General features: G+C 45.5%; 1 protein-coding gene across 1 annotated transcript; it reads right to left on the minus strand.

The window, feature by feature from the left end:
• Nucleotides 1–309: 309 nt before the first annotated feature.
• RASGEF1C (RasGEF domain family member 1C) lies at nucleotides 310–65,744 on the minus strand. Its single transcript, XM_084215829.1, has 14 exons — nucleotides 65,611–65,744; nucleotides 25,596–25,778; nucleotides 23,866–23,988; nucleotides 21,315–21,452; nucleotides 16,679–16,891; nucleotides 14,309–14,383; nucleotides 10,825–10,920; nucleotides 9,642–9,744; nucleotides 9,462–9,541; nucleotides 8,722–8,817; nucleotides 4,029–4,124; nucleotides 3,756–3,879; nucleotides 1,675–1,747; nucleotides 310–1,280 (listed from the first exon to the last, which is right to left on the minus strand). The coding sequence occupies exons 2-14, from the start codon at nucleotides 25,770–25,772 to the stop codon at nucleotides 1,256–1,258; spliced, it is 1,419 nt and encodes a 472-aa protein (XP_084071955.1). The 5' UTR covers nucleotides 25,773–25,778; nucleotides 65,611–65,744; the 3' UTR covers nucleotides 310–1,255.
• Between the last annotated feature and the right edge of the window lie 78,435 nt (nucleotides 65,745–144,179).

Below are 144,179 nucleotides of genomic sequence, written 5' to 3' on the forward strand. Positions count from 1 at the left end.
GAATCTAATACAGTTCATTATCACTTAATGTATCTGTTACAGTAGCACCTTGATTATTGTACAGCTTTAAACACAAGACATTGTCCCTATTTCATATTATCTGTAAGGAAACTGTGAACTTTACATCCTAAAAGTAAAAAAAGACAAAAATGGTTATCTGCTCGTGAATGACAAATTCTTTAGTGCATTAATTCCAGTCTGAAACCCTTTGTCTTCTTAAAGCACACGTGTAGTTCTTAAGTTCAGAGCAATTAACCGCCATCCTCCTAAATATCATGTTACAAAATAAACAGTACTGTGTAAATTGGAACCCCATAGAAATGGTAATGCAGTACCTTTTTTCTTTGAGTGTGATAAAACCCCTTAAAAGATGCAACTCAGCATCAATAAATTTAGGGAATACACTACATACATTAAATAGAGGTAAGTTGAGTCCAGAGTCATTTGCTTCTTCATTCAACCTCAGAAGTGGTGGGGGTGTCTTCAAGCAGCACCATCAACCCTCTGTGCCCTCCTTAGACCGGCTGAGATTCACAGTAAGGAAAGCAACAGCAGTGGTGGGAAGCTTAACTAAGCAAGAGTCACACTCCAGGCTGTTCTGTAAAAATCCATGGGGTCAGGACAATGTTCCCATGCTTATGTGGCCTATATGTGACAGACGTGTGTGTGAGCAGTGTCAGTCCTCATCCCTGCAAGCTCCAACCTGCAGCAGTCAGTGCTTTGTTCAACAAGGCTTGGGGACTGCTGATGCAAGGTTAAGTTCTTTTTTCTTCACTCAGCAATTAACCAGATTGCTGTTGTCTGTCTTTGATTTAATTTTACAATCCTCGAAGGTTTAAAGAGCTGCTGTCTGAAGCACCTGCTTCTGAAATACTCTTGTGTATTTTTGCTTTCCTTTTTTATACTTTTCCATTCTCTGTTGCAGTACCATGATTCTCCCTGCTCCTGGTTTTCTTGCATTTTCCTTCAGAGGCAAAATTACAGTGATCCTGATGCAGTTTGGGCACAGCCACAAATAGTCTGTTTGTCCTTCCTCTCTCTGTCTCATAGTTAGAAAAGCATCATTGTGCACACAGTTCTGTTGATTTCAGTGGATGAATCCAGTTCATCCATCATGTTAGGCAGTCAAAAAAACCCAACAAAAAAACTCAAACAAAAGAAATTGTCTAAATCCCAAACAGGCATCTTTGGAATCAGTAGTGCAAAATGTTTGCGAATTTCTTTCCCTTGACCTACTGCAATAATCTCTCAGTCTTCAAGTCTTTCCTAAGATAGTGGATCTGTAAAAGTAAAACATAAGGACAGTTTTTTAAAAAAGCAAATTTAAAGGTTTGGGTTGTTTTAATCACTCTCTTCATATTCTCAATTATATCAAACCATTTCACATCTCTTAGAAGAGCTATAAACTGTTGGAAGATCCAGTTGACCTGAGGCATTCTTCATCTGCATCAGGCTTGTGCATGGGTACAGCAAGCTGAGGGTATTCTTTACAGGGAGGATAATTTGAGATTAAAATGAGCTTTTATCACTGCAGCCTTAGCTCTGCAAATTAGTTTTAAATGGAAGAGACCTCACTCAGGGGTTATAGCTTAAATACCTGCACTTCACAAGCTTTGGTATCAGAGCAGCTGTTTGGAGGTACTTTAGAAATAAGCTGATAAAATGAGAGGTTACCTTAAGGATTTCCACCTGTCTTTTTCTGTTTGGTTCTCCGGACTTTCACTTTCATAGGAAGCCAGATACAAACCTGGAAACAGTAAATATGTGTTATTTCCAATAGCACCACTAACCCCCATCCCTCTGCATTCTTGTACGTCCTTTTGTACCACACAGAAATTGTAAAACTTCATGGCCCTTCAGGTAGCTGGTGATCAGTGGGACACTGATGTTCAGCTCACATGTCTACCTTGGAAAGATGTTACGTTAATTTTGATGGAACAGAAAAGGAACCCAGAGTAAAAATATGTTAGCATGACCTTCTCATTACAATATTAAGCAGCTGAATGGTCTCTGGTTTTGCATACAGAGATCTGGGCCCATTTCCTCCATCACAGCACTGCTACTCAAGAGTTAAATGAACTTTAAAAAAGACACAGTGAGAGCTGATGCCTAAACACATAAGCTTTTAAAAACTAAGGATATTCTCATCACATAACACAACTTCACATTCCTCAATCTTTTTAAAGCTTATGGGAACATGGTATCTTAAATACATGCACAGTACTGTCAAGGTAGGTAAGAGTGAGTTAGAAACCAGAGAAGGAATGCAGTAGAAGAAAATAAATCTGTTCTTTTGTTCCCCCTGCAAATCCTTACACTGTAGGATGTATTTTATGACACCAAAATGAGTCTAGATTGTAGAGTCTCCTCTGCAAAAGCTGGCATTGCAATAATATCTCACTGGCTTCACAGAACCACAGGCTAGAATTTGCGTTCACACACATTTCCTCATTTGACTGTTTCATGATGCTTTTTTTCTTTACTGCTGGAACCATCTCACCATTCAAGTCTGTGCTACAAATGCATTGTCTTTTAATATTCAAGTGTTGGCCACCATTCCTCCACATTGTGACCAGCACAGTACAGCTGCACTTCACATGCCACTGCTGAATCTCCCTCAGATATCTTCCCACCTTTCATTCAGGGCAGATATTTCTACTCTGCACTGCCCCTGGGTAATGGGGGAGGTTTCCTGTGGCTTCTGCAAAGGGCATTTCACAAAAGCAGGATGAATATAGGGGAGGACATGAGGGAGAAAATCTGCATACAATTAGTGGGTTGAGGTCATTCTTTTTTAGTCCAGTAGTCTGAGAACTATACTTTTACCCTGACTTTCATTTTCTGCCCCTTTAGAGCCTAAAACAAGAAGAAATGTATTCATCCTATCTCTTTTTGATATATATTACTTTAATCATATTAATTATTCTATTTTGGCAGCAATTCTTAAGATTTAGGCAGGATTTTAAGCAATACTTTGCTTTCTGAAGTAGTCTATGAAATAAAAGCTGTCTGGTCTGATTACCTTGGATTAGTACAGAAAACTGCCTACAGAATGAAGAAAAAATAAACCCACCACCACAACAGCTTAAGGGAAGGTTGCTACAGACAATTCTGTGCGTGACAATGTACAGAGAGGCAGCTGACACAAACCAGTATGAAGTGACACATACTGACATGCTGGATACCAAACTGATGAGGACAGAAAAGTATAAAAAGACAAGAGAAATAATTTCAGAACAGGGCTTTCATGGCTACAGCTGAAATGAATAGAAAAGGTTTTCTTAAAAATTCTTTTCTGTACATAACATGTCTTTGCTGTAGAGGAGGAGGTCAGCTGGGCTCCATCGCCCTGAGCTGTGTTTACTGAAGAGATGACAGTGTTGGTTTGTGAGAGAGATTAGCTCTGGTTCCATCAATCACACAATGAGTGGCTAAGGGACAGGTGACATTCACAGGAGCCCATGACAGGCTTGTGTGGCCTCAATTTGTGATTAAAAAAATAAGGCCACAATGGCAGCTTCCTAGACAGTGTCTTATAGAGAAGCTACAGACAAGAGAAAAGCCATCAGGCAGCAGCTTCATGTGCTAGAAGGCTGTATTTGCAAAAACAGAGTGTAGCATAAACAAGCTGTTTGGCAGGAAAGCATGGAAACAGCTGGGACAGTGAGAGAGATCACCAAAGCATGGATCAGGGTGTTAATTAGTAGTGATGAAGAGAGACCTTTTCAGTGATGAGTGATTGTACAGAGTCTTACCATCTTCAGTAAAAATGGGAGCAGTGTGCAAGTAGTGGATGATGTTAGGGTCTTGCTCAAATGGACACTCCACTTGTTTCCATGTTATAAATTCTCCTACTTGCTTAGCCAGTTCCAGGAATTTCTGTAAACATAAAATCATTCCACTCAGATATAGTAATATTACCTCATATTCAGTGTTTGATGGCCTGAACTCAAAATTGCAGGCTAATAGTCTCAGATAGTCCCTCAGCCATCAGAATGGGATAGGTAAAAACATTTTTCAGATCTTACTTCAAAGTTGACGTGTCCATTTGGAAGGCGATTAGCACATCCCTCATTCAAAAAATAAATGTCTTTGATCAATAGGCTGAAGAAGGGGATCACAATCTGTGGAGAGAAATGACAATACCATTATCTTTTCAGTTCAGTATTTTCTCTGCATGAAAGAACAACTCAATTGGGAGAGGTGAGAATAAAGAAGTATTAACTTTTCAGTGTGCTGTGCACTTGAAAAGCAGTACAGCTACAGGCCAGCAAAAGGGCAGGAGTGTCTAGAGAGACCTTCAGCCACTAGGAGAATGTATGCTGAGATGAAAGTGAACTGAACACAGTGTTCACTGAGCACAATAAGATGACTAAGAAAGTGCTAAAAGCCCAGTTTATTATCAACAACATCACTGTCTGATGACAACATCAGACAGCCAAGAGCAAAATAACACTGCAGAACTTTTCCCTTTCCTACTGTGTCCTTATAGACACAATACATAGAGATGTTGAACACACAAATTGAGCAATTTAAACACAGGTGGGAACCAAAGAACCAATATTATCCCTGGACAAGGAAAGACAGCATAAAATTTGGTGACCAAATTTGGTGATCAAGGACTTGTCTACAAACAGTTCATCAGGAGCTGTTTCATTTTCAATGGCTCCATGCACGGCTACCTCTTGAGGCATGTAATTTCCTCCCTGGTGCCTGATTAGTACAACCTGCTTCTCCAAATTAACTTGCAGACAACAGGATTGCTGATTGACAGGAAACTGCTAACAGTAGCCAGAGAGACCACTATAGTTCTCAAAACTAGCCCTGGCCATCATCCAGGGCAGAGTGGCATAGCAGTGACCTGAGCCTTCCCCCTAACCCATCAGAGCTGGGGCATAATTTGCTGTAAAAGAAGTCTGGGTAGGACTCTTGAAATTGATGGAATTACAAGCAGGGATAAATAAATTTTATGCCAGATGTTCTACAGCAGAAAGCAGTAACAGTGCTCCTGAAATGCATCCTCAACCTCAGCAGAGATCCAGAGTGAAGCAGATTCTCTCAGGGTCCTTTGTCTCACAGCTCAAAGGGAAAAGAAAGATAACACAAAGGAGCAGTCCTTGAAAGCTGACAATCAAACCTCAGTCTGCCCCACCTCTCCAGCAGTGACATTGGGACAGCAAAAGGCTGCTTGGGGGGTTTGAGCTGAAGGTCAGCAGCTGCCCCTGTGAGAATTTTCCTGTGGCAGCAACGTCTGTCTTTTAAACCACCAAGTACAAACTTAACCACCATGAACACAAATGAAAACACACTGCATGGCAGTGTCCAAATGTTTCCACTGGTCTGTTTGTATATTAACTGAGCTGGAGATTATTAAGCAGCACCAAAGCTAAAGAGCCCTCATGGCAAGCAAGAACAGCCAAGAGAGCAATCCTTTAGTTAAGTATTTAATGTTATTCCATCTCATTAATGTTATTCCACCTCCTGCTGTACATCAGCTGTAACAGGATATGAAACAGATCCAGAACAGGATTGGCAGCTGTTATTTTCCAGTTTACATGGATGCTACAATGCTGTGATGCTCCAATGGGAGAGAACAAGGCATAGAAGTGAAAGCCCTCCTATTAGGATCAGGTGGAACAATTTCTAGTCAAACTGAGCTAAGTGTGTTTCAGGATTTATTTTCATATTACCCAAACTAGATCATCAACCTGCAGTAAAGAATACAACTCACTGTATGTGGTTTGTTTTCTACCAAAAATGATGATGACTCTGTAACCAATGCGATCATAAAAGGTGGAAATATACAGAGAGCTGGAGCCAGACACTGATCCCCAGCTAGAACTCACTGCCAGGTTGTGTCTACATATTTTTTTTTTGCAGGCAGATGTGAGCTTGTTCTGTCCTGCTCCACTGCCTGGGAGAAAGGTCAGCACCATTAGTGATACTAAACATGAAGGAAAAGCCTTGCTGAGAGGAAAGGTACACAAATGTGGGCTGAATGCCAGGGTAATACAGCTACAGAGCCCCCAGTCAGCTCAGAACATGGCAGAGCTCATTCTCATCTCATCCAAAAGGAGCTAAAAAGACATACCCAAGGATACCAATTCTCTACACATTTCCATGGAATTGCTGTATTTTGGTCCCCATTTATTTTCCCAATAAAAATATACTACCCTGTATGTTTTGCTTTCCAAATTTCTGTAGGAAAGACAACAAAAGTGGTTGCAATTATACTCTAATACTGGCTTCACTCCAGGCACTTTGCTAGCATAAAACCTGGGTTAGTGCCAGAAACTCATATTTCTCTCCATTTTTATCCCCCTTCCACGCCATCCAACCCACCCACATGCTGAAGGACAATTGCCTCCTGCAGAAAGAAGACAGTTAATGAGATCTGACTCGTTCTTGCTCCACAGTATCAGACAGCAACAACACACAGTGCTGTGCTCTACACACTCCCAACATTTCAAAGCCAGAGCTATGCCATAAGTACAATGCAGAGTTTCCCAGTGGAATGACTTCATTTTGGAGCTGACACAGGTCATTTGACTGCACAGACAAAACCAGACTTGCTTACTAACCAGTACACCCCTCTGCAAGCACAATTCACTTTGAAGATAAAAATTTTCTTTGGAGTGAGCTTCGCTATGAGTTTGCCAAGAAACAATGTAAAAACAATGTATCAAAAAGAAGTCATCATGTTCTTTTGGATGTGTTTAAGTTCATTAAAACAAATAAATTATTATCTTGCTTAGAAAAAGAAACAAAATTCCCTCATCCTACAGAAAGCATTACATGATCTGCTGTATCTGACACTGTAAAACACTCAGTATGAGCAGCTACCAAATCATATCCTGGAGCATTTTCCTGAACTAATGTTGTCTACACAAGGAAAACAGAATATGGGCTTTTTCTGATGTAAAATAGATTCCTTTCAGTCTAATAACCTCTCTGCCATCAGTATTAACCAGCTGGGGGTAGAAATATGACAGAGATTGCTAACTTCACAGGAAATTAAGTCAAACAATTAAACAACTGGTTTGAATATCTATGATGGTTACAGAAGAGCTAAACTGCAAAAGCATCTCAGACTGACAGTCCTTACTGCAGTGTGTGAGAGTTGAAAGAATTGCTTTTCCAAGCACACACATCTAAATGATCTCTCCTTTGCATAGAGAACTGCTTTTCAGAACAACCCAGTGCACTCCCATTGCAGCTGAGTCAGCCTGCCACCAGATGCTGATCTCATTTCACTGTAAATGCTGTGAGATTCCATTAGCTTCAGCAGATTTACATCAAATTTACAGGGGTGTGAGATTAGCATCTGGCCTGGCTCCTCTAGTGAATGAATACTAAATTCCATATTGTGCTTGTTCATGCAGCATCTACTTTAGCTCTGCCATGCTTAGTGCAGAGATTACCCATTTATGACTATGGGCAATTGCAGTGTAAAACACAAACCTTTTTTCACATACCAAAAAATAAAGAATTGAATGGAGGAATAAGAAAATTAACAAGAAATACATTGGGGCACAAACCAGGAGGATCCTGCACTCTAACATCTTGTCAATCTGATTTTTGCTGCATCACTGACATGTCAGAAAGCTCCACATCTGCCATGAGCACTGATAAAACACTTCAGTTCTTGCTCACTGAGATGGCAGCAGCAACCAAATGAAATGAAAATTCACAAGGACAGAATATCACCCCAAATTTGCTGCAATGGATTTAGATTAGACTCCCTTGCAGGACTTGTGGTAAATCACCTTTCCCTAATGTAAATGGAGATCCACCTGGCCTCTACTGCTGTGCCCTTTGCTCTCCATCTCACCTCACACATCACACAATAGGGGCTTCTGTGCCAGAGCCTGGGGCACAGCTGTAACAAAGCACAGCTCCACCTGCCTCTGCCAGGCTCATGCTCCATCACCAAAATAAAAGTCTTTTCAGTCTGGAATACTTGTTCCATCAGGTTCATCAGTCTAAACAGTGTGAATTTGCCAGGGATGTAGAGACACTCGCAACAAAGTTCTCCATGCTGTGTGTCCTGCCCTCTCTAACCCTCCCAATGTCCGACAGCAAGTCCACAAAGATTTGCTTTGATCCCATCCAGACTCTTCCAATAACTTTTTTCCCCCCCCACATTTTACATTTCTGGTTGCATCTTGAAGCACACAGGCCTTGCATTGGTGACCCATGGAAGGGAGGAGAGCATCTGCATCAAGTGTTGGAGCCACTGACTCCCAGCAGAAATGCACCCCACTGTCACCACATTTCTTTTCACAGAGAAAAGCAAGGCACAATTCTTCCCAAGAATATTTCTGGGTTTCACACTCTGAACCTCAGAGAAAGAAAAAACAATTCTTGTCTCATTTACGGGGCCTGTGTTTGCTCACAAGTGGAATGCCTTGTGGAAGATTGTTCACCTGAAGGGAATTGGGGATTGGATTCTGGTGTGAGTGTTTTGATTCACTGATCACTTGAATCCAGGTGTGTGTGTGTGTGTGTGTGTGTTGGGACTGTTGGCTGACAGTCACGAGATATTGTGCAGTGGAGTGCTTGGCAGATTCAGTTTAGATGCAATGTAATATAGTATAGAATAATATAGTATAATAAAGTAATTAAATAGACTTCTGATAAGATGGAGTCCTCTTCATCAGGGTTTCCCTGCAGATCCTACACCCCCCCCTGTGGGGATGGACGGGCTGTGGTCACACGCACCTTCTCCCTGTTGCTGTGAGCAGTGAGGGACCTGTGGGCAGCCCCCCGCAGCGCTGTCCGGTAGTTGTAGAAGTTGCCCGTGGGGTCCATCTGGTGCTACATGCACAAAACAACACACACTGGTTAGAAAGCAGCCTGGGCCCTCTAAAGACAATTTTAAACTCAGTTGTAGCAAGCCATGAGCAGAGCAGAGCCTCCATCTTCAAAATGTACATCTTCAAAATCCACATGCCTGCAGAGCCCCATGCACCAAGGATGCAGTGAGAGGTCTACAGCCCATGGATGTTTGTACCTTTGATATTTCTACTGACAGCTTACTGAGCTTTTATGTGAAGAATAACAACTGCACATTCTGTGCACCAAATCCTGGAATTCTCAATACAAAATGTTGTGGGGTCTTCACTCGACCTCCAAGGTATAGATTGGGAGCTTTACACTCAGCATTGTGCCCATGGCCAAACAAAACATGCATCAGTAGAAGCACTGTGGTGTGCATATAGGTTCATACTCTGGGTTTTTTTTAATTCCTCTTATTTATTTGAGTACTCTGAATTTGCTCTGTATATCATCAGCTTTACACCCTCCTCACTACACCTGGGGCATTTCAGCTTAGAATGAGGCTCTCTGCCCGTGAAATGTGTCTCCAGATATCTCACACCTGGATAACAATGTAAAATTCCTAAACAAAAATATCCTGAATATAATTAAAGCAGTGCATCAGGAATTTAATTTTTTTTTACCTCCAGAATGAAAAATTTGGCTGTTTTCACTTTTGACCAAGTCTTCTTTAGCCTGGAAACGGGGCTCATATTCATTCCAGCTATGAATGAGAGAGAAGAAAACAGAGCCATTGATGAAATCTGGGTTTGCTTTTTCAGCTGTGACAGCTGATGGAAGACCTGGTTAGAAGCTGTACTTACAAATGATTGCCATCAGTGAATTAAAATTCCCTATGTTAAAGCACTCTCGGGCAACGTCAATGAAGAATTCGATGACTTGCGCTCGCTGTTTCTTTTTTGCAGGCTGTAAATTAAAATAAATGAGTATCTGTAATGAGCATATGCAGAATTGGAGGTCATCCTAAGCATTTGTTCCATGCATAGTGTGGCTTCATGCACAGCTTGGGCCATCTGCTTTCAGTCACTGGCCCTAATTCTGTTCCAGCAATCCAGTGGATGCTGGTGACTGGCAGCCTCTGAAATCAAAGCTTTCACTGCAGTGACACAGAAGAAATTCATGGCAATTCCCAGCCCCAGTGACTGTCTCAGTGCTGGAACAGGCAGCCCAAGCACAGCCTCAGCTCCCTGCTGGCCTCCCCGAGTCAGTCCATGGGCTCATCAGCACAGAGTTCCCCAAGGGCAGGATTTCACACCCCTGTAACAGCAGCATCTTTGTCTCAGAAAAAGCTTCACTGCATTAATCACTTTCCACTCTTCTGTCCCTTTAGCAATACAGACAGACCAAATTATAGCACTTTAAATACACATTTTAATTGGACTGGAATCACCCTGACTTTTCCAAAGATGATCTTCAAATGCTATTTCTTATGTGTCACAGGCTATCTAGGCTCTTTAAACTATTAGTATTCATCCCTTCCATACCCTTTCCAAAGAGGCAAATTTGAATTTCATTTTGATGGGACCAAGTTAAACAAACTAAAACCACTACAAGTTAAGAAACAACAGCCACAGCCACCATAATGGGCAGCAGGACAGACAGCCATGCAGTGGGAATTCACACACACAGCAGATCTTTAGGATGACAGATAACAAATATGGCTCTGCTAGAATCTTTGCTGGCAGAAATCTCACAGGATAACTCGAGGCATTTTTTTTCCTCTCTTTTTCCCTGCAGGGTTCATTATTCCACACTGTGCTTCTACTACATCAAGAGAACAGTGCATTCCCCTGTGAGCCACCACCTCTGTTTTGCAATATGTTTGTCATTTATCAGGTCTCTTCTGCAAGTGCAACACTACTAAAACTTACCATCAGATGCTTAGCTGGGTCATAAGAAATAAATCCCCAGGATTGCTTATTAATATAAAATCTCAGAGTGGTACTTCAGGTACGTGGTAAAACGTGGCACATACTTGTAACTTACCATGCAAATTTCTGTTGCTACAAGATAGCAGAGTCTATTGAACCATTTCACATAGGCCTCAAGGTTACTTGTCTTCTTCTGCTCACTGAAACAAGTCTGGGGGGAAAAAAGCACAGAAAGATATAACTGTGCTCCAGTCAGTGACCTGATCACTAAGATAAATACTGCACAAAGGTAATAATTACTGGCCACATCTCTCTCTTGCTCATGGAAGACTGTGCATTTAAGGGCCCCTTTTAAAAATCCTGGGGATACCTGGGTGTGTCACACTGCACAACTCACACTGGTGTCCAGAAAACAGCCCCATTTTGCCAGCAGCAAGTGCTCACTGAGAGTCTGCACTGACCCTTCTTCACTGGGATAGAAACAGCTGAGGCATTGCAGGATTCTGACATCAACAAGGACATGCAGACAAAATAAGACAGGCACAGTCTTCCACAGCAGGCTGAGTTTGTGACTTTGATTCCAGGATTTCCTCCACCTCAGTAAATAAAATCACCCACAGCCCTTCTCTGCAGGGTAGGGACCAGAATTTAGTAAAGTGTACAGGAGATAAACAAGAGAAAACACAGTTCTGGTTGATTTTTTTTTGTGGAAAAAACCCCACTATTTTCCTCAGTGAGTTTTCAGAAAAACAGGTTCTTAGCAATCAGCTCTGCCTGGATGGCTGTGTTTGAACAGGTCACTCACATGCCAGAGGCACTTCACTGATAAGAGCCATTACAAGAAGCATATTTTTCACTTATTTGTATAAAACTTAACATAAATTCCCATAACTGATACAGGCTATGTGAGCAGATACTTGGCTGTATTTTTCCAGTTCCTTTGTCATCCACAGAAGATTTGACTTCAGAGAAGTGATCGGGCAGTTCACACAGCCTGAATATGTTGCTTGGGATTGTAAGAATTCAACTGCTTTGCCCAGTTTTAAACTCTTAGACAATCCATGTAGGACACTCAGCTCTCTAAAGTTCAAGAGATTTGTCTGAACATTCAGGAGCATCCACTAGAGGGTACCAGAGAATACTGATTTTTGTTTTATTAGGACAATCATTTCCCAGAGGTACCATAAACACATGCTACTAAGAGGAAAATCATAATGCATAAGCAAAGATCCATTAATGTCAATGGGATCACCCATATTGTGTAAAGGAAACCGGTGACTGAGAACCCCTTTGGAAATGTGGCTTAATGTGATTCCCAAGGCAAGAAAAGTAAGAAAATATTCACCTGTGATTCCTAAAGAGATGTGTTTAGGAACAGAAATCACAGTGCCATGCTATGGAGGAGCAAAGCCTAACAGGACTGAAATTCTGAGCCACTTTATGAATAGACTACAAACACAATATAAGGGCATTTTTAAAGAATCTCAATAGTAAATGTTAGCAAGCAGCACGTAAATATCAAAAACCCAAAGGAAACCCAAATCAGCCCCAGTCTAACCATAGCAGCTGCTTTTCACATGCCCTGTTTCTTGTTTCCTATTACAGCAAAAAGTACACAAAACCCAGGTTTTGTTCTGAAAACAGTCTTTCCATCTCAGAGCTGCTGTCCCGTGCCAGGGCGTAAGAGCCACAGCTAATAACGCAAAACTTGTGAAAAATGTGCAACAGTAAAGTGGAGACAGACTGCTTTTTAAAGGTTAAGCTTTATAAATGGCAGCAATATTTAGCACCTCCCAAGCATCTTCCATCTGCAGCTCAGAATGCTTGACAAACATTCATAAGTGAAGCCTTTTGAAGCCCTCACGCAAGAAAGATGTTTAATATGATCTCCAGCTGGAGGGAATTCAGACCCGAGCCAGCTCCCTGTGTCTGACAGGGATGCTCTTCATGGGTCAGGGAACATGACTCCACATAAGGTTTGTGCTACTTTGTCCAAAGATGTGTCAGAGAAGGGCCAAGGAGCTGGGGAAGGATATGGGGCACCAATCTGAGGAGCAGCAGCTGAGGGAGCTCAGCTTGGAGACAAAGAGGGGGAACCTTCTTGCTCTCCATGGAAGGAGGTTGTAGGGCAGGGGGGAGTTGGTCTCTTCTCCCAAGTAACAAGCATCAGGACAAAAGGAAATGCCCTCAAGTTGTGCCAGAAGAGGTTTAGATTAGATATTAGGAGAAATTTCTTCACTGAAAGGGTAGTTGGGCATTGGAACAGGCTGCCCAGGAAAGTGGTGGAATCACCATCCCCAGAGGTGTTCAAAAAATGTATGGATGTGGCACCTGGGGACATGGTATGGTAGTGGCCTTGGCAGTGCTGGGTTAAGAGTTGGAGTCAATGATCTTGGAGGTCTTTTCCAGCCTAAACTATTTTCTGATTGTGCATGCAATGCTCTCCCCCTGGGCTATACCTTGGCACAGAAGCTTTTCCAAATCAGCCACAGAGAGCCTGAAGAAAAGCTCCAGACTACCCCCACTGTGATCAGCCTTGCTGCCTTGAAGCCCAGGTGGCTGCAATCTCACTGTGGGTGGTTTGGTGTCTTGTGTTTCTGACACACATTTGCTGCCTTTGAGTTCCTTACTAAGGAATGTGATCAATGCCTAGAATACCTGGAACTCCATCTCTGCCTATTTCCCTCATGCTGAAACAAACTGCAGAATCTCCACAAGTCCAAGGAGAGAAGGAAAGGGCCAATGTTGCACATTCCTTTCATCCATCCATCCATCCATCCATCCATCCATCCATCCATCCATCCATCCATCCATCCATCCATCCATCCATCCATCCATCCATCCATCCATCTTTTTACCATTACAAGCTATTTTGGTGCTCTTTGTGCAGCACTACAGACACAGGTCTTCCTGGTACCTTTGAGGATCCAATGAGGAAATTCAGCCATTGATGTATGATCTCAGTGGGAATGTATACACAGTTCAGGGCAAGAATTTTCCATCCTTTCTTTTCAGACAGCATATGAAATCTCTGACTCTCCCTCTCCAGCTAGGAAATCTCCTTCTTTATTGAGGCACTCACTGAAATGTTACTTCAAACCTCAGTGGAATCAGTGGAAAGACTCCAAGTGGCTTTCACAGCCTTTGGATGAAGCCCTGATCAGGCCCTCTGTTCCCTGTGGTGCTTTGGGTTATTGTGTAGAGAGAGAAGAGTTGATTCATGACTCACTGACTCATGGCTGTGGTGTCTGGGCACACACTGAGGCCATTACATCACACCCAGAGCCTTCAGTCCCTCACCAGAGCAGCAGACATTCCCTGGCTGGGTACAGCCACAAGCATCTGTCCCAGCCAAAGCAGCCTGGGAGGAACGAGCCTGAAAGCACACCAGGGTGGTGGCCAGTTTGCCAGCAGGGAGGAATGGCAGTGACCTGCCAGTGTGAGCTCTGCCAGCAGGTTCCCATCCTTGCCATGACAGCACAGGCCACCAGCTGGCCTGGCCCATGTCAGCTTGTGGCTCAGGTCCTGCTCTTGGGGACCTTGTCAGAACTGCACAAACTGTGGTCACAGGAGACACTTTATACATGGAGAAACCATACCTTGGTGCCATCCAGAGGGTCCTTATGTACAAATGCCTGCACAAACTCCTCAGGTCCAATGTGACTTAGTCTTTCCTGTTGAGAGTAGGGGAGTGGGAAGAGAGAGGGAAAAATAAGAAAGCACCCCGGAATATCTGTTTCTCTTGATAAAACAGCATCATTTTCTGTCAGCTCTGAGTGGTGTCACTGAGCTGGTACACAGCCAACGAACTGGACATTAAAATTCATAACAACAATTAGAACTATGTTGGCAGAAATATGAAAATTAGAATAAATAAGTCTCATTGCTGACAAGCCACAGTAAGAGTCCTCTCCACTGTGCTGGATGCCCAGGGAGCCAGCAGACATCAGTTCTGTTTGGTGCTCCCTCCCCAGACCTGCTGTGGTCCAGCAGCACTCAAAAGCCAAATGGTTTCCCAGCTGTTACAATGGCAGTAATGCTGTTATCTGGAGTCCACAGCATCCCAGTCCATCCCACAGCATCCCACAGCATCCCAGTCCATCCCACAGCATCCCACAGCATCCCAGTCCATCCCACAGCACCCCACAGCATCCCACAGCATCCCAGTCCATCCCACAGCACCCCACAGCATCCCACAGCATCCCAGTCCATCCCACAGCATCCCAGTCCATCCCACAGCATCCCACAGCACCCCACAGCATCCCAGTCCATCCCACAGCATCCCACTGCTCAGAGCCCTCCCAGGGCTCTGCCCTGGCTCCTGCCCAATGACCCTCAGGTGCTGCCCTGGGGTGATGGCTCTGGGTCACTGGGGAAGGAAGGCACTGAGGATGCATGTCACACATTAAAGGCTTTGCTTACACTGGAGAGTGTCCCAGGCACTAAGCAAAACAAGAATAAATAAAGTATCCAAATCTCTCTTAGCAAAAGAGAGGCCACCTCCAGCAACTCCTGAAAAAAATGTGGCAGCTCCAACAACACACTGACCTTCCTGCTAGGCTTTTCACCCTCCTTAAATGTGTTATTAGAAAAAATAAATATTTTCAGTAGGCTGTAGGTCTCAAAGGCATTTCAGAAGAGGTATTTAGGAATTCCTACAGTCCAAACTTAGAATACTCAAGCAACAATAAAATATAATTTTGGCCAAGGGAGAATTTTATGTCTAGTCCTATGCTCTTTCTCTGGGCCTCTCACCCAAACACTGATAACTGTATAGGGCTCTTACTAATCAATAACTGTTTTAAATAAGTATCAAATAATTCTTACGAACAAATAAGCATCAGACAGTTTCAGTGCAGAACACTTGATATATCAGACATAGCAATGAAAGAGAAAGTAGAGAGAATTGATTACAGGACAGTGGAATTAAAATCTCTAGCTGCATCTGTTTTAAAAAGGCAGTGATGCCTCAGTTACAGGGAATTTCCCCTTGGAAGACAGCTGCACTGTGGAAGTGGAAAAAAACCCAAAAGCAAGGAAAAACTCCATGCAAAAGGACTTCTACTCTCTGGCTTAAGTTACATAAAGCAAAGAGAGCCAAAGCTGCATGTTCTGAAAACTATCCATTCCACTTCTTGACAAACAGAATATAAACTATCTTCAGAAATCTGAATTTCTGATTTCCTACTACTCACTCCAACCCACAGTGCATTTCATGTGTTGTTTTCCATCCTTCCCCTGAAGGATGAGCAGAGGGAAGGAGGACAGGCAGCAGGGCACCAGAGCAATGAGATCTGCAGATGGCAGCAATGTTTTATGTTCTCTGTGCACATCCAGGAGGTCTTGGGGAGGACCTGGCCCTGGGAGAAGGGTGTGCAGCACAACAGCATAACCAAGGCTTCAGCACTGCAATTTTTCACACAGGAGTGTGTTTGGGAGCAGACTGCAGCCCAGCATAGGGAGAATAGCAGGAATTTGTGGGGGTGGTATCTGCACACCCTTATATGTGCATCCACAAAATCCCAAAGGGAAGAATGCAAGGCACATCAGACAACCCACTGCTTTGTGTATCTGCAGAAATGGATTTGAACTGCTAAAATTTCTTTCAAATTTATTAAAGGATTAATGACCAGCCATTTCAATAGCACCTGCAGAGCTTGTGGGGCTCTGAGCACCTTATAAAAGTGACATTCCTAGGACTTGACTTTGCTGGGATAGGATTCTCATTTCACAAATTAGCAAGCTGAAGTACAGTGACCTGCTCCAAGCTGCACAGGGACACTCTGATATATAGTTTTCTTCCCAAGCATCTCTTAACCTGTCAAACCCTGCCTCCTGCTGCAATGCTGATGCAGCATGGGATAGGCTGCAGCAGTGCAGACATTTTTTGGTTATGTCTGGAATACTTAGCAGCTGATGGCTTAAAATAACATCTCTGGCTGCAGAAGTTGGGAACCATTCCCACTTACCAGCTCCACATGTGTCAGCTGCTGAGCCAGGGTGTAAGGGTCACTGCAGACACTCAGGATTTCTCTCTGAATTGATGGAGGTTTAGTTTTAAAGGCAACCAGCTTATCAGAAACAGCAGTACTGATCTTGACAATCCCTTCTTGCCCGTGGCTGAGGGTTGCAAGCTTCTGATTCAGGGCTTGCAAAAGCTGATTCATCTTTTTCCAGTAAGCCTGGAGAGACAGGGAGAGAAACCAGAAAACTTGACACTGGAGTGGGTTTTTGTGTTTCTTTTCTGCAAAATACTCCTGAGCCAGCAACAGGTTACCATTTTATTTCCAACAAGCCTATTTCAGAATAACCAGTTGGCTTAATTACAATTCTGTGCTCTGGACACAGAGACTGCAGTCAAGAGAAGAGGCAGGCAGGACTGGTGGGTTGGGCTGGCACTGATACTCCAGATTGCTGCCAACATCAGGCTCAAAGGAGAGGCAATGCTACCACATGAGTTACTGCAGCTTTCTGGAGCACAGAAGCTTCTGGTACCTATCTTTCTTGTCAGCTGCATTTTGGCTGAGAAGTCTACCTGTTAATGCTGCTTTGTCAACTCTTATTTATTAGGAATAAGAAATGTTTCTAATGCTATTTTCTCCATCCTTTTGACCTGAATGCAGAAGAAGCTCGCAGCTGCTTGCTGCCCAGCTGGAGTGGCTAGAGCATTGTGTAGCTTTGAGTATTTAATATCCAAATGTTAATTGCTACTGAAGGAAGCTCATATTGTATTCCAAGCACAGCCATGTGCTCAGCAGGATCATCATTACCAACCTGCCCAGGTTGTTCTCAGAGCTGGAGCAACTCTTTACAGACAATGAGTGGAGTCTCTGCCCATGGAGGATGGGCAGAAAGAAATTACTTCAACAGTTCCTGACTGACAGATGCAGACATCACAAAACTGAGATAACAGAACTGGTGGGTGGGTTCTAAGGAGAAGGTTAATTGGAACTGTCCTTGGCTAGAGTGTGCCTCACCACAAAGAACAACACACACCTGTGTCCCAAGCTGGAGGAGCCTTTGGGAAGTAATCCCATGATTTAGATCCAGCCCTTGTCTTCAGAGTTTTGTAGGCAGTGGATCAGTATTCAGTGTTAGGCATTGACAGCATTCACATTTTAAGTGTTCAAGGAACCAGAAACCAGAGTCAGTGCTCTTCTCACCTGCACAGAACCCAGTCTGCACTTTGGAGATAGCACCTCCTCCTACTTCACAGTGCAGAATAACTTCTCACATCTACTCTGTCCTCATGACAGGGTAGGAAAGGCTGGAGACCTTTAGAACATCCCAAGTGCTTCAACTTTTCCCAGACTTTGTAACTTTGATGCAGCTTTTCTACCAAAAGGCTTCAGGTTGCTCTCTTGGACTCACATTGCTCTCACTTAAGGAAGGGGCTCTCTTGAGCTGGGCTAGAACATGTACCAGATGAGCAGGATAAGTCAGGCTCTTTTTTGCAAAACAGAGCTGTTAAGTCTGAAATGAAGCAAGTACCCAGAAGGCAGGAGGGCTATGTCTTGGAGAATGACAACACAAAAAGTATTTGGAATCAAATCCCGAAGGAGGAGTGAAAATTGACTGAGGAAAACCCCACTCCTTCAGTTTTTATCTGTTACTGATGTATATTAGCTCAAGAAAGGCCTTCTTCATGGAAATCCTCATGTCAACAGAGGGTCACACTTCTGTTTAACAAAGACTGTTCTGCACCCAAACTACTGACCACCAGCTAAATATTTCTCTGTTTTACATCCAGGTGTGTTTGCAAATCTCAACACAGCTAATGAAGCTCTGTGAGCACAGTGGGATTTTTTTAGTGAAAACTCAACTAGTGACATATTTGCCATTTGTGAACTTATTTGTAAATGGGAAATTCAGTTTTTGGGGGTGGGGCGCCAGCACTGAAAGCCAAGCCTTCTAATGAATAAAAAACATCTGACTAAAAGACTTGGCTGGAAACCCAGCTCCTCTATCTAAACGGAGTTTGGATGAAAAATTTTGGACCAGCCATGTCTATGCAGTATCAAATTCTTCATAGTTTGGACAAAAAGACAAAAAGCTGCATAAAATTGTTTGAAAGACATGCATATTAGCCAGTCTTTCAATACATCTTTATCAAGAGATCTAGTCTCACCTCATTTTGTAGGGAATTTGGCACAAAAAATAGATATAGACAACAGTAAACAAAAACTCAGGTAAGCCAACCACCTAACAAAGAAAGAAATAAAAAGAGGCACACTTAAAGGACACAAACAATTACACAGAAATCAGAGCTCTTGAAGAGACTCACTGGAAATCAGTTGGGTGCACCCTTGTTCAGAAAGCTTTTCTGTGCTCATTGAGAGAGAAATTTAAAAAAATAAAAAAATCCTGCTTTTGCCTTTCTAAAAGCCTTTCCTGCCTTCTTTAAACTACATCCACTAACTGAAAACAACATTGTTCATTACCTTCAACGTGCTGGTAATTATCTTGCCACAAAGTGACCCCCCACTGTACAGGGGCTGCATGCTGGACTTATCAACCAATTTCACTTCACTGTCACATTAACAGTCAAAAGAAGCACACTACTGTTTAATATTTAAAGGAAATGTTTCGTTCTTAACTAGGAAAGTTCCTCTGAAGACAGCAGGCCTCAGCAGGTGGCTTAGGAGCTCAAATTTTAATTAAAATTTCTAACTCTAAATGCAAATCACAGCACTTAGTAAGAAATGCTTCTCAGCATGGACACCTTTATAAGCACATCACAGCCTTTAGAAAGTGGACTCTACAAAGAACAGGAGCAGACACTGCAGGGGAAAATCCTGCACTGACCTACATGGACTGGATGACATCACAAATCTTTCAGTCTTTAACTTCTGTGGCTCACAATAGGAACAAGTTTCTTCCAAAAAACGAATGGCCACTATCACTGTTCTGTGCTGTCCCTTAAAAAAAGGAAATTTGCATTTGGAGGATATGAGCTGTTTCGTAAATTAATTATTGATCTTGCTCAGGCATAATCACTTGCAATTACAGTGCCTAGTAATATCTGAAAAACAGTGATTTGAAACTAATGTAGTCTGAGACCCCCCAGGGCACCCACAAGGATTTGTACACAGCTGTGCACGCTCCAGAGCAAAGGTGGGCAGTGCTTGCTCAGGTTAGGCAAATAAACCACTGCTTTGCATGCAGAAAGTTAATTTATAGCATTTATGATTCTTCTTCAGGGCAACTACTGCTGTTAAAGAGCACATTCTAAGTCCCTGCTCTCCATCCTTTGGTGGACACAAACTGTGGACACAGTTCTGAGGGTCTGCAGGGGTTTCCCTCCCTCCTGATGCTGAAGGGCTGCAAGGCATCTTTTGCTGTGGCTGGCCAGAAGCAAGTCCATTGCCAATTTCCCTTGAGGGAATTCTACTACTCTGGTTAATGGAACTAAAGCCACTTTGGCTCTGAGTTTTTTTTGTTGCCTTCACCTCCATAGTGTCTCAGAGCTTCCCTGTCCTACCCCTTCTCCCATGGGCTGCCCAGCCCAGGCAGTCAATCCATGCCAGGCTGCAGCTCTCTGGAAGTGCCAGACATGCTGCCAGCCCAGCCCAAGAGCAGCTGTTTCCATTTATGACGTATTTCATGTGCAGAGGAGAGCACAATTTCATTTTTGTTGTGCTGCAGCCCTGCTAATTCCTTCTGTCCTCTCTCCCCTCTTCTCTCTCATCCTCATGGGTATGTTCTTGCTGCTCCACTGGACTGCACCCCTCTGTGGCTCGAGGCCAGGCCTTCATGTAGCCAGTGGAACTGAATTTTTCCACATGCCACAGTTAACCTAGAAGTAATTAGAGACTCTCAGTATACTATTTGCTTATTATTTTCATGAACTTTGTGGTCTTTTTAATGTTTCCGAATTAATTTATGGGGTTCACCCACCTGAATTTGCCCCTCCCAGAGGCTCCATTCACTGTGACCCACTGTGCCACACACAGAGCTCACATATTTGAACCCCAGGACCATACAGACCTCTAGCCTGAGTCTGTGCTCAGCAGGCCACATGCTGCTGTCTACTGCCACCTCCATGCTCCCAGACAAGCTACATGTCCACTAATATCAGTATTTTCTTTAAATATAAGAACTTGGATCCAGAGAAGCTGTGGATGCCCCACCCTGGAAGTGTTCAGGTTGAACAGTGCTTGAAGCAATTTGGACTAGAGGAAGGTGTCCCTGCCCATGGCAGGGATGTGGAACAAGATGGTCTTTGGGTCCCTTCCAACCCAAAGCAGTCTGTGATTCCATGGCTGTAACTTGGGAGATTCACAGCTCTGCTGCCATTTGAATTGTCACCAGCACATTCAGTCCATGCTATGCCTTCACATATTCCTTCTATAGAATGGGAATGCTGTTATCCTACAATTCCATGTGCAGGAGATAAATTCCAATGCTCACTGCTCCAAGAGCACCTAAAGAGAGATGTGGCTTTCAGGACAGATACTACAGGTTTTTACATTATTGCAGAAACAAACTCTGGGAGTATCCAGGAAGGGCCATGGAATAGAATGCAGAAAAAAGAGGAAAAGGAGGAACCAAGTGGGAAAATGAGCTTAATGCATCAGCAGAACATCCCAAGTCAGGCATTCTTACCTCATCACATGGGGCTATCCTGTGAATCATGTCCTTGAGATGGCCAATCATCCGCTCTTCCTGAAAGTCATACGGGAATGTCTCTGTCCACTCTGTCAGCAACTGTAAGATTTTGGGTCCAAACTTTCTGATTCGAGCCTGAAATGCAAACCACTGAATGATGGAACTGAAACATGTTTACTCATTAAAGCCTCTCACACTGTGTGTCACTGAATGTGCGGCCAGGTTTTCAAAGAAGGCATTCGTGTTGCACCTGCAAAACCTGCACACATGCATACAAGAGTGTGGTGCACAAATAATACATTTTGGCATGCAAAATGTACCAGGACTCAGGTGCATGCACAACTGCCTGTTTTACATGCAGATTTAAGTATTCTGCACATGCAATTGTCCTTTTTATGGTTGGAAGGGCATTTTGTTGGTGCAACCTTGATACCTTTTTTTAAAACATCTGGCCTTTTGGCTGACTTGAACCAATTGTTCTTCCCTTTTGTACTTACAACCCTTCTATATTTTCATCCTTCTCTGACAAACTGCATTGAATTGCTTGACCATCAAAGAGGTTTTTTGCTCCTTTGCTTTCTGGCTGTATGAAAAAAACTGCTTAGTGACCACTGGCAGATGCACAATGAAGAAAAAGATGAACAGAACAGCAGCACTTTTGTAACTTTACCTGGGCTGCTGGTAACGTTGCTCTCTTCCCACATGAGCTCAAGGTCATGATGGGACAAGGACACTCACACAGCATACAGCTGATGCCCACTTCTGGTGGAGATTTATCTGAGGATTGGGAGGGGGAAAGGAGGGAAATGCAGGGAATGGCACAACTGGTGCATTAGTGCTGTCTCAAAAGACAGCCAGTGTGGCTGCTTCCAAAGCTTTCATCCTCCGTTATGTGAAAAGGAAATGGTGTTAAAAAACAAACTGCATTTTTATTTACAGAAAACACAGACTGAAACAAACAGCCTTCTTCTGCATCCCCACGTACTGCAGCTGAAGTGTACCCTGTAATCAGGAAAAATTATACTCTTAAGCTCCCTGGCTCTTTGTTTTTCAACCAAGGTGGTCAAAATGCATATTTCAGCTTTCCACCAACAACAGGTTTCAATGAACCACATCTCTAAAAATAACTGCTGTCAGCTAGCATTAAGCTCAGGCTCAAAGACCAGCAGGTGGCTGCTAAAGGGAAAGCTTTATTGGAAACTACAAAGGTCTGGGGAGACATTTGCTCCAGCTGTGTAAACTGCATTATGAATTGATGGAGAGGACTTTGTGCAAGTCACAGGACATGGGATGGGAGGTTGCTTGTGTACAAAGTTTCAAAATCAGCCCCACTCTCAGGAACACAAAATCAGCTGTGTCCTACCAGCCCTGTGCTGCTACAAAACCCAGATGAACTTCAGGCAGGTAAGAAGTCTTCATAATAAGACAGTGTTTTTCATTTCTTAAAAGTTTAATGAGCAGCAAAACTTTGCAATGCTCACATTTAATCCTCCCAAACTTGTGTCTGTCACAGAACTGGAGAACAGAACCTCACACCTTAGAAAACTTGTTTTGCATGGTTCCCCCCATACAGATATTTCTATTAACACTGACTGTGTGGGTACCCCAAGTCTGGGGCTGCTGAGCATTCTGGAGAATGGCTCTCCACAGCAAAGGCAGAGCTCCTGCTACCCATGGCACCAGTTGCCTGTGCAGAAACAAGCACATGGTCAGATGTTGGTGACTCAGCCTGATATTGAAAACCATTTCAGAATGGTTTTTTTGGGGTTTCTGGAAATTTCCAACAAATGCATGTTCTGTTCCCCTGCACTGCTCTGAAGGTGCATCTCCTGCTCCAGACAACATACCAAGTGTTTATCAATGCAGCAAGGAGAGCTTGGGCAGAATCCAGAGCAGCATCCAGTGGGACCCATCACCTCTGCATGGTCTATGGCACTGCCAGAGGATGCACATGTGTTCTCATACACTGCACAGTCCCTGGGGCAAAGTGGGAAGAGTGCTGAGGCAGGAACAGCTGGGATTTTCTCCTTCTGTTCACCTGTGAGAGCCCCACTGCTGCTCCTGCCCATTCCTGGTGCAGAGGGCAGGAGGGTGGTGGGCACCTGCCCCCTGTTACATGGTGCTCAAAGTGAAGGCCAAGGGAAAATATTACTGTACCAGGAGCAAGAAAGCAAAGGGCAGAGACAGTAAGTAAAAATGGGAGAGAGAGTGGTGTGTGGACATCTGCACTTGACAGTGTGTGAGGGTTATGTCCTACCTCCTTGCATCCTGCAGGCTTCCCCAGAGCCTTAAAGAAGTTAAGAAGGAAAGTCACCTGGGAAGACTGAGACAGGGGGAAAGGGAAAGTTAGAAGAAAATTTGAAGTGACTACTGCCTGAAGCATTGCTCTCAGACGTGGACACCAGGATGCCTCAATGGCAGGATCTCAGTGGAAAATCCTTTATGAGAAAGATTCAATCTAAAGAGAGGCAAGGGACACACACCAGAGCCTCAGAATCCTCTAACCATTGAAAACACCTCGCATTTTTCTGCTGTAAACAAAACTAACCTTGTCCAGCACGGGGTCATCCAGCCTCTGCTGCTCGATGCACTTGTGACAAACTCGGGACAAAAGCTCATGGGGTTCAATGAAGAGTCTGGAACTCAGCAGGAATGTAAAGATATAGGCTTTCTGCAGGAGAAAGACAAGCAGATCTACTGTAAGCAGCCACACAGTGGGTAATATTGACTGTAAAAGCCTGAACTTCACAGCTTTTTCATTTCTACTTGGCAAGACCTTTATGAGCTAAAAGACATAACAATTCCTCACCCAGAATATGGAACTGGTTACACTGGGCACAGGAGGCAGCAGCATCTCCTTCCTCCACAGCATCCACTTCCAGCCTTTGGCTGCCTAAGCCCTGGGCAAACATCCAGTGAAGAGAACGTGCAGGAGCAAGCCCAGGCACAGGAGACAGCCCAGCCAGGATTCTGGAGACAGTAAAGCTGGAATCTCTGTGTTGTACTGGGCTGGGAGCTGCTGACACCCCCACATCAGCCACATCTTGCTATTGCCCTGCAGATATCACCCAGCCTATTTTAAGCAGTGTTTCATTTTCTATTAACTCCCCAAATTTCATTTCTATCAGCCAAGTCATATCATAGGCAGTTCCACATCTGTGAAGCTGTGGGAAGCAGGTCTGGTGGATAAATCCTTGGATTATTCAAATTATTCCAGCAGTGAATTTAAAATACATGCATTGAGTCTCAGTTGTTGCATCCTGACCCCTCCTTGCATCCTTGCACCTGAATTATCTCCTTTCCCCCAGCCCCAGCCATGCTCCCAAGCAGCAGGTATAATATTACATATCATGCATTGCCTAATGAAAATCTCCCAGCCTGATCTGCCCATTGCCTATTTTTATTGCCTTTCTGTTCCTTTTTTTTTTATTTAATTGAGATGCTTCTTTATTACTTATTTTTAGCTGATCAGAAACTGAGCTCGGGGTAATTTCAAACGTGCTGCCTGCTCTGCATTGATAACTTTCCCAGTCTCCTCAAGTACCCAGAAGTCAATGCTCCTCTGTGCTTTGAAATACAAGCCATGGAGATACATTAGCACTTAAAAGTCTTCCAGTCAAACTCGGTCTGAATTCCACTGAGGATGTGCAAAATCCAGTGAAGTCAATAGCTTGCAGGACCATAAACCTGCTTCCAGTTTAGATCCTCACACTCTTGGTGAGGAAACATTTAATTTCCACTGATGGAGCACAGATTAGGATCTGGATTACGCTGTCCAGTGACTGCAAAGCTGTGAATACAATACAGGTAAATTACAAACCCACCAGAAGAAGCATCTCTGTCATCACCAAGGGAATGCTCTGTACATACAGGCAAACCTGGTGACTTCAGCAGACACTGAAATTCAGCTAATTTAATGCCAGTTCAGACTTGGGAGCTTTTTGCTTCAGTTTTCCTCTAAACCTCTCTGGGAAGCACTGCTATTTTTGAAAAGCTCCAACTGCTACATCACTAATTCATCCCCACGACATCTCCCCTCCCCCCCACCCTGTTCTCTTATTTAAAGGCAGTATCATCTTTGGGATCTGCTTTTTCATGGGAACAATTATGGAGCAGTGAAACAGCATTTAAAGCAATGCATCAATTTACCAAGCTTTAATTGTATGCAGCTTTTAAATGAGCCCTCTTAATTCAAAATTTAACACATTTGCACTTTTGCATAAAGTGCTGCCCCAATTCATCAAAATTAAACCATTTATTATACTGTGAATTGCTTACTTCAGGGTAGTAATCAGTGGTAGGTATCAGATGCTGGATTAGAGCATCCAGAGATGCTGAGGTAAGGTTTCCATCCTGGAAGATGAGTCCTCCTTGTTCACCTTCTTTTGAAGTATGTAGATGAGGGCTGAAGCCACATGGGGTAAACATACTGGTAGAACTCAGTGTTTGGGGCATGCCTTCCTGCAACAGAGACAGGGACAAAATCCATCAGGTCCACAGCTACATCTGTCTTCTGGCTGATTGGAACAACACAGCCACTAATGAGAGCTCCCTGTGCACAAAATTAACATCATCCCTCCTTGATAACCCCCACGCCTCTCACTGCTGGCACTGGCAGATCACGCCTGCAATGGGCAGAACACAGAAAATGGGACATTTTGATTTATGATTTTAGGCCAGAAAGTGATGGCAGCTACTTTGGGCTCACCCCCAGTCAAGAGTGGCTGTGATGATTTCACTGCCATCCCTGGGCAGCCCCACGCAGGAGAGGGGAGATACCTGGGACAAAGCTCAGCAGGTTCCTGAACAGGATGAAGCAGTTTGTTTGAGCCTCTGCCCTCCTGAGAATGAGGCAGGGAGAATTTAGGGTGTGAGGGGGAGAAAAGGGGTGCCAAATAGAGCTTGCTCGGGGTTGGAGCCCTGTGGCTCCCATGGGACAGCAGAGGTGTCAGAGTGAGTGAGGAGACAGGAGCAGGAGTCAGCCGGGGGAGGATGGAAAAGTGAAGGGAGTCAGAGGAAACAGAGAATGTGGGAACTGATGAAGAGATTAAATAGCAAAGAAAATAGAAATGAGGAAGAGTGAGAAGGCAGACACCTCAACTATATTTGGAGCCTGAAGTTAGTCAGTCCTAGATCTATACTTAGGTACTAAATAAATGTTTCAAAGAAATCCTGAGCACTCGTCGCTTTCCCTAGAGCTGCTCAGTCCTCAGCACCTCTGAAAAGGAGGCCAGGCAGACTCTGAGCACACAGCCCAGATTCAAATCCCTATATTTCAGTTGTCTGGGTTTTTCAGGTTGCTTTCTAGGTTTCATCTTGATTTTGTGGTTTACAATCAGCTTTGAATGTTCCTCTTGTTGAGAAAAGTTGTTTTGTTCTTGAATTGCTGCAGAGGGATGAGAGATTTTGCTCTGAGAGCTTTAAAGCATCTCCAGCTGCCTCTGAAATCCCTCCTGGAAGCTGCTCCTCTCTCAGCTAGAGGCAGCATTATAGGACATGGATGGGAAAAGAACAGTGTGTGCTCCGTTCCAGGTCTGCAAACGCATCATGCAGAGCAAGGGACCCTCTGTGACACATCTATTTGTTTTCATGTTTGATTTTACCTCATAAAAGGGAGGACAGGAAAGAGATAAGAGAAGAGCACCAGAGCCAAGCAAGATCTGCCCCCTGAGCCCTGCTGAGCCAGCAGTGACCTCCCATGGCAGAGGGCCCATGGCCACAGTGGCAGCACTGCCAGGGCTCAGGCACACCTGGGGCTTTAACACATTCCTCTGCCCTTTTCTGTATTCTGTTCCCTCTGCTTTTCCCATTTCAAAAGCTGACCCATGGATTTGGGTCAGAATTTGGAGTTTGCCTTTCTCCCCCATGTGTACCAGCAGCCAGCTCAGCCTCAGCTCCAGGCACGGCTTGGTGAGCTCACCCTGCAAAAAACCCTTCCCTGCCTGGCACAGCCCCTCTGCTCCCCCAGCTCAGGGCCACCAAGGAGAAGGGAATCATTCCTGTGAGCCAGGCAGGGCAGCCTTGGGAGAGGCTGGGAGCTGAGTCCCAGCTCCGTGGGAGATCAGGCTTTACAAGCAGAACTTGGGTGACTTCATCCTTCAAAGGAGGGAGCGTTCCCTGGAGCCAGCAGTTCCATCCCTTATCTCCTCCTGGAGGCTCACACAGGCTGTCTCTGGGATTTGCAACCAACAAAAAGGAACCAAAATGTCAAACCTGACCAATTCCTGCCTTGACTGGAAAATAAACTAGATGCTGGATTTTAGTTTAAGGACCAGAATATGTAAGTGCCATCCCAGCCAGGATGGAAGTTGAAGCATCCAGTTCTAATGAATGTGCAGATGTGCCTGTTAATAAAGCTCTGAGAGCAAGTAATTGCTGCTTTTTGTAGCACATAGCTCAGGCTCTGTGTAGTAAATGGGAAGGACTGCCAAATCCCATTTGTTACTTCTAACACCCTCTATGTTATGGCTTGTTTCTATGGCAATAATCCCAAGAAGGATTTCATGTCCACATAGATCAAGAAATAAATCTCATGGACATACAGCTGTCTAGATGAGGAAAAGAAAAAGTTAGAACAGCTGTGAACTTACAGGACACATCCTGGCTGCAGCATAAAACAGAACTCACAACTAATGATTTATTCAGTGCAATCTCTCACTGTCAATGCCATTTTTATTATCAGATAGAAACCATCTAAACAGGATATTGCCTGAACTTTTGCATATTATTAAATGAGAAATCTTGCTGAAATACATGGTAATGCTTTTAAAGAAAAAGTACATTTTTAAAAAGGAAACAAAACAGCTGTACAACTGTCACTGAGACATCTGTCTTGGGTATTGCCAAGAAATTAAATTTGACTTATTTATTATGAAGTTCCTGAGTAACCTCAAGTTTTCAGGCAAGGCCTGTGTCATATCTGAGCTGGTGCATGATTGCCACCTTACTTGCCACCAAAGAAGACTTGAAGGTTTTAACAGATGCCTTTTGCTCCCTTTTATGTTATATTCACAGCAGGATGAGGCCAGCTGTACAAAGGATAAAAGCCTCTTGCACTACTAAGCTCAAAAATAACTAACATTAGCATTTGGCAGACGTGAATTCGGGACAGGGACTTCTCTGCCTAATTCCTTTTCCTGTTCATACATTTCCAGAGTTCTCTTTTCAAGAGTGCTAAATAGAAACAAGATCATTCTTTGAAAGAGCCCAAATACACAGACGAGGTTCTGCTGTCAGTCACTCACAGAATACAGAAACAAGTGAAGCACTGAGAGGAAAACAAGCAAACAGCCAAGGAGATTTGCCTTCTGGAGCTCTTTGGATGATGGAAAAGGCAGCACAGACAGTGCAGCCCCTCCCCTGAAGAGCAGGGACAGGAGGAGAGGCAGCACTCCCAGGCTGCAGCAGAGAAATTCCAGCTGGAGAGAAAATCATCCCCTGGGCACTGTGGAAGAGGGACCAGGAAAGGATGCTCAATTTCCACCCTGGGAGGTTTTCAAAACCCAACTAGGCAAGACTCAGAGCAAACTTCAAGCCCTGCTTCGAGTGGGAACTTAGACCAACGAGTGCCAGAGGTTACTTCTGATCAGCTTCTCTGTGACTCTAACACACACATTTCCACTCAAGCATTGCCCCATTTCTGAGCTTTTTAATACAAATCCTGGCAAGTAAAAATTGAGTCCAGAATATTAGATATTTGTAAATAAGTCTGTCATGGCAAAAAAAGGATTTCCTGCTTTTCCTGGAAACAGCAGCTCGAATGTGGTAAAAATGACTCAAAACCTCACTTGAAAACCTCTTGGACTTAACCTGAAGTCAATGAGATTTAAGCATGCAATTCAGCAGGTGCTTCCATGAACTTTCATCCAATTCAACAAACAATGTTTTGCTGTTCCTCTCATTTCAGAAGCAAATCTGATGCCAATTTCAGTTGATAAATGGTGCTCTGGAGGAAGTGAGATGGTGAGATGTTAGTGAAGGGCAAACTTCCACCCCCAACATGCAAAATGACTGATGATACATGTGGCTGCACACACACAGCATTTAAACTACCTCTGGGCTCTGAAGGGCTGAGACCAGGAGCTAGGAAAGTGTTTCTGCAGTGGATAAAAAACCAAAAAGAAAATCCAGGGGCAGACTGTTTCTGGGACTGGTCTGTGTTCCACAGAACCTCCCATGTGGCAGAAGGCAGGGCATGTGCCTCCTTCTTTGCCTACAGGAAAACAAGGTGATAAATTGGAAGAAAAGGCAGATTGGACTCAGCACTACCTGGAAAAAGAAACGCCAAATGCTGCTGGGCTGGGCTGGTAACATTTTGTGTTAATTTTACCAAAATGTTATGTCCACCAGCAATGGCCAGAGCAGTCACACCACCATTTAAAAAATCATGGCAACATACACCTTTTTATGTTCCTCCACTGGCCAGCACCACCCAGTATTTCAACACAGTGATAAAAAAGACAGACACTTCTCACTAGAAATGCTCCTGCTTACACAAAATATTTCAAAACTTGATTCACTGAACTAAAGCATGGAACCAAAGGATCACCAGTGCTTGGGAGAAAAATTACCCACAAACTCTGCACCTATCTACATCTGCAAGTGCCTTGAAATCTGTGGAAAACCTGATGGAAACTGTGGAAAAGTGCCCAGACCTGAAAGACTGAAGAGGCTCAAAGGAGTCCTAAGTGTGCACGTGGGCCTAGTGATCGGCAGCAAGAGAGGTTCAGGGTGCAGGGGATGGCTGCAGGCTGCAGCTCTGACTTCCTGGGCCAGGCAGGTGAGCTGCAGCACAGCCCTGAGGGCAAATACCCACCAGCATCCCCAGCTCCAGCACTGGCTGATGCAAGTGTCCCCATGGCAAGTGCAGTCGATGCTTACGTGGACACAAAATGTTCAGGAAACATTTAATGTGGTTTTCAGCGCCTTTGATGTGATAAGTGTTTTATCCTTTATCAAAACCCTAATCACACTGTTTACTTTTGATCTTCATTTCATCTCTGCCTTCCATCTGCTCTGCCTCTCTCAAGGGGAAACAAGAGTTGGTACCATGTGACGAAGGGAACGGGGCTGCCGACTTATCTTCCTTCCCACCCACTTAACTTTTGGATTAACCAAATAAATAAAAGCCTTCCCACTTCAGGGATGAAAGGCACAAGCTTCTGACAATGTCCCAGCAGAACTCCAGGAGCTAGGGAGGGTGGTAAGGGGAGGTGTGGAGGCTGGGGTACCCATCTGTGCCATGAGGGAGGCTCAGTGTCACTCCAGCATTCAGGGAGCACGGGCAGGGGGCAAGCCAAGGGTATGGGAGACCCAAGTCAAGCATTCACTTGGCAAGGCACAGGCTTTAACACACATACCTAATCCAGAGTGAGCTGGGAATCAAGATAGGAGACAGATCCCGTCTCAATCCTGCAAAACTCTGACCAAACAGTCGCCAAAACCATAAATAACTAAAGGAAGATGGCTTGCAATAAAACATTTTGGAAAAACATCTTAAACAGTTTTAGTAACCAGGTCTACTGCCCAGCCATCACTACATGGGGAACAAACCCTGTCCACAGCCCCTGTCAGAACAGCACAAGACACACTGAGATCTCATCAGCCTCAGTACCTGCCCACTGATGTCACACAAGCCCCAAGTACCACTGAGCTCAGCAGAAACTGCAGTAGCAGATGCTCATTTTTCTTTACATTACTTTCAGTAATTTTCCAGCTATTCATCTTTGCTGACAAAAAAAAAAAAATAAAATCGGGAGATAATCATAACAAGTTAAAATTCAGATTTTTCTCCGCTTCTTTTGTAGGGAGGGAAGCAGAGGAAAGAAGAGAAAAGAATTCTGGTGTTTCAGAATACAAAAGGAAAACCACTGCAAAGTAATTGCTTCCAGTTGCCAAGGCCATGGTTAGAAATGTATTTCAGCAAGAGTACCTGGCATTAACAAACTCCATGTATTTGATGATGATGTAATTAGGAAAGTGGTAGCAGATGTAACTTTCTTATCACCTTTTCACCAGGCCCTAAAACATTCAATTTACAGCCCATGAAGTTGTGAGATTGCTGAAAACTCAACCTGTCAATCCCAGTACTGCTGGAAGTGCTTAAATGAGCAATATAATGAAGTCTCATGGGTTGGAAACACAAAGGGAGCACAAGGGATAAGAACAGTGGGGAAAAACATTTAACTGCAATATTCTCCAATCTCAATAATGATGATTACATCTCAATGCAGGTTGCCTCCCCTTTCCTACCCACTCCTTGCAGCAGCTGAGGACTTCACTGAGATTCCCATGAATGAAGCTGCAAGAGCAGCAAGTCAATGTATGGCTTTGGATATCTAATCAGAATTAGATGACAATTTTGTTTCCTTTGATCCCACCTGGTTCTCACCTCTTACTCATCCACCCACACATATCACTTCCCTAAAGAGTTCACCAGTGAAGCCTTCTTGGAGAGGAAGGGAAGGAAAACTCCTCTCAGATCTGAACCAGCCATCACAGAAAGCAACCTTGGGTAAAGGAAGGGAAGGAGAGCTGAGCAGCAGAGGGGACAGAACAGGACAGCTCCATGATGTGATGTGGTAAACAACACTCAGAGCAGGGGATGCGGGCCAGGAGCCTCAGGGTGTCTGGAAAACTTTTCTTCTTTTTCTTCTGCAAAATTGAACTCCACAGAAATTACTGGGCTCTACAACTCCACTGATTTACTCCAGGCTAGAAGAAGATCGTTTGTAATTCTCCAAGAAATGCACACAGGTGTATTCAAAGCTGCAGCAGAGCCAGTGTATGTCTGCCTGCTGAATCCATTCCATCATGTCAGGAAAATGATCCTAGCGGTAAAATGATCTTGTACCAGAGGTTTATGAGAAATATCTTGCAGTCAGAAAAACAACCATGCTAACCAATTACCTCGAAATCTGACGGACATGCCTCAGAAAAAGGCCCAATTTATAGGTAAGGAGGCATTAAATCAATTACCAGCACGGTGCAAGCAAGAACAAGGTCACCTTGCTGAAGGAATATTTCTGTTTGTGCTCATGTCAGAGTATTTTGCTCAATAGAGAAAAATGAAAACCTGATTATCATGAATTTGGTAGACTGGTCTGAAGTAGAATGTAAATCAGAAAAGGGAAGATTTATGGCCAATTAAATTGAACTCCAATCAAAATCCCATTCAGGCAACAGTTCCCCGGGGGCTTCAATTTGTTAGTGCCACATTTTTTTAATAACTTTCTTTTTCATGTAACATCAGCAATAATAAAATCCCTTCAATAACAAGCAGAGCCATGAACACTTTATTTATCTTAAAATGCCATCATTGCCTGGAATCATAAGGCATTGAAAGGATGAGCTGTAATCGCTCAAGAACAACCCCCCACAACAGTGCAATGGGTGTAAAGCTTTTTTTCTTAGTCTCAGAGCAATTTCTCTTTTCATTAATCTGGTTCAAGTCTGAAGTATTTCTCCTGAGTAACAGGGAGTTGGTGCTGACCCTGCCAGGAGAGCAGCACAGCCTCTGATGTTTCAGACCCTTCCCTGTGCTGGGTGTGCACGTGGCAGACACGGCCCGTGGCAAATCTGTGCCTCTTCATTAGCAGATTTTTAGAATTATTAGAAGGAGAAGGCCATCAACATATTCCAGATGCCCTTGACAATATTCAAATGCATGCCAAAGGCAGCAGTCTGGATTTCTCTCTTTAGGCTAGGAAATCTATTTTCTGCTCTCTCTCCCCTTATGCCTCCCCTTCCTCCAGAGTTTCTGGTATCCTGGTAAAATCCTTAGACAATATAAGAACTATTCTGGTGCACAGAATTTTTTTAAAAGTAAAAGTTATCCTTTCTTTATCTGCTCAGAAATTATCCATTATCCTTTTCCTCCCCTTTTAAGAAAAGAAAGAGGCGCATAATAGAACATAAATGGGAAGAGGAAAATGAGAGTGCTTAGGGTGGGAATGAATTACTGTACCTTTTGTTAAACACAAAATTGCAAACTTTGCCCTGAGTGAAGTCAGAGCTCAACCAGGCATGGACAGAGAGGGAAATCCCAGAACAAAACCACACAGGCAGCATTCCCAGAAACCACTGACATCAACAGGAGCCTTTTGGCTCAGTTCAGTCATCACTGACGGGCCACCACTGGGACTGCCTGGAAATCAGTCAATGCTTGGATCTTCTTCCTTCAGCAGTGGAAGTGGTGAGGAGAGGAAGTTATTTAAGGATAACTAACACTTGTTAGCCAGGGCTGTGTGGTTTTGTTGGGCAGCCTGGGCTGTGGCATCATCAAACTCACACCTAAAATCAAGAGAGCCACTGTGGAAATTGTATTTAAATCCAAATACCCGAGCACAACGTTGTGACTGCCTTCAATCCCCAGCAGCCACCTCCTCCCAGGAACAGCTTCTGCCAGGCCAGGCCTGGAGGAATCAGAGAGGCTTAAAAGCAGCATGGCAGAGTCTGGACCCCGCAACACCGACAGGCAAGGCTGCCTCTCCCCAGCTAAATGAATGCTGTCTCCACTGCATGCTGCCAGAATTACAATGGAAAGCCCGTAAATAAAACAAAAATGCAGATCTCAGTCCTCCTCTTGTGACATCTTGGTGAGAACAAGCCCTGACAGGAATAAAAAATCCTCCCACACTAAGCAAAGCAATTCTGCTATTTATGCAGGAGGAAGAAGGAAAGCTGTATATCAAACAAATAATTACAAGAGCAGCTTTATCAGTCCCTGCTGATTACTCTCAGCTCGGTTTGATGATTCTGCCAGCGCTCTGCAGGTTGTTCAGAGAGGTGGATGTCACAACATTTTACTTGCAGTTCTTTCCTTTATTAGCGCCTACTGCTACCTGTCTCAGTCAAAAATCCTGGCATACATTATGAAATTGGTCTCCTGGAATCTGTCAGGGAGGTTTAAAAACCTAGAAATCATGTTTTTATACCTACATCCTCAGACACCACAAGTGAATATGAATGCATAATGATGTATTTTGGGTGTTACATACGTAAATGCAGTTATACAGAGACACACACATTCATGTAAGCACACCCCTCCTCCTCAATATGTAAATACAGAAATTCAAGTAACTTCCTTACCACTGCTCCAGTTTGAGTGGGACGACATTTTTGTTGACCTATTTTCTTCCCAAAATTTGCTAAAATATTAAATGGAAGAGGGTCTCATTTTTATCTCAGAAAACATCAACACATTCTGAAGAGCAGCATAAGCTCTGACTGTCACCAATGCCAATTTATCAGCACTGTTCATTACAGTGTGTTCAAGCAATGCTCAGTTCCCAGATTAGGAGCAAAAATTTAAGTGACATTTGAGCAAATTGCCAGGGTCTGGAGGCATCCCTGAGATTTATGTCGACCTGCAAGGCATCCTTTGTGTGGAGCATCTCTGTGCCCCAGTGTGCAGTGCCTGGCTGAGAGGACAGAAAGCCAAGCACCTGATTTATGGTGCTCACATCCCTGAGCCTCAGCTCACCTCCAGGAGCTGTGGGCAGGAAAACTGAGCCTGTCAGTGATGGATCCAGCCCTGCAGGCTCCCTAGCAAAGTCCCCCCTGAGCCCTGGGCAGGAGAGGCACTGAGCACATCCAGGCAGGGAGGGTGGGCAGAGCACAGGGGCTGCACCAGCACAGCCAGCACCAGCTCCAGCTCAGACACAGATTCAGGTTATTTCATCCCAGCAGCCTCAGAGTGCTCCAGACTGATGAGCAGGCTCTCATCCTCTATGGGTGACATATGGACACGTCTCCCTAAAAGAAATGAGCTCGTGAGCTTCTGGATTTCCCCTTCTGGAGCACCATCTGTGCCTGCTCCCATCCCACACCCGCTGCCTCAGCCTGACCCCAGGCAGCCCCACACGGGCCCAGGCAGCAGCAGCAGCATCCCTGGCTGCCCCAAATTTAAGCACATTCACACTGGAATATGCTCAAAGCCTTCATTTGGGCAGGCAAGGAGTCTTCGTCTGACAGATTTTCTCTGGCTGCATTAAGTATTAGAAAAAAAAAAAGAAAGAAAGAAAAGACTGCTGACATTTAGGATAACACTGCAAGTCTGTAGCTGGAAAATAAATCCCTCAGCTTCAGGAGGAGGAAATCTGAGCTGCAGCCCAAGCAGCAGCACAGGTGAGGGTGCTGGGCCCACATGCTTGGGCTCCCAACACCCCAGGGAAGCTCCATGTGAGCCCTGACCACTCCCTCCCCAGGGGCCACAGGCACGGGAGAGTCACTGCTGAGCTGACTAATTGCTCATTAGCTGAAATTAACTCTGCAAGACAATTCTGTGATCACTGCTAGAAGTCTGTCATTAAAAAAGACTGCAGACATTAGTTCTTAGCCTCCAATCAAAGCACCAGCAATGTGATGCCCCGGCTTTGGGATCAACAATCTGCTCTCAGAGAAACACGGGATTGTCCGTGGTCCATCCAGCTCTCCCACCTGCCTCCCACGCTGGCCAGCACCACTGGATGCATCTTGGACAGGCAAGAGCACTGCAGGGGCAGAAATTGAACACTTGGCCCACTACAGCAGCCTCTTCCTGCTCCCAAGTTACAGAACAGCTTTTACCCTGATCATGAGATTAAATATCCACCCAAAACCTGCTCTTGTTAGTGATTCCCAGTGCCCATGCAGAAATTACCACTCTCAGGAACCAGCACCATAACTCTTAGAGCTATGGCAGGGAGCTCAGTGAATTACACTCCTGGCAGAGGAGCTGATTCTAAATATTAGGAGATTAATTTTTTTCTTGGCATCATTCCACTGATTTTTGTGGTATAAAACCCAGGGGTGAACATGGTCCAAGATATACACAAAATTAGCTAAATTCTGAACTGCACTTGCTGACCTCATAACTCTTCAGCAGTTGAAATGTGGGCTACAAAGCCAATTTCCATAAAGGACATGTCCAGTTACCAGTGGGAGACTGTGCTGACTCGAGCTGTGTGAGCACACTGCTGAGATATTTCCCACATAATCTACATTCATTCCATACTTTTTGGAAGTGCTCCTCAAAAGATGGTGTCAAGGGTGCAAATCCTGTAGATCAGAAAGATATGAGACCCATCAGAAGGCACAGAGCTTTAATCACTCATTATTTTGGTGCTTTGAGAAGCCCCAGACAACACACATGGGTTTTCTTCCCCCCAGCCTCAAGACTGCAGGGTAGCAGCTTGCCTCAGGTTTAGGCAGCCCAGATGGGGACAGAGACACCCCTCTGGAATGCTTGGAAAGGGATATGCTATACAGGGACAGTGAAAATCCCAATTTGTGTTTCCAGATAGCACCCAACATACAAAAACTATATTCCTTCCTTCATTTTGCATATTGTTTGAGCAACAGTGATGTTTTAATAGCAGCAACTCTCACTGTTGTGAAATTGCACTATTTTAATAATATAACAAACTGGCTGATACAAAATTTGAATGCACACCAGAGTTGTTACCCTGTGGCTAAATGTCTCACCCTTACTTAATCTTCTCAGGCTCCAGACCTGCACAGACAGACACAGGACTTTAAATTCCACAGGGGAATTTCTGGTAAACTATGCATCTACAGATATGCAAACACAGAGTATTTGCAAAAGGAAGAGTCTAATGTCACCTGTAATCTCCCAAGCCTGCAGATTTATAGGTGCAATTGAAGAAAACCCTTGACTTTCCACTCCGCATGGGAAATTGGATGAATCACAAGCTCACATTAGGTCTGGGATCAGCTCATAGCTGGGGCCATACTCTTGCCATCTTAATTCTGTTCTGTGGCCTCAAAAAGCTCTTGAAATCAGGGTGAGTATTCCACAAGGATGCTTCTGCTCATGTGGGTAAGGGGAGTCGCCTTTGCTCCCCAAATACGACTGAAGGCTCAAGTCAATATTTGCAGCAACAAGGTTAGAGACCACATTTAAAAACCCATTCTCTGGTATCTGCAAACTTTCTAAGAGTTAATACCAAAAGCAGAAATCTGCAACTTCTCTTGAAATGTTTATTCAACTAAATAACTATTTAAGTTTGAATAATTCTAAAGAAGCTGAGCCAGCATCCTGCTGCAAACAAAGAATATTGACAAGAATCCTGCTTTATGCTCAGTTTAAGGCAGTAGCTAGAAAATACACACAGCCCTTTGTCAAGAGGATATAATCCAAGTAGGAATATGGAATAGCACAGAGTGGCCCCAAAGACTGTTTTAAGAACATTTAGAACTTTAGTAATCATAGAGATTAGGGGTCAAGCCAGCAGCATGTGCAAAAACCTGCCTGGGTGGGTTCCCAGTTCCCTCCATGGACCCAGTCTTTGGGAACAGGACTCAGGTTGTACTCACACAAACATTTACTGCTGCATGAGTTTGCAGCACGATGGACAAGCACAAGTGAAGATTTCATTGCTGAATACTTTGCTAGGATGTCCCAGCTGCAGCTATGATGGACATGGGAATCTGATTAAAAAACAATGTGAACTCCATAAAGAGAAAACTGTGGAAGGGAGGAATGTTGTGAAGTGTGCAGTGTTGAGTGGAACCAGGGGGCTGAATGTTTGTAAATGACACTAATTAGACCAGAAAATGTAAGAATGGCAGAGCCCCACACAAACTTCCATTAAAGTTTCCAGCAGTACAGCTGAGGAGCTGAAGCACCACATACAAACAGCAAAGCCCCTGCTCCTGCCTTCACTACAACTCTGCATTTAGACAGAGTTATGGTTATTCTGTTCTTTGAAAGGGCACTTTCAGATGCAGTAAAATTTCAAATTTTCAAATTCCCATTTACACAGTCCCTGCTGTACTTTTAGATGGCACTGAAATTTCACAGACTGTGCTTCCCTACTGCAAGAATCTATTTAGGAGGGAAGGAGGAAGGTAACCAGCTGGAAATCCATGATGGAGGAAAGACTACTTGTCACCTCCCCAAGGGAGACAGAGGAGAGTAAAAGTTAATGGAAGGATAATCAGGAACTCTTCAGGGATATCAGTTTATATGCCAGGAGCATATATAACTGAGACTTGTTTGCATATCAAGAAATTACAGGAGAAGGTGTGACAGCCAAATGCAGCTTATGAAAATCTGGCTATCAGTAAAGCTGATAGCTGCCTCGCATGTGAAAACCCAATCCCAACACTCAGCCTGGCAAGGGAAGGCTAAATAACATCAGCATGTCTGCTCTGGGCAGCCGTGCAGTGAAACAGCTTCTTATGACATTTACAGTGTTTTCAGAAGACATGCCTGGGACTCAGAGAAACAGGCTGGTTTCTTGGGGATTTCAAAGATGCCAGCTTAAAATATCCACAAAATTGAAATGCTCAAGCTTTAAAACAACATGGTAGAAGCGGGTGCCTTTTAATAGTCAGTGGAAAAAAAAAAAACCAACCCAGCAACTCAGAGAGTGCTTGAAAACACCACACTGTGCTCCATGAACAGGACAAGACATAATTCTGTTTTAGACAGAGCTCTGCATTTTTAAGTTCTTCAAAGAGTTTTAGCAGATTAAACTCCAAAGAAGCTTCAGTGTCCAAAAGCAGAGATGTATTGCTGTTTATCTGCTCAGCAGTGCACACTGCAGTCACATCCCCTCACCTGGAGAGCTCTGTGTATCTCAGTGGGGCCAAGAGTCCCCATCAGTCCTGGCATGGGAGTACCTTTGGAAAATGGAAGGAATTCCCTTTGGAAAATAGAAGGAATTCACCCACATCTGAATTCCCTCGATACTGTAGCAAGCATTTTGTACAAGAACTATCTTCTAAAAGAAGTGTCTGTGGAGATCCTCCCTTCACACCAATGCTCCCATTCACTTCCATCCCACACATTAAACAAAGCTCCCAGCTGGTCCCTGCAAATGCCACTGCACTCTGGCCAGATCTGTGCCCTGACCTTCCTGCCAAGGCCAGCACAAAGCTCCCCTTCCCTCCCTGCTCCAGGCTGGTTGGCAGTGCTGCTACAGCCTATTAAACACCGTGAAAAGGAAGGACCACGAAAAGCCTTTCACTGGGATAAGCGATCAAATGCAGGATTTTATTATTAGAATCTGTTTTGTCAAAAAAGAGGATATTGGCCAAGATTATCTCAGTCCATTTTGTGATCGTTTCAGTGAAATCTTTCCCACTGGCCAAATCCGGAAATGTGTGGGAAATTAAGTGATTTGGCCTGTTATACATCTTTTACCACACTAATGACCAACATTCTTCTTGATTGTCCAGGGCATTTTTTACTGTGTGCCTGCCATTCATAAATACATAATTGCTTTCTTGTTTAAAATCTGTATTAACATAGTGAGCAGTTAGATGGCTACCACAATTACCTGGGGGGCAAAAAAAGTTCCATCTCACATGTGGCACAATCCACCACCATTTTTCAGGGCTGTAGTCCATTTTGCCAGCTGAGTGACTTCTCTGTGAGAACTCAATTTCAAAATTCCCAAATCCTCCGCTTTTAAAGCTTTTCATGTTACACCAGCTCTTCATTTTGCTTCACTGCCACACCACACACCATGAGAAGCCAGAGTCAAGAGGTTATTGTGGAGCTCAGTCCATCATTATTCAACACTTATTTCTACAAAAGCCTCCAGGAGCTTCCAAGTTCCAAGCAACCCTTCCACAAAGAAAGAGTTTGGTCCAGCACCACGTCTGCATCCTCTGTAGAATCCTCATATTTTTTTCCTTCTCTCTCACATCTCCAAATCTTTGATAATTTTCACCTTCTCTAGGCAGTTCAACGACGCTTCCGATTTCCAAGTGAGTTCAGGCACGCATTTTACCGGATGAGTAGTTTCACTACCTGCATTTCAGTATCACATCAGTACTGGCTTTCTTCCAACCAGGAGACATAGAAGAACCCTGAAGAGGTCTTTGTATTCAGACCAAGCCTTCTGCTGAGCTGTAGGCACCGTCTGTAAAGTGACTCTATGCAGATGACATCACGGCGTGGCCAGCGTGCTCTTGCGACAGTAAGTTTGTTTGGCACACCGAGTCAAAACTGAGCTTTTTCAAATTGTCAGCACCTTGAGCTCAGTCTTGCAGCTGAACACCACGTGGTGTTCCTTCTACTCCACGGCTCACACTTCAGCAACAATGCAATCTCAGCAATCAAACCTGAGCTGGCACTTTTTGTGATGACTCACAGAGGTGATGAAAGTACAATTGCTCTCCCAGACTTGGGCTGGCTCAAAGTGGCACCAAACCTATCACAGAGGTGTCTCTTAATTCCCCACCCTTTGTTCAAAGAATTAAACATGCACACAGAGAAGAGACAGATGCAGCAATGAAATGGCCATTTTACCCTCATTTGTCACCAGGCTGACTCTTAACTAATGGGGCTTAATGTAGTTGTACATTATGGTTTCAGATGGGTGTCTTTACTCACACTGAGTTAGGCACTTCATGAGGAGCAGCAGCAAAACCACACATTCACCAACCAAAGCACTGAGAAATAAGGCTGGAGTGAGACTCTGTAAGTTAAAGTGACATTTAGTAGCATAACAGCCACATAACCTCCAGATGGAGGCTCTTAACCCACAGCAGACTTATTTCTAAAGCTGCGTTTGTCACAGGTGACATGCAGCTACATGCTCCCCAGACACAGTGACACACAATAGAGAAACCTTCATCCTCTCTGAAGGCAGAAATGTTTGTCCTTGTCACCCAGTGAAAGATGGCAGCTGCAGCCTGGTGCGTGCTGCAATCACACCAGCACAGTGAACCTGGCAGGAGGAAAATTAAAGCAGCCAAGAGGCAGTGCCTACCTTTTGAATCAATTTATCTCAGGGCACGCCTGCAGCCCTCCTCTGTGAGACACCACTGCTGTGCACCAGCAACATCACTGAAACAGCCAACAAATATCGACCTCTAAAACACCAGCCAGGCTGTTCTGCAGGAACCCTGCATGTGACTCAGCATGGGAATACATCTTCAAAAGCAAGAGTTTCAGGCACCATTCTCTTAGAAAAAACCGAAACAAAAACCCAGCTCCCAAACAAACAGTTCCCTTCAAACCACTCTTCCTCCTTCTTTTCATTTTTAATTGCACCAGGAACGAGCTTTTCTGGAGTACTATTTTAAAAGTCTTGGAAAAGTTCTGCCAAGTCCTAGAAAAACACAATGTAATTTTAAAATTACAGTCTGACAAACTGCTGCTTTGAGAGAACAACCATCCTCTAAATGACTGAGCAGGAGGCCTCAATCTTTGCTTTACACAGGCTAGAGAAGGGACTGCAGGAGCACGTAGTGGTCACTGCTCCAAGTCCACGCAGGCCACAGACTTCAGCAATATCTGAACATCACCACACTGGTAATGAAAATCTCAAGGAATTGCTCTGCACCATCTTTGCTTGGCCTGAATTCGGTCCTGAAAACATCAGGATGGTACCACAGCATGTCTGTGTCTCGTTACAATGTCAGATTGATACCACACAACTCTATCAAATAACAATTAAATCCATTTGTGTTATTTCAGTCTGAGCTGGATGGTGCACTAGAGAATACTACACAGAGACAGAGCACACTGGGTGCAGCAATGATCAATGATCACCTGAATGAGCCCATGGTCCAGACAACAACCTGGATTGAAGCTGGAGGTGGGACACCAAAAGCAGTGACAGATCATCTCTGCCTCTTACCACAGATGGGAAAGTAATTTATTTTCATTTCTACAAATCCTCTGCAGCTTTCAGAGCTGTCAGTAATAAAGCACTTTGCAGCAGGAGCAAAGTGGTCCAGGATAATCCTGCGACATCACTCTTCCTAATACACTGCAGTGAAGGGCAATGGCACCTTTGCTTACTAGCCCTGCTTTGGAATCCCACTCAGCACCTGTGGGACCACATCAGGCAGGGAGGGTTTGGGGGGCTGTCAAAGGGCAGAGGAGACCCAGTGCCACCAACCCTTTTCCCTGCACAGCCACACTACAGCTGCCACAAAGATGTCACACACAGGACAGGATGACCAAGAGCAGAAGCAGCTGGCTGAAACCCAGACCCAGGCTGCAGAACACGATGCTACTCTGCAAATAAAAGTGGTTTGGACAAAGTTCCAGCCACAATTCTGTCTTTTATCCCCAAATGAGCCCATGCCCTGCAGTCATCCACCCTGGGTCCAGGCAGAATGACAGTGTGTGACACGTGTGACATGCAGCCCCACTGCTGACAGCCTTGCTGGCAGGAGATTAAGAGCTTTGTGTTGCTGGACATGAACCCATGTCCTTCAGCTGACCCAGAGGCCATCAGACTTTGAACCAGTGTGTCACCCTGTCCCTGTGGCCAAGGCCAGCCCAGAGCCAACACCAGCACCACAGCTGCTGCCTCCAAGGAAGCTGCAGGAGAGGGTGAAAGCAAAGGAAAGTACCATTTGTCTGGTGAACATTTGATTGTGGCACAAGACAATTTATCCAGGGTGGAATTCACCCCTGAATTTGCCCCATGGGGGAAGGGCAAATTCACTTTTAAGCTTTAAAAACAGACTTCAAAAAAATTCCACCAGCTGGACACACCACACCCCACAGCAGGAGTGGGTGCCTGTCTTCCAGCTTTAGTGATCCACCAAGCTCTGCTTGGTGCTGGCTGTAACCTGGGGTATTAACAGTACAAGATTTATGTCTAAAGCATATTAGTAACATTTTTAAATGGTGAAGGAGGCATTTTAGCAAACACTAAATTCTGCAGAAGCGCTGTTTGGCAGAGTTATTGATAATCCTATTAATGACAAGGTACAATTTACAGCAAACTGGCAGTGGAAAGGAGATACAGGACTTATGTGAAACAAAAAGATAATGCAATATTATTCCATTGACTGTGCTTTCTCTTAATTGCCTTGTTATGTATGCTCAGGGCTCACAATCTATCACGGATGAAGTTGTTTGTTCATAAAGCAGCACACAAGAGGTTTTTAATCCAAGATCCCTCTAGCTGCATTTCAGGATTCATTTCAAAGTTGTCTTTAATTTTTCTATTTTGTGTAGCTTTATCCTAATATTAGCAAGCACTCCTCTGAAAAGAAATTGCTGTGCTCAGTTGTGCTGCTTGTAGTGGATTATTTCACTGCTTACTAAGGCTTTACTCAGTAAGACTGCACAAAGAGACATAACTTGCAAAGCAGACTGCAGGGCTCATGTCACTCTTCCCAGGCCCCAGGTTTGCAGAAAGGCTGCTGGCCCTCAGGACCGAATCCAACTCATTTGTGCATTTGCACAGACCTTTTGCACAAGTATGAAACAACTCTATCGAGCTGAATGCAGAATTCTAATGTAAGCAAGCTTAACCTCTAAGAGCACATCTATCCTATTAACACATTAAAAAAATACATTGGAAATTTTAAAGATTGCAGAAAGATGCATTTGAGGCTTTAAAATGACTTGAATTATTTGTTTTCAACATTATCTCATCTTCAGGTGTCTGTGTGGGAGGGCAGACAGATGGTTACTCAGCTGAGGAACTTGAGGCTGCTCTGTCTTTGTACAATGGCAACAACCAGCAGTCTGGACAAAAGATGGGCTTCAGCCTGGGCCAAAGTCCAAATTCAGGAGAAGAGATGTGGAAACATCCTTTATGGGAAGTGCTCAGATCTAGCTTTTGTGTGGTTTGCTTCAGCTTCAATTCCCAAGGCTCTCACAGATGGATTTGGTCATTACACCATGAACAGCTAAAAAACCCAAGGTGCACATTTTTATACCATATGTAGTGGTAAGAATGTCAGCTATGCTGGAAATTAAGATGATGAATGAATTTATTTTATTTCTAGTTTTAATTATTGGGTAAATTCCATTTACCACCTAGGATGTGAATGTGCTTTATTACAATAATATGCTTCCAGCATGAAGCCAAGACAGAGCTTCCAAGCAAGGGGGAGGGGGCATTAAACTGTGCTGGCTGCTGTTGAAAGCACTTGACTTTCTCCATTTCATTTCCTAGGTGCCACATCATAAATAAGCTCAATAAACTGTTACTTACAGCCCTGGCCAATTTGAAATCCTACCTGATAGATTTATTTCAAGTATACTCTGTCCTCCAAAGCTGCTGGGAAACAACAACTTGACACTGCCAACCTGTTATTTCTGGATCTGACATTGTCTGTACATCAGCAAAGCCATTTCCAGTGCTTGTTTGCAGGGATGCTGAAAGTCACTGGAAGCTGATGTCTGCCTGCATTCATTGCTGAAGACACAACAGGTAAGCCAGGTGACATTCAGCTGTCCTACATCACAGGCACTGCCCAAAAATGGAGACCACAAAAATGAAAATAGATTTGGGCTTTCTTTCTCAATTTGTGTTTCACAGTTTAGGAGAACTAGAAAACTATCCCTTGCTTAGGATTAACAGCATTGGCCAGTCTTTATCTCTAGCTCTGCTCACATTGCAACCAAGTTGATTTGCACCAGAATAACTCAAGTTTCTCAGAACTTTCCCTTATAAAAGCTAACAGCTGGCATTACCTGCCTTGGGCAAATTCAGAGCAAAAACCACCAGGTGTTTCTCTAGGTGTGTTATGGTTAAAATACACACTTGGCTGGCGTCCTCCATGCAGATGATTGATGTGAAGAGGACTGGGACTGGACTTTCCAATTTACAACAGCCTAACCTCAAAACAAACTGCCAATGAGAGTGTCACAGTCACTGTGTTAATTCAGGTACATGGTGAAATTAGTGAAAACAATCAGTCCTGGTCTGACACAGGCAGTGCAACTGTTCCATACAGCTGATGTAAGCTGGGAGCTCACCCCACAAGGACCATCTGCAACCACACCTTTGGGCTCCCCAGCTTCGAGCTGTTTCACTTGAGCTGCTCTGGCTGAAATCTCAGCCTCAAGTCAAACCCTACCCCATTCATCCCCCAACAAGGCTGTTCACCACCAGCACCCTCTGCATGCCCAGAGTCCTCCAGCAGCATTTGCTTCTCACACACTCAGTGCAGCAGCCTGGCCTGCGAGCCCAGCTGGAGCTGCTGGCAGAAGGAGACAGCCCGAGAGATTTCCACGTTATCATGGCTCTCCATGAATGACTGTGAAGGGATGCACAGATCCTATCTTCTGGAGACTGGCTGGAAGGGCACTGCCTGTGCAGGCAAGCTTGTTCCACCCAGTCTTTTATCCTGTAACTTGCAGGATCTCCGCACAGCAGAGACAATCCAGAGCCACGCTTGCCAAAGCCTCCCACACAGCCTGCAGGATGGTCATTTCCAGCTGCCAGGGCTGTAAAGGAGGATGGGATAACACAGCCTTTCCTATTGGATAAAGATGTTTATTCCAACCTACACAGCAACCACCATTGTTTTCATTAATAAGTATTCAAATCTTGTCCTGTTATGAGTTCCAGAATTACTTTTACTAGTTAGTTTACACAACATACATAATTACATTTCCATGAATACAAGCCCCATTTCCTGTTGTGCCTTTCCATCCAAAGCAACAGCTCAGCAATACATTAATGCATGGCTGGAGGCTGGCAAGGCCCTGGGAGCTCTGGGTGCCTCCTGACAGTGAGGAGCTTTGCCTGCTCAGTGGGGAACAGGATCTGCACCTGCCATGAGCAGGAAACAGCCCTGTGTGAAAGGGTACTGTGGGTTCCTGTGCACAGCTCTGGAGCCCAGGGGAGGCTCCATATGCTCGGAGATGTCTGGTTAGTGCTGTCAGACAGAGGCTGCTTGGCTCAGCTCGAGCTGCTGGGGACAGGGATGGGGCTGGGACAGTCCCTGCTCCCAGCCCCGTGGGAACACACGTGCTCTCCCACAAGGCAGGCTTCCAGCAGCTGCCAGGTGCTCAGTGAAGCCACTCACACCAGTGTAAATTTTCACAAGTGTCTCAGTGTTTGGCAGACTCCCTGGATTCCCTGCCACTGTGGAACCAGGCACAGAAGAAAGGCCACTCTCCACACATTTCAGCCATGGCAGAAGTTATCAGAGAGATTTCAGTGAAGGAAACACGAGCTGAGCTTCACCTCCACATTCTGCTCATGCCAGCTGGAAAAGGGAGGATGGGGCAGAGAGAGAACAGAATCCCATGGCTGTGGTTTCCTTCCAGCAAATGGAGCTCAGGGCAGTGGCTGCTCTGGAGCCAAACCCCCTCCACTCCTCCCAGCCCAGGCACTCTCAGGGCTCCCAGCAGGGCCTGCCTGCAGGATGTTTCTGTTCCCTCACCTACACTGAGATGTGAACTGAGATCCTCCAAGTTACAGGGTGGCAAAGATCAACACGGTGCAAGTTTCCCCTCCTGGATGAGGCATCAGCTCATGCCAACCTGTGCTGCATTATGCACGTCTCAAACTGCTCCAGCTCTGCATTAGCATTCTGAAGCACAGCTTTATCCTCCTGCTTCAGAGACCAGCCCCTGCTTTACATAAATCTTTAATGAAACGCTCTGCCTCAAGCACCGTGCCTATGAACAAAAGGCAGAGTTGAAGGAAAACAGTTTTACCTCCAAAAAACCAAAGCAGTTCTACAAATAGCACACAGAAATTACATTTGCTGCACCAATCTGGAGTCCCTGGAGCACCACTATAAAGAAGGCAGAGCACTGAGAAACGTGAGAAGCTGGGACAACTGGAAGTGCTTTCCAGAAAGACAGGCAGGAGAGCCATCCTTCTGAGCTTCTTGCTAAAAACACAGCAGGACAGACCCAGTCTCCCAGTGCTTGTGTCTGGCTGGTGCCCACGTGGGAGGCTGTGAAGCTGCATGTGCCAGGCTGGCACCAAATGCCCCCCCAGCAATGCAACAGGTCAGGAGACTGATGTTAAAGCCTCGAGATTAAAAAACACGTGTACAAGTCTATCAAATTCCTATTCCCTAACCATAGGAGTGCTTATGGTTAATGCTGTCAAGTGTTTCAAGTGCTTCCCTCAGGAATTTAAAGGCTGTAAATGTTCTTCACCCCCTGCAACACATGCTAAGTAGAAATAGGAGTAGAAACTGAAACTGTACCTATCAGGATGAGGAATTGTTATTTTAAGATTAAACTAACTAAGTACCATGAATCTAAAGATAAAATTGCAGGGCCTGGCAACACAGTGTGACAAGGACAGTGAGAGTCCTGATGCAAAACAGTGACCAGGAGATGCTACAAGATCCTCAGAGCTGAGAGCCTGCAGTTCAAAGACATCCAGCATTTAGGGCTTCACACTGCAACACTTGATGCATTTCAAAGCAGTCTATAGGAGTTAAGGCATGTATCTTCCATTAAACTTAATGGGAAATGTTTGCTTAAATCCTCAAGACTGCCTAGAAAACATGTATTTCAGATTCACAATCTGGACTGGATGCTTTAATTTAATTTTTAATATTCACATCTGCATGTAGGCCCCGGGTCAGTAAATCATTTAAATGTGTGCTTCAAAATGCAACAGCCAACAAAGCTGCTCATGTGCTCAAAATTTAGTAAACATATAAACGTCCCATCCAGCAGAGATGGAGCTGCTCAGATGGTTCTGTGTTTTGCTGAACTGATGCCTGAAGCCTGCAGAGGCTGCCACGAGAAGTTACCATTTTGCCAACACGTATCCCAATGTTACCATGCTTAAAACTATAAATCAAGGGAAACAGCAATGCCAGAGACGTGCTGCGAGACAGCCTGGGGTCTTGGAGACACTGGTTACTTGTGCACCTTGGCTTTCTCATCCACATTTTGGGTTCCCTAATCAGGGATCTGAACTGAGTTGAAAAACTGGATCCAATTGGATGCTTTTTTCAATTCTGCCTTTATTTTTCCTGAGCAGCAGGAATCCTACACTGGGGTTTTTGGTATCACATAAACCTCTATGGAAAAGATTGGAAATAAAGCACGAAAACTGTCTAAACACCCAAACCAATACAATGAAATAGCAGTAGTGCAGTGTAGAGCAAACCTCCTCCCCAGCCAGATTTCAAATGCACAAGATACAAATGGCTCTGGCAATTCAAAATGCCTTGAGATTTGTCTCCCCCTTAGCTCTGCAGGACAGCATGGGATGACCAGGGACAGGAACTGAACTTAAGAACTTGAGCTGAAGGCCCAGTGGTGGGCAGGGAGTGCTACACCCTTTGGGATGAGGCATTTTGGGAAGCATACCAGGAATGTTTGGGCCTGATCTCCAACTTGGGAACTGAGGTCTCTGAAAGCGTGGAAGTATTTGGATCTCACCATCAGCTCCTCACTTACCCCAGCCAGATTAAGAGTCTGACAATAAATAATCACTACATGCACCCAACATTTTAGCTTTATAGAGCCAAACAGCTATTTGTGGCTGCATCTTTATACTCAGAACTCAAAATTAATCATGTAAAAGCCCAGCAGTTTCCACTTGCAGTCACATCCAAGGTAAGAAGGAGGCAAGACAGCATTTGGATGTTAAACATGATGTGGTGTGACTGTGCAGAGTCAAGGAGAGATCCTACTCTCCCACTGCTGCCTATTGCAACAGACAGCAACTGGCAGAAAGTGGGATGGGGCTGCTCAATCCTCTGATCTGGCAGAGAATGAAAACACAGAGAGTTAAAAACCCCTCCAAGGGCTGCCCTGCCCCTTAGCACAAGCACACACTGCTCACAGAATGAGCACAGGGAGCTGCTGCTGTCAGTCCCACAGCCTGCAAGCATGAGGCAAGGGAGAGGGAGGAGATTCACAGCTCCAGAGGAGGGAAGGGACTCCCTTTGGGCAGGGTAAAACCTTCCAGCCACGCTCTCAGTGAGCGAGCGGCATCCAGCACATGTGGGAGAGGAGACGGCGCTGCGGGATTTGGGGGCTGGCCAGCAGACACAGGCAGGTTTGCAGAGTGACACACAACCAGCACAGGCAGAGATGTGCACATAAAAATCCCAGCACGGGGCTGACAGTCTGCAGGATTGTCCCCACAGCTGTGCTGAGGCACGCTCAGACAGGGGGCACATTTGGCTTCCCCTCGTACAGCTGAGCCTGGACAGAGCCCTGCCAAGCACAGAGCAGTGCCAGCTTCCACACCAAACCCCTCCCCACTCCCTGAAACCCTCCAGGTACCCTTGTCATGTGAGAGAGGCAGGAGGAGCTGCCACAGGCTGAGTGCTCCGTGCTGAAGGTGTAAGGAACATTGGCATGGGGACAGCAGGCTCATGCCAGCAGGTACCAGACACAGCAGTTCACAGCTGGACAGCTGCACAGACCTCCACCTCAGGCTGTCACCACAGTCTGGGCTGTGCCACGCTGTCCTCAAGACACTCAGCTGGGCCCCACTGAAACCATCTTTCATCCACTGCACTGGTGCTGCTGGCAGGCAGACAGCAAACTGCAGGGTTCTCTGCAGCCCTTCATTCCCATTCTCCCAGTCAGGTTATCACCCTGGCCCTTCTGCTCTGGAATCCTCATCCTCCCAAACACGCACAGACCCCTACTCCTACATTACAGCAAGGCAAGGACTTCCATGAACAAGCGCTCTGAGCATGCCCTGCATAAAGAACAGGGCTCCCTTGAACTCATTTCTGTGTGAAAATCAGCTTCATTTTCAGAAAGAGCAGCTCATCTTGATCCTTCTGAGTAATTCCACTGATTGGAGCCACCAGTAGATTGCTCTGTGGCTCATTGATTAAGCTCAATGTGAATAATTGCATTACTGAAATAGATTGGCTCAGGCACCACTGAAGATAAGCCAGAGCAGCCAGGGGTGGCAGAAGCAATGCACCCACCTGCACCAGGGCCACCCTGGCTCTGGGAGGACAGGAGGAGGTGCCCGTGTGGCTGCCCAGAGTGACCTCCAGAAGGTCAGCAGATGTCTGCTCTGCCCTGTGGCTGTATTTCACTCCCGAGTGCGTGGGCCACTCCACACCGTGGCCCCAGCCTGGGTTTAGTATGCATGACAGTGCTCCTGGGGGCAGTGCCTGCACGGAGCAGTGCTAAACATGCTGACAAAGGCAAGGGAAGTGACCTGGAAATGACAAAGTGAAGCAAGGGAAGGAGCAAAGACGAGGTGGCTGAGGAGAAGCATCTGCACAGTTATTTCTACCGAGCCCGCTGAGGAGAGGAGAGGTTTGTCTGACACAGTTGGTGCAGTGCAGGCACTGCTGGATGTCTCTGCTGTGGGCAAAGCTCTGTAGATTGGCAGCCAGAAGATTAATCCTGTACCTTTCAGAAGTGGTGGGGGCTACACACAGAATAAAAAAATAGCTACTTTAGTTTTTCATCACGTAGAAGATGATGTTGAACGGCAGAGACGCAGTGTCCTGAGCGCAGTCCCAGCTTCTGGCAGCAAGCACAGAGCTGCCACACAACTCTGAGCAGCTTAAACTGTAATTCTCAAGGCTGAGGTCCCTCTTTCATAACAAGAAACAGCAGAAAAATTACTTTTAATATGCTGAAGGAATAATTAATAAAATCAAAGATGAAATCTAAAAAACTAAAGAGCTCCTTTTATGATAGATGAGGTTTTAAACACCACATGAGAGAAGAGACTTCCCTTAAATAGGTGCCAGTTAATTAATGAGATTTGGTAAATGAGTGCATTTCCTGTGCAACAAACTACAGGCTTCCACTTCCAAAGTACATTATGTTAAATTGGACAAAGGCCCATTATTCTGGAATAAAAGATTGCCCACTGGAGAGTTCACACTGAAGTATTCCAAGAATATCTTCATCCAGGAGTACAAGCTGTGTATTTGCAAGCGGAAACCAGGCAATCCTTAAAAATACCAATCCCTCCTACAAGAGGTACATTCAAAGATTTAGCACTTAGTAGTAAAAAAAAACCCCACAGTAGCTCAGCCTATTGGCATTACAAAAGCTCAGGAACAGGGATGAGCTGCCTCCTGTGACCAGAAGGCTCTTGGGGCAGGTTTATGCTCTGCAGTATAAAGCAGTGAACTGCCCCATACCCTGCACAGATTGCACTTCTCACACTCCCAGTGCCTTCATGGGAACAGTGAGCCACAGAGTGAGCTGGCTTGGATGGGGTTAACAGCATTTGTGCAGTGTGCCCACTGCAGGGTATGGACAGGACAGGCTCAGCATCCCCTGCACTGGGCAGAAATCCACAGTGCCCTTGGGCACCACCAGCAAGGCTTGAGCAAACAGAACTGGTGGAGCCCACCATGGATACCTGCTCCCACTTCACTCCAGAGCACACAGCCATGGCAGCTTTCCACCACAGCCCCCCAGACACCCCAAACCTGGTGGGAGAGGGCAGGGGCATCACTAACAAGGTCAACAGCAGACAGACCCATCACAAGTGCAGAGTGGGTTATCAGGTACCTGCCCAGCTCAGCCTGTAACACTCCCAAAGTCCCTTCCTCCAAATTCCTCCCCAAAGCTTCCCTACAAAAAGCTTTACAGGAGGGGATGCTCAGAGGGCTCCAAGGCAGGTAAGGCACTTGAGACAGACAACACCCTGACCACACAACTCCAGGTGTTCACTCCCCAGGCCAGCTGATCATTACCCTTAGCAGACTGTGTACTACTGATAAAGACTATTTGAGTTGTTCTGTAGAAAAATAAGCACCAGCCTGGCTGCCTCAGGAACATCTCTCAGCACTCTCACTACAAAGAGCCAAAGTCAACTCACCAGGATGCCCAACTCTTGACTTTCACTATGGAAAATTATTCACAGCAGAAGTGTCACTTCAGCAGTGTACAATTTCTTGTCACTATAAATATTTTCATATCATTACTTTCTTTCTCTTATACCTGTGGAGTCTTAGACCACACCGATTTCTTCACCTGTGCAAAGCTTTTCCCAGCCAGAGGACAGCCTTCAACTTCCTGGAACACAGAGCAAAACTTGCAGGGACCCTCTCCAGACTTTTAGAAAAATGTATTAAGAACATCTCACAGCACTTTCAGTGATTTTTACCACTTCCTAAAATACATTTTCCTTTCCTACCAGAAGACCCATCTCTGCACACACTCCACCTTCAGTGTAATCAATAAATTGATAAAGAAGTGAATGCCTTGCCATATATCTTTTTACTGCTGACTTCTCCCTATGGCTGTTTGAGCTAAGTCCATTCTAAACCCTTAACTGAATTTCTGTACCAATGATTTCCAATTCAAAGGCTTTGCTTTGTCAATTACACACATGCATGCACACACCTACATGTGCATCTTCTGTTAATGCTTTAAGCAATACTTGAATCCTTTCACATTCTCTTCAAGGCCTTTTACAATTTTCCCCACAATGCTATTTAGACTAGCAATTAACCCCCCTGAAACCCCACTGCTACCTAATGCTCTGACAGCAGCACTCAAAGACAGGACAATGTGACAGAAAAACACATTCACATCCTCACATGCTGCTATGAAGTCCTGGCTCACCCACAACCATGTTTTTGTTAACTTATCTAGGGATGAAAGCTGGTTATTCACAGCTCTGCTTACCCTCTGGTTTGGTAGCTCAGAGCAGGAGCCCTGAGTCATGCTGGCACAATCATCACTCTTTCTCCAGGGATGTTTGGCACAGGCAGTGCCATCAGTTAATTTAACTCTCAGACTGACCCAGGCTGTGCAGAGCAGCACAGCATGCAGGGGTGCTGGAGCAGGGGGACACTGTGCCAGCCCTGAAGTGGCAGCAGGAAGGAGCACAGCTTTCCATTTCCAGGGCTGCTGTCATGCTGCCAACCAGCCCCAGGCATGGAGGTGGGCAGCAGAGGAACCTGCCACACACAGGACACAGCTGAACCCTCCAAAGGGCTCATCCTCCCTGCAGCTCCTGCCAGGACAGCTGGGGAAACTCCACACGTGGAGCACACAGGCATTGTCAGAACCTCAGTTTACAGTCAGCCTTCCAGGGGACTACTTGTGCATCTCTGGAGTCTCCAGGATCAAATTGGTTCTCACCCAGAGGAAACCAAGAGTAGAAATTGTCCCTCCCACAAGCCATGGCTGCCCAGGTGCTCCTGCTGATAACAAATGTTTGACTCCAGGTGGATTTTAAATTGAAGTTCACCTGCAGCACCCTGTTTGGAAAAGTGTTCCCTAATGTGTCTATGGGGATAAACGCACATTTTTGCTTAAAAACTGAGACTTTTCTGATCAAAGGAACTGAAACTCCTATACTACATAACAAACCACAAATCAAAATACACTTTTTTCCTATTATGAGCGTGAAAAAATAGGAGAAACCTTCTGACATAAACATGATAGAACAGACATTCAAGTCACATACTAAGCATTTTCCAGTGGTTTGGGAAAGAAAAGAAATACAAAATGTGAAGTTAATATTCCTACTGGAACGAGATGAAAGATATTATTTTATGCCCTGCTTGAAACATCATAGTAATTTTCATCTGCACTAATAAAAATAAATCAGCAGCTGATCTTCCATGCATTACAATTACCATTTCATGCAACAGTCACAATGCTTCTGAGATGCATTTGCCCTTTGGAACTCCTGCCACAAATAGAGCTGAATTTAGGGACTGCTGAGTGCACAAATTCGTACCATCAATTCTTTGAGGACACTGCCATGTAGAAAATGCAATGTGGGCAGCTAGAGAAAAGCATCCAGAGAAAAGCATCCAACCCTGAGTAAAGATTTTTGAGAGGAAAATAATTAGAACTGAACAACTGAAAAAAGAAGAAGTCATCTTGCACGGCACCAACTGTTGGGTGACCAGCAGAGCCCTGTTTGGAGCAGACTCCTCACCCAGACAGGAATTAATGAATTCCCAAGCAGCCCCCCCTGCCTGCAGCTCAGCCTCTTGCAGAGATGCTCATTTACAGAGCACGACACAACGTGCTGTCAGACAGGACAGGCTCAATATTCATTAACCAAAAGAGCCCCACCTTGTGCTGCTGCTGCCTGCAGGACAAATCACCCACCCCCGTGTTTTATCAATCCTGTCACTCACTGTCCCAGGAACCTGAGCCTCAAATGCAGCAACGCTCCCAGCCCTCAGCTGGGGCATTTGCACAGCCAGAGCCCAAAGCTGGGAACCTGCAACACTCTTTGAGCAAGAAAATGCTGGAAACACAAAAGGTTTAATCTCAAATCTGCATATAGCAACTTATCATTGCAATAGTTCACAGCTAAAAAAAGAGCTACATGAAAAGGGAGAATTGAAGCAGGCAGCTGCACGTTGGGAGATTTACTCCAAACCCTCCCAGGAAGCCGATGGAAGCTTGCAGCACACGCTTTTCTTCTACAGCCCAGGACAGTAATACATTCAACTGTGCTAAAGCAAAAGTGTCAGGCACAGAGATTTAAGGAGATAATACAGCAAAGGCTCAGGGACTCGATGAAATCATAAAAAGATGCAGGCAAAAGCTGCTTCTTGCTTGCTCTTTACTACCAGTTGTCCCTTTGTGTTGGATGGGGAAGGCAGAGCACGACAGCTCCAGCAGGAGGGGTGGCTGGGGTAACCTTGTCCTTGGCTGCCCAAACCCAAACCCAGCTTGCCCCTGAGCACCCCTGCTCTTCTGCCTCAAAAAACCAACTCATCACCAATGCAAACACCTGCACCCAGCAATACAGGGCACCGGGGTCCAACCTGCTCCAGCCAGCACTGCCAGGTGTTAATCTACACTGCTGTAGGGGCTGACCACAGCCTTGGGTTCTGCTGTGTCTGCTGAGCTCTCAGCACTTCCTGGCAGCACACAGATTATCCAAGAAGCTCAGTAAAACATGGCTAAGAAATGCCAAGGTATAGTAGAGATCTAACAGCACAAAAACTGTCAAAGGAAAAAAAAAAAACAAAACCAACCACCCTGCTTTCAGATATCTGGAAGCAATGCAGAAAGGATCTTCATGGCCATCTGCTTGGTGCCTGTAAGCACTTGGTCACTCTGGGAAAACCCAGCAAACTGGAAAGCCCCACAGCCATCCATCCTCCAGCAGCACCAGGGGCTGAAACTGCCCCAGAACTGCAGATACCCAGTCACACACTGCCTCTGCTGGAGCCTGGAAACGCTCCCTTCAGGGCCCTGGAAACGCTCCCTTCAGGGGCCTGCTTGGCCAAATAGTTTTGTCACTGTCTCCCAAATAACTCACATGAATGTCTTTCATTTTTCAAGCGGTGCCATCAAACACGGGGCTGCACACGCCACCAACACTGACATATTTCACTAATACAATCCAGCAGCAGCATCTGGGGAGTATTTACACAGGCCTTTATTATTTTTTATGAAAGGTAAACGACCCTCTCCAAGACGTGGTGACTTGTGCTGACAGCGTCTTTGTTTTTAGGAAAAAATACCAAGAGGGGAGGGTTGGAGGCTTTGCAAATCTAACCCATGGGTACAAATTCCTCTAGTCCTGTCACAGGAAAAAACCCAAGCGTTCTCTTCTTCCCCTGCTTTTATTGTCATTCATCCTACAAGCTGGTCTTATTAAACTTTTTATTTCTACTAATTACTGTGTTGAGTAACAAGATACATATAAATAAAATTTAGATATTGGCTCTAATTAAGTCCTAAGTGTTATTTTACTAGTTGGGGCGGAGCAATTTTGTCATGATTGAACTGTTGAGGAACAATTAAGAAGAATGCAGCTTTAATTCCTTCCCGATCTCCTGACAAAAGCCAACACACATTCAAACCCGTGTGAGAGAATCCAAAACCAATGACAGCAGCGTGACATTGCACGTTGTGTCACCAGGTGAAAAGCCAAGCTGGGATGGTACCGACACCTCAGGTCTTTGCACTTTGAGTTTTATTGGGTGCCAGCAGCAATGCCCTGGGGCAGGGGCTGGTTTGCCTTCCCCAGAAGGACAAAGGCACCAGGGATGAGTGTGCCAAAGGATGAGTGTGCCAAAGGATGAGTGATGCAGCTTGTGGGACCAGTCTGGCTTTTAGGGTGCCAGCACTCAACTCCTGAGCTCTGACCCATCACACAGCAGCCACTGGACGAGTCCCAGAATCTCACTGTCCCTGTTTCTATCACAAGTGGAAACCAGCCCGTCTCCAGCATGGAAGGACGCTTTGATAAATGCAGTAATTATCACCAGACACCCCACCCAGCCAGCAAGAAAATCAAGGCCATTTATTTGTCCACCTAGCTATAAAACTACTACCAGAAAACTCTGCAAATCAAGCTCCTGGAATCTGATTTAATTAAATCAATGAGAATTATATCATTAATTCATCAGAAAGCTCAAAGCTAATAGGAAATTGTTTCTATCGACTACAAACTCCTTCCATGGAGCTGCCTGGCGGTGCCCCCGCTGTGGAACTGCCCAGCTGCACCTCTGCTGCTCCATTTGTCATCTCAATGCACCATTTGTTCCTCCGGACACAGATCAGCTTACACAAAGCAGTTGTCACGCTTCTTCCAGCCCCGACCATCTCCAGCACTTTGCACATTCCCCTCCACACGTGCTCATAAAAATCACTTCCCTAAGGGCTTTTAAATGGGGCTTGTCAGAACATCAGGATGGAAGGTGTGCAGGAGAAAACCTCCAGTTTCCTTTGCTGAAACACCCAAACACACAGCCTGGTACCAGGAGGCTTTTCTTTTCTTTGCTCAACACACCCCTGAGATGCGGCTGTAAAGGAGAATCTGACGGGAGAGAAGAGAGACACAACAATCTTAACAGGAAACGTCCCACATGTAAAAGCCTACAAAAGGTAAAACCTGGATACCTGTAACAGGAACCATCAGGAAGTGATTTCAGGCAATTTGGAAACAGTTTCAGTGGCTGGTTGAACACCTTTAGAATACAAATATTCAACAGGCTATTTACAGTTCAAGGGAAAAAGTTTCCACCTTCCCCAACCCGTAGCAGAGCACAGTCTATTATCAGTGAGGAACATCAATTTTGAGCAACTCCAAAAGACATGAAGAAGCCATTGGCTTTGTCTCAATTTAACTGATTTCAGGAAACTTAAGCAATACTCAAGACGAGGGCTCTCAATCTCAAAGACACTCAAACCCTGCTATCTTGTAGACAGCAATTGCTGATTTATTGACTGCAAGGAGCTGTGGATCAAGCCTCAGTACTTGCTAATATCTCTCCTGGAATTGGCCTTTAATGGCCCGATTCATCTGCTATTAGTGAGGAAGGAACAATGCCCCTTTCCTTCAACAGAGTTGGATGAAGTTGTATCACTTAGCAGCTGAACTGGAAAAATAAAACATTTGGAGCAAGGAAGTTTTACTGCTAAGATATTTAGCACACATTTTATCTGATATGAAAACTTCAAATCTAGGGCTAAACCAAAGAACTTACACTACAGTTTCCAGATTAAAAAGAAAGGTGTTGAGAAGTAGAAATCCCCCTCTCATTCCCTTAGGTGCAATACAGAAGTAACCCTGGCGAACCCAGGGCAGCTCCAGGAACATAAATACGAAGTGACAGGGAAATCCAGCCTGCTATTCACATCACATATTCCATGGTTCTTTCTATTTCACAGTAATACACCAAGTTAAGCTGCTTATTAGGTGGGCACATTCTCCTAACCGCAGCCAGGCTTGTATGTTATGTTGGGCTTGCCATCAGTACTGACCGCCCTTTAATCCTAATTCTGCTGTCATTTGTGGTTCCACTGCAGAAGATCCTTGCTCTAATACACAAATGGGATCTGTTAGCACTGCTGCAGCCCAGAGGGGAGGCATGTGAGAAATGCCACGAGAGGGACTCCCTGTAGCCATCCCTATTTATACAACCCTCCTGCACATTTACCTAGCAAGCTATGCTTTCAAATACTTCTATTTGCCTACAGGATGTTGTGGCATATGCTTCTAAACCCCACAGCATACCCATTAGCAAATAATGACCTTCCTAAAATGACCTGGCAACAGCTAATAACTGCCATAAAGCATAAAAAGGCTGTGGTACAGAAGGTCTTTTATGGAATGAAAAAAAAAACCACCAAAATTTTTATTAGCAGAATCGCTAATGGACACAGAGTCCTCATGTGATCCATTTACTTTTAGGAAATGCCTGGTATCAGATAATGAAATTATCTCACAGAACAAAAACAACCCCCAAACGAGCACTTTCAAAAAGCACGCTGCAGTCTGGCAGCTCATGAATGAAACGCTCCGTACGTGTTTGTGTACATTTATAATTTACTACACCACATTAAGAAATAAGACAACTGCAAACGACAAGCTGCTGCTCTCCCAGCTGTGTACACTGTGCAATAATACCTTCCACCAGGGCTCAGCCAGCTCTGCTACCAACCTTCCAGTTGGGAGAAAAACAGAAGGATCCAAAGCACCCAAATCAGTTCCAGCAACTGAGTAACAAATGGCAGCAGCTCTGCCTTCATAAAGCTCTGAAGCAATACACACTGAAATGCTGTTTAGCATGTGCACATGCCAGGAACAGAGGCACAAATCCCACCCCTGATACAGAGCAGCACACCTGCTCCAGACCTTGCTCTCACCCTGCACCCCAAACTTGTATAAAATCTTCGCTAATCTCACACAGAGGAGATATCCATATCTGGCAGCTCACGTAGCACCAGGTTCAGCCCTTCTGGAACAAAGCACCAAACTCAGCCAGTCACACACCTAGCTTTACACATGTTCCCAGCTCAGAGAGAAATCTCCAGGTGCAGTTTTCAGCACGTAATTAATCCTACAAAACACAGCAAGACGAGCTTTCCTTCATGCCCTCAGCAGAAGACTCCATGTAGCTGCACGGAAGTGCCTGATACTTTCTACAACACTTTCACCTGCTCATGATCTTCCCACCTGAATTTCTCTGCTGGACCCACTGCTTGCAGTTGCACCTGCAACCCTGGTGAATTATTCCATGCTGGCTCATCCTAATGGCTGAATCATAAGCGACCCACGTAACTCTTTCTGCACCCAGATAAGGAGGCTCTGCAGAGTTTCAGTTGCCTGAACAAGCTGACAGATTTGAATGAAGTGATGGAAAAGACTGATGATCTCAACAGTCATCTTTTCTCTCTGCAGATCCACTGACTGCACTCAGCATCTTGTCTGTGCTCCAGTTTCAGTTCAGCTGAAGTCTCCTGGCAGCACTCCAGGGACAGCCATGGATCCCTGATGCTTTCAGGGACCTTCTCCAGCCCACGGGGCACAGCAGGGAACTGTCTGAAGACATTCCTTGCCCATTCCATACCCCTGCATGACCCCCACTCCTACACCCTGTCCTGAGCTCCAGCCCTGCAGAAAGCATCAAGCCTTTCGACGGCACTGAGGTGGAACATCCCAACTTCCTGCACTTGTGGCTTTCTCTTCTATTTGTTTTTAAGCTGTGGAACATGATCCCTGAGCCAGGTGACCAGGCTGAACACGGTGTAGGATGTTTATACACATCCATTGGAACAGCCTACGCCACGTTCAAAACTGCTGTAATCAGGAAATGAGCCATGAAATGTGTAAGCGGCGGCACATTAATAATCTGGTTTATAGCTTAAATTAGAATCTTTGGAATTTCACAGCCAGACACTTTTAAATAGGTCAAAAAATGCAGTAATCACACTTAATGATCACACTGTGATGTGCACCGCATCAGAGCTGGGAGTGAGGAAACCTGAGCAGAATGGATATGAACTACTGGCACACTCAAAAAAGCATTTAATGAACATCAAGAACAAAACACACAGCTCAGGCACCAAGTTTTTTATCTTTTGATCCTGCTCTTCAGAAATGAGGTGTGAGATTTCACGTGATCACAGACAACAAAAGCTGTTCTCTGTATTTTCATTTTAGTTAGCACTGCAGATTAGCAAAGGATTTGACCACTTGCAAGTAGTGAGAATTCAGTGATGTTTGCAAAGCCTTCCCCATCTGAGAAACACCATTTGCTATTGTACCTGCCCACGCTCGTGTCACCCCCAGTGCACAGACCTGAAACACATTCCTGGGTATCAGCATTTGGGTTTGTTTTGAAGGTAAGAACAAGAATCCACAGATCGATCTCAGTCATCTTTTAATCTCCAAACCAGGGAAACCCTTCACAAGTTTGCTGAATTTAGACACATGCTTACGTTCTCTCTACACCAACTTAATTTCAGGTATGATAAACCTGATGGAAAAATTGAATAAAGAATGAGAATTTCAGCAAAAGACACAGTCATTGACTAATTAATCCAGTCCTGTCAAGCTACTGAGGCATAACCAAAAAGGCAAACTAGAAAAAAAAATCTGCTATATTCTGTGAAAACAAAGTCAATGTTTGTCTACTGCAAAAGTACAAAGTCAGCAGGGGAGACTGCTTGGAAGCTTGTAAGAAAGCAGTAGAGAAATGTTTTTTAGGTTTCTTTTTTCCTCCAGTCAAACTGGGCTTCTTCTAAAAAACAAAGCAAGGCAAAAGATGAAAGGCCTTCTCTTCTGAAGCCAAAGATGAAGAATACAAAGAATATTAATGACTAACAAGCCTGTCTGCAAATGCCATGAGCTTAGCTGTAGAAGGGACTAAAAGGAAGAACAGCACTGCTATTAACTAATAAGTTTCTGATCTAACAAGCAGTGATGAAGGCTGATTGGGTCATTTATGGAAGGGAACATTAGTTCAGAAGAACACAGGTTCCCTAGAGAGGATAAAAGGAAAGAAGAAAAGATGCCATTATATACATGCAAAAGCTCAGGATGGCTCATTCACCCAGCACATAAAGGTAGTAAATTCCCAATTAGGGCTTGTCTGTCCCTCACATGTTTGTGTGAGCAGGTACAGCAGATGGCTGTCTTGTGGAAACTTGAGAATTGGTGCAAATTTGTCTACCAGCCTCATATTAAAGAACAGTGGATTTTGAAGAATCGCATTTCCTAAAGGAAACATTCACAAACACAGAACCCTGCCTTTGTCACAGCAAAGCCTTATTACTGGACCCAGCATAAACCTGCCTGGCCACCACAGTTTCCCAGTGTCCTGGAATCCTGAGGAGGGTCTCATGGACCAGGGACAAGGGAGGGAGGCAGTGGCCTCTCACCTCTGCACAAGCACAGCGAGACCAGTGCAAAGCATGTCCTTCCATGTTTGAAGTTGGCCCATTCTCTTTCAAGAAATTCTTCTGATTTAAGCAAGCGAAACACAATAAAACCAGGAAGATGAAAAACAACCAGCTCGGAGCCAAAAGTGACACCACGCCAAGTTCAGATTTGGAAACTGATTCATTTGCCAGCTCATAGGCACACACACCTAGTGTGTCTATATTTATACACATGGACCCAGGCTCTCTGCTTGGTAGAGGCAGTACGAGTATTTTTAAATCAGCAAGAAATCAAGAATCACTGTACTTAGAGAGGATGGAAAAATTCCCTTTTCTCTAAGCTCAGATTAGAGGAATCTTGACGCACCAGCTCTGCCTGCAGCATCCAGCAAGGCTGGGAGCCAGCACGGACACAATTCACTCTGAGATTCCTTCCCTTAACAGGCCACTGCTCACTCCTGCAGACAGGCTGTACCCTGCACTGCAGCCTGATCCAGCAGATGACACGAGAAGCCTCTGTGTCAGGATGGAAATCTGGGAAGCATTCTGGCAGTGTGAGAGGTGGCAATGTTGGACCCAGTGCTGCTGCCCCTTCCAGGCTGGGAATTCACAGCCCCACGTTCCATGCCCAGCTTTGTCCATAACCCACGGTGGTCTCAGGACATCACCAAACTCTCTCAGCATCCCCTATGGAAAAGGGGGATAACAACACGTCTCAGCAGCACCACAAAGGTTTGTTAATGCTTGTAAGCACTTTGTAGATAAGCAACATCAAGGCAGCGGTTAGCAGAGGGATTTGGGGCACAGACAGACATAAATCCAAAGCACTCATATCGTATACTTCTTTCAGACAAGCATAGCAGCAGATCAGCTCCCTGCATTTAGCAGTTGTGGGCTCCATCCTCTCAACAGACTGAGCACTCTGCCTTTGATCCAAAAAATGAGTCCGTGGAGAATATTCACATGTTTAATGTTAATCACATGCTTAAATTCTCTGAATCTATAAAGAGAGTAAAAGAGAAAAGTGCTCCCCAGCTCCAAAACAAACACAAATTCCCAGAAGTTATATTTAGGACATGAGCAAACATTTGGCCAGCAAAGGAAAAGCCTTCAGTATACACCTGCTAAGCTTTTGCATCCCTCAGGAAACCTGCAGGTGGGAAAAGTGTCCAGAGTGAGTTTGCTTAGACAAAACCTTTCTAAAATAACCAGCATGGTGATATTTGAAAGAAACATCCCAGAGCATGTGACCTACTATTCTTACACACACAGAGCAGTCCTTGAGCAAGGAAATCAGAAAACAGAATAAATGAAATTAATTAAGAAATTCACCACACAGATTTGAACTTCTGACTAGGAATTTATAGTTGCAAAAGAAAGCATTCATTTATTAACAGTCTACTGTAAGAGAAGAGGCTTTCCTCAGAGGACAGGCACTGCCACCCAGCCCTCACAAGTTCCATATGCCTTCAGCAGCACCTGGAGAGCTTCTTAGAACAGTATCAGAAAGGAACAGCACTGAGCAAAAGGAATGGAGCCCCCTTAAAGCCTTGTTCGTTTTCAGCACATGCTGCTCTCACATCCTCACTATCTGAAACATCAAACTCAATTTACATCCTGCTAAACTCCTGGGCTAGCTAATGGCTTGGGGCTACCGCTCTGCTAAATCAGCTGCCCAGGAGTGTCTGCTCCTGCACCAACCCCACCCTGACCCTTTCCTGCAGATGGATCAGGTTGGTGGAGCGAGGCCAGAGCTCCTCTGGTGCGGGTGAGCTGGGCAGAGTGAGAGCAGGGAGCTGCAGTGTTGGGATGCAGGGAGCTCCAGGCAGCCAGACGCTCCTGCAGAGCAGAGCACTTGGAGCTGCAGCCTGGACACAGCCCTGGCCAGACGAGCATCTGCAGCATAAACACAGAGCTGGCTCCAAGAGATGATTTTCAAACCCTGCTAAACCAGCATGTATAGCAAGAAAAGCCTCAGGCAACCAAAGGGCCACTATGCAGAGCCTCATTGCTGTAGCAGAGCCATAAACATTATCCAGCTTACTCACAGCAACAACACCTTTTGCCAGCGACGTGAAACGGACAAATCACTCTCTCAGCAGCATAAATTGTCCAAGAAGTTAAATAAGGCTGCTAATTATTTCTAAGGACTTTTAAAAAATCTTTCAAGATTACTGTCCTCAAGTTTGATTTTAAAATGCTGTAAATATTTTCAACCAAACATCATTAGATGAAATTGACTTGATGGTATGAAAGAACCATTTTCTTAAGTAAAAGCTTTTTGAGAAGCGTGTTGTATTTTAACATTACACAGCACTTTTACCTTAATAAACCAGAGGGAGCCGGTTCCTCTGTAAGTCACACCTTACAAATGGTTAACAAGGTGTTTATCTTCCTTGTTTGGCTGAATTACAACTACACAAAATGCCCTGACTCAAAGGAGGCAGAACAAATCCCTACCTTCACCTGCCGTGAGGGATGGAATTAGAATGCTGGGTGAGGCTCTGAGAAGTCCAAGGGAAGTTAAGACATCACAAGGAATCCTGGTTATACTTCTCCACCTCCTTTGCAAGACACTTTGCTGTCCCAAGGTTTGCAGACACTACAAAGCAACACAAAGTTCACCGCTGTTGCAGTTATCAGCATGACCTGGCAGACCCCACCTCTGGAGAGGGCTGAAAGCCCCAGACAACAGCTCCAGGACTTTCTTTCACCAATTTCCTGGAGGAGTAAGCAATGTCTCCTACGATGGGGTAAGCTCCAAGCCTGTGCAGTGTAGGGCATCTCTCACAATAAGCTCAGACCTCTCAGACATCTCTGGTGCCTTTGCTTTGTTCAGAGCCTCCATTAACATCACCCTTCATTAGCAGGCACTTTCCCCTGGCTACAGCCTTGACTCTTCCTTTGCTCTACCACTTTTTCGTTGAAGTGCACAAAGAGCCAGAGTGTAACAAAGGAATGCACTCCCCGTCCTCACTCCTGTACCAAGTCATCCTTCCCATCCCTCAAAGGCAGCCCACCCCTTCTCCCATCCCTGACAAAACAGCGAGATTAAAAGAGTCCTGGGAAACAGAGCAGCAGCAAGGGGCATCATTCAGTGCTCAGAAGGGCAGACACACCTCCAGGCACGAGGTGCCACTGGCTGCAGCACAGAGCACAGGTATCCCACAGCAAGAGCTGAACCTGGATACACCTTTTCAGCTACACTGGTTTGAGAACAATAATTAAATTCCAGTCTAATTTCCTCCTGATCTACAGCTCTAACTCCTCATTGACACCTATGAAGCCAATTCCCAACTGTGGCATCACTCTGGGCATTTGCCTTGAATAAGGAGCCCAGGAAGCCACTAAAACAATAATTATCTTTTTTATCTGGAAAATACATGCCCAGGAAATTTCTCCTGTGGAATACAAGTGTCAGTATTGCAGGTGTCAATAACATCTTATGATGTTGGATCCAAGGTTCCAACAATGTGCCATCACCACCTTACTCAACACACGGGCAGAGACCATCAAGTCTAGAGAATATAATCAAAGCATAAATGGTTCCTTCTTTGCACTTCTCTTTTTCCTCATCATCTCCCAGTGTTTAATGCTGTGCCAGAGGGAGCAGTGCCCAGTGTGGGTCCTCAAACAGCCACCGAAACGCCCGAGGCCATGCGATGTCACCCAGGAGCAGCGCGGGCATTAAAGCCACCCGGGCTGAGGAGGTCTGTGCAGCTGCTCCCCTGTCCTGCTAATTGGGTACTGCGGACACGCTCACGCCGTAAGCACATCTTTGACATAACACAGCATGACAATTTTTCCAGAGTCACAGAAATGCAGAGCATACAAATAAACCTGAATGCTGAAACCATTTCATTGTTCATAAGAATATGCACGCTGCACCTGTTACGACCAAGGGCACTGTCTGCGCCTTGGAGCTGATTATTTCAGCCTCTAACAAGCCTGTCTGTCTTGGAGGACTGTTAAACTCCAGGAGTTAATAAAGCACAACAAAATTATTTTGCAAAAAGAAATCATTACCGAATATACAGGGGGAGAGATCTTTAAATGTAAGGTAAAGAAAACAATCCTCAAACTGACATTCTCCTCTCAGCTTCTCACAGACGCTGGGTCAATTTAAATCAAATTCACTGAAACAAAATAACTCTAAAATTGATCCCGGTAAAGTCCTACCCTGAAACAAATGTTCGGGAGCCCAAGTGCAACCCCAGCCCGGGACTCCTGACAGAGGAAGGCAGGAGCGGGGAGCGCTCCCCAAGCCCCGTCCGGAGGGAGGGAGCAGCCGGCGGCGGCGGCGCTCCCGCAGCCCCGAGGGGAGCCGGAGCCGGAGCCGGGCGGCCGCGGGGAGCAGGTGGCAGAGCCGGTCCCCGCAGCCCAGCCCCGCCGCCAGCCGAGGCCCCGCCGCCAGCAGGCGGGGGACGCCGGGCCGGGGGTGATTTTTCGTGGAGAGAAGGAGACGGAGCAGCGCAGCGGAGGAGCGGCACCCGCGGCTGCGGCAGCGCGGTGCGGGCAGGGCGCGGCGGAGGGGACGGGACCGGCACTCACCGAGCTACGCGCGGCTGCTGCTGCTGCTGCTGCCCCCGCTGCCGTCCATGGGGGCGGCGGGGGGACGGGAGCCCGCTGCGGGCCACAGCCGCCCCGCGATCCGCCGCATCTGCCCGGCGCCGCCGCCGCGGAGGAGGAGGATGAGGAGGAGGAGGAAGAGCGGAGCGCGCCGCCCCGGAGCCCCGCACAGCCCGGCCGCAGAGCGCCGCCTGTCCGCCGGGACGGGATGGGATGGGTTGGGATGGGATGGGCTCCCGGCGGGCGCGGGGGGGCCCGGCCGCGGGGGCAGGTGCAGCCGCCCGGGGCGGGGGGCGGCGCGGAGCCGGAGCTGGAGCTGGAGCCGGAGCCGGGCGCGGCCCCGGGGCGGCGCAGCTGCCGGAGCGCGGCTGGCGGCGGCCGTGCGCGGAACGGGGGCGAGGAACGGCTGGAAACGCATTTGTGTAACGTGGCCGGGCGCGAATCCGCCCCGCGAGGGCTTTTAATGAAGTACAGATGTTCCCTAATATAATTATATCGTCCTCTCCCCGATAATTGGCTTTGGCAGGCGCGCTGATCGAATCCCCCCGCGCGGCTGCCGTGCGCTCCCCCCGCCGGCACCGCAGAGCCGGGGCCGCCCCCGACACCGCGCCCGGGCACTGCCCTGGGGACCCCGCATGGCCAGGGCCCCGCTCGCCTTCAGACACCTGCGATTTTTTTGGCTCCCAGCAGGTGAAGATGAGGGGCAACGCTTATTTACTTATTTCTTTAAGTGTGTGTCCTCAGAGAGCGAGGGCTTGACTGGGCTGCCCGTAGCAAGGGAGGATGAAACGCCGTGGTTGCAGGATGGAAAGGTTATTGCACACACTGGGGAAGGAGGGACCTTGCTATTGAGCAGGAGCTCAGCAGCAGAGGATGTCCTGGCTGGCTGAGCAGGACCTGCACCCCCTGTGCAGCTCCCCCGCTGTACCTGTGCTCTCGACGGGCCAGGTGAGCTGCAGATGGTTAAAACACCCCGGTTCTCCCCAGCTTGGTTTGTCTTCAGGGAAATTGCCAATAAGGACATGCTAATACAAGTCAGATGTGTGGGCGTTTTATGCTTTTATGTGAGGAAAATGGATCAAACCCACAAATTCATCTTGCAGAGGACAAGCAGCCAACAGAAGGTAATGATTTCTAGTCACTACAGGCCCCAGACCACACTGCTTTCACCCCATGACTCAAAGCTGAAACCCAGCCATGCCATTCCTGCTGACACCTGGACACTACGAGGTGTGTAAATACTTCAGATAAGCAGGATTAGGGAATTCTTTTAGCCCAGGGTTGCAGAGGGGAGCCACAGAGAGCTGACACATCTGTACCTCTGTCAGCTTGGGCAGTGTCTGAGGGGATGGGCAGTCCGGCTTGTTAACACAAAGTGCAGGGTGGAAGTCAGCTCCCCCACCCCCAAAAGAGATTCTGTCCTGCCCAGTCCAGGGTCTTAACCATCAGCTCTTATCAATTTAAGTGAAGGCAAGAGACTAAAGTTCTTTCAAGCGATTACAAACTTCTCAGCCCAAGCCCACAACGACAGTCACACTGCCATTTCATGTTTACCAGCGGTACCTAGGTGACACCTGTGAGCAGAGAACCATTCTGGACCTATGGAAAGGGCAAAGGGGTGGCTGTATGCAGAGTCTGGAGCTACATCAGCATTAATTCTGGTCTCAGCACGAGGAGCTCTGCCTTTGCCTCAGCAGGAACAGTAAAATGCTCCTTGTTTCCACACCCGTGCTCTGCAGATTTCTGAGGGACCAAAACAGACAGAGGGTGTCACAAGCTGGGCAGGACATGGAGCATGCTTGGCTAGCCTTCAGCTGGGCCTCTCTGGGGTTTTGCTCACCCTGGAATATGCCCATGGCTGCTCAGGAGACAGAGAATCCAACACAATCACAGAGATATAAGTGATGCTGGTGTTCCAGACACTGTTTTTAATGTCTGCTTTGAGTTCTTGATTCAGTTCTGGTCCCAGAGGTGAAGGCAGGGAGAAGGTGCAGTGTCAGAGGCAGCTTGTTGCCTGAGAGTAGATGCCTCTGCAGTGGATGGCTTAGGAGACAAAGGACAAGGAAGCTAAGACTATCTTCTCCTCCATTTTCCCTTCAGCTATAGTAGAATCTTCTCTTAGAAGAATATAAATATAGAAGAGGTGAGGGAAGCACAAAGGCAATACAACCTGGAACAACATGACTTGAAGCAGAGGACAAGCAACCTGACAGACTGACTCTGCAATTTCTCTTTCAAGCTCTTTTCTTTAAATGTTTTTGGTTTTTTTTTTTTAATTTTAAAAACCAGCCCATCATAATTACAGGCTCTCACTTAGACTTCCCAATCTTCCTTTAAAACCAACACAGAAATTACTTCACAGAGAACAACCTAGTTTAGTTTTCCCTCAAGGGCAGATGCAGAAGAACATTCACCTTAAACAAAGGAGTTCTCCAGTGGAGGTAGAAGCAAACTCTCACACTTACCTTATCCTTGCTTTTCTTGTGCTTCATGGCTGACCTCTCAGCAGGAGCTTTCTGCTCCCCCCAGCTCTACAGACACTTTCCAGCTCTCTCTCACTGGCTGAGTTTCTCTGCTGTCTTTGCAGGTGTTAAGCTGATAAGTGTGTGATTTCCAAGGATCAGCTCTGTCAAAGAGAGGAGGAACAGTGGACTTATTCCTCTCTGACCTCTCTTATACTTCCTGTCCTCCACCCATTATTAAAGGTAGATGGTTCAGATCTGGCTCCACCTTGTTCCTCAGATATTCCAGGGTAATTTTCTTCAGGCTTTGCCCTTTTCAGTGTACTTTTTATTTCTGTGCCCCTCTGCAAATAGGTAGGTGTTGTTTCCTGAAAGCATTGTGCTTGTATTTTCCTAGAAGCAGAAAACAGGGAAACCTTACTGTAAAATTCAGCCAGTGACAAGTCAATTGTTGATTCTGCTCTTTATTTCATCCCATTTTTAGAATAAATGCTTTCTTAAAAGGAACAAGGTAACATAACTGTTTGATCCTGAGCAAATAAGAGCAATGCCTTTTTCCCCAGTAGAAGGCACCTGTCCAGCATTTTATTAACTTTGCTAATTGCATAAAGCATCCTGCAGTGCTGAACAGCCATCAGCTGCTAAATCCCAGATCACTATAGCTGAGCTGGCTGTCAAATGAGAAAAAAAAAGAAGACATTTTAGACCCAGAGTAGTAACCAAATAATCATGCAGTTCTGAATTCTGCTCAGCTCCTCACAGTGATCATATTTTATGAACTACTGGAAGATGGTGTTAGGATTCACACAATAAATATGAGCTGTATGGGTGAGATTGATTAATGGATCTCACATGTTCAGACATTTCTACAAACAAGAAAAATTAGGTTTCTCTATGTGACTATTTTATGCAGATTTTTATGCAGATAATTTGTACCTGCTCCTTCATTTTGTTACCTGTAGTATTACATGTGAACATAATAATAATAATAATCTAAATTTACATACACAAATTACTGGAAGGTCTGGATCTGGCACACTGGGGAATAATTTCTGGCTTGAAACATTAGCAGTGTGATAACTATTTAGACAACTATATGAAATGAAATAAGCACTTGTCAAAGGAAAAATGCATTGTTATGAAAACTGGAATTGGTACAGACTCAAATAAAAATGGAGCTTGTGAAAACGAGTTAATCAGAAATTCTCTCCTGCCACTCCCCTGCCTTATTGCTTTTCCTGTTTCTTTCCTCCTTTTGTTGGGGTGAAATCCTGCAGAGCAGAGAGCTGGGGAGGCAGAAGCAGCCAGACCACTGTGAAGATGTGGAAAAGCATAAATCCTGGCTCGCAGCAGAGGCTTGGCAGGATCCCTCAGCCCAGGGTGGTGGCTCTGCCTGCAGGGATCAAAGATGCCTGTGCCAGAGGGGGGCCTGCCCCACGCACACAGGGACTGCTGCTGCACTCCCAGCACATTTGACATGGGAAATCTTGGCCCCAGTTTTGGTCCTGATGGTAGTCAAGACCTGAACTCTGCTCAGGAGCTCACCAGAGAAGCGGCAAGGTTAGAGAGGACAGGCAGAAGAAGCTGCAGCTGTCCTGCAGGCACTGTCAGGCAGTGGGTTCCAGCTGACCCGCTTCCATTTTTAAGAAGCACAAGGGCATTTCCACCATAGTTTTGTGAAAGTAATATTATTTCTGCCTTTCCTTATTTGTTCATCAGGACACCCATTCTACAGCCAACCAGAACAAGACTGTGTGAAAGGAAGCAGGGGAAAAAAAGAGAAATGAAAGAAAAAGCCAGTCATGCTATTGCTAATCATATTAATTTATAACTGTTGCTCATAATTAGCATTTTTAAGCATTCATTTTCTTTCTTCAATAAAGACCACATCTCTCCAGGACCCTCACCATGTCCATTGTTTTTATAACAGGCAGTAGAGATAGGTACCCATTACTTGGCTCTTATTTAGTGAGTACTCCAAAGTACTTTGATGCAGCAGCATTGTAAATTCTCTGTAGCAGCTAATTGTCTCATTTTAATTCATTTTTAATGAGACACCTGGGAGAGTGAAGAAGCATCACAAAAATCCCAGAATAGTTTTGAATTGGTGTCCCAATCTCTCTTTATTTCTGCCTTCCTACAAAAGGACTTTTTGGTCCTAGCACATAAAGGTGCAGCTTCACCCAGCTGTGTGACAGCATTGCTCCCTGTCACATCATAACCTTCTCCCACAGGTGAGGGAGGGTGGTGGCAGAATCTGCAAAACACCATGGAAAAAATCCAGAGAGGAGTCTCTGGTCTTCAGATGTTCTACATCTTCATCCCTGCTGTCTCTCAGACAGCTGAGCCACATCTCCTCTGCTGCCAGGTGGAAGTGCAGGGGTCTGAAGGAAGGGTGGAGTTCTCGCTCATCATCATTTGCCATGCAGATATGACTCTCAGATACAAAGAAAAAAGGTGGCAAGGAGGTATATCTTCTTCATCAGCAGCTGATTCATTGCATGCTTTTTTGTGAAAGGAAAAAGGTGTCCTCTGACAGTCACCAGCATGGTTTCCTCAGTTAAGAAACCTTCTTGGTTCTCACTCACACAGCTCAGTGTTACACTCTGTGCTAACTTCAACATCCAGATTTTATTGACTCAACAGGGGAATTAATTCCAGTAAGACAGAACTGCCCAAAACTCTTTGGCTCCAACAAGTCCCTGTCACAGCATCCCTGGTCTCTGCTGCGGTGGTGGCTGGAACGAGAAGGAGCAAACTCCAAGGCAGCCTTTACCCAAATCACATGAGCAGCCTCTATATCCAAACCAGCACTGCAAGTGGAGAAAGAGCACTGGACATTGAGAAATGCATGTGGGATGCTGCCACTTTAATTAGAAAGTACCTGTGGTGGCAGATTGATGATGCTTCCACTGAGGGATTTACCACAAACTGAAGGCACACCCAGCGAGCTGTGTGGTTTCACTAAGACCTTCCCCTCTCAATTTTGGCAATTAGCTCTGCTCTTTTGTTAGTGCTGTGATAATTTTTACCAGGTGAGGCCCCTCAGCAGCCACAGGGCGGTGTGGCTGTCCACAGCCACCACAGCAGTTATCATCCCTGGGGCAGAGCCCCACCTGCCCCCAGGGCCAAAGTCTGCTGGTGACTAAGCCCTGTCCTTGCCCCACATTTTACCTGGCATTCCTCACCTTTAGCTCTGACACCTTAATGAGGCTCTGGTGCCCACAAGTTCCAGCAGTGCCTGGAAAGCAGCTGTGGATGCTGTTCTGTGGCTGAGGACTCCCAGCAGCAGATGTGTCCCTCTGGTTAGTGCTGGCCTGCCCAGATGCCACAGCCTGCAGTCACTGACTGCTTCCAGCAAGGGACAGCTCTGTCCAAGCTTTGATCTTTAACTGCTTAATGACATTTAATACTGTTAGCATGCCAAAAAACTGGCTGCTTCTTTTGTCTGCATTTTAGCTGCTCTAATGCATAAAGGAGCCTTGCACTTTTGGAGTCCTGGGACAAGGGGCTTGTTGATTCCAGCAGAAGAGCTCTCAAGCCTTTGCTACGCGCATGGTGGAGCACCCAGCACAAACACTCCAGGGTTTTATCCTCCTTTTTTTGTTGCTTCTGGGGACTGACTAAGGGTAAGGTGAGCTGGCCCCTTGCATTGAAAGCTGCCAAGCTGCTGAATTTGTTTGCAGTGAGGGACTGGGGGTCATGTTGTGACAATACGGTCAGGGAGAGCACCGCTTTTGGGAATGAGCATTCATGTATTGAATCTGCTGTTACAGGAAAAAACCCCTGAAAATCCCAGAGCATTTAAGAACTCTTTGTTGATGAAGATTATTTTGACAAGAACTCCAGGAAACTTTCTTTCCCACTGAAAACCCATTTTCATGCTATTTTTGTCTTTACTGTATTTCATCTCCTTTTCTAAGATGGATTTTTTTTTCACCACAGATGAGATCCCAATTTCTTTTCAGACTTGGACAATGGTGCAGTTGAAGAGGGTGACAACAACAAGCTGCTTCTCAAACTATCACACAAAAGACTTCAGTCAGGATATTTACAATAAATACAGGCACCAAGTGTGAGGCTCCCGTTTCCTGGCAGCATTGCCTGACCAGCTTTTTCTCTGGAAGGAATCTATTACATCAGTGGCCTCGGGAATGTATATTGAGATGGTTTAATCAGAGCTGAAAATCACAGCACAGAAAGGGGCTTCAGTTCTCCTGGCTGAACATGATGTCCCCAATTTGGGAGCTGCTGAGGAATGTCTCTGATGTCACAAAATCCTTAGCTCCTCTCTGTCCAGTGTTAAAGTGCCTGGTGGCAGCATTATGGCCCCGATTCAGCAAAGCACTGAAGCACATGCTAAAGGTTAATTTCTTCAATTAGACTTAAATACATGCTTAGGGCTGAGGATATGCCACAATACCCACAGAGATCACAGCGCTGTTCAACAGGTAATTTGTTTTGGCCAGTGAATCCCTCTGTAGATAAAGGTTTTGTCAACTTTCCTGTGCTCCTGTCTGTTGCTGGGATCTCCCTGGTGCCTTTATCCTTACATTGCCAGTCTGTCAGGACACACCACTTCCTCCTCATTATGTATTCATACAACATCAAGTACAAATAGGGCTGTAGTTTCTGTAGCTCTCATAACACCAATAATTACAACAGGGATGGATTTAAGCATGGGCTTTATTGTCCTCCTAAATGGAGGTTTATATTTAGAGGCCTTATCTTTCTTGTGTTTTCCTCCATGTGTGAAATGGGTCTTTATTCAATCCAGCTTGCTTTAGATCCCCACGAGGCAAAGTGTCTGTGGGTGGAATGACATCTATTTGAAGGGAACAATATTATAAGAGGAGTAAAGATTAAAAGGTCTGGAAAACTTCTAAGACTCCAGCTGACATATTGAGTAATGCCAAGGTTGTGGCCAAGTTCCTCTGTGGCTTGGAAGCTATGGAAATGCAGAGTGTTTCTGCAGTACGTTAATCTGCTGATAAGACCCTGAAACAGAGTTAATTACAGAGCAGGTTCAAGGGAAAGCTGGGCTGAGCCTCCAGAGTTATTGCATCAGCGACAGCCTGAGGTTTGGAAAGCAGCACAGAGCACAGGCAGGTGACCTGGAGAGATGGCCCAGGCCCACCCTGCTCCAGCAGGGTCAGACTGATTGTCAGCAGGAGCAGATCCAGGCTGGAAACTGGGAGCTCCAAGGAGAACTGGAATCAGCTGCCTAATTGCTGAGAGCTGCGAGGGAATGACAAAGGTGGATCCAACTCATCATCCAGGGGCAAGTTCTAACACTGCTGGACAAACATTTTGCTGAAGGGTCTTTTTTAGCTATCAGGTCTTTATCTGAATTCTGTCGACTGCATTCCTTGGAGGAGGAGAAAAGCCTGCAAGGGCAAACCCTCACCCAGACAACACTATGTGTTTGATTGACAGTCATGTACTTTTTTGTTTGAAATTAGATTTTTCAAAGGAGCAGGGTCAAGGGCTTTTTCTTGCAGAAGATCAAAGGTTACATCCTTTGCTCATCTAAACCAACTTGGCTCCAGTGACTCCTCCGTTGATTTGTAGCAGCTGAGTGTTTCTACCAAAAACACAGCCCAGACATGGAATCAGCAGCACACCCAGGCCTGCTTTCCAACTATGAAATAAAACATGATTCATACCCCAAGCACAGAAGTGGAATGCAAAAAGCAAACAGAACACAAGGTGAAAAGTAATTATATTCCCTTAATTGCTGATTAAAAAAAAAAAAGTAAAACACCAAAAATTGCTCATGAGATTCTTTCCTTTTAAAAACCTGTAAAACAAGAAAGCAGCCTCTTTATTGAATCCTGGGTTTTGCTAGAAAAATAAATATTGTTGCAGGGATTATTGGAGCATACAGCTGATTAAAATCTTCAAAAAGTGCACTGTAACTGCAAGGACTATTAAGCTGGGCTGAAATATATAGATCATATTTAAGCTGAAAGCAGGTAAATAATCCATTGCTATAATATGATTGCCATTGGCAGAAAATGAAATAATGTGGAATTATGATAAATAGTGCAGCCAGTCATGGAAGCTACGGCCAGCATTCCCAAAGGAGGCACCACCCACAAGTGGCAAGTAAAGAAAGAAGTAAAGTAAATAAAGTAGTGGCAAGACTGGAAGTACAAAATCTATTTTGTAAAAATCTATTTTGTAAACCACAGGTTTGAATGTGGAGGCAGTTCCATTCTTATGGCTGAAATCACAGCACAGAGTAGCAGTGTGGTAGCAGAACTTCCTCTAACTTGACATTCTGATTTGATACTGAAATTTTTACCATTTTCTCCTGCTGTGTGACAGGCAGGAGACTGAAGGGGTGTCTGTGAATTGGGGCAAAGACTATTCTCCACTTCAACCCAGCCTGGAAGGTGATGGCTCGCTTTAATTAGTTTTAACTGTTTCAAATTATATAACATTGATTTTCACACTTACAGGTTGAGTAAGTAGATACTGTCAAAAGAAAAATTAAAAGAAAAATGAGAGCATGAGGGTAGAAAGAGCTGAGGAGCAGAGAGGAGAAGAAAACTTTGAAGTGCTCTGCAAGGTGAACGCAGCAGCCACCTTCACCAGGTATTGCCCCATTTTCTCAGTGAGAAGAGAAAATGATTTTGATTTTTGCCACAGAGGACATTTAGGCTCGATGTCTGTGATGGAGTCTGCGTGACTTGAGAACCAGCAGAATAATACTCTGTGTGTCCAATATCATAAAAAACAATTTATTTGCTTTTTCCATCAGAAGACACTATGTTCCTGTGGGGGCATAATTTTAGAGCTCAACTCTCATGCTGGCTCTGAAAGCTTCTATTAAGACAGAAATCTCCCAGATAATAGAAAACTGTCTCAGGCCCATTCTCTTGCACGTCAGGCTCTGTCTGTCCATTCAGGAGTTTATAGCAAGCTCATCTTTGCAATAATAGAGACTTTAAAAAAGGTCTTCAAAGGCCAATGATTTCCAACAGCATCCCTGTTTCCTTCCTCTGCTGTTGTCTCTTTTTCCTCCCTTGCTCTGACAATCTGTTGTCAGTACTGTAGAGAGAGGGATATTGCACTGGGTTTGGAGGGGGGCAGGATTATTCAGTGGGGAGGATAAACTCAGAGTCCTGAGCAAAGCCCACTGTGCCAGCAAAGCTGAAACCCCCCAGGAGCAGCATTCTGTGCCTCCACATCTCCCCAAACACAGCCAGGCTTTCCCCAGAGGAGGGGATCACAGACCCTGGGCTCTCTTACTGAAAGATGAATAAATGAAAGAGGAACACAGCAGGCAGCCTCATTTCATTACTTTTTGATTTAGTCATCCAGAGTTACAAAGTGATAGTAAACACTGTTATCTCTGGGTTCTGGGTGGGTGTGAAACATAGCTTTAAAGACTTACTCAAAGCTGTTCTTGGCTTACTTTGTGCTCTAGACTTTTCTAACAGAGCTGAATTAACTTCTCAGTATTGTATCACAGAAAGAGACCTGGTTTATTTAATATTTAAAAATATCAGCCCAAACAGGTGGCAACACTGCCCTCCATCAGCCAGTGGAGAGCTAAAATCCAGCCTGGGTTTTTTTTAGTCTATCAGTTTTAACATTTTTCATACCCAGCATTCAATTAGTCAGCAAGGTTAATCTTTAGCCAGAGCTCGGTGGAAGGGACTGTGTTTCTTTCCTGCTTTCTGCTGGAGTTCCTTGTGCACAGAGTCCTGAGTTTGTACATCCATGCAGGCAGGGACTGACCTGGGGAAAAGGCAAAGCTGAGCCCTGGTCCCCCAGATTGTCCCTGAGCAGGTGAAGGGAGGCTGCCTTAGCACATCCTCTCTGTCACTGTGCTTCCCACTGACCCAAGCCTAGCCCAGAACAGCAGCAGCCCCAGCCAAACCACCAGTGATGTTACATTTGCTCCTAAATATCAAGCGGAGGAATTTGCCCCAGTCATGTCACTTCCTGTGCTGAAATCGAATTTCAGCAGCCTCACTGTCTGCACCGGTCAGATCTGGCTCTTGGTGCAGCTCGGAGTGGGTTTATTGCAGCTCAAAGCTGTCGGGAGAGGCAGAGCAGAGACACTTCAGGAAAAAGAATAGTAATAAACAGCACTCATACTTCACACATGAACTCATTATTTTTTTTTCTGAAAAAGAAAAAAAGCTTGCTAAACCTCAGAAGAAAGACTCCAGATTGTGAACTTCAGATCTCTTCCCAGCAGAGCTCCTTTATCTTGCCCCAGACAAAGGCAGCCTGAGATGGGATCGCTCCTTCTCCTTTTGTTATGCGGAAGTTCGGGGAAGACCAAGCCAGGAGAGATGGCTGCCGGTGCATTAGTCAGCCAAGGAACTTGTCCTCTTGCAAAACAAAACCGCTACCAACAATAATCCAGGCTCTCCGAGGAACACGCCAGGGAATGCAAAGGCTGAAGACCAAAAGACAAGCTGGGAGGAGGGGGAATACTTTCCTCCCTTTGACAAAGCATTCACATTCCTCACCCCACAGGTCCCTGTGTCCAGGTCCAGGAGAAAGCTCTGAGCAAGGCTGCAGGGGCTGGGCAGAGGGGCTAAAGCACCTCAGGTGAGAGCTGCACTAACCCCAGCACCTGGAGAGCTCCTGTAGGAGAGCTCAACTAAAATCAGGTGAGCTAACGACACCATTCTTGACTGCACCACAGGCACCTGTGCCTTGGTATCTCAGAAATGTATTTGGGAGTTTATGTTTCTTGACACTTCAGAAAAATAAGCCCTGCACGGCATTGTTGGTTGCATACAGATGCAAAACATTGAGCAATGGGAGAGGATTTTAAAAAGCTCTTTGCAGGAATTTGTTACAGGTCCTCTAAGCAAGGAGGATAACTGTAGCCAGTCACTACAAAAGGATGCAGAGAGGCCAAAATCCAGGCAATGCATTTTCATCCATCCAGGCAAACTAGAAAACACCATCAGGGAAAATTAGATTGGAAGACTTTGTTTTTGATGCTGAATCATGTTTTTAGAGCTAAAGCATATCCAGTAGGGAATGAAGTAGTACGAAATTTAATCAAGCAATACAGGGGCCAGACTGAAGTTGGACAGAAGGGGCAGGACAAAGAGAGAGACTTTAAAGGCAAACTGCAAATGGAGAAAAACAACCCTCTCTGAAAGTTAGGCAGGCAGGCAAGATAGTTTTCCAAAGTATATTATCCTGCCATTAATCTAGACATGATGTTATTTATTCCCAACAACATCCAAAACTTTTATCTGCATTATTTACAAAGTCCACAGCTATTTGGTAAACAGGACTTAGGAAGTGTCAGCTGTAAGGGGCTCCTGCTTCGAAGACAAATAGACAAGAAGACAAAGAGTCAAGGAAGGGCTCCAGCGTTTCAGCTGCGTGGCCGAGAGCCACTTCTTTGTAGCATATGGCGCACACTAACAGGTTTATTTTCCCCGAGGAGGATGTATAAACTGTCTGCAACTGCTCTTCACACTTGTCACTCTAAGTCAGATGATTTTTCCAAGGCCTCCTGCCGAAAGAGCCCCCCACCTGAAGCCGAACAAAGAATCTGCGGACGCCTTGCAGGTTGCTGTGGGGCGAAGGGCTCTGGCTGCACAGCCCGAGCGAGATAAAGCAGATGGGGAAGTGTGTCAGGGACGCGACAGCGCGGGATACCGAGCGAGAGCAATTAAATGAGGAGGGGCAGGGCTGGAGGGGGGCACTGCTGGGAAGCGGAGTTAAATCCGGTCAGGGAGGAGAAGCAGCAAGTGGCAGCGTGTCTCCGCAGCTGTCCCAGCCCCGCCAGGTCCCGTCTGCGCCGGCAGCCCCTGGGCTCTGTGCCGGCACCAGGCAGCGCCGCTGGGTGCTGGGGCTGGCCAGCACCTGCTGCCAGCCCCACCGAGCTGCAGCCTGCCCCGAGGCCCATTACACACCGTGATTAATATGCAGAGACCGGAGCGACTGGCAAAGATAATTACACAGCGAGTCAATTGGCTGGCAAAGTTAATTATGCAGGGAGTCAAATGAGTGGCAAACCGAGCGACTGAGGCAGAAGAAAGAAACATTTGGCAGTGACAAATGGCAAAACAAGTTGCTCAGACGGGGGGTCAAGCGGGCTGGACGCTGGATGCGCTCTCCGGCAGCCGCGGCTGGCGCGGTGTCAGCGGTGTCGCTGCCTGGCACCGCGCCCAGGGCAGGGCAGGGCAGGGGCGCTCAGCCCGGCTCCAGCGGGACGCGCACCTCCGCCAGCCCCCGCTCCCATCGCCCCCTCACCCCGGGGCACTGAACTTCCCTGCGCCCCAGGACTGAGCGCTGTCCCCGTTGCGCCACACCAGGAAGTGTTTTGCATTCTCTCCAGCCGAATATTAAGCAGACGCATCGACCTGGAGAGCAGAAATATGAACTCACCCGGAGCGAGCTGTGCGCGGTGCCCTGCCTGCGCAGAGGGCAGCTAGAGGGAAAGGAAAGGTTTTCCTGCTGCCATTACCAGTCCAAAGCAGGAAAACCCTACTGACTCAGACAGAGAGGTTTCTACTGCGACAGACTAACAAGCCACATTTTATCCAGAAACCAGCTAGAACTACTTTTCCTGACTAAGTAAATGTGTGTTTTTCAAGGACTTAGTGAAAGAAGACGGCACAGAGCTTTGAGATCCCTTTGGGAAATGTTACATACTTTATTTCTATTCTATTCTATTCTATTCTATTCTATTCTATTCTATTCTATTCTATTCTATTCTATTCTATTCTATTCTATTCTATTCTATTCTATTCTATTCTATTCTATTCTATTCTATTCTATCCTATCCTATCCTATCCTATCCTATCCTATCCTATCCTATCCTATCCTATCCTATCCTATCCAAACCCCTGACATGACCTTTAAAGGGCCAAAGGGAAGCAGGTAGCTCTGACCTTTTTACTCCTTACAAGGTATAACCAAAGCCAGAAGCATTGATATGCTGGAGCCTTCGGGACTGTTCCTTGCTTTCTTCTGCAGTAGTTAACTTACATGAATGCCAGAGCCAGAGTTCCCAAAAATAATGTTATGCCTAGAAATTACCGAAACAAACCACTGAAGAAAAGAGAATGTTTAATCTTTACATCTGCAATAGTTTTGGTTTGTTAGCATTTACTTCATTCTGCTGGCCAGCTGGCATGGTTGGACAATGAAGGGCTTTGAGACCACACCTGCTAGGAAAGCTCAGGGCTCTGTAATGCACATTTACACACAAGTTCTCCAGTAAACTGAAAGAAATTAAAGTCAACTTTTGTTAATTGCCTACAAAAACAATTTTCCCAAACTATTTCTAGTGTTTGCCAGATGAATTCTGTTCTTTACGTGCAACACTTTCATATCTGACTCCAGCATTTTATTTGAAAGCAATGTATTTCTTCTGAGTCGTGCTACTATAATCATGAGGAAAAAAATGGAAAATAAAAAGAAGGAAAGGCAACTCCAAAACACCAGGCAGTTTAAAACCAAGAAGAACAAATAACAATGGCAGAGAGTCAACGTGGTACATGAAAAAGAAGTCCTTTCTAGGTCACGCTTAAATTTGCATTAATGACCTTCTTGTCAAATTATCTCAGGGGAACTTCAGATTAGCATGCAAAAGAAGCATGATACAAACTAGAGCAGAAATATTTGTTTTATTTACCAGACCATTTTTTCCAAAGGAACTAAATATGAGAATTTTGAGGGATCTGACTTTCATCTTTTAAAAAGGAAGCACAGTCAGGAAGAGCTCACCGTAATTAGCAGTTAGTCAAATAACATATAATTCCTCTCTGTATTTACTCAGCAGTGTGTACTTTAATCATGGCAAATATTAAACTGACCCTAGCCACCTCCTTCTATAGACTGGCTCAGGAGCCCATTTATTCAGTTACTGGATAAGCTTTTAAGAAAACAAACGTTACCAAGTGCATTTAAAAGTAAACACGGGGTATTCCCAAATCTGTGTCTGAAAACTTATTTGATAAATAAGATAGAGAGTGGAGGGGGACAAAAAATAAAGAAGTCATAAGGATTTAATCTGCCAGTCCAATAGAGATATAATGGAGATGAGGTGGCCACCTAAAGTTGTTGCTGTTGTTTTGGAGGAGCAGGGCAGCCTACTGGCAAGATTTGGGAATCAGTGGAGATGCTGGCTTTTATTATTGTCTGGTGTGCCAGTGAACAGTGAGGGCCCTCAAATTCCTGCTGCTTCAGCAGATCGTGTGAGACCCTCACCCACTGGGTTTTGGCTCACACCCTCCATCACCATCCAGGGACCTGTGGCCCTCTTGGTCTCCCCTTAGCAGCAGCTGTGCTGGAAGCATTTCCTGAGGATGCTCCACACCCCCAGGGCTGGCAGGAGGTGGAATCTGGAGGTGGTTTCATGCTGCAGCCTCACGCTGGGAGGGTCAGGGTACCACACATCAACTCGGTTTTTATTTAGCAAATCTGCTAAAAAAAAACCTCCTACTTGCACAAAGGCAGCCTGGAGATAACAAATGGACTTCTGCACCCAGCTCTGAAGGGTGAGTGAGCACACAGACATAAAGGCTGTCTGACCTCTAAAGGCAGTATCACTCATGCCATCAAATCTCTGCTGTCAGAGCAGGGAACTGCACCAGAAAACCTTTTCTCAAATGCTGAAATCTCAACACTGGCCTAGCAATATACCAGATACAAAAACAGTGTTGTTATCACTACTTCATGATGAGAAAAGTGAAACAAATCCTTTGAATTAACACTCATCTTTACAAATAGCCCAGAGCAGACAAGTTCTGGGACTTTCTTGAAACTGCTCTGAATTTTAAAGCTCATCAAGACTTTGCAGCTGGAATGGGAGTAGATAATCCAGCCCAGACAGTGCTATGGGAAAGAAACTCAACAGGGTGAGACAAGACACTTCAGCTGGCAGAAACTATTTACACCCACTTCATGGAGTCACCCATTGCTACAGGGGGCACAAGGCACTGGAAAAATGCATTTAAGGCACCCAGAGCAAGAGACAAGGAAGCTGCTAACATCATGGTTTTTATAGATGGTGCCTACAGTGAACACACAGTTACCTGTTTGCATCCTGGTATATTCAAACGCTGATTTTCAGAATTACAAGACCCACACATTAACGTGGCTTGATCAGCAGTTTTACACTGCTCAGCCACGCTGCTTTCATTATCTGCCACCCATCTGTACTGTTGGTATGCTTGGCTCTTTTACAGTGTTGATCATGTCTGATTTAACATGCCAGGTTACATTAACAGCTCTGAAACCCAAATGGCCACACAAGTCCTGGAAAAGCGCTGGGGCTGCTCTGCTGTTGTTACACATTACTTTCCCCTCCTCATTGTCACTAAATCCAAGCCAGAAGCACTTCTAGGGGGAGAGACCATTAGCCACCAAACACCCCAGGGCATCACAGCAGTCCACAAAGCTGACACTTTCTGCCAGCCGACCAGCAGCTCTAAAATGTGCAGAGCTTGTCAGGTTTCTGGGCACCCCTCCTCTCCCCAATTAGTCATGCCAGTGACTTCTCTGTACAAGGAATTAGGAAGAGGGGGGGGAAAAAAGAGCTTTTCCTCTGGCTTCCAATTTAATGAAAGGCTTAAAAGTTCAGTGAATTCAGAGAATGTAACCTTTGGGGCTCTCATGAAGAACAATGAAAATAATAAGAAAATCTAATGTTTCTTATACAAGTGTATCTCCTAAAACTCTTACAAATCTTAGCCTTTTTGGTGGAAAAAAACTTAAACCAGAGGCAGATCAGAGTCTTGTCAGCCTGCTATTAGATTAAATAGTCTATTAATCAAAAATCAGATTAGCAACACTTTCTTAAAACTAATTATGTGAGGAAAGCCAGCTTCTTGTCGCATTGCCAAAATATTGGATTTTTTTTTTTTAATTCATTGCATCATTTTAGACCAAATGTTTTGGCAGCTTAATTAGAGGCAGGTGGTGCCGTTGCCATAATTACATAGAATTCCTCATATTTTGTCATCATGCTTATTAGAGCCCTTGATTCAGCATGAAAGGGAAGCATCCTGGCCAACCAAATATTGCAGCAGTTTTTATGAGAAATGCAATGCACCTTTACACGAGAGCTGCCTTGCTTAGAGGATGCCAAATATTTATTTCAGCTGTGGGACAATAGTGCTTTTTCCAGTAGGAAACAGTTAAACGAGACCAAAAGCTCTCAAACCAAATGAAACCCAAAAATGGCAGCATTCCCACTGACTTAATTGGGACCAAAACCCAGCTGGCTTTCCTGAGCAGGGTAAGACTGATTTATATAGGATGGATGTGGGACAAGTCCACAAATGCAACTGAGATCAGAACTTGGCTCATTAATCTCTCGGGAGTTGGTCTGGCTGTGGCCAGGGAAAGCAGAGCTGGATTTGGCTTGCAGGGCAGCTCAGGATCACAGCCCTCAGCCCACTCAGCTCCACAAGGTGAGAATGCTTTTTTCACGTGGTCCTGATAAGGTTTATGCTGAGGCTGTAAAGAGAGTGGTCCTGTTCAGTTCAAGGTCACAGAGTCGTTTCCTTTACCTACACATCTGAAAAAACTGATAAAGCTTCAACTGCTGCTGCCACCTTCACAAATTTCTGCAGGTAGAGCAGTCCTGAGACTTGCATTGCACCAGCTGGCACAAAGGGGCAATTCAGATCTCATGCCAGGCACAGGGCTGATTTTTCAGAGTGACAGAGCACTCGTAGATGGCAAAGCTGGGAGTCAAATGACCCCTCAGCCCTGGATGGTCCTTCTGGGCCAGGGAAATGCTGTCATGGCACACAGAGGAGGGGTACAATCTGAATCACATCACAGTTTTCAGCACCCCAGGTGCAATTCCATTCCAAGTCCCAGGTTAACAACCCAGACTGGCACCCCTGAACACACAGCATGCACCACAGCTGAGCCTCGCTGAAATGGAGCTAAAAGATAATCCATATCTACATTTTTAACACCTTTGCCCCCTTTCCCATTTCTACCATCTTATTTTTTCCAACCACACAAATTATTTTAGGATCATGCCCCTTAGAGAGAGCTCTGGGGTCTCTGTGTGTGGAGCTCCCTCTGATCTGGACATGATGCTTCCAGCATGAGAGAGTTATTAATCAAAATCAGTGCTACAGAATATAAGCAATAAAGGTCTTTAAACACAACATTTCCTTTAAGCATTCTCATTTATCCCTGAGACCTTACACTGCCTGCTCAAAGTTAGAAACAGGACTGAAGTTCCCATCTGTGCTGGCCATTTTCTTGTTGATCTAAAAGGTTTTAGACCATCCCATCCATGCAGCTCTTCTACAGGGAACGGGGCCAAGACAACATATCTCAAAGAGCAAACCAGGAAATTCACTGGGGGAAAACACCCAGTTCCCCATGACTTGCTGTCCATTTGGGAATCAGTGGGAGGAAATCAGTGCTGTACTTCCCTCTACTTTGAATTTGGAGCCAACACCCCACGTAGGAAAGAGAGAGAGCAGCAGCCTCAGTGGTGTTTTGGTTCTCCCATCTCAGTTTTTTTCTGTGGGCCTGATTCTGTTGGTGCAGAACTGATGGGAGCTCAGCTTCCCTCAGCAAGATCAGCATTTTTCTGGTTCATCTGGGCACAGTCTTGAAGCACTGTGAATAAATTCCAGTGTAATCAATATATTTTATCCCCTTTCTAATGCATGCAACAGTTTTAAACCCTTGTGGCTACTGTTATGTTAATGCCAATAACCTGGCAATAATCATCTTATGGCTGTAGTTTCAATGAAGTACTTAAGATGTCACTGAGTCTCATAAGGTGCAATCAACTCAACAGCCTGAGTAAAAGTATTACAGATTATCAGATATTAGGGTGTTTTCTATATACACAGCTAATAAATCCTGAAAGGTATTAGAAAAGACCAACAACAAATAAAGATTATGAGACCATAAAAGACATTATTTAAGATACTTTTGTAACCAAAAAAACCCAACAAGTATGTCCTGGCCCCTCATGTAAACTCTAAAGCTTCAATAAAGAAAAGACTCTTCTAAAATGACTCTTTGGCCTTTTGGGTTTTCAAGAAACAGAACTTGAGCACTGAAATGAGTGTTCAGCTGAAAAGGAAAGCAAGACCAAGGGCTTGAGATGAAAACTTGTGTTGTTTTTCTGCAGAGGAAGAAGGGATGGAAGGACAGGATTGAGCAGTTGTCACAATCACAGCTTGTTCCGTATTTCTGCATTTCTGATTTGGACGGACTCCAAGCTCCAAATGAAAATACTCTGCCCTACACAACAAGGGAGTTTTAATCCACCCCAAATTCAGCAGCCACAGCATCAATTCCCCTGTGGCAGTGAGCATTTAACAGAGCATTGCTGCAGCCATTTCTGCCTTTTCCAAACCCACCACACTGCAGGGGAAACCTCCAAGTTTCATTTTTATTATTTCCCCAATGAAACCCAGGGAAGTTTCCCCAAGGGAGAACTCACCTCTCTGCTGCTGGAGCTGAGGAGGGCTAAAGCCACAGCAGAGGCTCCAGCAGTGCCCGTGGGAGGCTCAGCCCTGGCACAGCTCCCCTTGCCCAGGGCTGTGCTGGCCAGGCTGGCTCAGGTGCTCCCAGGCTGTCCGTGTGTCCAGCCCAGGCAGGGAACCCTTCCCTCTCTATAAACACCCAGCTGAACGCCTCCAGCCACAGCAGCCCCGCTGGAAATGGGCAAAGAGAGCTTTGGGAACGGGAACAGAGCTGAAATGAGACTGTAACTCCTTTAATTTCTTGGGAAGGGAGAAAGGAAACATCAGTACTTAGCACAATCACAGCTGGATGGCACAGTCCTCGCTGCAGCTTTTTGCTTGCCTAATTACCCAGACTTTTTCTACTTAAATTAAAGGTGTTTCCTGGAAATGAAAGGCACAGCACAAGATTTGTTTGTAGATTTTGAGATGATACTTACAACAGTCATAGTCAATGTAGTGTAACAGGTCAGAAACACCACATAAAGCTCTCAGCTTCTTTGGACAACTGTACCTTTAAAATATTCTGAATTTGTCTGTAATTGATGGAGAATCCAGCCCCTCCAGAGACTTTGATCAGCCCCCCTAGGACAGCATATCTCTATATTCTTACAGGGGACATTTTCCAGGTAGAAGTGATTTTTATCAGCAGGCACTTGGAAGCCCAGCCAGCCACAGGGCTGACTTTCCTCATGGAAGAGTCAGAAGTGAAAGCAAACATTGTGCCCAGCTCCATGGCACACCCAAGTGAACCAGGACATTCATTATCACTCTGGCCACTGAGGTGAGGAGCACAGCACTTCCTGAAAAACCCCAGTTCACATGGCAGTGAAAGTTACTTGAGGCAGATTCTAAATCCATACATTACTTTAAACAAGAAAGATCCCAATGAAGAAAAGAATTTTTTACCAAAACACATCTTGCTTTGCATTTACCAGGGCTCAGAGGTTCCAGCTTGGCTCAGCCCTGGCTCTTCAGGACCTGCCCCAGCTCTCTCCCACCACTTGCAAATTATTGACTCATTTCTAGTTCTGACTTTCAGCAGCTCCTGCAATGCTCTATGAAATGTCTGCTTTTCCCTGGCCATTATATCACCTACACTGTGTAAGTTTGGATGTTTTTAGCTAAAAACCAATCAGAGAAAAACAATCCTGTCAGTTTTATTCACTCCATAATTTAAAGGAATAGAGAGGTCTCAATGGGTATTGCTTTGGCAATTCTTATTTCTCCTTTGCCAGGAAGAAAATCGATCGCTGCCACTCCACAGGTGTGCTGTGGGTAGGGCATGGCAGGTATTCCATTAATTATTGTAATGTTCTTATCATTAGCATCCACCCTTTGATCATTCCCTATTGCCTTTTGTGCTGTTTGATTCAAACTCCAGGTCAGTGACATGAAAGAGCCCAGGCTTTTCCTTGATGAGGGCTTTGCCACAATGCTGGCTCTTTGCTCAGGGTGTCCCAAGCCTGGTGTCACTCATGGGAGGGTGCAGCAGCCATCCCCCCTCCTGCTGAAAGCTGTTCCCTCCCAGACCAGGCAGCTGGAGGAGTTGCAGGATGTGTTTGATTAGGAGTGAAGGATATTTCTGATCCTGCTGCTGCAAGTGGTGCTTGAAACAGCCAAGGGGGGGAAAATCTTCACAGCGTGCTCAGCCCTGGTGTTCCACTGCACTGTTCAAGTCAAAATGAATTAAGGCCATCCTTGACAGTCTCTGTTTTTTCCCTAATAATTTTCATTGCTGCTATCCTGGTCCAGTGCTTCTTGACACAGTTAATAGAAGTTCAGAGGACAGAAGTGCCCATGAGACAGGGGGGGTTCAGAGACAGCTGCTGCTTGGATAACCAGCCCAGACCTGGCTGGACAGGGCAAACTCCTTCCCACAGCAAGGGGCTGTGGGGAGATGGGGCAGCTTCAGAGCTTTCTGTGTGTGCTGACCAAGGCTGTTGCTCAGCAGCTCCCTCAGATTTCAGGGGATGGGCATTGGCCCTGCAGCCACAAGCTTGGGGAATCACAAGAGACAGGGACTGCAGTCCAGAATGTGAGAACCTGGGTGTCCATTTACCACTCCCCCAAGCCCTGGGTCTGCCTCTTTTATATTTCAAAGCCTTCACCTGTACTTCAAAGGCTTTGACCCCACAATCCTTTATCAAGGAAATCAGAAGGAATTTTACTAGATTAAATTAAAGACTGTAGGATCAAGAATTCAGGTTGAAAAGGAGAAACTCTGGAGTACTCATTATACAATAAAGAAATATAGTCATCCTTACATATCTGGGATGGGAATTTCCAAGAGGTGTGAGGCAGGAAGGCACCCAGGTCCCACTGAAATTCCTGGGAGCCTGGCACATAATTGCATTAGGGCACTTAAAAAATCTCAATCACGCTTATTAACTGTCTGTTATAAAATTTAAGCTATATATTTGCCCTTCTGTTTTACAAGGCAATAACCCAATTAATGTGTGGATAAACTAGGAGGCCAAAGGGAATTGGATTATGTCTGAGGAAAACAGAGGAGCAATTAAAGTATCACTGTTCTAGGAGAGATTGAATTAACATAGTAATGAAAACATTCCTGCCTGTTTGGGAAATGGGGACTGGGTCTCCAGTTCTGTGTCTAGGGATTAAGCAGCAAGAGCCCCTTGTGATACTCTGATCAAATGACATCTCAGCCATCATTTCCCTGCACGTGAGGTGGCCCAACAGGGAGACTGAAAGAACAGGGAATTAAAGAGTAAAGGTTCTTGTACTTCTCTCTGCCCCAAAGCTGCACCTTCCCACCAACCTCAGCATCCCTCTCACACCCACACCCAGCAGCTGCTGCTCTCCTGCTTCCAAACAGCATTTCAGGTTTGAGTTCAAATGAATGTTTTAATTAACAGAGAGCAACTTCTACCTGGAGCCATCCCATTAAAGAGACGAATCCAACGCTGGTCATGATTTGCCCTCAAAATGAAAATGGTGCCTCCAGGAAAACACAAGACTGCCTTATAAACCCACAGAAAACTATAACCATAAACCAAAATGCCTTGGAGTAGCAGAGCAGCCTCATTTTGCCCAGGCTGCCGAGCCTATGGCAGGCCTGCAGTTCTGTTTGTCTTTCCCAGGTGGCAAAGGGCTCGCTGTGGTTATTGCTGGAGTTTGGCTTCCCTTGCCCTGGGGTGCCAGTGCCAGGCTCCCAGCCCTGGCAGCAATGCTGGTGTGCACAGCAGTGGAAAATGAGTTATTACTCAGGGTAAGAGGATGGCTCTGAAATCAGTGATAATGCTTAATTGTGTACTCCTCAGATGTGCTCCCCAGAGTTATAAGGATGCTAACGGGGCTGGAAATGCATTAGCAGGAGAAAAAAGAGCTTCCATCCCTCTTCTGGCTTTGTTAAAACTCTGCATTTTGTGTTATCCTTTTTGGCAGTGTGAGTTTAGTCCTGGGCATATTTAACAAACTGACAAGCTAACCAGTTTTGCCAATGAATAGGATTTCATATTTGAGGCTAGGGGAGGGTTTGTTTTAATTGAGGATTTTGATAAAGCCATTTTCAGTTGTCTGCTGAAAAGTACTTGCTCGACACCAGCGTAGATTATTTGGTTGCTCAACCAGAAAAGTAGGAGCAGAAAATTACTACTCATACCCCAACATGGATTATTTCATTGCTCAACCAGAAAAGTAGGAGCAGTACTCCTGATCCCCTTGTGTTAGCAACATTATAGCAACCATACAGGGACTGGCTGTGATCATGTGTAAACTAGATGGCAATAATTTTTGTGTGTGTTTTTTCTTTGCTTGATTCTTTTTGTTTGTCTGGCTTGGGCTTTTAGTTTTGTTGGTTTGTTTTTTAAGATGAAGACAAGCCAAATTTGAAGCCAGGTCACCTCTGTGACCTTCTTGGGCAATGTTTTCAGCATCCAGGCTCAATTTAGCACATTAGGCTGAACATCAAAGCCAGTTTTATGGACTTGCCCACTTAACTGAAAGGCATCAGCCCAACAAAATGCAGTTCTAAGACTAAAGACAATTTGTAGGTGAACAGCCCTCTTGGGGGATAACAGACTGGTCCTTATAGCTAAAAGATCTTTTATTTCCTCAATTAGAACATAAGGAAAAACTCTGGTGTTACAGAAGTCAGGCTGAATGATTTAAATGCTTTAATTCAGTCCCTAAAATATACCACTCTAATTTTGAAAGCCAGCAACACGAATAGGTGCCAGGATATTCTTTAGCTGCCTGGATATCTGCCATATGAGCCAAGGGGTTTGCAGTGTTTCAGAGTTCAGGGTACCTCAATCTGAGGGTCTGGTGACAGTCATTGCCAGAGGTCTCCTCTGGTGTGGCAGGGTCAGAGCTGTCCCAGCACACTCTGGTGATCTGTGCCTGTGTGCTCGCAGCAGCTGGGCTGGCACAGGAGCTCAGCTCAGCCCCTGCCCCTGCTCCATCCCCACATCCCACTCAGGGCTCAGTGCATCAGCTCAACCTGTGCTAGCCCGTGGACAAGTAAGCCCTGAAATGCAAACTAGACTAGAATGGAGGCAGATTTCTTGCTTAAAATCCAATCTAAATAAGAATTGTATATGAATAATACTAAAAGTCTAGGGCAAACATTCCCACTAAGTCTCCTACAGAATATGATGCATCTGTCAACAGACTTTCCCATCTATATGCTGCTGGGAAATGAAACAGGGCCTTCTTGGGATCCCAAAGCTTACAGCTGAGTGAGTGACAGTCTGAACTTCAAATATTAATAAATCCCCTGCCATATTTTCAGCTCCCTCTTCAAACTCTTAAACCTGTCCTCCTAATCCACACTGATTACCAGCAGAAGTGTCTTTAATCACATGCAATCTAATTGAATTGTTTCAATATCTGTGCCTGTAAACTCTGAAACAAACAAACACATAGTTTTTCAAAAGCAAAAGCCATCTGGGAAGGCTGCAGGGAATGCAGGAGCCCTGGGAGAAGCCAACTCTGGAGGTGCCTAACCAGAGCTGAGTGATGGCTATTTATGGCTATTGAGCAAGAAATGTAGAAATTGATTAATTATTGAGATAGAGAAGCCTTCTTAATGCAAAATGTCCTTATCAAAATTGAATGTATCACCCACTGCAGCCTAGATATTTGAGCACATTATCCTGGTTTTAGCTATGAGTACATCCATTATTCCTAAATATCCATCCAGTTTTGGACCCAGTTGCTGCATGAGACCATTACCAGTGCAATTAACCTGGGCATGTGCACACCAGCTCTGGTGTCCCAATGCAGACATTAAAGACTGATGCTCGTACAAGCAGCCAAACAAATTTTCTGCCTCATTTGATTTTAAAGTGTGTAACAGGAAGATCTGAAAGGACATTTATTTTTCCTCAAATTGAAGTGCTTTTAATCTTCCTTGGAAAGAAAGATTCTTCAGATGCATTCCTTACTTTCTTCTTTGCCTCCCCTCCAACAGCTGCCCCTCTGCTATTTTAACAAGCTCTCAGTCTCTTAACACTCCACTGCATTCAAACATTTCTTAACAAGTGCCTAGAGAGAAAACAGGAAGAAGAAAAATTATTATTTTCAATCCAGTCCCTAGTCAAACTCTTACATTTTAACTGCACTTAAGATGAAATTGATTAGCAAATTATGGGTAAAGACTCAAAGCAGTTTTCTCAGAGATGATTCCCTGCAGTCTGCTTATTGGATATAAACATTTGTCCTTTGAAAACACTGTTTAAAAAGGCTATTCCTCTACAACAGCAACATTTCTCTTTAAATGGTTAATGTTAATAATTCACTAGTACTGAAGGGATTCCAGCATTTTATTTTGTTTTTGAGCCAGAGCTTTGCTTTTATTTTTAGAGGTTTAAGTCAGCCAGCATATAGCTGAGATTATGTTCACATAACAAGACTGAGATCATTCTGCAGTTAAGGCCCTATTAATACTCAGGAGCTGTAAGTTCAATTCTGCTTCTGGAGTACATGTGAGACCCTGGGGAAGTCATTTAATAGGTTTGTTCTCAAAGGCACATTTCCTCCACCTCTTCTATTAGGTGATAAATAGAGCTCCCCAGAAAACAAGACTTTAACAAACAAAGCAAAAAACAACAAGAACAATTTCCAGGATCATTTTTGTCCAAGACCTCCAGCCTTTCAATGAAACTGAAAACCTCCATTATTTGTTCCATTTGTAGGGGATTTTGGAAGGGCTGGGGCTTCCAGGAAAGCAGGAAACAGTGTCCATTCAGACCTGGATGTGCTCTGCCAGAGGTCTGGGAAGTCAGGTCATTTCCACAAAACCCCTCAGGTCTGACAACTGGAAAATTCCCCATTCAAGAAGTTCCCTGTGAGTTCTGTACAAGCTCAATCTGCAAGTTCTTCAGGACAGAGATGAGCTCTGACTGCCCAAATGTGCAGCTGCTGGCACAGGGACCCCTGCCTTTCGCTGACACCTCCCTGTGCCGAACGACAGCGTGTGTCTAACGAGGAACAGCCTCGTCAAGATGCAGGATTTGCACCCTGGAATCAGGAGGAACTTGCTGGCAGCAGCCTCTCATTTCCACTGTAAAAGCTGCTGCTTCCTGCAGTAATCAGGAGGGAGAGGAGGCAAAGCCCAGGTAAGCTGATCCTCTCCCCCAGGTGCCCATGCACACAGGGTCACAGGGGGCTGAGGGCAGAACTTCTGCACAGAGAACCCACTGGAGCAGCCCTGAGCTCAGCCAGGACCTGGAGCAGCCCTTGTGCTCAGCCAGGACCCAACAGGTCTCTCTGATGTGTGATAGCAGCAGGCAGAAGCACGAGGGGAGAGCTGACAAAGTTTTAGAATGGGTGGGAAAGGCAGTTACCAGCTCAGGGTAGGCTGAATGAAACTTTTGTGCTTTTCTAAGAGAGCCCAGACCCCTCTCAGCCATGAAGTGATGCACACAAAGCACAGTTTTCTGTGTAAGAGAGAGAATTTAAATCCACATTAAAAAAAAAATTAAATAAAGTTTAGACCGCTTATGTCCCAAATAAATTATATTCTGCTCCTCTTAAAGACGTGCTTGATTTGGGAGAAAGAATATGATTACTGAATGCACTTGTTAACAGCTCTGAACCAGCCTTCAGTGAGTGACCTCATGCTGGTTTAACCTTCTTCATCCTACAGAAGCCACCAGCAGGACAGTTTTGGCCATCAGCTCCAGGAGAGAAGGGAGGAAACCAGCTTGACATGGTAGATGGTAAATAATGGCAGCCCCCCCCCCATCTGAGACCATCTCTGCCTTTGATACTGAAAAATTCCTGGTACAACTGCAACTGTCACTTACAGCATATGACAATTTTTTAAAATAAATTTTGACACCCTGACAAACTTCAGTTTCAGACATGGAGTTACTAAATAGTCCTAGGAGACTACTCTGCATGAGCATAAATCTAATTATAACCTTGGCCTTGTCCAATCAGCTTTTTAAACACAGTTTTTAAACCACAGAATAAATTTGTTTGAAAGGAAAAGGATTTTTTAAATAACAAGATGTCTATCATACAATTTTAAAAAACTTCACACAAGAGGATGCCAACACTTTTCTGAGCCATATGTGGATTTCTGTTGTCACTTAAAAATCTTGAATACCCCATGTAGTAACTACTGAATAAAGCTGTTTATACTATAGAAGTAAACAGAAGAAATTTGGATGGTTCTCTGTGTTTCATCATCATTACCAACTTAAGGCACTTTCAAACACATTAAAGTTTGTTATGTTCAAAACCCATCGAGTTTCATGAATAGGAGCAGGCACAGATTTAATGTGATCCTTTGAGCCAGCACAGCTGCAGCTGCCTGCAGAGCTAAAGCCTGTCAAGCCAAGAGCCACCTTCCCATGTTGTGATCACCCAGTGCCTCTCTTCAGGATCTCATCCTTAAACCCCTCACTCCTCTGGTGGAGGTTTCACCTTCAGGAGCAATCTGGCACAGAACTGACCAGCCCCACGTTCCCCTGAAGCAAGTTCCCGGGACCCTGGTGTCCTAGGAAAGCTGAGGGTTCAAACTTGCCATCACAGATAAATCCTGAAAGCAATAAACTGGGTGTCAGTTCTGTTCCCATCATCATAAACACACAAGAGCAGGGGCCAACCCCACAGCCCACTGGAGCTGAGAGTGCTCTGGCTGGTGCAGCCCCTCAGTACCTCTGGAATTCCACTGCTCTCTCCTCCAAGTGGGGTGAGCCTTGTTTGTGCTCAGCCCCATGCTCAGCACACAGAGTCCCCAGCACAGAGCCAGCTCAGCTGGGTAAAACCCACCCACAAGAGCAGGGAACACTCCTTGTGCTCTAACACCACTTTCCAGAAACTCTTTATCTGTGCTTCTGTTTGCCTGGGACAGCTCAGCTCATCCCTGAGTGCTGGTGGCACTGGGAGCTGCTCCAGGGACACAATAAATCAAAATCCTGGCAGCATTCAGGGCAGCTGCCCCTGCACTGATGGACTTTGCAGACAGCAGAGGTTTCAGAAGAGGTTTTCAAAGTCCCATGGTGGGATTTTAGCAGAAGCCACTCCTCTGCACCAGTGCTCACCTCAGATGTGGGGGCACATTTCTGCTGGAGCAGACCAGACTGAGGTTAAGCAGAGCTGTGAAAGGTCTTAGCTTGTGTTTTGTAAAATGAGAGTGCTGGGATTAGCATCCTGGTCGATACCTGGCTCTGCTGCCAGTGTTTTTCCTGCTCTAACTATGCCCTGTGGTTCCTGGGGGATGTGAATGGGTCTTTCCTGTGCTGGGCAGGGAATATTATCCCAGCTCTGGGCCAAGCAACAGAAAGGACCACTCCCAGTTACCTTCTTGGGCTGGGTCTGATGTTTCTGAGATGTTGCTGGCATGCAGGTGCTCCCAAAACAGGAGCACCTGAGCTCCATTTCCAGGGCTCCCACTGACATTTGATGTTCTTGGTCACAAACACTTCTCCCTGCACCATGGGCCTCCTCTTCCTCCAGGGCACAGCTCAGTGCCACAGGACTATCCTCTCCTCAATTCCCCACCTCAGCTTCTTTTCCATCTCAGAAATGCAGCTCCTGTGAGCTTCCAGCTCAGTCTGCATCATGGGCATTAAATGACAGCAGTAAACCAAGGGCTTTATACAGTGGATGCTTCAGAGTCACTGTTTCAAATTCCTCTCCTGAACTAAAAAAATCCCTCTGAATTTCTGCTTTTCAAAGAATTTTCACTGACAACAGCTTCCTTCGTTCTTTCAAAAAGGAATATAGATTTTTATCAAAACCTACTAAAATGCAAATCAATGAATCTTTGCTATTTTGGAGAATGATAGTTATGAGTTGACAAACAGTCTACTCATCATCTGAGAGAGCTTGTCACAACACACATAAATTAACCCTCCCCCCCAACAAAGTATGGTAATCTCAAAAAATGGATTTTTCTTTTCTTTTCTTTTCTTCAACTACAGCCCATGGAGAATTATCTTCTTTGCAGAGCTTCTTGTGATGTATTGCTGCTCAATCATGCATGCACCTTTGAAACAGCATCACAAGTTCTTCCTGACAGAAAGGAATGTGTTCCTACTCCAAGGTTACCTTTGTTCAAAATAGACAATAGAAACTAGATGCTAATGAGAAAATAAATGCACAGCACAGTCTTTGGAAATGGCACTGCTGCAGCCATCACCTTGCCTGAAGCAGTAAATTCCAGGCAAGCACAGACTGTATTTCTAGAATTTATCAGCCCACAGATGAGCAAGCGTTCATTGATTACATGTTTTCCTTTGAGTAATTGCCAATATCATTAATGTGTTCAAAATTACACTTAAAAAGAAAACACAATCTGAACACTTTTACAAAGGAGAATATGTCTGAAGAGCAAAGACTAAAATGTCTCTGCCAGAGGAGGATCCTGACAAGTCCCCAGCTGTAGTTAACTGGGACAAGCTCGGTCAGGAAGCAGGATCCTCACTGAAGAGCAGGGAAAGCAGGGAAAGCCCCCAGGGCACCTCCCTGGTGTGGGAGCCAAGTCCCCTCAGCAGCCCCAGGCAGCAGCCCCTGCCCAGGACCTTGTGGAGAAACAGAGCAGCAGCTCTGCAAGTGCTTCCAGAGCAGGAGAGTCCATCTCCCACTGCTCCTTCACCTTCTAGTGGAAGTGGGTTGTGTTTTTCCTATGACTACCTAATTTCCACCCAGTTAACTTACCCAGGAATTGTTCCAAGGGCTCCCTTCCCCTTCATTTGGTGCAGAGAAGCCAGAATAAAACTCTCCTTCAGAGCTGATCCTACAATAGCATTTAACACTCAGGCAAGGCAAGGGCAGGGCAAGCAGTGGCTCAGCTCCCAGCTGCAGCCAGGAACAGCTCAGGAGCAAAGCAAGGAGAGGAAAGGACCTGATTTCTCCTGCATTTCAGAGGTGTTCCCTGGTCTCTGCCATGCCAAGGAATTTCTGTACAGAGCAGCCACATGCCTCCATCTGGCTGGCAAAGAATTGACTGGTACAGAAGGTACTGGTTAAAATTCCAGATCCAGCAGGCTCTCATCTCTGGGAGAACAGAATTAACAGTATTTCCCAGGGGAAGGGCTTGCCCTGCCTTCCTTAGGAAATCCTGGGGGTGCCCTTGGGTCAGTGAGACAGACAGATAGACAGTAGAGAGAGGCTGTGTGGAAGCCAAGCTTGACTCTTGTTTACCCTAATCAGTAGGGCCCCTCTTGATCCTTCACACACCCTGCCCACTTCACCAGAATGAAAATGCGACCTGGAGTAGCATTTGTTGCACCTGCCTCTGTCATATTTCTCACACTGCCACAGGATGTTTCCACTGAGATGCTTAAATACTATCTCAAGAGGCAGCAAAAACAGGAAAGCTCTGGATAGGACTGACTAATTTTTCTCCACACAGCATTATAGATAAGAAACGAGCTGTTCATTTCTTGATTTTCACCATTGTATGAATGCTAAAACTCATTCATTTCTAATTATTATCATTAAACATGTCCTGAACAACTAATTAGTATAAAAAGAACAAATTAGCCCATCCACAGTGCAGATAAGAGAAGCATCTTTGTGGAAGAGGAACCTTAAGAAATCTAGAGAACATTAGATACAGATCACATATTCTAAATTTCAGACTGAGTGTAGTTATGTTACTGTTGAATGTTCAATCACTGCTCACCCTACAGAGCTCCCCCCATGGATTTGAGTTTGAGTAATGTAGTAATGACAGCATTACCACTTGTAATAGAAAGAATCATTACAGCATCATTTTCAAGAAATTACTCTCGCAATTAGTAATAATTCCCACATTCACAGTCAAATAAGTAACACTTTCCCCAGTAATTCCCACATTCAGTGTCAAATAAGTAACAGTTTTCTCTTTAATTTAATTTTCCCTGTAAATCTAGGGTAAGCAACTTTCATGACTGTTTAAAAACACCTGTCTTCTCCTTTGTCTAACAGTTCCTAATCCTCCACTTTTGAAGAGTGCCATGTCTAGTCAGATAATTTCCCAAAGATGAAACTACATGGTCTGTCAGGTTAGCAGGCAGGTAAAAAACCAAATTCCTCATGTTTGACCTGGTTCTATAATGTACTCTAAATGGGAATCACACCCTTCAGATGCATTTACAGCAGGAGAGGGATGATAGCTGAGGACAGTGTAAAACCTGGGTGCATCCAGTTGTTTGCAATGGCTCCTGACTCGCCCTGGTGAGCAGCATCTCATGAGTGTTGCTGTGCCATTTCTGGGAACACATTCCCATTTGCAAGGGTTGATCCAAACCTGCTCAAGCTGTCAGGAAGAGCAGCCCAAGTTCAGAGTACAGGCTCAGACAGGACATGGGAAGTGTTTTTACTTGTTCTTCTGAGTCCACACATTCCTCCAGGGAGGCCCAGTGAGATCTTCCATCCTATTTTATCAACTCTCCATCATGGGCTACCCCTTCCAGTGGAATATCAAAGAACAGTCTAGACAGGCAATTTTATAATATCATGGAATCATTAAGGTTGGAGAAGACCTCTAAGATCATCAAGTCCATCCATTAACCCAGCACTGCCAAGGACACCACTAAGCCATGTCTCTACATCTGCTCATTTCTGGAACACTTCCAGAGACGAGGATTCCACCACTTCCCTGGACATCCTGTTCCAATGCCTGACCACACTTTCAGTGAAGAAATATCTCTTATAATCCAATCTAAACCTGCTCTGGCACAACTTGAAGCTGTTTGCTCTTGTCCCATCACTTGTTACACGGAGGAGAGACCAACCCCCACCTCAGTGCAACCTCATTCCAGTTAAACCTGTGCTTGAAGTCTTCTGTAGCACAATGAACCACCAAGGCTCCAGATGAGGAAATCTCCATCTTACCAATACAAAGCAAGGATACAATGCAGTGCAGAGGGAGGATGAGAGTTTTTCCTGGTACTTTCAGTTAGTCCACTGGCAGAGGTTAGCTTACAGAAACACTCTGATGTTCCCTGGTTGTTTATCCTGGACAAAAATGTGACAATTCACTCAGGTAAATTTTTTCTTGCAAAGTTGCCCTAGTCTGTGCCATCCCACATGAGTGTGTTGAAGAAATTGCTGCAGAATTCCAAACTCTGCATGCCCTTTGTCCTGTGACTCCCCAAAATGCCTGTAGCCAGCCCCCTCACTGCAGGCATTGGGAGCCTGGAATGGCAGGGCACTGATCTGTGCCCCATTCCCCTGGGCTGAGTGTGAGAACAGCATTTCCCCATGCCAGAGCCAAGGAGAAAGTGCTGAGCACAGCCCTCCATTTGAGACCCTGGCTCTTGTACAGGGCCTAAGTGGGAGCTACAGTCTTACCCCAGATATTGATGCTGAATTTCTGAAATGCTTTTGTAAGTTCTAAGCACAGAGGGAGAACAAAACAACCAACCTTATGACACAGCCCATGTAGCACATTAGATGGATGTGCCAGTCTTATGTATAATTCTATTACATTTCCCTTCATCCCCCAGCTTAACTCTGCAGAAGCCCTCCTCAGTGAGATCTTACAGCTGCTTTGTATGAAAGCTGATGAATACATTCATTGTTCTTACACAACTCCAAGGCATATAGTTCCTTAGTAAATCAGACATTCAATACACAGAGGAAAACACTGTAAAATAGTACAAGACAGAGTAAGAAGTACTTGGATTACTATCAATAATTAAATAGAAACCACTGGCTAGTAAATCTGCTGATGTTCCTCGTGTAGATTTTTCCCCTCTTCACTGATGTTACACAGTCTCTTTATTTCAGCTTACGTTCCCTCAGGACCACAGAGGATTTTGAGCCATCACAATTCAGCTATCACATGCTCTCACATCATCCAAGCCTTCAGATACTAATCAAAAGCCAATTTATGGCTATTTCAGGTGCTTTGCCTGAATACTGTGAGCCTTTCCCAGATCCCTGCAGCTCTCATATTTGGAATCCTCCTCATATTGAAACCAAATTCATCTCAACTTGACCGTAAGTGTTCTACTCAAGTGCCAAGCACAGAAGTACTGCAGCTGCTGTGGTCCAAGACTAGAGCAAAACCAGAGTCTTCTAGGAGAAGTAACATCTTTCAATAATCCAGTCATACAATGGAAAGCACTGGGCCAACTGACAGATACATGGGCCAACAACAGAGTTCTTCTCCTTCCTGCTGTCTATTCCTCTTGAATTTATAGTCAGCAAGCACATTCTCTCTTCAGCTCTCACTTCACAAAGCAGTAAAAGCTTTTCTCCTGTGAGAGCCTCAACCTCCCTCTCTCAGGATTAGAAATTCCTTGTTCTTCCTAACAAGACCATCCCTCACAGCATACCTGTCCCAGACTGGGACACAAGTCCTCCACTCTACTCTTTCAAACAGTGAACAGCCCAGGGCCCACCAGAGGAATTCTGCCTGAAGGAACCAGAATTTCAAGCATCCTCTGAATTTATTTCTTTTTGTTTTATTTGCACAGTCTTATCACAAAGGAAAACCATGACATGCTCACATTAACAATTCTAATATCAGTAACAGATGCGTGTTGTCTGAGCCTGAGTGATGATTTCCATTGCATGATACTTAAAACAGCCTTGAGTGATTTGCTTCTCCTCTGTAATAGTATTCATAATTAGGGATCCACTTCTTGCCTCTCTCATTGTGAAAAACAATGTTTCCCAGCTTTAGCATTGATAGGAAGGAGTGGTGAAGGGCCTGTCACAAAAGTGATTAATGAAACAAGTAGGAATTCTGTTCCTGAGCCCCTTGTAAAAATGAATATGCAGCTTCATAGAAGTTCTCATTCCTGGATGATTCTAACTCATTGCACTTTGCAATGCCCTGAGGTCAGGTAAGTTTTGTTGCTATAAGTGAATGAAAAGAACTTGGCATTCCTCCAATCATAGTAAAATGGAAAACACTGAGATCTCTCAAAGCAATTTGTTCTAGCAGAGTGCTCGGGCTATGGGACTTGAGCACAATCCTGCAAGTCAAAGCTCTGCAAACAAAGCCCTGTATTTATAGCAAATCTCCTCCTCCCAGTGTTGGAATTCCAGCTTAGAAGTGCCATACAAGGACCCAGCTCTGCTGTGAGATGCTCCTGTTTTCTTCTGTTCAGGGCATGGTGATCATGGTGATTCATTCTAACCCGGAATCCTGGAGCCCAGGTAGAAGTAAGATGGAGACTGTGCTGGGATCAGGCTTCTGTTCCTAGAAAATACAAGGGAAGGAAGTCCACACCCAAGGGAGTGTGAAACAGTGCCCTCAGTGGGCTTTGATTTTAGCTCCAGGATTTGCCTGCCCCCAAAACCAACTAATAAATACTATTACAAAGCAGCTTGATTGTTTGCATCAGAAACACACACTGCTCTGCCATTGCTTTGCACAGCGCCCAGCATGAGGGGGAAGGAGGTGAGAAGGGTTGGAGAATGTTTGTTGTTGTATTTGTGCTGTGAGTATTTTGTTTACAGGGGCAATCACTATGCTCAGCAGGCCAAGCACAGTGTAAAGATCATAAGAAGAACTTGCCATGAATTAAAAATGAACAATTGTTAAAGATCCCATTTTCCTATTCTCTCGGCAGCATGCAGCACAGCGAGGGAACCTTTCAAAGCAAGCCTCAAAAGTTCTGACACTTTATAAAATGCAGAGCCTGACCTGTTCAGCATTTACATGGTTCACTGATCAATTAGGATGCAGCACTAAACAGCAGTGCTTGGAACACAGATATTCTCCACCTTGGCCCTCTTTGACCTCCTCGTGCAGTAATGAATTTTCTTCCTGCTTGCCCTGCAGAACGGATCAGCCTTAATTATCCCACAAACGACCAACATTGACCCAAATTTATTAGAAAATTGAGGGACTGTCATACTAAACTGAAAGCCTGGTGTCACATTAAAGCTCTCTCATGGCCCTGTGTCCCTGCAGGGTGGCTCTCTCTGACGGGAACACGTGGCAGCCCTGCAGGGAATCGACACCACAACGCCGTCAGCAGTCTGCTGTCCTCCTGCCTTGCTCTGGGGTCCCAGCACCCTCCAGGCACAGCTGAGGTCTCATGAGAGCTGCTGAGTGCCATGAAGGTGAAAGACAGCATCCACCAAGCCAACCTTTGGGGACAGCAGGGTGTACCCACAGCACAGGGCACTTGACCCACGGAATGGAGGTCTGAGGAGCACTGAGCATGAACCTGGTGTTGGGAGACCAGGGCTCAGAAGGGACCTTGAACAAGTTATTCAGCTTCTCTGTGCCACAAAAGCTGAGATCATCTTCAGTAGCTGCTCCACTCCAGAATCTAGATTAATTTAAAGCTAGTGGCTACGAGGGTATTTCCATGTACAGCTTCCACCAGTGTGAAGCCTAGATTGCAAGGCTCAATTAAGTATATAGGTAGGATCCAGAGAAGAGAAGTTAATTAAAACCCAATCATAAATCACTGTAATTAGAAATAAAATAAATGAGAGAAATAGCCGTAATGAGAGAGCTGTTCATGAATACAGAAGAGACAAATCATGCAAATGGGTCTCAGTGCAGAGGTCATGCATTGTCCTATGAAGTGCATTTCCCAATATCCAAGTTACAGCTGAAGTGTCGGGACTCTGTGGCTTTTTGTTCCATTTTTTTGGTGCCAAGCTTTTCCTGTGCATGCCCAGAACAGTGGCAGCTTATGAATACAATCAGTCTGGGCTGATGCACACACAACCATTCTATTTCAAGTATTGCACTTTCTGAGGTGTTGCTGGGACTGAAAGCTGATCTGAGCTACAGCAGAGCTCCTTGCTGGGAAAATCCATGTTGTTTTGTGTATGATATGGGACACCATATGTGCACCATGAGCACAGCTCACTGACCAGGCAAAGTTCCTGCTGCAGCACTGCTCTGCCATGCAGGCACAGGTGCCTTGATTGAGCAATGCTTTTTCTGGGAATTGATGGGAAATCATGATGTTCAGTGAGTGAAATAATCTTTGCATAGAGGGTCATTCAAGTGAAAGGTGCCAATTTTATCCAAATTACAGCGAATTATTACAAATCCTGTTTCTAAGACAGATTTTTCTTCCCTTCAAGACACAAACATTCTACATATTGAACCAAGAGCATTAAAATGCATTGGTGAGTCTGCATGTGAGCGAGATACTGAGCTAGCCTAACCCTCTGCTCCTGCAGGAGCATGCTCAGGAGGTGCTCAAGGAGACCCAAGGACCCAAGGAGATGCTCAGACCCCAGTAGGTCACATTTCTAAGGACACCTGAGGACCCAACAAGGTCACACAAACCAATACAGCCTTAGAGCTGAAGGATGTCAAGGCTTGTGTTTAGGTTTTGCACCTCTGGTTGAGTCTTTCAAGAGAAAGACAACACTGCCAGAAGCCCAGCTCTTGCCATGAGCCAGCACCCCTCCCATGAAACTAACAGTAAATCCCTGGTCTAGGGAACTTGTACAGTGGGACTCACATGCTACACAGCTCCTGAAGGGCCTTAAACAGTGTTTGCAAGACTTATTTCTCATTTGGAAGATTGTTTATACTGTAGCAGTACCCAAAGACTTCAGTTAGGATTGGAGTCCTGTTGTGGTAGATACTGTATAAACACATAAGAAATTATTCCCCTCTGTGCCTTCTTCCTCAAGCACCTGCAATTTTACTGGAGATGAAGCTTGGAAAATACTGGAAACTGCCCTAATGGGAACTCACAGGCTGCAGCAATGCAGATGCACAGCCCAACAGCTCTGAAATGCTGACACCTTTAAAGCAACTACGTAGTGCACATCAGCAACACCTGCAGCTCTGTGAACTATCAGATCTGCCCTTTCAGACAAGGAACCACTTTGAGTCAAACTGCAAAATATTTGAAAGCATTTTTTTTCAAACTCTTAATTGCACCTTCATTAGTGATTCTTCTACAATGGAGTAGGAAAATTATGTAATCAATATACCAAGTAGCCGACTGAAATTAGCTGTTTAAATTCATGTGCTGCTCAGCCCCAAATCTAATAGAATTTTTTTCTTTTTATTTTTGTCAGCTTCTTTGCTGGGGTGTACCTGTGTACCATTTAGGGGGTGATGCCCACTTCCATCAGGTAAGAACACTTCATTGTATTTTCTGCCTGCCCAGAGGAGCTGGCTAAAATATCTGACTCCCATAGGTCATTCCAGTCTGCAGAAATAATTAATAGTAAATTCTGATATCTTTGACACAATCCTGTTTGCTTTCAAATTATGTACAGAGCCTCGTTTCGCTTCACACACCGGGAGCGAAGCAGCAGGAGAGAGCTCCAAGTCCTTTTTTAGCCAGCAAAAATCTGCACTCAGCATTTTCTCAAGGCTGTGCTGCCAGTGCTCGTCTCTGGCTGCTCACACACACGATCTGATGCTGCTCTGCCAGGGCACAGAAGAGCACCTTGTGAAGCCCCTACAAGTCCTCTGAGTGGTGACTTCAGCTGGTGAATATGCTGGGTGCTTTGCCAGATGGAAGGGGACACCAGGTATTGATGCTGTTGTACCTCCCCAAAATGCAGCTCAGCACAAAGGCTCGCTGTGACTGAGCAATGCCTGGATTTCACACAACAATACAAATTACACTTTCTACAAATTGAAAGAACAGGCAGAGACAATCCTGGGTGGCTTTCAGGTCATTGAAGGGCTCTGGGGTGTGGAGCACATTGCTCTGACACCGACAGGATGCACCTCTGCAGCCCCTGATCAATGCCAGCTACATCCAAAGCCTCTCCCCTTGCCCTGCCTGAGCCAGAACAGGCAGTTTCACTGTTAGCTAAAAGGCCAATATTTTGGCAGTGTAACCATCTGACTGAGGCTCTCACACACACAAATTTGAGGCACTCAGCTGCCCAGCACCAAAACACAGGCAGCTCAAAAGCACGGCACGGCATGTGCTGCTTCTTTCTGCTCAGCTCTTCTCTTGACACAAAGTGCTTCAAGGTTCAAGCCTTGTCACTGCCTTTATTTATATATTTATTTTTTTATTGTCATCATGTATTGTCACCATCCTAGTTCCATTATAGCCCACATGCTGAGGCAGCATCCCACTGTTTTACTGCCTGTTCCCAGACTGTGGGCTGCATCTCTCCAACGTGCACTCACACGCACAGAAGCCAGCCCTGCATGAGCCTGCTGACCCTGTGCAAGTTGTTTCAGGACCACACATTCCTCACCACCCCACACTGCTGTGCTGTGCACATGGAAGGCATTTGCATTCAGATAAGTCTTTAAAAGCCCTTTTGCATTTGTTACCAGAGGCATCATTGGCAAGGTGGTGTAAATCAATGTGCTAAGGGTGGGATATATTGATTTCTCTCTGAGGTTTATTTGCAGTATGGCTGAGAGACCTAATATTACCAGACAATAAATTGAGCCATCTCCCCACTCAGGGGCAGTTTGGAGAGGATTACCTGGGTGCAAGTGAAGCACAACAAAGCAGGCACAGTGTCACCTGCAGCCAAGGCAGGAGAGAAACACCCCCAACATCCAGACAAGTGCCAGGAGCAGCAGCAGATTAGACCCTGCAGTAGAAGCCCCTCCATGCAGCAACGGGCTACACACCACAGGAAACAAGGCAACATTTTTATTGTTTAAACAAGGTATTTCCCTTGTTATGTTTGCCTCATGGGAAGGGCTTCTCTGCACCTGCTGCCCTGCTCAGAGCCTCAGTGGGGGACAAGGGCAGGACAGGGCACCTAAACCTGCCCCAGGAGCTTGGCACAGGAAAAGAACGTTTCTAATGTTCCTTACCTCCATTTTCCTTCACTGGAGTGCACCAGTGCCTTCCCCCTGGAGGCAGCTGTGGCAATAATGGAGCCTGACCACGAATGGCATCAGGGGAGTTACCTCAGGTAAAGCCAGGGGTGCCTCATCCATGAGCACACACATCTCCTGCATTCCTCCCTCCCATCAAGCTCCTCAGCTCCCAGGATGTCTCCTGCCAATACAGGACAAGGAAAGGACAAGGGCAAGGACACGCCAGAAACACCAGCATGGGCCAGGAACGAGACTGGGGACAAAGCTTTCCCTAGAATGGGTGATCCTGTTTCTTGTACACCCCTGCTTTTTAAAGGGAAAATGGGATTGTGGTGTTTGTAGTTTGCTCAGTCCTGGAGGAAGGGTTTGGAAAAGGCACCTGGCTGTCAGATGGACGTGCCACATCCTTGCAGGGAGCCACAAAAGCCAAGAAAAGCAGCTCCAAGATCAGCACAGGGGACACACTTCAGCTGCTCCCACAGGGAGGCACAAATGCTGCCAGGGGCTGTGCAAACGTGGGGTTTAGTCTGTTGCTTCAGGAAATTAATTCCTACTGAGTTTTACAGTTTCCCCCTTGCTCCCTGGGCCCTGTGATGGTCATTTGTCACCACTGCTCAGAAGAAAGGCGATTTTCAGGAGGGCAATGAGGCATTTGACAAGCTCTCCAGTTAAGTGTGGAAACATCATGCACTGTCGAATAATAGAGCTGTAAAAGCAGCAACACCTCTCCAAGTTGTATGGTCACAGCTCAGGCTAGTGATGAAACCTCCTTTTGTTACATTAAAGAGAAAGCTCAGGGAGGATATTCTTCAGAGCAGGGAAAAATATAAATAAGTAGGACAGGACTAGACACTCACAGACATCATGCAAATAAATTGGTGTGGAAATCAGAAACCCCTTAATAGAGTCAAATTTTGCAGCCCTGCCTCAGCCCAGCCTCCCTGCAGTGGTTCAGCCTCAGATCACATCCTGGTGATAGTATTGCTTTACCAGTTTGATAATCCTCCTTTCCCTGTACCCCAATTTACATAACTGATAGACAAACCCTGCCACTGACTTTTGCTACAAACTTTCCCAAAGCCTGTACTGAATGAGCTTTTCTTCCCAGGCCTGTGTTGAAATCCTGCAGCATTTCCTCACAGAGCAGCTGAGTCCTGCCTGACATAACCTGCAGGTGTTTATGTAGTGCAAGAAACAGGCTGCAATGAAAGCAGCACCCTTTTGACCTTCCTGAGTAAAGGGATTGCAAAAATTTAAAAATATTCTTTATTTCAGAACTTATTAGTGAATAGTGACCAATCTCCTTGCCACTGAAAGTGAGCAGGACTCCCTCTCAGCAGAATGGGAATATGCCTTCCTTGTCCAGGGAACCTCCCAACCCTCTTCCATTTTCCCAGCTAAACACCTCCAACACAAAGATTTAATTCATAGCCTGGGTAGCACATAGAGGTCAGTGGGAAGATACAGCATGGTGTATGTTACAGCAGGAATAAATTTAACACCCTGGCTCCAGTGGAGAGTGAAATCTAAAAGGAGGTGCAGCCTCCTTCAGTCAACACTTCCTTATCACCACTTCTTGTCTTTCTAGATATATCCTGCTCTTCTGGCTCTCCACACAGAGAACACTCTTGCTCAGGTAAAATGACACAGTGCTGTAGTTATGTGGGATTAATTATAATATATGTGAGTGTCAACCAAAGGGCAACAGAACTGGTTTAACTGGCACACCACGGAGTCTGGCAGAAGGTGCAAGTGACACCAGTTCTGGCTGAGTTGTGAAGTTACCATTGTCACCTCCATCACAGTTTACTAAGACATCTCCATGTTTTCACTCTTCCTAGCCAGCTCTTTCCAGTTCTGAAGGGATAAAATGCAGGGCTTATTTCCATGCTGCCTTGTGCAGGCCAAGATCCCATGTTGTGAAGCTCACAAATTACAGCCATTTTCCTTCCACATTCACCTGTGCTTTCACTTGCATTGCACCACTGAAGGGCTGAAGTCCAAGGCAAAGTTTGATTCTGTGACAGACAGGGAGATGCTGACCTCAGACATCAGAATTGTTTTCTTTGGGATTTAAAGAGCATCACAACCTCCCCAACTCCTATCCAAACTACCAGCTGTGTGCTCTCCAGGCTGACTTCAGAAATCCCATTTATAGCACAGCTGAGAAGGGATGCAGACAGACACCGAGTCCCTCATGCAAGCAGCACACCTATGGTTACAGGAAGATGCTCTCACACTGGTTTTGGGGGTTTTGTAAGAGCCTACATGGACAAACAGAAAAATGGAGACTCAGAGTGCTCATAGTGAGGTGATCACTTTTTCCTCATGTCCCTGTTTGACTTGTCACCAAATGAAATGCTTTCTACTCCAAGTTTCTGACATTCAGTCTATAGTTTGGGGTGTAAAAGCCATCTCAGGGCAGTCAGTATTTTGCATAGGTTTTGCTGATTCTGACTGTCTCCAGAAGAGATCTGGTCCAACTCCAAGCTAATGTCTTGTGAACAGGCAGGTTGAAAGATGGAAAGGAAAAAAACTAAAGTCTATCAAAAATAAAAGTAGTTGCCTGGAGGAACTAAGTGTCTGAACCTTCAGATTTAAAGCTAGAGATCATCTGTGGCCTTAAATGAGTCCAGAGAAGAACATTTCTAAATTCCTGAGGGAGTAATGTGTGTGTACATTAAAGCTTTAGCTTCCTCACTTGATTTGTTCCCCAAACACCCACCTGCTCAAAAATGGTCCTGCAGTACATGAATGAATTGTGCATTCAGTTTTTAATCTGAATCCTTACTTGAGAACTTGAAACAATGAAAAGCAGGAACAGGACGTGTTGGACTTGCTCCCATTCCCAATCACAGATTTTTTTCCCAGCTCCTCTAATTTCAGCTAAAGCTGGATGAGGTTCAGAAGCACCAGTTCAAACTGGGACAGTGCTTAAGCAGGTACTGGCTTCACTGGAGTGGGGAAGCCTCAGACTTGCAGCTGAACACATCCTTAGGTGTGACTGCAAGCTGAATATCATTATGGAACTCCATGAGCAGGGAATCCATCCCTCTAATCTCAGACATCTGTAGAAGTGACACCTTTTTTGCCCAGGGCAGTATTATGGGTTGTCTCAATTTTTATCTGTTTGCACTCTGAGTGAGATTTGTCACGTTTCCAGCTGTTCAGAACATCACGTCTCCCACTGAAATGGCCATGAAACAAGACAGTGTTTGTAATAATTTAAAACAGTCACTTACCCCTAAGCAAGTCATTTGTCTCCGGGCAGAACAGCAAGTAATAACCAGGATTAAAGATAGAGCAGTCAAGACAAAAAAAAGGTAAATCAATCACTGCATTAGGATATTTGAAGAATTATTTGCATGCACTCAGAAGTATGATACTTGCTATTATGCCCAGCTGTAGCAGAGTCACAAATTCATAAATATTCATCAAATAACCTTTCAGCAAAACTCTGCGACTATGATGGTGGCCAGCTACTGAATTCAATCTAATTGAAAATCTGAGAAGTAATGAAATGATTGCATGTCTGTCTCTTCATTAAATCAGTGTGCAAATTTGCATAGATTAATTTGCGTCAAATTAATAGCTCCACTCTTGGCTTGGAGCCAAGGGGACTTATGATCAATCTATAGTTTTAATTCAATTCTGCACTCCTAAAATGTTGGGTGGCTTTTGCTGTTTTAGAGACAGAAAATCAGAGCTGAATATGATTTTCACCACTTCTGTAATTTCTCCTCCTTTCTTGGGTTAGGATGATTAATTACAATGAAATGTGCATTATTTAGAAGCAAAAAATAAACATGCAGTCTCAGCCATGGAGAACTGAGGTCTGGTTTCCTTCTCTGGAAGTCCCATTGGACGGCTCAGCCCCTCAGCTGCATGGATTCAAGCACAGGGTGTGAATGTCTGGGGCTGAGCAGGGTTTTGTGGCCCAGAGCAGCTCCCAGGGCTGTGAATTTTAGCACAGTCCTGCCTGTCCTTCACCAGGCTCCCAGCCCATGGCACTCAGCCTTCACAGAGGATGCAGAATTGGCTGTACCCACGCTTGATCCCCACAATGTTTTAAATCTCTTTAAACTCTGACGTTCCATGTGCTGAGATCTGTCAGGAAAACAAGGATTCCTTCAGCCCTCAGTTATTTGAAGTTAATAACAGCGATAGACAGTGCCTGCATTTACATTGTCAGCTTGCCTTTATTTTTTAACCTACTTTTTAAAAAGAAAAACAATCAGGCTTTAATTCAGGACATTTGATTAATCAAACTCAGACCATCTGCTGCAGTCCTGTCTCCTGCTGATCTGCATTGCCTCAAGTCAGTGACATGATTCAGGGCTGCAGTCTCACACTGTCTCTTCCCCTGTCAGCTGTTCCACTGCAAATCTGCTCCTTTCACCCAGCACACACTGACTGGGCTTTTACTGTTTACTGTGATGACCATTTAGGATAGCTCTGCTGCTAGACAATTTGTATCAAAATACAGGACATGTGCAAACACTGGTTATACAACAAATCCTTGTATCTGCATGAAAATAGCACAAACTAAGGAAATCACAGCAAGGAAGGGAAATTCTTTACTAAAAAAAAAAAAACAACCCACTTCTAGTAGCAATGCAATTTTAGCTTCATTATAATCTGTGCTTTAAGCCAGTAACAAATATCTGCTTTTTTTTTTTTTCCCCCTGCACTCAGAGATGTACTCAGGAACTCAGAGCAAAGAGCTAGGCTGTCTGAACTTGCACAGCTTGGGGGTTTTAATTGGATTAGATCAGTTTTAGTCTAGCAGAGCATAACCTCACACTGGATATGGCAGAGCTAAGAGCTGTGACTTCCTCAGCTTTGAGGGTGTGAGCACAGCACTGACCAGCTGAACTGGGAAGGAAAGAAAGGACTTTCAACAACTCTGCTGTCCAGGGGTTCATAGCATCCTTCAGAGGCATGGGGGATAGGGAGCTTGCTTAGATGGCAGTAATGAACAGGATCAAGTTCAGTCACAGTATTAAAACTCAGTTTTGGTGACATGCAGGTATGTATGCAGATGAATGAATGTCATCTATGTTGACATCAGGTGCTGGTGTCAACCTAGGGATCAAGCAGGAACGTGGCCATGTGAGGAGAGTCAGCCCTCACTTGGTCATCAAAAGCAGAGGCAGATCATCAGCAGGTATCAGTACATTAGATTTTGAAAATTTGGTTCTCATTTTCTGTAATTGCAGGATGACAGAGTATCAAAACACCAGTTCCCAAAAAGCTGACCTGGTTTTCACTCTTGTCTTGCTGGTTACAGCCAAGACACCTGAGCCTGCTGGGTTCCTGAATGTCTGAAGATGGGACTCAGCACACAATTGTCAAGAAACTCTCCAGGAGATTTATTGCTGCATTATCAGAGGATCAGGGCTCTGCCAAATGCAGCTCAGAAGAAAAGAGCCATGCCCTGCCCTGGAAACATCTAGGCTAAACAAACAAGGCAGGAAAAGAGGAAGCCAGGAAGGTGAAGGTTACAAGAGGAGTGACACCATTCTCATTTTCCAAGATAGGTGTCCCAGTTCACTGCATCCAGTAGTTTCCTCAGAAGCTGCTTTGCCAACAGCATCTGCAGCAAAGAAATGGACAGAAGTCTGCATCACACAGACTGCATGAGGAATGCATGAGAGGTTGGCACCCTGGGCATTAAAACCAAAATAAAAATGCAGTAACCAGCAGAGCTTGGGGGTCTCTGTACCTCCACAGCCAGTCAGAAGGTATGAGAGGCAAGCAAAGCACCTGATTTCCAAACAGGAGCAGTTTTAACAGGCCAGGAAAGTACTGCAAGCTTTGAGTCTGGAGTCTCAAACAAAACCACCCAGAGAAAATCAGTTCCTAGCAGGGGTCAGTTCCTGCCATGGGGAAGGCACAGCTCTGCACACCCCTGGGTGTGAGGCAGCCCTGGCTGGTGCCCATGGAGCTCCACCAGAACTGCAGACACTCTGCTCTCTGCAGGACCAGGACAAGAGATTTCTGACTGCCTGCAATAACCAGCCACCAAGGCTAATGCAATAAACTGAATTTCATTTTGGCATAAGAAAAACCAAGGGAACAACATGATGTATTGGCAAAATTTTAGTCATAGAAGGCCAAAGAGGCAGCTTAAAAGAGTTAGGCTGTTATTGATTGGGTCATAGTGATGCAGCATTTCAAAACAGGCTTAACACCTGCTAATTTCATTTCAGGGCTGCTGAAGCTGACTCAGCTAACAAAGCCTCTTCTGGATCAGGCACGTTCAGAGCAGTACAGCAGTTCCTTGCCCTCATGAAAGGGCTTCCTCTCTTTGGTAAGGGCACTAAGAGGGAAGAGGGGAGAAAGGATGATCCCCTTCCTCCTATAAGCTTGCCTGTGCAGCCAGAGCTGAGAGGAAAGAGGATAAGAAGCATCATGGTATTGAAGAAAATCCCTTGGATAAGGGCTATTATATTTGCTGCACTGGTGAAGCTGAGGGAGTGTTTCCCTTTCCCTACAAATGGGGACTCAAGCAGTCAGTTTGAGTTTCCCAGAGCCAGAATAGGTCTGTGAGAATAGGAACAGACCCAGGCCCTGATCCCTGCTATTGCAGCACGCCACACTCTCATCCTCTCATTGCCCTCAAACCCCTGCCTAAGAATTATCTCCTTGCTGCTCCAGTTACCTTTGGCCTGCCCTTGACTTTGGGAAGACAGCACTGATCTCTGGCTTGCTGCAGTGAAAGCAAGATGCTGATGTGGAGGAAGCTGCCCTAGAAATAGAATGAGAGCTGGCACATCAACCAAGCAGTGTGGAGGCATCCAACCACTTCCACTGCCACCAGCAGCTCAGCAGGGCAACCACTCCAGTGGGACTGAGCAGCCCTGGGCAACAAAATCAGTTCCCCCTTTCCTTATGAAGGGAACAGTGAGGGGGAATCTTCCATTCCCAGGAAACCCTGATCTTATCAAGAAGCCCAGGAAAGGAGTTCCCCTGTGCCAGAGATCTGTTTTTCATGCCCACCCTTCTGAGTCACACCCCTTGTGTGTTCCTAACGCTGTGTGTGCTGCTGTGGCTGCCATACAGTGCTCCAGCTCTGTGTCCTGGGTGCCTTGGGGACCCCCAGGACAGCCACGGCACAGATGTGGAGCCAGCCCAGATGTGGAGCCAGCCTGACTCTGCTGGGGCTCATCAGCAGAGGAACAACACACCTGGAATGTGACAACACTGGTGGCTTCGCAGGGCCACCCCGGCTCAGAGCAGCTCAGTGACTCCTGCCCTCTGCTGAGAGCTGTTCTGCACGAGTTCTGCTGCTTGCAGAGCACCTTGTTGCAGTTCCCCATGTTTATGAAAAGTTAAGGTCTCAATAACTGGGCAGAGGAAGCAAATTTCACAATAGAAGGACTGTGGTAGGAAAAATAATGTATTTTCTTATTGCTTTCATTCTGTTTGGAAACAAATTTTATCCCAAGGCTAAAGATGAGAACACTGAGTCAGAATTTTATGATGGAAGCCATTTTGCATCCCTAACCACAACATTTGCTATCAGTGGAAACTACAATGCTAAACCTGTGAAATAGCTCTGTAGTTGGCAACACAGCATCCACCTCCTCCTCCTTGACAGAAATGTACAGTAACAGCAAGAAACACTGCAAATCAACCATAATATACTGAAACAAGGCTCACTTTACTAGGACTGGCACTTACTACAGGCTTTCTGCTCCATTTACATGGTACAAAAGACAACTGTGAAATGACTGGAAATGTAATATGGAAGAATATAATTGGTTTTGCTGGAGATAGATGATCTTTTATGAAAAGTAACCATCAGAAACAAAGGTTGGATTGTCTTCTCAGTTTCACCAAGGTAAAGCAACTTGATTATGAGAGCAGAGAATATACCAGATATTTACTGTCCAGAGAGATTTGGCTGATATAAAGCAAGTGTTTCAAGAGGTAAACTTTTTGGATGCTCCCATAGTCCTTGCCAGCCAGCTGGAATTTTGATATACACATGTCTAACTGAGGTCCAGAATTCTCACAAAGTACCTGATTCTGATGGAGTACTTGTGTTTTCCCAGCCAATAATTTCAGTGCTTATCACATATTGCTTTGTTGTTCAAATACAGATTTCTGCTGTCCTAAGCAGGGGAATTCCTGAACATCTCATGTGAGGTTCATTCCTAGCATCAAAACAAGGAACTTTGAGGTTCTAAGCAAAGACCTCAATTTTTAACTTCTGATGTAATTTCATTTAAGTTAGTTAAGTGACAGTCCCCCACCTCTGTAAGAATCCCAGGGCTACAGGGCACAGAGCCCAGGCAGCCCCTGCCTGGCTGCCACACACCTGAAATACGCAGGTGAGACTGGGAAGAAAGTAATTTCTGTGCAGAGACACTGAGTCCTTTGCTCTGGGGCTTGGAGGAGCTCTGCTGTGAGCCAGAGCTCCTCAACAAGGGGAGGAGAGTCACAGCAAATATTCAGGTCACCCCTTAGTCACTAGTTATAAACCAAGAAACACTTCACTGCCAATTCCACACACCCCACCCTGACTGCCCCCAAGAAACTCAGAGTCACAACAAACCAGGTGAAGATTTGCCTCTTCTCTAAATATTTTTCCCCCAAAGTCCTGGTCCTATATAAGTTGTCTGTTCCTATACCAAGACAAACCACCACAAACTGCTATGAACTCCACCAAGAGAAAACTGTAACAAATAAAAGGAAGACCTGAATAGCTTAGGAGTTCAGAATATTAGGAAATAAGCCACAAAAAAACCCTTTCTTATTTCAGGTGTAGAACAGGTCCTTCATAAATATGTCATGTATCCTACAGCAGCAAGAGGCAGTCCAGAGTGACAGGAGGGTGCAGCAGACACAAAAGGCCAAGGACTTCCCTACCTCAGGATCAAACACCTTTCTTCATCTGCTCAACTTTTTTTGTATTTTCAGAGCTGTCAGTACAGCAGATGTTGAGCACTTCTGGAAAATCACTAGGTCCCTGCCCCCCAAGAGCTCCTAAGGACTTTCATAACTTCACCCACTTCCCAAGTGATCGTTATTTTATAGGCACTGTATCAAAGTTCAAATACAATGATTGTGGGCAAGAAGCCAGTAGAAGCATGACAAAGAAAATTCCAGTAATACATGAATTAATTTGACCATGTGTCACTAAGCTTTATTGCATGCCCGAGTAACCCACAAACAGTAACTGCTTTTAGCTTTACAGGAGATGATATGCAACCATAAAAAAAAGTAAACACAAATCTCATGGTTTTTAGCTGTCCATGTAGAATGGGAGAACTTCATCCCACTTTTCCCTTTCCTGGGACACAGACATGCTTCCCTGGCAGATGGTCACAGAGAACTCACATGAGCCTAGGAGCAAACTGTGGGAAAACAACCCCCTTGATCTCACCCACTTCTAAACTCACAGAGGTGAAACACTCAGTGAAAGCTCCCAGCACCAAACCAACCCAAGAACTGCTGCTTACCCGTGACTGAAGAGCCACACGTGCTGTAAGAGAGCTTCAGAAAGTGCAGAGTGCAGCAGTAAGGGGAGGAACCCCCTCAGACCCACACTGGAGCAGCTACAGCCTCTAACTGCAAGGCCACTGAAGCTATAGAGCATCTGGGACAGGCGTGTGCAGGGTGGGGACAGTGCACAGCTGGCAGTGATCCAGGGCTCCTCCTCAGCCAAAAGATGCTCCCCCTCCATCCCCAGCTGCTGGCAGGGAGATGGAGTGGCCCAGGTGAGGGGCTGTTCACACCTGGAATGATTTACCCAAATAACAGCTCCCAGAGGCAAAATGTAACCCCTCTTTAGACCCAGCTGGGTGCAGAGGGGGGCTCACTGCCAGGGTGAACCTTCTGGGGTCCCTGTGCCTGGCTGTCCCAAGCAGCAATTAGAGCAGCTGAAACTGAGACAGGGTGGCTGGCCTGATTTCCAGCTTGATCTTTGGTATTTTATTGCCAGCACAGCACCAGCCTGGGCTGCAGGACAGCACAGACGAGGTGCAGTGATGAAACACGAGAACTAGAGCAGCCACACACATTCCCTTGGGAGATTTTCCTTCAGCCTCTATCAGAACAGACAAGATGTGAACGTGAATGAGTGTGCCATCATCACCACAGATCTGCCTGGGAGCAGAGAATTCCTGGGAGAAACAAGCTGATCTCTCTAGGGGAAGATTTCTTTTTTCAAATGACTTTTAAAGACCACATGACCCCTTTATACTTCAGGTACAATAGCTAAGCAATAATATGAATGCTTTGACTTTGAACTTCCCACCAGCAGCCCAAGCATGCTTGAGAAACACTCCTAAGTGGCCTTTTCCAGAGTATCTGTAGTGTAAATGACAGAATCTGTAATGCTCTAAAAGGAATTACACTCCTAATGTTAACTTCCTTCTTGTGGTGCTTGGTGTAATCAGGGCCAGGGTTCTCAGTGCTGGTAAAGCTGAGCCTAAAATCAGAAACACTGAATGGCTCCCTAGGAGGGAAGTGCTGGTGAGATGGGATGTGATGCTCAGGGCTCCCCTCAGGACGTGCTGTCTTTCCCTCTCTGAGGGGTGACTCTGCTCCCTCTCTTCCCCCTGGTGGAACAGCCAAGGCCACTGTGGGGGTTTCTCAGCCCCCCTGTAGCAGCCAGGCACAGAGCAACCCGAATTTATCACTGCACTTAGGGGCAGTGAGCTGCTGCCTTCCCTGTGGTCCTGATTGTCACAAGCACAGGTACAATCTTTGCCAGAAAAATGATTTTTCACCATGTGGCAGTGGCTTTGGCTGCTCTGCTGGATCAGGGCTCTGCATGGAGCTGGGAGCTCTGGTGGGAGCCAGACCTTTGCCAGGCTAATTTCTATATTTTGGCAGCATGCTGGAAAGGAACCTTTGGAGATATTTTCAGCTCATGTCAAAACACCACGCATGTTTTTCTTACGTTCTAAATGCTTTGAATCTTTCATACTTTCATACTTGATATTTTTAAAGAAGGAGTGTTTACATGTACAGCACCATGGTGACAGGAAAATAAACTCAAGAAAAAAGTGCACTAGTGCATCAAACCCTGTTTAGAACACACACTCAATTAACATATCTAAATTAATCAGTAAGATTCAGATGTCTTGTCACTACCATTTCAATCAATAGCAGGATAGGATAATGATAAACTCCCATTACAGATACCTTACAGATATTAAGGTCTCTATCCAGTCCATCAGCATCCAGCATGTAATTAACCCAGAGAATGTGTATCAGTCTTTTCCTCCAGAACATGTCCTCCAAGATCTTCCCCCAATCCTGAGCCCCCACCCTCTGACCATGGTGTTCCAACACAAACCAGAGCCCCCATGAGGTGGTGATTCTTTCTTGTGCCTTGCTGTTGGGAACACTGAGGTACCCCAGTGCATGTGAGTGGAGCTCCCAGTGCTCAAGAGCACAAACAACACAAGTACACTCACTTATAACATGAACATGAACATTTGCAAAACATAAATAAATGTCCTTAAAAATTTCCCAGGCATCTAAGCAAAAACTTACTTTCAAGACAGCTCTATTTTAAAACATGAGAAACACAGGGGGAAAAAAAGTAAAAATAATAATTAAAAAAACCATTGCTCCACAAAGTCCATTTTCATTGAGCCCTGAAAGCAAATTGACTGCACTTGCAGGCAGTATTTTTTAAAGTCTGGTAACAGGATTGAAAACACAACAATCATCTTCCTCCCACTGCCATTTGGTATGGGAGTAGCAGACTACAGTTCTACTACTACTTGGATCTTAGCTATTGAAGTCACAGCCCCTGAGGGCTGTAAAAAGTTGCTGCTGTCATGTATAAATCAGTCTTCTTCATAGAAATGACATGGCTGACATGTAGGGATAATATTATAAGGTAACTACCATGGAGGTTTCATGCTTGGATATGTTCAAAAAGATGTTTCTCTTTATCCCTGACCACAAATACTTATTGATGGTTTCTTGTCAGCTGTTTGAAAGCTTTAAAGAACTGCTGTCTCTGCTGGGGTCTGCTCCTTGGCTGAACTTCTCATTAACCTTTGATCACTCTTCAGAGCATTTTTCTAGCAAGCAACTGAAGAATTTCAAGTGCTGCAGTGAGTCCGTATGTGAGGGGGAGAAGAAGAGGAGGTGAAGATTTTTATAGATGTACACATACATCTTGTACAAATACACACCCAAGTCTTTAACTCTGACAGGACTAGAGGAAAAACAAATGGGTACTTCTATTTTTAAGATTTTGCCAAAATGTGAAAATGAACAAGATTTCTTGTCCCTAGCTAAGTTACCTCTCTTCCAGCATCTTCACGCCGGGAAAAAGAACAGGAATGGCTAAAGAGACTTTATTTAGCAGATGCAACTGGTGATGCAAATCTAATTAACCCAGCTCTCCTCTGCTGAGGGGATGAGCCCTGGCAAGGCTGTTTCTCTTCCCAACCTCTGGGGTTTGCAAAAAGCTGAACTTTCACACGCACTTAGACAGCACCCAGCCCCAATTCGCTGTGGAAAGGGGCGAGGTGCCTCTCCCTGCCGGGACACTGGCTGTGCCCTGTGGTGGCAGCTGGCTGGCAAGCCTGGCCCCGAGCTTGGCAGCGGCACAAAACCCCTTTGGGGAGGTCAGCCCGTGTGTCACAGAGCTGCAGCTTGTTGGCATTGTCCCCAAAACGTGGAACACGGGTTCATTCATTAGGTGGAACAGCTCATTAGGGCGCTCGGGATGCCAGCACCCATGGTGACACATTTCAGCTTTTGTTCTGCTCCTTTGCAAGTTTAACTTAAAGCATTTTCTCCAAAGCCTTAGCTTTTGCTTTTCTTTGCATTTAAGTACCTTCCTGGGATATCACAGCATTTACTGAGCCCTCCACAGTCATTTTTAACATCCCTTTTCCTCCTGACAACCAGCACATCAAACAGCTTGCAAATTTTCACTAGCTGAAAGCGCAGGGCTGCCTTGCAAGCTGGCAGCTGCACCGAATTTTCAGGAATACGGAGCAGCTGTGCCCATGATTCTTCCCACTCCCCCTGTTTTGCCAAGGCAGGTTAATTGCTTCTCCATGCAAGCTGTCACCCTGGTTCCAGAAATGCCATTGCATTTGGGGCATGCTGGGGGCTGTAGTATTTTGGGAGGTTTGGGTTTGCAGGGAGGATGTGAGGCTGCAGCGCAGCTTTGGGGACTCACCCTGGATTGTGGTTTAGGTATAAACCTTCAGATGTATCTACCAGTACAGGGTTGTAATGAATTTAAAATGCCTGAAAATAAATAAGGCTCTTCTTTTCACAGCAACTCCACTGTTTCTAAAGAGGATTAAATAAATAACAGCATGCTGCTTAGTCGTAGCAAAACGTGAAAGACGAATTGATTTGAGGATTTAAGGGTGTTAATTTTGTTTGGGGGAATGCCTAAAGAGAGTGCCATTAAAGATAAATAAATGGTTGTTGTCTCTAGCTGGCTGTTGGAGAATTGTATGAAGGTTTCAGGTCAGGTTTTTCACCGCTTTCAGGCTTTGCTTTGGGAAGTGCCTGTAAGCAGCAGCACCAGCCTTGAGCTGTGTCTGAAGATGTGGTTACAAGGACACACTCCCCGTCTCCATGGCAGGGGTCAGTGCCCCCCTCTGATGTGCTGAGCCGTGTGTTTTCAGAGCACTGGGTTTAGTCCACAAGGATCAGATTCATGGGGACCCCCCTCCACTCCCCCCCAGGTACACGTGAGGGGATGGGAGCTGTACATGTGGGCAGAAAGAGGTCAGGAAGGTGGGAATGCCTCAGATTGGCTCGGCTGCAGGAGAAAATGCTTGAATAGCTGCACCCAGAGCTTCCTTGGGATGGGAAAAGGCTCCATTTTAATGATGTATTTGATATGAAAGGGCACGGTGCTTCAGCGCATAGCTTGCAATAAGAGGAAAGCAGATATGACAGCTGAGGCTTCACAATGTTAGAAATAGTCCTTTCAGACTTTGAGACAAGAAAAACAAACACCCAAGGACAAATTTATGGTTGGAATAATAGACTGGTGGGTTTGGGGGGACAGGCTTGAAATAAGCTTCCCTTGACAGCTTCTATATTTGTCTCATGCTGCCTACTTTTCATGCAGCATCCCCACCCCCACAAACTCCTCAGCTCTAGGTAGAGCTGGAGGTTTAACTAATTCCTCAAAGCACAGCTAAATTGTCTTGGGAATTATCACTGCAAGTGCTTGTGCTGTGCTGCAGAGCAGGAGACACTCCTCAGTTACAGCCTGGGGTGGCAAGCAGGGCTTGTGGGGTGCTCAGGGTGTTAAGGGCCAGAACTAAAACACACAAAAAGTTGCTCAGAAAAGGTAGCAAAATATTTTTTGGTCACTAACAAAAGAAAAAAAATTTAAAAAAAAGAAAAGAAAAAAAAATCCAGCTCGTATTCAGGGAGGGAATCATAGAAATGGGAAACCAGTTTAAGAATCTGAGCCAGGGTACTGTTCCCTATATTTATGTATGGGAGGGAAAGGAAGACATTTAATATATAAGTGTGTGTATATATATATATATATATAAATATAGAGTTGCTTGGTTACTCAGGCAGTTTGACAGCCAGGCACAGCTTGGCATTTGTGCCTTTGGGAGCTAGGAAGGATGTGGAGAGATGGACAGGCATTTGATGGCTGCAGAGGAGGAGAATTTTTTCCCCACTACCCTTCCCTGCCAGGCATTCTTCTCTTCCCCAGGTTCTCCCAGACACGTATCACATTGCTCTGCACTACCATTAACCCCAGAAATTAATTGGTGGTAGCTCTTTCTAGTACACTCAATATTCTATTTACTTTGAATATGCTTCTCTCTTCTTTTTATCCCCTTGAACCCTGGGGACATTGCTAGTACTTAAAGTCACTTAACCCACCCTGTCTTAAAATTGACTTGTCTATATCTGAGTACTTTCCTTTTTACACATTGGCAAGTCTTAGCCATTTGAACACCTTCTTAAACACATGAGCAAAATATACACCATTATGGATTTCTTTTACTAAGCTCTTCATTTCTTCTCAATTTATTTTCTTTCCAAGAATTGTATATTTGCCTTTGCTTAACAAGCCCTCAGCTTCTGGTTACTGACTTTTTAGACACATCTCATGATGAATTAATTGCTAAATGTTCTAAAATTGAACAGAACGTCACTCCAATTTTTAAACATACCGACAAATTCCGTGCATATTGTGGCCTTTTAAAGGAATGATGAGTTTACTTTCTATATAACCACACAAAGCTTTATAAAGAAACTGTGTCGTGTTCTACATTTTCACAAAGTTGAAGGGGTAGAAAAACTACCAGGGTGACTGCTGAATAAATGACTGTACAAATAAAGCAGCTCAAGCGTGTGACACACTCAACTTTCAGTATCTCCTGGTATGCCACAGACAGATTTCCATTAATAATTCTTTACTGTCTGGACCCACCATAAAATTTTCAGAGTTACCCATGCTCGGGATTTTTTGTTTCTGCAAAACAAGATTTTCAGAAAATATGACTGTTTAGAAATATAGTTATGGCTTTTGCAAATACTCCCACATTTTTTCAGGTACTGAGGCCTTTAACTGATTCTGATTTTCAGGAATGGGGCCTAAGCATTTCAAGCTGTTTCTTTTGTCTAGCAGACAGATGAGAATACAATAGAAAAAATTTAAAGATGAAAAAAAAACAACTCCACCACATTTGGAATTACTGAAGGTTTACATTCCTTTACTGGACATCTTGGGGATCCAAAAGCAATGAGTTCCCTGTTCTTCCAGTTTTCACCCTTTACCATTATAACTGTATTTTCCAGGAATACAAACTCACTGTATCCACCAAAATGTTTTCTGTAGTAGTGGCTATTTACAGCCAGGGGAATATATTTGGCTGCTCTTTCTGCTGCCCTGTCTGGTTTCCTTTGACTCCAGGGAGTCTGTCCACACTGTGTTGTCAGAGCAGGGTCAGTGTGGTGCACGGACAGCCAAACTACTGCAGGTTCATTTTAGTCCTCCTGCTTTCCAGGATTACCCACATGCCTGTGGTGAGCTTTTCTGTCACACAAACCTGAGCAGGATGCTGCAGCCTCTGGCAGGAGGGAGAAGCCCAGAAACTGCCTGGAACACCAGTGCCCTTCAAGGACAGCACAGCTAGCAGAGATAATGCACACTCCATTATCTTCCCAAGTGAGGACTGTATGTGCAAGGAATATTTTGCTTTTGTTGTATTTAATTTGGGGTTTCACTCTTGCTGTGTGTGCTGCTCCCTTTTCATGTTAGAGGAGATGAGCCAGTGCAATGGGCTCTGCTTCCAGAGCTGAGGCAGGGGTGCTCTGAGCTGGTGCTCCATCCCTGGGGGCACAGCCATCCCCTGGGAACACCTCACCCATGTGGTGGCATGTTTGACCCTGCCTGAGGACAGGTGGTGTCAGCTGTAATCTTTATGGAAGGGCTTTCAGTGATGTCTTCCTTAAAACCAGTCGAGGGTGTAAGCTTTTCAAGATGAAGCTTAGATACTTCAAAGGCTTGATGATGCAGGGCTATTTCAGTAGTCAGGAAACCCTGAAAATATCTTGTCTTTTTTTAAAAAAAACCTCTTTCTTACATAACTGCCTTGCAAAAAATATACTTGAACCTTTCAATAGCAGCAACCAAAAGCTAAAAGGAAGTGAGTGCATCAGCTCAACTGCTGTTGTGACAGGTATTTTTATATATCGGTTTGCTAAATAATAAAGTAAAATAAATTAGTTCCTATCAAAAGTTTCCTGGGTGCATTCAGCTGGAGATTATTGTTATTTATTCATCTGTTGGATTGCCTTTGTAAAAGCCAAAGCTGCTTTGAGAGTGTATGTGACTGGAATAGTCTAAATAGAGAAGCTGTGAGTTGGGAAGGAAGCCAGCAAGTCATTAATTAAGGAGCTGTACAGTTTGCAGTCAGACTTTGTGTATTGTGAAAACTGCCTAAAAATCAGTGACTGAACTGCTCCAGTTGCAGAGGTGTCCCCATGGGGCTGTCCCCAGGTGAGCAGTGCTGGATGTGCAGCTCCTCGTGCTCGAGGTGCAGGAGCCTGAGCTCGGAGCAGCTCGGGGTGAGGGCAGGAGGGTCCAGTCCAGGGCAGGAGGGTCCAGTCCAGGGCAGGAGGATCCAGTCCAGGGCAGGAGGGTCCTGTCCAGGGCAGGAGGGTCCAGTCCAGGGCAGGAGGGTCCTGTCCAGGGCAGGAGGGTCCTGTCCAGGGCAGGAGGGTCCAGTCCAGGGCAGGAGTGCCCTGTCCGGGGCTGCCCACGGGACTGGATCACCCCTGCCACCCCACGAGGCTGTGCAGGGCTCAGCGAGAGTTAGACTGCAATGGATCAGCTTTCTGCTTCTAGCTTGACATGGCTTTATCTTCCTCCAAGATACAGAGGATTCTTTGCACCCAATATGTGCTGCCAAGTCTGCATTTCTGGCCACATCTAGTGGCCACCGCTGCAGAAATAGCTGGGGGGGGGGAGATGGGGAAGCAAATGACAGAACAGCTGTACTTTAAAATGAAAACCATTTCAGATGCTCCAGGTCTTATTTCATGGTGTGACTTTTCTGTCCTCTCTCAAAATCCTTGTGTAATGTCAGGAGACATGCCTGGCTAGCACAACTGGCCTTTTCTGTGTCACCACTCTTGTAACCCTTCTGACTACAGTATCAAACTGTGGTTGGTGCCATTTCAATAGCAACAGAATTATGTATTTCAATTATTCCTTATCTTTGTCATTCGAAATACATACAGTTAGCAAATTTGCATTTGAAAATGATGGGGAGGAAGATTCACCGGAGAACAACAGCTGCCCAAACAAATGAAAAGCATTTTCTTCTTTTATTTATCCTGGAACAGTGAGTGTGCATACAGCATCTGGTCCTCCATGAGGTCTTTGCTTCTTGCCCAACTTCCAGCTGGAATGACTGAGAGTCAGTGTGATCTGCTGACCTTCCTCAAGGTCTCCAGCGATGCCACCCAAACCAGAACAAAGCATCCTAGCTGGATGCCTTTCATGCTAATCCCTGAATCAATACATTTCCAAGATCATTACTGGGCTTTCATGCACTGCCAGAAGATTGTGTTCCAGCAGTTCTCTCATTCTCTGTGTTGTGTATCCTTTGGAGCATTCTACATTATAAATCATTTTAACTCTCATTGTATGTTGCACTCCCCTTGTGTAATAATCAGAAACGTGGGAAACCATTCCTTCATATCTTCCCAAACAGAGACTGGAAAGGTTGAAGATAAAGAAAGATGGAAGAAGTTGTAGCTCAAATCCTTTTGAGTCCTTGAAATGAAGCAGAGTGTTTGGAGGGTGCTACCATGGCCTCACCTTCTGCCACAGTCCTGTCAGGAAAAGCCAGGTTTCTCTGGTTGCCTAAGAGAAAGGCACCTGAATAACAACCTCCCACGGCTGGGATATTTATTTTGTGTTAAAAAAACCCCAAAGACAAGCCAGAACGTCAGCATCCTACAGGCGAGGAGCGTGTTGCAAATCCTCATCTGTTGACAGGGTGGGTAAATCCTCCTGGGCTGAACCTGCACCCTTGGGGCGGTGACTCCTGGCAAAGGACCCGTGGGAGGCACGATGCCATCATCTCCTGGGACAGCAGGGAAAACAAACTGCCTGTTCTTGTGAGGAGAACAAAGTCGGGAGAGCAGCAGGCACCTTTGTCTTCTAATTAGCACCGATGGCTAAAGCTCTTTGGAGAAGGGACTTTCCCACTGTGTGTTTGCACAGAGGGAGCTGATCCGCTGAGGGCAGCTGAATGCTGCGGTAAAAATAATGAACTGCACAATAAACACTGTGAGACTGGTCCAGTTGAGGGAGGAAAATAAACACAGCAAACAAAGGCATTCGTCATGTTAGTTAGAAATGCCATGTCGAGACCCAGCAGATATTCTTACAAGCTTTCTCAAGAGTTCAGGTTAAAAACTTTGTCCCATAAGTATAAAAAAAAAAAAAAACTTTGCACACCAAACTTTGTGATGACAAGCATCCACCCCAAAGGGAGAATGAGCACTGATTTCCTTTTCTATCTATATTCAGTCTAAGTCTGACCTTTTGAAGATCTGGCTTTGCATATTCTTTCCAGGTGGCAGCAAAGAATAACTGCTTGATCTCTCCTCCAAGAAGAAAAAATTAACAAAATATTTATTTCAACAATGGCTGCACATTACCCAGCCAGGGAACCTCATGATGCACAGGGAAAACATTTCTGTAGTAAACCACGATAAGGGCTGAGAATCCTGCCAGTGCTGCAGAGCTCTGGGCTCAGAGCCACTCTCCTGGCTTTATTCAGAGGTTGTTACTGATCTAATCTCCAGTGAGATGATCACAGGAGACACTCCTTACATTATTTAACTTGGATTTGGAGTTGGATGGGGCTTTTTTTGTTTTGTTCTTTATTCTTCACTTGTGCTGTTATTAATACAACCCATCATTAGTGAATTTCACAGGTAAGTGACTCTTGTCTCTCTTGACACATTGTTAATCAAGAGTGATGAAGATGCTGCATCCCTCACACTCTTGAGCTGCATGACCAAGCCCAGGCTTGTGAACTGTCTGCAGAGCACTGCAGGGATGAGCCACAGCAGCACACGGGTGACAAGGGCACTCAGGAACATTTTGTGGGGCAGGCAGCAATGCAGGCAGGGTGTCCCATTTCCTCCACTCCTCTGAAGCGAGCAGGAGCCAGCAGACCCAATTTATGCAGACACCCAGAGAAGCCAAAGCCAGGAAGGATATGTGAGATGCCAGCTCTCCAGGAGATTGATATCTGACAGGAGGGAAAATACCCACCCAGACAAAAAAAGACCTGCCCTTCTGAGGGCTTGCTCTGCAGAGATGTGATACTGGCCATCTGTTCAGGGGCACACAGGTGCCTACCAGTCCTGAACTGGGGAGGCTCAGCATGCTGAGCCCATTATTTGGGTCTGGCATTCCTGCCCCTGCTGCTCTCCAGTCCAATTTACTCAATTTAGGCACTCACAAGCAAGATTTTGATGACAGCTGCAATCATAACACCATAGATGGAGGGAGTAAACAGACCAACTCTTAGTAGCTACTCGTGTTTGTTTATTTTTACAAAGAAGCATTTCTCCTGGAACCCATACTGCCAGCAAGGAAATCCATGAGATTTCCAGGAGCAAAGGATGAAGTTAAGCTCCACAGAGGTCCCTTCTAGCCAGGTCACTGAGCCAGTGGCAGCCTGTGACCCTGGTCCATGGGAAGGACAACCTTTGTTTTCACATGTGCTCCCAGAAAAATGTGGAAATTGAGCAAGAATAAAATGCACAACTGAGCTTACAAATTTTAACAACTTATCAGACTTTGTGTGTTGGCTGTTTGGAAGAGTTTAATGCCATTGGGTGGTGCAGCATCTGGCTTAAGGGGACACTGGATGTGGTGGTGACTCTGCAACAGAAGCTGTATGGAGAGCACACAAGGTACCCCATCAGTGCTTGCTTCTTTCTGTGTTTATTTCCCCCTTTATCCAAACCAAAAGTTGCTCATAATGAAAATACCTGTTTGCTTTTTGTCTGTGGAGGGCCCTAACACATACCTGTGCTGCCACACCACCTCCCCTGCACACACTCACATCCAAAACCTCCAACTCATCTCCTGAGCCTGTCAGAAATAGTTACCATCACAGCCTGGGCTCTTCAGCTTGTGAGTGGTAATGCTGAAGCATCCAAACAGGAGATGTCATCCTGTCACCACGAATGACAGATGATTATGGCCCTTTCTAGATGCCTGTAATTAAGGTTACTTTTAAAGTTGGACATGAACATCCAGGAGCACAGTAAATGGGGAAATCCTCCAGCAGCTTTGGATTTCTTTTCCTCTCCCTGCTTACTTACCCTACAGGTCTTTCAATAAATTAAGGAAATCAGTAGCTGTTGCCTATAAAACATCCTAGAAGGGGAGATGAAATTCAGAGCTCCAGATAAACACGAGGATAAGCATCACAGCTAAGGCTGAAGCCATGGGTTGGGCACATTTCATCCCTCCCTGTCAGTGTTCTCACAGGAACAATGTGGGAACAGTGCCTCAGAGACAGCCTGTTATCCTGAAAATCAGGACTGACTGCTACCAATCTCTCTCTTTGCCCTGGCTTTTATCACCTTTTTGCATTTATTTGTTACCATTTTTGCTCTCAGCCCGTGGCAGGAGGCTTTGTTAGGGCCATGCAATTTCATATCAGGTAGATGAGTGATGTCAGCAGTGGGCCAGGTACCTGATGACTGTGGTTCAGAATAACAACTGCTTGCTGCACATCCCACATCCCTGTTTGACTACGTGACGCTGAACAGCAGTCAAAGGAGGATTAGGACTTTCCTGGTAATAGCTAAACAGCAAAATGAAAAAGATGCCTAAGCTTTTCCAATAAAATCATGTATTTTTAGTCTGTGGAGATTCACGCCAAGACTCAGCCAGCAAACAGGGGGGGGGAAAAGCAAAACAAAGATTATTGAAAGCTTATGTTTAAACAGTTTCAGCCCAAATATTTACTGATCACACACACAAAAAAAAGGCTGGTATGTTTTGCAATGAAGAGTTAGAGCCTTTAATTGCATAGAAGCCAGGCTTGGGGATTCAAGAGAAAATAAACATGCCCCCTGCAGAATTCACTGTAAAGACTTTACATTTATTTACATTCCTGTTTTTCTTTAACCTACATTCCCCCTGACAGAGGGGTTGTTTTGGGTAATAATCTTTTCATATAGGCCAAGTGTACCAGAAACTATTTGCAATTCATTTAAAATATGGATTCTGAAATATACCGCAAATCCCTTTTGCTAAGATAAAAAAAGCAAAGAGAAGAAATAACATGCCATTTAATCTTTGGGCTCATCAGCTTCTGGAAGATTATTTTGACAGTTAATTTGATGTATTTAACTGAACTTCCAGTCTACTCTCCTTGAAGCAAGCCATCATTTATGACTTGCTGTTGTGTAGGAGCATCCCAGATAGCTGCAGTGTCTTTTGAAGAAATATTTACGAGGGGAAAGAGCATATATTAATGTTTCCTTGCTGTTCAGGCTCAGTTCTAAAATCCACAGTGCATCCTGTGTGCCTCCTCCCTGCCTCACATCAGCTGCTTCTGCCCAGGGAGAGGGCAGCCAGGGAGGGCTGGTGGATGGGCAGCAGAGAAGACAGAATGTATGTGCTCAGAAAACCAGGCTGATGTGTCCATGGGGGCACAGGGACACACACAGCCATGGCAGGCTGCTGCAAACCAGGAGCAGTGTGTGCTGCTGCCCTGCACCGAGGGACAGCCACTCCTGCCCTGCCCCTTGCCCCTCTCCTCTTGGCAATGCTGTCTTGCCAAGTGATGCTGCACAGACACTGCAGAGCTCCCCCACCCCACGGGGGTTTCACCATCTCTGTCCCTGCAGAAACAGGGGAAGCTGTGGCCACACAAAGCGTGATTCTGCAGGATTTATTGCTGAGGGTTTGCACTTTTGGGTTTTGGGAGCAGGAAGGCAGCAACCCTGACAGCCCTGACCGTGGGAGGGCTGGCTCTGAGCTCGGGTGCAAGGAGAGGCAGGACAGAGATGCCAGGCTGGGGACATGTCCTGGCACTCAACTCATGAAACCACCACCACAGCTTCCCATGAAACCACCTTCCTTCCCTTGGGGGCTTTTCTGAGGTGAAGCTCATTGCACTGCAGGCACTGGGACTCAGGCACTGAGCACTCCTGCAGGAGCTCACTGCAAGTCAGAAAACAAGGGAGGCTTTTGTGCTACAAATAAGAAGTAGGTCAGATCCCACAAATGCAGACAGACAGGGAAGAAGGCGCTGGCGGTTCTTTACAGTCATCTTTGGGATCAGCTTTGAAAAAGCACCAAAACCCCTCAAAGCCCTGCAGCCAGGCACAGGGAGCTGCTCCTCTCTGGGCATCACTTGTGGCCAGCACACTCTCCTTGCACACCCACAGGCTCTGTCCAGAGCCCACTGCCACACTTGTGTGAAACTCTAAAAATAAACCAGATCAGACTGCAGGAGCTGGGATCAGAGCCTGCACTTGGTCCAACAGAGCTCCCTGCTCACAGGTGATGCTCTGCAGAGCAACCCAGTGAGCAGCACTCAGAGAAGCAGAAGCACCTCCGGACACAGAGAGAAAAGCCAGGCTCAATTTGAGCTCATTGGCATTTTTAAAATCCAAGTGATAAAGCTGTGTTGTCCCTCTGTCACCTGTGTCTGGAGGGCTGAGCAGAGCAGTGACTGGTTTAACCCAGTTTGGATTGTGCCTGGCCTGGCTGTGGGGAGAGGACAGGGTGGCACCAGCCTGGCACTGGAGCACCCTGTGCCCTCTCCCTGTGTTGCTGTAGGTTCAGGCTCCCTCCTGTGCCATTTATCCCCCTCATGCCTGTTTTACACCAGCCCATCCCACAGCCTCTGGCACAGGCAGTGCTGCCCAGGTGGGGCTGAGGGCAGTGCCAGCTCTGCTCTGTGCAAAGCAGCTCTGACCCTGCATGGGCAGAGTGAAGGACACCCAGAGAGCAGGGGGGACCTGGAGAAGCTGCCATCAGCAGAACCAGGGTCCTTCTCCTAAGCCCAGCCAAATGCTGCATCCCCTGACAGCATTTTTAGATATTTTTGACAAGCAGTTTTTGACTGTGCATGTTTTTATCCTTCCCTTTTTCTAAAAGCACAGTTTAGAGGAAATAAGCAAATTATTTTCCCAGGCAAGATTAAGACTGTAGTAGCATTTAATTAAGCTGTTGTTTTAAATGTGCTCTGATGTTTTACCAGCCTGTTGAAGGCCTGGGAGACAATAAATTCTTGTCTGCAACCTCTTTCTGTGTTCTGAGAGCACATTTTAATTACCACCCTCTATCCCATTTGCAGCCAGACACTTTACAAGCTCTGCACCGTGGTACAGATGAACAATGGCACTTTTTGCCCTCCAGACAATGCCAGGCACTCGCCTGGGAAGCAGCTGAACAAAAAAGGCTCCTGGAGAGAAATAATTGAGGGCACCAAACGATTTACAGGACAGCATCCCCAAGCTTGTCTCTTCATGATATAAGAAACCCATAAATAGGTCAGATCTTTGGATACAGAGCTGTATGGAGCAAGGATAATAAATAGGAACCAAGTAACAGTGTCTTAATCATGTGCCAAAATCTTTTGGCCAAATGGTTTTGTTGCCAGACTTTGACTTCCCAGCCCCAAATCACAGCAAAGCCTGAAACACCATCAGCTGCAACTTGCAGGAACCACCCCAAATGTGGAGGCTCCCAGGAATGTGTTTCTCTTGTGAATATTTTCCCTCCAAATGCTGAAGTATCAAGCAGTTAAAGAGCTGACTGTGGGCACAGTGGCATGGGAACAAATTCCCCTGGCTGCAGCCTTCCTCGATAGAAATATTCCTCAAACCTGGATGCAAATCAGTAATTGCAGCAGGAGAAGTCAAAATTAATGAAAGGCAGCAAGGCAGTTGCCTGCAGAGCACGATCTGGGGTGATACACCAGCGATGTTTGGGTCACCCTGACTGGGAAAAAAATAAAAAAAATCCTCTGAGTTCTTGTCCCAGCCCACAGACACTTCCCAGCTTTTCAGGATCCAGGAGTGAGCATCCAGGGGAGGTGTCAGTGTCCCAGAGGTGTCTGAGCACCAGGGGCTTTGGGAACACAAGCTCCCCTCTTTTCCTCCCTTAATTTGTGACCTTACCCACCTATGTGGCAGGCACTTGGAACCCCTAAGCTCACTAACTCTTCTTTCTGCTGTCTTGAGGCTGTTTAGGACACAGCTCTGCTGGTACCAAGCACAGCTGAAGCAAGGCAGAGTCATCTGGCTGAGAAAAACAACCCTCAGTGCCAAAATCACACCTAAGCATTCTGCTGATGCTCAGAGGATAATGCCAGGTAAGGATTGGGCCTGACCAGTTTAACCTTCACTGTGCTCATCCTTGGGAAATACCAAAGTAGTTAATCACAGCAGCAGTAAGAGAAAAACAATTCTCATCATAAATATTCACAGCATCATGTGCAATACAGAAGGAAAATAAATTAGGAGAAGATACTGGCCTGCTGATTAAAACCTAGCACACAGTCCCCACCATCAGCTGACATTTGCCTGCTCCTCAATACTGCAGTCACACAGACACAGCCCCTCTGGCTGCTGGTGACATTAAAGGAAGAAACTCCCCAGATTTGAGGAGGAGCAGGGATGATGGCAGTGACACTTAGCAATGATTAGTCTTGAGATTCCTCCAGGCACGCTGCTGAGCCCAAATCCTGCCTGTACCAGGGCAGAGCATCAGGGCAAGGGAAGCCTGCAGGAAGGGCCAGGGCCATAAGGACCAGCTCAGAATCGTCTTGCTGATACCAGAACCCCAGAGAGCAGCACCCTTCAGGTAGTGGATTTGTTCTGAAATTCATACCTGAGAAATATATTCAAATATTAGTGATTGTTGGCCTCTAAAAACCTGATTCCCTTTGAAATCACCCTTTGGCACGCAGCCATACATTTTCCTTATTGTCATTAAAATCAAACTTCATGGCAGCTGTAACACTAGACCCAAATTTGATTCAAAGAAATCAAAACTATAAAATAGGAGGAAAAGGAGCACCCCTTGTACTCCCTCCCAAGCCCTGATTAATTTTTCAGTTACAATTATTTTCTGTGCAGCACTCGAGAGCTTAGGTAGTAACATTAAAAATTCCCTGTGCCCTCAGATTTCCCTAATTAAAATTGACAACCCTCATTTTGAACCACAAACATAATTACCCAGTCTTCCTCACTGGCTTGATAGCTGAGGTTGTTTGTTGATAATTTATGAGCATTGGAGAAGATGAACAACAAAGCTGAGGCTCTGGAAACCTCTCAGCTGCTGCCTTTGAAGTCAGGAACACGCCAGCAGCTCGGGGGCTGCACACAGGGTCCCTCCCTCGCCTCTGCTGTGCCTCTCACCTGTGACAGTGACACCCACAGCACCTGTGCTCCCTCTCCAGGGGCTGGGAGAGACCCCCTGAACTGCTTTTCTGGAGTGCTTGCAGAAACAGCAGGGCAGATCCTAAACTCCAGCTGCTTTGGGGAGTGGAAGCTGAGCTGGGGCTGCCTCAGGACAGCCCAAAAGGAGAGGATGTCACTCGTGGGGTCACTTTGGTGTTTGTCTGTCCCTGTTTGAGGACCCCCTGACATCACCCCAGCTGAGCCTGGCTTTATTTAATGGCATCACACCACATGTGCCAAGCCACTCTTTCCAAGAGTCTGAAAAACAGTTTCCACACACAAGTATATAATTTTTTTTAAAAAAAATCCCCCCAGGTTTTCCAGCATTTCCTTATCACCTACAAACCCCCCCCCCCCCCCCCCCCATCTCAGCACCTGCACAAAACCCCTGGCTGCAATGAATACTTCCAGTTTGAGGTGGTGTAGAACCAGCCCCATGCAGCCCATTTGTCCCTCCTAGTCTGGGTTGTGGGGAATCTGAATTTCCCCCTGCCCAGGAGCACAGTTATACCTGGGCCACACGATGCAGCCATCCCTCCTGGGGATAAGGGGCCCAGGGGTGCAAAGGATGCTAATGGCAAATAGGATGGCACCTGCAGGCAGCAGGTGTCAGCCAAATAACAGCTTACATCAGAGGTGGGGGTAGGGAAACAGTTAAAAGGAAAAAAAATGCATTTCAATGACTGTTTTCTCTATGTCTATTTAGAGTTTTTCCCAGCCTTGCTCTCAGGAAGGATAGAATTTCATTTTGGGGATGTGAAACTCAAATGCTGCTTAATGCAGAACAGCAAAGCCTTTTCTCCAAGCCTCTATCTTTCCTGAGTTTAAAGGTGATGAGAACATGGTGCTGTTTTGTCTACCAGCTCTTGGACAGCCCAGCCTATTCCAGCTGCCAGGAATGTGGGGACTGGGGGGAAAAAAAGAGAAACTGAGAGGAGGCTGAAGCACAGAATGAGGATTATTAGAATTGCATGTATAAATGAAATAGCACACTGGGAGCCAGGCAGCATCACTGAGCAGTGCAATGTGCAAACAGACTGAGCAAAGCATTAATATTCCCTTTCTGATCCAGGTTTTCCATACATTCACAGCAAAAGCAATTCAAGTCCACTCTGTTCTCCCCTAGACTTTCCCCCAACCAAAGGATGTTGTAGCTCTGCACCTTTAAAGAAGCTGTAGCTTCATCTGTATAGGGCAAAATAATTTGGTTTCTTCTGCTGCTAATAGGAAATTAATAAATTTCATGGAATTTTTGTGCCTGCTCATTGGTCCCCTCTGAACCAGAAGCTGCACAGAGTGCCACTGCAAAGGAGCATTGTCTCTTCAGGCTTATTATGCTAAATTGGAGGAGTGGATAAATGAAAACCTAACCTGGGTAATTAAGATTTCCCTCCCTGGAGCTGGCCTAAGATGATCATAACGATACTTGGTTGGATTCAGCACACACCAAAGCACCAGCATGTTTCATCTCAGCTCTGTCCACTCCACAGTCTGCTGGACCCACCATATCCACTGCAACACAGGAATTCATCCACACACAGAAAATAATTGCATGATTGTTATTACTTTAGTTCATTTGCAATCCCCCAAAAGAAAGCAGATGTGCAGAAAGAAAAAGACAAAAAAGAGAAGCTGCAAAACTTCAGGATTGCAGGAATCCAACACAACACTCCTCTCTATTTAAACTAAAGTTATATTGCTCTGCTCTCAGTCTGGGGCTGAATGAGATTTAGCTTTTGGGGGTTTCTTCCCCCAAAATTTGTGGCTTTCATGATAAAAGGAATGTAAAGTGATGGAAAGAATAGTCAAAATGGCTCATGTTGAAATACTGAAAGGATGTTTTGACCTTCAGAAGGTTTTCTTCCAGCAGTGGCATGAGGCAGCAGCGTGGTCAGGCCAAGAGTCGATGAAATATTTGGATATTGGTAAATCTACTGGAAAGAGTTCAGTTTAAAATCCAGCCTACTTCTGCTTCCAGCCAGCACTGGGTTTTTCCTTTGACTTCAGGTTGTTCCTAACATTTGTGTCTCCTCTGCTGTTTTCCCTCAGGCCGCTGCTATTTCATCAATAACCCACAGGAAGAATGACAAACTGCCAGAGAGCAATTAATACCCATCCCTTTCCTCTTGCATTAGCAAACCACTCCATTTACAAACCAGCCCTGCCTGCTGAAAGAGGACACGTGCCACACTTGTGCCCATTTGTCACCAACCCATCACCTGCTCAGAGAGGAGCAGGGACACTGCCAGTCCAGGGTCTGATCCCAAACCAAGGCTCTGGAGAAGCCCCTGGAAAGACAACTGAGATCAGGGTGGCTCAGCACCACCCCAGCTATGGTGTGGATGGATGAGGGCTGAGATTTCCTCTGGGCACTTGAGGAATGGAGGTGTGTGCAGGCAACAGGGTCTAGCTCAACCCCAGCTCCTGACTGCTGTGGATCCTGCACAGGAGAAACCACCCAGACCTGGGGCAGGGCTGCAGGGGAGAGATTCTCCTGCTCTGCCAAAAACCAGGGCAGGTGGAAGGCCACAGCAGATGCTTTGCTTTTCCCACCAGAGCAGGAGAGGTAAAAGGAGTTGCAGAAGTTTATGAGTTGGTTACAGACAGGTCCTGGGAGAGTTTTGGGAAAGGACTTTTCTTGATGAGGCTGTGTTGAATTAATAAGCACAAGTCTTTGTGTGCACAGCTGCTGTCACTGGTTCTGATCACAGGTTTGCCCAGCTTTAAGAACATCTCATTAAAAACAACATGGGACAGGATTCCCCCAGTCCACACAAACAAATTACACATCTCTGCTCCCGCTGCGTGGACGAACAAAAGAGCTTCTTTCTGGGATTGTGCTGCTCCTCCAGTGTATGCTATACTAACATGGCTGAAAAAACTAATCCCTGGAGTTAAAGCTCAGCAAGGGAGGCAGAGCTGGGCTGCAGCAGCTCCCACCAAGGTGGTCCCTTGCCCACACTGAGAGCAGGCAGTGACCTCCCCCTGCTCCTGCCCCGGAGGGGACTGAGCCATGCTCTGCCTGCCCCATCACCCCAGCACAGCTCAAAGCAGTTAAACAAGGTTTCACCACTGGCACAGTTGCCAGACAATTATTATATTTTTAATTCACCCCAAACAGCATCTTGGCTGTGTCAAATACAAAATGCTGCTGTCCCCAGACCTTGGGGATTTGGCAAGGGGGGCACAAGGAGAGTGATACTGCTGACAGTGAGGCAGGAGTGAAACCTCAGCATCTTGCTTATGAATGGAAATAAATTTGTGCTTTTCTGCTAATTAAGTACATGTATTTTGTTGTTGAGGCTTAGCTGTTATTGATTTTAGACATTTTCTAGACAGATGTGATTTACATCAGCAAAGTGAGTTGGAAGAAAATGTGCTTTTTAGTTTTTGTGTCATATTTACACTGCTCTTACCATTTAACAGAGTCCCTTACAGCTACCAATTCTCTTTCAGCCCTCAGTCTGAAATAGGAAGTTCTTGTGTCCAGCAAAGGATGATGAACAGAAGCACTGAACAAACTCAGTTTGCAGAGCCAGGGGACTTTGGGCAGTGCCACGAGTGGAAAACAGGACTAGAACCAAAACCTGTTTTGGTTTGGTGCTGTGGGGACCCCTCCACTCCTGCCTGGCACCATTCCTGAGCCTCCTTGTGCCATCCAATGGCAAAATCCCTTGTGAAGCAGCTCCTGAGTCACACTTCACAGCCCAAGATAATGAAATAAACTGGCAGCAATTTTACATTTTTCATCTGCAGACCATAAGTTCAGGGTGACCCATGAGTCAGTGAAATGGGCACAAACACCTTTCAGTCCTGCTCAGGGCTGCTGATGAGAAAGGTGTGGAGAATTTGGAGCACATCCACTGCCTGCTCTGCCTCTTCCTGACAGGAATTTTTTGTGCTCCTTCCTGGACAAACCTGTCTGAGCAAGGTGCACACTGAGGGCGTGCTGGGCAACCCCCTCCTGACTCATGGTCCATAAGAGAGCTCCAAAAGCACCTCTGGCAGTGCCCAGGTGAAACATTTCAGTGACACATCACATTTCCCTACCCCCCAGGAGCTCCCCAGCCCCGCTCCTGAGCTGGGAAGGGCACAGCAGGCTCTGCCAGCCAGGGATCACATCCTGCTGTTTGCCATGAGCTGATCCCACCCAGCTGGGTCTAACTGGCAATGCCAAACCCATCTCTCCATGTCTAACAGTCCTATTTCTGCTGCTCCTGGGGAAACCAGCACTGAACCCTGCCCAAAGCAGGGCAGCTCAACCTCCAGAGGTTTGTTAAGTTCACCCAACTGGCATCTCCCAAGGACACCAGCCTCAGCAAAACCACCCCACATCACCCCTTGCACTCCTGCAGCCCTCACAAAGTTCTTGTTGGGGCAGAAAAGTCCCACACTGGGATAGAACAGCACAGCCCAACCAACCTACCCAGACCCACACAGCAGCACCACCAGGCTGGGGGTTCTGCAAGTCAGGGAAAAAAATGAAAGTTGCTGAAACTGCTGTAATTCCAAACACCCAGAACTCAGGTGGGTGTTGTTTGCTGGCAAGGTAAGTAATCTCCTCACTCCTGCCCAGGCAGGGGGACAGGCAGAGTGTCCCCTGGGTGGGGGGACAAGGCAGAGTGTGTCCCCTGGGTGGGGACAGGCTGTGACCAGCCCAGTGCCAAGAGGAGTGTGGAGATTAGAGCAATTTGGACCTGTCACTTTGATGCACAGTGTTTTGCTTTGTGGTCACAGGCCTCTTTCAGTAAATAAAATCAGGGATGATTTCCTTTACCCCATGGGATTTCTTGCTGCTACAATTAGCATCTGAGAAGATTTTAAAACTCAGGAGTGTGAATTTATAGACACAGCTGTCAGAAAGGCTGAAAAACTCTCATCCCCTAAATTGCCAGCACCCTTGGCTGTTCAGTGCTGATACAAAACCACAGAAGGTTCTGTGCTGGCAATGCCATTCCTTGTGTCCTCACAACAACTGAAACAGGATAATCCACATAATACAAATAAAACTGAACATAATGCAGTCTTCACAGTTATAATTTATTTTAAGATCTACACACGGGTTAGGCTTTCTATGTAATTAAATCTATAGATTGCCTTTGAATGCTTACCTTGCAGTTCCTCGAGCTCTGATGAAAAGTGTGCTGTTTGCAATGACAAGACTTATTACATCTAGCACTCTGTATTATAGCTGCTCTGCTAACCACAATAAACAAGATATGAAAAGCAATCATACAGATAATGCCACGGAGGAACAAGTACCAGCTTTGTCTTTAACCCCTTCACCTGCCTCGCTGCTGGAAACTCCAGCCAGAATTCCTGCTGCACCATCCAGCCCTGCTGGATTAAGGATTTTGTTTCTGTAGTAACAGACTCAGGGCTTGGGTTCCTTTTCCCTCATTTCTAAAGCACCAGCATGGCTGGGAGAGTTTCCCTCTGTCACTAGGAAAGGTCACAGTCCTTGTCTGGAGGAAAAATAACTGAGCAGAGCCAAGCCAGCTGCTGTGGTGGGTGTCAGTGAGGAGTAATGGGACAGAACCACGGCTGTCCCTGTGGGACTGAAGCTTCACAATGCTCCAACACACACTTAAAAACATCATTGTTCCTGAATTTAAACCCCTTCCCAAAGGCTGGAGGTGGGCTCATCCCAGCACTGCTCTAGGCTCAGCCTTTTACAGCCCACCAGGATGTTGTCAGCTCAGGACACAGTAATTTCATTAGTCGTGTTTTGCATCACAGAAGCCTTGATTTGACCCTGGAGACTTGTAAACATTATTTAAAGGGGGAATTTCCACGTCAAGGTCACAAGGAGATATATTAGCTTCATCAAGACACAGCTCAAATTGAATAGAGAATATTTTCTCAAATCCTGCTCCCCACCTTTAAATCTTCACCAGATGCAGAAATAAACATTCCAGAGGCCAAGGTAGCAACCAAAGACAAGAGCAGCGCTGATAAAAATCTATTTTCTTGCCATCCTTGTTCATGCAGTGTAAACAATGAGCCCATATTCCTTGCACCTAGTCAAATAAATAAAGTCCTGCTAAATATGGGCACACAGGGGGACAAGAGAGCAAGCAGCCTCTTGTTTTCTGCCTTACACATGAGGGCCTTTGGTAATTTCAACCCAGAGGAACGAGAAATGCTCCACAAGTAGGAATCCACTGCTCCATTACTGTGTTTTCTGCCCCAAAACTCAGTTAACCATTTACAAACAGGATAAAACACTTCTGTACTCTTTATTACTCCTTTGTGTAGGGACAACCGATTTCCTTTTTTTCTTGCCCATATTTTTTCTGGTTTTAAGTCTGTCTCCAGTCAGTCAGAAGCTGGCACAGTCCTTGTCCACACAGAAGTACCCCAGAATAATAAACTCCTTGTGAGTAATGCCAAAATCAGGCAGTGGCAGGAGAGGGGGCAGCAAGGTCTTGGGTTTAAGAACAGACCAAATTGTTCTACCCAGGCTAGAAAAATTAAAGTGTGCTGGAAATAAATATAAAAATAGACTAGGCTCTGCAGTCCAAACAGAGCATATATTTAGTACTTGTGAATGGGAAAGAGCAGAACATTCCTGGAAATTGTTCAAAAAGCATCCAAGCAAGATTACAAGATTTCCAAGCAGAGATTCTTAAGGCAGGTTGCTATGGATGCTGGGAAGGGTGTTAGTCTCTGACCCTCATAACAAAATATGTTTCCCAAAAGCCATTTATTCCAGGAAATGCAAGGAGGACTTTTATTCTGGAAACCTCCAAAAAACCAGCAGTTTGGAACACAGCACAGGACCTTCAGCACTGGTGACAAATACCCCTGGGGAGGACCAGGAGAAGTGACCTAACCCTTTCCTTGGGCTGTCAGTCAGGGAAAACCCTTCTGACTCAACTGATCCAGCTGTTCCTAAGAGTTTCTGGAGATGAGACTCTCCCATCCAAGTGAAGAAACCCAGGCCCTGCCCACACTTCTAATGCCCAATTTGTGCCCCAGGTACAGCTACAGCTGCACTCCTCTGTCCCTGCCCCACCCACCAGGTGTAAGAAATCCAAGTGCAGGGAAACCAAGTGAATCCAAGTAGGTAAAATGAATTTTTTCAGGATTGGGGCAGCAGGAGACTGATCTCACATGAAAATGACAACAGTAAGGATCATGATTTCCACGCATTTTTTCCCTGTGTTGCACGTCCTAAGAAGATCAGGTTTTGTGGCATCTGCTGCTTTAACAGCTCCTGAGGGGACAGGACCTGTGAGAGAAAGTGAAAAGCTTGGCAAGTCTCAGAGCCCATCAAAACCTGCTGGTGTCCAAGCTCTTGCCTTTACAAACCAGGTTTCCAGAATTACAGAATGGCTGGAAGAGACCTTCAAGACCACCTTGTTCCAAGCCCCTGCCATGAGCAGCGACGCCTTTCTCTAGACCAGGTTGAACAAAGCCCTGAACAACATTTCAGGAATAAACAACCTCTTGATTTTTCCCCAGCTGAGAAGTCCAAGAGGTGTTTGCAGAAGTGAGTACTGCAATATTAAAAGATCAGCGACGAAAAAGCTGGTGGCAGGTGACGTGTCACTCTGGGCTGCTCGGGGACAGTGAATGCGTGGCATGTTTGCTGCTTCATCCCAGGCAGTGACTGGGCACTGGTGGCATGTGCTGAAGAGCTGTTTGAGCTCTTCATGCCCCACCAAGCTTGGATCTGAGATAAAACTGGCACAACAAGAACACTTCTGTGCTACAACCGCGGAAAATTAGACATTAAGGACAACGTTCCTCGGGAGAGGGCATGAATCATGAAACGATCCTCTATGGTAAATGTTTGCATGAACACATATACCAGTTATCACTAAATACCCCAGAAAACAGCTGATAGGCAAAATAAAGTTTTGTTCTTATAGCCCAAGGAGTGACAAATCAGCCACCCCAGGAAGCAGCCCAAAGCTGATGTTTGCAGAAGTGCACGTGCCTTTTTGACCAAAGTGCTCCCACAAGCATTTGTCCTGGATATAAAAGCAGTGATCACTGTCACCTGGTTTAGGGGGTTAGACTATTTGTAATTTAATACAAGAATTTCACAGAGATTCCTGCCTTATTGATTTTGCCTAATGGAACAAGCTCCTTTCCTAGGGGCACTGTGTACTCCACTCTGCACAGCACATCCAAAGGGCAGGAGAGCACCTCCACCCCTATTCTAGTAGGCTGTCAGCATTTAATTAATCCAGGAGCTGCAGGGCAAATTCTTAGTGCCATGAAAAAAAAAGGCAAAGACAAAACATCAATTTATGCTCTGAATGCCCCTGTGCATTATGATTGTACTCTTGGAGCATTTAAACTGGAGGCTACAAGGCTGGGCTGCTTGTAGCACTTGAGTGCCTATCAGATTTCCCCCCTCTAAGGCCTCTGCCAGATTCTCTTCACCCTTTATAACATCAAATGGTTTCAGTAGGAAGCTCTCTTTGATGCTGATTCTCTCTCTCATTCTCCAGGCATGGATAAATGAAGGTTTCCTTTCTATTTGGAAGTGTAATGAAAGCCCTTGGCATTTACATATGTGCATACCAGCCATTCACACACAGCACAACAGAGCTGGGCAGGATCTTTAGGAGCATCCCAGTGGATCAGCCCTGGACATCACCACCCCATGCACACACAACTGTCATCCCTGAGCACAAATAAAACCTGTGTGGTGAGGGGGTGCAGAAAACCATGAACATCTTTTTTGGATTAACACACATCTTTCACTGCCTGTGAGGTCACTGACCAGTTGTATCATCTACCCATCTTCTTTTAGCATCTTTGAAGCTACATTTAGAACACTAAGCTTTAAAAATGACTTGTGCTTTGCTTTTGGTTAAAGGTTTCACTCCCTGTCATACCATAGCAGTCCAGCAGTTGACAGTGTAAGTCCTGTCCACGTGGATGCCACTGGGAAACACACTTGTTTGGTTCTCTGCAGGTCAACCAGATAAAATACATTTTTTAAAGGAAAACATTTTATAAGCTGTAACAGCTTATCCGTGCCAGAGCAAAGCCAATGCCTCCATACACTGCCAGGAAACCATGCAGATCAGGCCAGGGTTCTGCAAACTGCCCAGCCATTTGAGGTCCTTGGGAACTCCCTCCCAGAGGCACAGAGCTCTTGGCAAGGAGCATCAGCCAACAGAATGGCAAAAACCTTCACAGGGACACCCCACTGCCCAAATCTGGTTTCTGTCAGTCTGAGCACAGGGGATAGGGAAAACAGCAGGCAACCACCTTTGGCTAGGAACGAAACAAAGGGGGGAAAACCCTGTCAGTACAGTTCTGGTTTCAGTCTCCAAGCCTTCACAAGGGGTATATAATTTAGGGCCACGTCCAGGAAACAAGTGCTTTTGCAGCCTGACATGGCACACTCCAAATTTAGGTGACAACAAGCCTTTTCTGGCACAAAGCACAGACCAGAACTCGACACCAGCAGTTGATTCACTGTGAAAAATGGGTGTTGATTGCCTTGGCTTCTTCCAAACACATTGCTACCCAGAGATGAAAGAACACATGGTGAGGATGTACAAAACTGCTGAATTTTATGGGAGCACCTCTCAGCTGCCGAGCAACAAAACTCCAGTCACTGCCTTTAGTGTTTTCCAACTTGTATGTGCCTTTCTAGACTTTCAGAATCGGGAGGTTGGGAAGGCGTTAGAGGTTTTTTAAAGTGTGATAGCAAAACTTATTCCTGCACTGCTGCAAGGAGTTCAAAAGAGGGCTGTTTTGGTATATCTGCCAGCTGAATCCTCCTTTGTCTGGGACACAGCCATCACTGCACATTCACCCACAGAAAGTCTTCATCCTCCTTTGGCATTGGAAGAAATAGGGCAGAATGGAGACCCACAAACACGAAAAGGCAGAAACCCAACACCCAAGTAGAGTCTGTGCCATTCAGAAAATTTTGAGTTCAAGACTAGTGTTTGTTTTCCTTGCTATTTAGGGAGAAGCTTAACAGGACTGTAAGGGCTTACTTGGGCTAAACCCTCAGCCTAAGTGGAGATTCATGAGCAGTAAGAGAACCATGTCACCAATTCCATTAATAGTTCCTCTGTGGGGGCTCAAGGATGGTCAAACTACTCCTTCAAAGGCTACTTTGTGTTGTACCTCTTTTAAATGCTTGTGTATACAAAATATTGACCTTTACCAGGAAGCAACAAAGTCCTTGAACATCACAGGAGAAGTGAGCTATTGCAACCAGGATCTTTGTCTCCTGACCACTGGCTGGGACAAGCTGCTTCCCTTTCTGCCCTGTTTGATGAGACAGCAAGAACCTGCACACCCCAGAGAAGCAGATGGACAATGAGACACCTCAGCCTGAGCACACATGATGCCCAACAGGGCTGCCACCATCCCAGTAAAATACCATAAAACAGCAAGGAATTCCTGGTGTACCCAAAACCCTTCCTGTTCTATAACCCCTGCTGCCCATCACCACAGCTGGTGGAATAAATGATGGTTAAAACTGAGTATTGAACGACTGATCTTTAGTTCTTACATTCAAAGTGGGTGCAGCAAGGAGGAAGTGTATAGGAAGGTGCCCTACTCCAAGTGAATTCTCTGCCATCCATCTGCCTTCCCACAAGTTAAATCCCAGAGACACCACCAGCGTGCAGATAACTGGATCTTGGACTGCAGCCAGCCCTGCACAAGTAAAGGCACATTCAGGCCCAAGATGTTTTCTGGCATCAGTATCAAGCTTCCTTTCTAGCAACTAAAGATGCTTAAAGGGCATTATAATAGCTGCCTGAATATCAGAGACACTCCCATCACTGTTTGATTTTCTTGTGCAATAAAAACGCGTGGTCAGATTCACACAAGGTTTGCAAAGGATCAGATCTGCTCTTTTCAAAGACAGCTGGGAATACCCCTGGAAAAATGTGAAAAACACAGCATGTGTTGGGAGCGGTGCCTCTCCCTCATTATTCCATGTAAATACAAGCAATCTGACCCCTCCAAAGAGACTTTGCATTTCTCAGAAAATGACCATCTGTCAGGCAACAAAGGGCACTCATTATTTAAATTAAGAATCTATTCCCTGCTGCCATTTTCACTCACTTCTCATTACAGCAGTCTCAAACACCCCATTCCCTTAGCTCAGAGAGCTGAGATCACCACTTACCCCCCCTTCTTCAGCAGCCATCACCCATAAACACCCAGCTAAAGGATGCCACAGTCTGTGAGCCAAGAGAGTCCTGGATTTGCCATCCAGAGGAGTCATGTGAACCAGAAAATATACACAAAGGGCCTCAAACTGACTGTGTAATAGTGACTTTTGAGCATATTACTATAAACCCTACATTTCCTTGAGTGGTGGGACCACAGAGGTCCATCCTCAGCCTGGGCTGGCAGGGGCTGCTCCTCAACATTCCCAAATAACCTGCACTGTGCTGGGGAAAGGAGGCAAGGCCACCAAAATACTGCACCAATAAGTCATCATTTGTGACCACAGCAACACCTGCCATGAAGTGCAGAAGCACAGGTGGAGGAAGCTCAGCAGAGCCCCAGCTCCCCTGCACAGCTCTCTTGCTTTTGCAAGTATTTGCTGCTGAAGAAAAGAGGTTTTTCTTGCTAGTTCTTCTTGTTAACCAAGAGGCTTCCTCCTCCCCACCCCCTCCCATCAAGCCAGAAGAATCATATCAGCAAATCCTCAGTTTTACATGATTTGCTAAATGTCACTTGTCACAGGGATGCACAGCTCAGGGAAACGTGAGTGGGAAGGCAGAGCAGGGATGAGGCCACTGCCCCTCCATGGGGCCCTGGCTCTGCCTCGGGCTCTCCTGAGCAGCCCCCTCCTCTCTCTGGGCCTGAATTCCCAGCTGGACAAGAGGAAACATGGAAAAACCTCGAGTCCTGTCTGGGGGAGGTAAGTAAATGAACAGCTATGAAATACACAGACACTTCAGTGTTGTAAATGAGGCTGCTCTTAGCAACACCCAACTCCTGCTTGGTGTGTGGAGTAGGTCCAGCTTCTAACAGGCTGCTGTCTCCATCAGGAAACAGCCAGAGATTCAGTGGGTATGGAAATGTCTGACTTCCCCAGGGCTGGAATGACAGCAGGGCCAGCTCCTGCCAGCCACGATTAGAGCCTGCTGGGCTGGGGCTGACAACTGCACGTGGTCAGGAGGTACCTTGTGAATTGAGAACTCTCTTTGCTGGAGGCAACTCACATGGCCAGGCACAGGAAAGGCTTGTGGAGTACTCATATTCTCTGCTGGAAAGAGCCTTGGGCGTGCAAACTATTTATTAAACAATAAAACCCATCAAACTGCTTTAAATATTTTATGTGAGGGGAAATGCATTTCTATTATTTTTAATAAGGCAAGGTTTAAACATCTTCAGAGGCAAAGGAAAGGAGCTATTCAAAATAAGGGTAGGTTCTCCACAAGCAATCCCAGCCTGTGTTTATTATGGGTATTATCACATCCCAAGATGCAGAAATAAGACCCAACAAAGCACAGCCTGTTGTGTCAAATTGCTTTATGTTCTTAAAAATAAAACAGTCAAAAGAGAGGGTGAGCTTTAGGAATGATGCAACAACATCAACTCTTCCCCTGATCAAAATCAAGACTGAACAAGTAGAAGTATGTGAGCTTTCCCAGAGCTGGATCCCAGTGACCCCATAGCAGGAAATCCTGAGAGCTGTGTCTTAGACTGAGCCTGGCATCCACCAAGGAGACACAAACAAACATTCAGAGGCTGCGTGGAGGTTGGCTGGAGCCAGTAATAGGTGACCATGAATGCTGGTCCAACTCCAGCATTGCTGAACAGCTCAAAAGCATGAGAAGAAATCCCATTAAATGTGACTAATCAAAGATTTGGAGGGAATGGTCTGGCAGTGCCTGCTGTTTGCCTCCAGCATGGCTTTTTCATGCTGCTGGATGCTTTTGAAGATCTGCAGCCTGGTCATTTTTTGTGTTCAGTGTCTGGCCACAAAAGCACCCTCTGCATGAGCTTGTTCCTGCTGCTGCCAGCTACCTTCTGGGGGAAAACAACCAAGCAAACAAAAAAATCTCTGGTACAAATCCAGGAGATCTGGACAAAAATAAAGCACAGAGCTCATCTCTGGAGCAGTCTCCAAAAGAAATTAGTTGAAAGTAAATCAAAGGTTGTCATCCAAAAACAGCAATGAAAAAACATTATAGAGACACCATTCAAGCAGTCACTTCAAGAGATGGGTAAATATTGGCAGGAGAATGTGGCACTGTGAACCTTCCCTCTGGAAGCCTTTGTTTCTGCCATAAGATGCTCTGCCCCAGGGCCTGCCTCTGGGAACTGCTGTGGAAGATCCCAGAAAGCCCCAACTGCTCACACAAACAAGGTTTGCTTCTTGGCAGCCCAGACTGCCCACACCAGCAAAGCCAGAGATGAAACTCTGCTGAAATTGTGGGCTTGCTATTGCCAGAACATAACCTGCAAAAGGGATCCTCTGCTTTGCACAGGAAGAATCTCAGCTCAGTTACTGTGCCTAGCTGGATGTGACACAGCAAAGCTGCGATGCAAAGGAAAACAAAACCTGCCTGAAAAACTCATGGAAAAAAGGAGTGAAAAAATTTGGATTATTTAGGTGGGGGAAAAAAGAGCAAGCAAGGAACATGTTTCAAATGCATAGAGAGCTTCCCTGCTAAGATGGAAAACAGGACCATGTTTAAATTGCTAAGGAACATTTAACAGAATAATGGAATGATTTGGGTTGGGAGTGACATTAAAGATCATCCAGTTCTGACCCCCTGCCATGGCAGGGACATCTTCCACTGGACCAGGCTGCTCCAAGCCCCATCCAGCCTGGCCTGGAATATTTCCAGGGATGAGGCACTTGCAGCTTCTCTGGACAACCCGTGTCAGTGTCTCACCACTCCCACAAAGAAGAATTGCTTCAGTTTAAAGCCATTCCCCCTTGTATTCACATTTTTCCATGTAGATCTGAGCTTTTCCAGAAAGTGATGGAAAATTAAAGAGTAAGATGTGCAAAAGGAGTCAGATGTGACGGAGTGGGGCTCAGCAGTGTCCAGCCTGCCCCTCTCAAGAGCAGGGGACACTCACAGTCACTCACAGCCCTGCAGGAACCCCTGTGCTGTGCCCAGCCTCTGGCACCAGTGTCACTGTGCAGGTGGGGACAGGGGAGCTTTGACATCTCACAGCACAAGAGCTGCTCCCACCCATCTCATGGCCACAGCTCCTACTTCACCAGCTGAGCAGAGGGGATGTCTTGGCCAATCCATATCCATGTCCCTCAGGACTTGCAGCTTTCTCCTACTTCTCCTTCCAACTCACATTTAAAGCAACAACACATTACATCTTCCAGTCAGCACTGCACCTTCCCTATCAAGTTGGTGGTTAAATGAAAATCCAAAGGAACATTTAAAAATTTCATCAATGCCACTTGGACACATGCCTTCAGGCTGTTTATCTTTAAATGAGATGTCACATGTAATTTAGTGGCTATATTAAGTATTGTTTTTCACTTTTAGCTGCATTGCTGTGGGCAGCCGTGTATCAGTGCACACCTTCATTCTTCATTAGGGGAGATAA

The sequence above is a fragment of the Fringilla coelebs genome (assembly GCF_963513975.1).
Source record: "Fringilla coelebs genome assembly, chromosome: 15".
NCBI lineage: Eukaryota > Metazoa > Chordata > Aves > Passeriformes > Fringillidae > Fringilla > Fringilla coelebs.

Bases quoted from the DNA above. Each gene is read 5' to 3' on its own strand.
- RASGEF1C (XM_084215829.1), bottom strand. From the start codon at position 25,772: ATGCCCCAAACACTGAGTTCTACCAGTATGTTTACCCCATGTGGCTTC. The intron at 3,880-4,028 runs GTAAGATCTGAA...TTATGTTTACAG, and splicing joins ATGGACACGTCAACTTTGAA to AAATTCCTGGAACTGGCTAA. The intron at 1,748-3,755 runs GTAAGACTCTGT...TACTGTTTCCAG, and splicing joins TCCCATTTTTACTGAAGATG to GTTTGTATCTGGCTTCCTAT.